Raw genomic sequence first — 144,179 nt, 5'->3', positions numbered from 1 at the left:
AGGGCTGCAGATGCTGGAGATCAGAGCTGAAAATGTGTTGCTGGAAAAGCGCAGCAGGTCAGGCAGCATCCAAGGAACAGGAGAATCGATGTTTCGGGCAGGGCTTATCCCCGAAACGTCGATTCTCCTGTTCCTTGGATGCTGCCTGACCTGCTGCGTTTTTCAAGCAACACATTTTCAGCACTTAAGAATATGGCACAAGAACCTGAAGACATCGTTATGCCGTCACTGAATGGAGATGGCCTTCAGCTCTTGTTTAATTGTGCAACTTGACCAACCAACAGTTTTTCACACTATATTTTCAACAATGTAAAAGAGATTAAAAATAATTGGTGTTTAGTCAAGTGGAAGTGGTGCCCCTCATCCACTTGTCTTCATCCTATTGTGGTAGCCCACTAACAAGTCCTTTCAGAACTGTGTTCAAGGTTCATTATATGTTGTCACTATTATTGTGTCACTATGAAACTTGTGTTCTAAACTGGACGGAACCAGGTATAACTATTTCAATATTGGCTGGGTTAAGGGAGGCACTTCGTTTTTGTGTTCTGAGAGAACACCAGGTTCTTTTAAAATTTGTTTAAAAATAAAATATCCCTTGAGGTGAGTAGTTCAGTGTTTTAGGAAAGCAAGGGCATAAAAGAAAAGAAATTTGCTGCTGGAGTTTAATAAATAAAATGGGGTTTAATAAATATGTAGATGAGCCTCTGAAGTAAGAACACAAGAACTAGGAGCAGGGGTAGAGATTAGGGTGGTGCTGGAAAATGCCATTCCTGATAAAGGGCTTTTGCCCGAAACACGATTTTCCTGCTCCTTGGATGCTGCCTGACCTGCTGTGCTTTTCCAGCACCACTCTAATCTTGACTCTGATCTCCAGCTAATGCAGTCCTCACTTTCGCCTAGGAGTAGGAGTAGTCAATCTAGCTTCACATCTTCATCTGAGGAAGGAGCAGCGCTCTGAAACTTTATGATTTCAAATAATCCTGTTGGACTATAACTTGGTGTTGTGCGACTTCAGACTTTGCCCACCCCAGTTCAACCCCTGCATCTCCATATCATATTCTGATCATGGCTGATCTCATCTCAGTCTCAAATTCCTGCCTGCTTTCCATAACCCTTCAACACAATAGTAGTTTAAAATCTGTCCAATTCTCCTTAAATTTGCTCAATGTCCCAGCATCCATCACAATCTCGGGTCATGAATTCCACAGACTCACGACACTCTGAGTGAAGAAATTCCTCCTCATCTCTGCTTTAATTCTGCCACCCCTTTTTTGAATGCTACAACCTCTTATTCTGAAATACCTCACACGAAGAAACATCCTTTCCACATCTACTTTGTTCATCTCCTTTATCACCTTACTTACCTCAATGAGATCTCCTCTCATTTTTCTAATCTCCAGAGTATTGGTGTAAAGGGCTCAATCTCTCTTCTTAAGACAAACACCTCAGCTGTGATGTAACCGTGACCTCAGTAGTAAAGTACTATTACTCTGCTAGAGGCTGGAACCGATACAGCATGGAATAAACTACTCTGTACTCTTCTCTTTATATATGGAGTGTTAAGAAACACTCTTTAATAGTATGACTTGGAGGTGTCGGTGTTGGACTGGGGTGGACAAAGTTAAAAATTACACAACACCAGGTTATAATCCAACAGGTTTATTTGGAAGCACTAGCTTTTGGACTGCCACTCCTTCATCAGGTGGTTGAAGAGGTTAAGGCCATGCTCACAGAATTTATAGCCAAAGTTCAGTGTCATGGAGATGGGATACAGTAAACAATCTGAGACTAAAACTTTCATCTTTTATAATGGGATATGCCGGTTTCTGTTCTTTGATATGTAAGTCCCAGAACTTCTTTTAAATTACATTCTCAAGATAGCTCAGTTTTTAAACGATAGATGTGAAGCCTCTCTGTGTCCCAATGCTATGTCGGACTGACAAACCCTCTGCATAGTTTTACAGTTTGAAATGGACACTGGACTCCTTTGGCTATAAATTCTGCGAGTATGATCTCAACCTCCACAACCACCTGATGAAGTAACAGCGCTCCAAAAGCTATGCTTCCAAATAAACCTGTTGGACTATAACCTGGTGTTGTGTGATTTTTATCTTTGGAGTCTGGCCTGGCCTTGTATGAAGACACAAAGAACAGTAAATGTTTCAGGCAAAATCTACCGCTCTTCATCAGAACCAGGAATCTGTGTCCAAATGCAATTCTTTTTGAACTTATTTTAGCTGTAGCTTATTTTAAAATTCATAAGAATGTCTTAAAATCTTTCTTGTAATGAGAATGTGCTGGCAACATAACATTATTTACCTGTCCCTAATTACCTTCAGAAGGTGATCCATCTCCTTGAACTGCTGCAGTCCATGGCTATGGAGGTATTAGGTACATTCACACAATACATAGACAGTGCTGTTAATGAGGAGCTTTCAGGATTGATACCACATGCACGTTTTGTGGGTGAAGATAAGTATGGGTAGATTTATATCTGAATCAAAACAGTTTGATGGAATACATTTAGACTTGACGTCAACAAAAGATATATAACATAGAACTTAAAGTTTAATATTGAGAACTAAAAGTAAACAAAAATATAATTATAAATGAGGAAGTAGGAATGTTTAGTAAGGAAAATCCAAGGTTAGTCTGTGACAAATAATTTTCTGACAGCATTGGTATGAGTTATTTTGGTAATTTTATAGATTAATTTCCAGAACTCACAACATAATGGTTACTATTTCATGTCTAAAGACTATTATAGGAGAAAGTGAGGTCTGCAGATGCTGGAGATCAAAGTTGAAACTTTATTGCTGGAACAGCACAGCAGGTCAGGCAGCATCCAGGGAACAGGAGATTCGACGTTTCGGGCACAGGCCCTTCTTCAGGAATTCCTGAAGAAGGGCCTGTGCCCGAAACGTCGAATCTCCTGTTCCCTGGATGCTGCCTGACCTGCTGTGCTGTTCCAGCAATAAAGTTTCAACTAAAGACTATTATATCCAATTATTATATGAAAGGAAATGTGCAGAAACATACATAGAAAATATGAGGAGGAATAAGTCATTGCACCCTTTGAACCTGCTCCACTGTTCAACATGATCATGGCTGATCATCCTATTCAGTCCCCCGTTGCCATATTCTCTCCATACCTTTTGCTCCATTTAGCCCTAATAATTACATCTAACCCCTTCTTGAAAACATTCAATGTTTTGACCTCAACCCCTTTCTGTGGCAAAGAATTCCAGAGGCTCTCTCCTCTCTGGGTGAAGAAACATCTCATTTCAGGCCCAAATGGCTTGCCATGTATCCTTAGAGTGTGACCCCTGGTTCTGGGGATCATTGGGAACATCCTTCCTGTGTTTACCCTGTCTAGTCTTGTGAGAATTCTTATGGGTTTCTGTAAGATTTCCCACATTTTTCTAAACTCCAGTGAATATAGTCCTAACTGATCCAGTCCCTCTTCGTATGTCAGAAAATTTCTGAAACATGTCCAGAAAGGAAACCATCACCTTGCATAATGTAAACTTTTCCTGCTTGATATCTTTCTCTTACACTTCCTTGAAATAATTAATGTGATGTAAATGCACCAAATGAAAAATGGTGTAGCAACATGCTTGATGTAAAACTATTCTAAACAGATGGCCTTCAATTAAGAGGCTAATGGGAAAAAAAGTACTGCAATATTACCTTTTTCTGAAGATCTGACAAAAGCTGCCCTTTGAATTCCATCTTTTATTAGCAACCACCAACATTGTATCTGTGGTGTGAAAGCCCCTTTTGATTTCTGGCATTAATACCAGTAACCTGCGAATGCTCTCATTTACCTCTATTAAATTAGCTATTTGGACACAGACATAGGGCAGTTCATGTCTAAAACAATCACAGCTGCTGAGCACTAACCTCATGATCACAGACTGTTAGGTTTTTGAGTTTCATGTCTGTTCATCACTGACTAGGCATCAGTCAGAGTCAGATAGATTCATTATTTCTTGGTCAGATGGTCAAGAAATTGATTGATGGGAGTGTTAAATCCTATCTCATCTTGCAGTTTGCATCAAAGCCGGATGACTCATTATTGTTAACATCCTGACACTGGCTTATTCACAGATTGCTTAAACAATAAATTCTTTGTCCAATGTAACAAGAGTTTGCATTGATTTCTACTCAGTTGAGGAATGATGGAACACATTTTCCTTTCAGTATTGGTCAAATTGTTTTATTAAACTGACCCTCCCCCATGGGGGGTTTGGCTGCTGCAGTTGTACATATCCCATTAGCTGCAGTACTTCACTGAGATGATTGATATTCATGTGTGAGTGTGGCTGAAAGTAACATATGGCTATTTACAAAAACCGAAAAGATGACAACTCAGTGACAAAGTGTGCCACAAGCCACCATTCTATGGCATTGATCAGCATTAAGTAAGTTCACCCTTCTGAGCTGCGAGCCCTGTGGTGCCATAAGTTACACCTCATTCACTCGCTGATAGTATGAAAACATCAGTACTTCTGTGATCGTAACCATTCAATACCGAAAACTATCACTTCAGACAAATTATGGAATCACTACAGTGCAGAAATAGGCCATTCAGCCCAACAAGTCCGTACCAACATTCCCACCCAGACCGATTCCGCTGCATTTCCCACAGCTAACACACCTTATCTACACTTTCCTAGACACTATTGGATAATTTAGCATGGGAGGAAACTGCAGCACCTGGAAGAAACCCACACAGGGAGAACGTGCAAACTCTATGCAGATAGTTGGCAGAGTCCCTGGTATTGTGAGGTAGCAGTGCTAAACACTGAGCCACCATGCCACCCAAGTGCCAATAGCAACTTGAGGATACAATAAAGTCAATTATTGAAACCCTGAGGAGATACAGAGTCATAGAGTCATAGAGATGTACAGCATGGAAACAGATACTTCGGTCCAACCTGGCCATGCCGACCAGATATCCCAACCCAATCTAGCCCCACCTGCCAGCACCCGGCCCATATCCCTCCAAACCCTTCCTATTCATATACTCATCCAAATGCCTTTTAAATGTTGCAATTGTACCAGCCTCCACCACTTCCTCTGGCAGCTCATTTCATACATGTACCTCCCTCTGCATGAAAACGTTGCCCCTTAGGTCCCTTTTGTATCTTTCCCCTCTCACCCTATAACTGTGCCCTCTAGTCCTGCACTCCCCCACCCCAGGGAAAAGACTTTGTCTAGTTATCCTATCCATGCCCCTCATAATTTTGTAAACCTCTATAAGGTCACCCCTCAGCCTCCGACACTCCAGGGAAAACAGCCCCAGCCTGCTCAGCCTCTCCCCATAGCTCAAATCCTTCAACACTGGCAACATCCTTGCAAATCTTTTCTGAACCCTTTCAAGTTTCACAACATCTTTCCAATAGGAAGGAGACCAGAATTGCACGCAATATTCCAACAGTGGCCTAACCAATGTCCTGTACAGCCGCAACATGACCTCCCAACTCATGTACTCTGACCAATAAAAGAAAGCATACCAAACGCTGCCTTCACTATCCTATCTACCTGCGACTCCACTTTCAAGGAGCTATGAACCTGCACTCCACGGTCTTTTTGTTCAGCAAACTCTCTAGGACCTTACCATTAAGAGTATAAGTCCTGCTAAGATTTGCTTTTCCAAAATGGAGCACCTCACATTTATCTGAATTAAACTCCATCTGCCACTTCTCGGCCCATTGGCCCATCTGATCAAGATCCTGTTGTAATCTGAGGTAACCTTCTTTGCTATCCACTACACCTCCAATTTTGGTGTCATCTGCAAACTTACTAACTGTACCTCTTATGCTCGCATCCAAATCATTTATGTAAATGACAAAAAGTAGAGGACCCAGCACCGATCCTCGTGGCACTCCACTGGTAACAGACCTCCAGTCTGAAAAACAACCCGCCACCACCACCCTCTGTCTTCTACCTTTGAGCAAATTCTGTATCCTAATGGCTAGTTCTCCCTGTATTCCATTAGATCTAACCTTGCTAAACAGTCTCACATGAGGAACCTTGTCGAACATCTTACTGAAGTTCAGAAAGATCACATCTACCGCTCTGCCTTCATCAATCCTCTTTGTTACTTCTTCAAAAAACTGAATCAAGTTTGTGAGACATGATTTCCCATGCACAAAGCCATGATGACTATCCCTAATCAGTCCTTGCCTTTCAAATACATGTACATCCTGTTCCTCAGGATTCCCTCCAACAACCTGCACACCACAGACGCAGGCTCACTGGTCTATAGTTCTCTGGCTTGTCCTTACCACCCTTCTTAAACAGTGGCACCATGTTATCCAACCTCCAGTCTTCCGGCACCTCACCTGTGACTATCGATGACACAAATATCTCAGCAAGAGGCTCAGCAATCACTTCTCTAGCTTCCCACACAGAGTTCTAGGGTACACCTGATCAGGTCCTGGGGATTTATTCACCTTTATGCATTTCAAGACATCCAACACTTTCTCCTCTTTAATATGGACATTTTGCAAGGTGTCACCATCTATTTTGCTACTTTCTATATCTTCCATATCCTTTTCCACAGTAAATACTGATGAAAATACTTGTTTAGTATCTCCCCCATTTTCTGCAGCTCCTTGCTGATCTTTGAGGGGCCCTATTCTCTCCCTAGTTATCCTTTTGTCCTTAATGTATTTGTAAAAACCCTTTGGATTCTCCTTAACTCTTTGCTAAAGCTATTTCATGTCCCCTTTTTGCCCTTCTGATTTCCCTCTTAAGTATACTCCTACTGCCTTTATGCTCTTCTAAGGATTCACTCAATCTATCCTGTCTATACCTTACATATGCTTCCTTCTTTTTCTTAACCAAACCCTCAATTTCTTTAGTCATCCAGCATTCCCTATACCTACCAGCCTTTCTTTTCACCCTGACAGGAATATACTTTCTCTGGATTCTTGTTATCTCATTTCTGAAGGCTTCCCATTTTCCAGCCGTCCCTTTACCTGCGAACATCTGCCCCGAATCAGCTTTCGAAAGTTCTTGCCTAATACCGTCAAAATTGGCCTTTCTCCAATTTAGAGCTTCAACTTTTAGATCACTTCTATCCTTTTCCATCACTATTTTAAATCTAACAGAATTATGGTCGCTGGCCCCAAAGTGCTCCCCCACTGACACCTCAGTCACCTGCCCTGCCTTATTTCCGAAGAGTAGGTCAAGTTTTGCACCTTCTCTACTAGGTACATCCACATACTGAATCAAAAAATTGTCTTGTACACACTTAACAAATTCCTCTCCATCTAAACCCTTAACACTATGGCAGTCCCAGTCTATGTTTGGAAAGTTAAAATCCCCTACCATAACCACCCTATTATTCTTACAGATAGCTGAGATCTCCTTACAAGTTTGTTTCTCAATTTCCCTCTGACTATTGGGGGATAAAACTCTCATGAGTGAATACTGAAGCAAAGTATTCATTAACGATCTCCCCATCTCCTCCGACTCGAGGCACAAGTTCCCTCCACTATCCTTGATTGGCCCAACCTTCACTCTGGCCATCATGTTGTTCCTCACATCAGTGTAAACGCCTTGGAGTTTTTCTTAATCGTACCCACCAGGGCTTTTTCAAGCTCCCTTCTAGCTCTCTTAACTCCATTCTTCAGTATCTTCCTGCCTACCTTGTAACCCTCGAGAGCCCTGTCTGATCCTTGCTTCCTTGACCTTAAGTAAACTTCCTTCTTCCTCTTGACTAGATGTTCTACATCTCTTGTCATTCAAGGTTCCTTCACCCTACCGTGCCTTTTCCTTGCCTCAGTTGGACAAACCTGTCCAGCACTCACAGCAACTGCTTCCATAACAACCTTCACATTACTGTTGTTCATTTCCCTGCGAATATCTGTTCCCAATTTATGCTCCACAGTTCCAGCCTAATAGCATTGTAATTCCCCCTCCTCAATTAAATACTTTCCCATACCATCTGCTCCTATCCCTCTCCATGACTACAGTAAAGGTTATGGAGTTGTGTTCACTGTCACTGAAATGCTCTTCCATCAAGAGATCTGACACCTAATCTGGCTCATTGCCAAGCACCAAACCCAATATGGCCTCCCCTCTCGTCAGCCGATCTACATATTGCGTCAGGAATCCTTCCTGGCCACACCTGACAAAATCTGCTCCATTCAAACTATTTGCTCTAAGGAGGTTCCAATCAACATGAGGAAAGTTGAAGTCACCCATGACAACAACCCTGTTAGTTCTGCACCTTTCCAAAATCTGCCTCCCAACCTGCTCCTCCATCTCCCTGTTGCTATCAGGGGTTCTATAGAAAACTCCCTATAAAGTGACTGCTCCTTCCCTGTTTCTGACTTCCACCCATAATGACTCATTAGTTAAACCCTCCTCGATGACCTCCCTTTCTGCAGCTGTGATACCAGCCCTGATTAGCAATAGCACTCCCCCACCTCTTGTACATCATTCCCTATTCCTTTCAAAACATCTAAACCTGGAACATCCAACAACCATTCCTGCCCCTGTGATATCCAAGTCTCTGTAATGGTCACAACATCACAGTTCCAAGTACTGATCCATGCTCTAAGTTCATCAGCCTTATTCCTGACACTTCTTTTGTTAAAACAAACACACTTCAATCCATCACACTACCTGCAACTTTGCTCTATCAACTGCCTATCCTTCCTCACAGATTCTCTGCACACTGTGTCTGCCTGTTCAGCATCTACCCCATCCTCTGATCTGTAGCTCCGGTTCCCATCCCTCTGCCAAACTAGTTTAAATCCTCCCTAAGAGCTCTAGCAAACCTCCCGGCCTGGACATTGGCGCCCCTCCAGTTCAGGTGCAACCCGTCCTCCTTGTACAGGTCCCACCTTCCCCAGAAGGTATCCCAATGATCCACATATTTAAACCCACCCTCCTACACCAGCTCTGCAGCCACATGTTCAGCTACATTCGCTCTCTGTTCCTAGCCTCGACTTCTGACTGTTCACCCTCCCCCTTAAGAATCCTGTAGTCTCGATCCGAGACATCCTTGACCCTGGCACTGGGAGGCAACATACCACCTGGGAACCTTGTTCATGATCACAGAATCTCCTGTCTGTTCCTCACATGATTGAATCCCATATCACTATCGCTCGTTGATTCTCCCCATTCCCTTCTGAGCCACAGACACAGGCTCAGTGCCAGAGACCTGGCTGCTGAGGCTTTCCCGCGGTAGGTCATCCTCCGCAACAATATGCAAAGCAATATACTTATTATTGAGGGGAACAGTCACAGGGGAACCCTGCACTGACTGCCTGTCCTCTTTCCCTCTCCTGACAATCACCCAGCTACCTTTGTCCTGTAACTTAGGTGTGACTACCTCCCTATAACTCCTCTCTATCACCTCCTCAGCCTCCAGAATGATCCAAAATTCATCCAACACCAGCTCTCTAACGCGGTCTGTGAGGAGTTGGAGTTGGGTGCACTTCTTGCAGGTGAAGTCAGCAGGGACGCGAGTGGTGACCCTTACCTCCCACATCCTGCAAAAGGAGCATCAACTGTCCTTGCTTCCATCCCCTCTGCTTTAAATTGCCAAAAGAGATTTTTTAACACCCTTACCTTACCAACTCTTCACACCGAGTCTTTCTTTTTTGGTTAGAGGAGGAAGGTGGATGAGAGACACTGCACCTATAGTGTTTCGGGTTTAGCCACTGCCTGAAAATATTAGTTCGCTTACCCAGCAGTCCCCGTGTTGGCTTCCGCTCCTGTTCAGCCTTGGCTTCGCTGATTCACGAGGTAAGTATTTAATATTCAAATTTATCTTCCCGGCTCCCCTGGCTCTCATTCTCTTGACTCCCGTTGCTGAAAATTGTTGTATAACATTATGTAATCTTTTAACTATAATATTTGGAATAATTGCTTTGGTAAGATTGCATTGAGCTTCATGCTAATTTTCTTCCGAGGTTGAAAATAATCATAAAAGCTGCATGAATCAGAAACTCAGAACATTGAAGGGAGTAACTCACCTTCTGACTCCCTGGAGCCTGTCCACCATCTACAAGGTACAAGTCAGGAATCTGATGGAATACTCACTGCCTGCCTGGATGGATGCAGCTCCAACTACACTCAAGAAGCTTGACACCATCCAGGACAAAGCAGCCTGCTTAATTGGCACCACAATTACAAACATCCATGCCCTCCACCACTGACAGAGTAGCAGCAGTGTGTGCTATCTACAAGATGCACTTAAGCAAGTTGCCAAGGCTCCTTAGATTGCACCTTCCAAAACCACTACCATCTTGAAGGACACAGGCAGCAGATACGTGAGAACACCACAACTTCCAGGTCCCCCTCCAAGCTACACCTGACCTCACTTTCGCTGTGTCAAAATTTTGGAATTCCCTCCCTGTCAGCATTGTGGGTCTACCGACAACACATGGACTGCAGCAGCTCAGGAACACAAATAAATAGGAAATAGGAACAGGCAATAAATGTTGGTCCCGTCAGTGACCCCAAAGTACCATCAGTGTAAAAAAAGGTAAGTAACATTTGCCTTGTTCTGTTCAAAAAGTTCTAAATTAGAGAGAGAGAGGTGACTGGTATTGGTTTAACCTGGTGGTCACTGTGTCACAGGCAAGGTTGAGAAGGAGAGTCTTTCATGGTAACCTCAGCTGGTGTAGGAATTGAACCCATGTTGTTGGCAACACTCTGTATCACAAACCAGTTGTCCAGCCAGCTGCATTAAACCAACACCAGATTTACTATGGGTTTTGTGTTTCAGCTTTATAAATAGTAGAAAGCATTCCTATGAGCCTGCACTTAGTTTGTCAACTGAAACAATTTACTTGCTTTACAATCTGACTTCCACATCACCGATAGTGACAGATTGACAATGCCACATACACAAAGGCATCTATTCCATGTGAGTTGTTCAACCGAGTGACACAATGTTTTATTTCATCATCCATAAAAGTGCGTCAAAGTTACTGGTCTGAATGACAACTACTCACACTCTGTCACAATCACTAGAACAAAAAATGATTGAGAAATCATTGTTAGTAGGACAGTCCATTCCAAGGGATTAGGTTCCATATAACAACCTTCTTCTCTCTGGTATCTCAATATTGCACATCCCGAAGTCCTTAATTCCATTTCTTTTGTTTTTCCTTTCTTATCATAGAATCTCTACAGTGTAAAAGCAGGCCATTCAGCCCATCTAGTCTGCACAGATTCTCCTACCCGATCCCTATAACCCTGCAAATCCCATGGCTAATCCATCTAGCCTGCACATCCCTGGATACTATGGGCAATGTGGCATGGCCAATCCACCTAACCTACACATCTTTGGACCAAGGGAGGAAACCAGAAATCCTGGAAGAAACCCACACAGAGACAGGGAAAATGTGCAAACACCACACAGACATTCACCCAAGTCTGGAATTGAACCAGGTCCCTAGCATTGTGAGGCAGCAGTGCTAGTCACTGTGCCACCCATGTTATTTTTATCCCTTTTTATGAGTTCATGGAAGGAATATGAAAGCTATGGATTTATGTTAACTCTGTGTATATATAAACTTTGTTCTAATTGTTAAAAATTCTACCTCACATTGATTTTAAAATTACCCTTTCATAATGCTCGACGTAGAAGGATTTCAAAAACTTTTCAATGCAGTGGTAGATAGTGAGCTTCCAGTAAAAGATAAAATACATAATCTAGAGGATAGGGTGTATTGCTCTGCCTTTGTTCCAAGACCTGTTGTTATAAGCCCCTTGCTCAGGAATTACCTCCCTAAACTCTTTGGCTCTGAATAAAACTTTTGTCACATCTTCAAATATTTACTTCGCTGTAGGAAGGATATTATGAAATTGGAAGAGGGTTCAGAAAAAATTTATCAGGATGTTGCTGAGAATGAAAGGTTTCAGTTATTAAAAATAAGCTGGAGAGGCTGAGATTTGTTTCACCAGAGCTTAGGAGGTTGAAGGGTGACCTTATAAAATCATGACGGAAATAGATAAGATGAATAGCAAGGGCCTTTTCCCCACGATGGTGGAGTTCAAAACTAGATGGCATATTTTTAGGGTGAGAGGAGAAAGTTTTAATAAGGACATGAAGGATAACTTTTTACACACAGGGTGGCTTGTATATGCTAGAGGAAGTGGTGGATACAAGTCCAGATACAACATTTAAAAGATATTTGGATAAGTATATGAATAGGAAAGGTTTGGGGGGATATAGACCAAGTGCAGGCAATTGGGACTAGTTTAGTTTGGAAACATGGTCTTGTGTGGACTAGTTGGACTGAAAGGTCTGTTTCCATGTTGTATGACTCTATGATTTTCTGACTTCATACCTGTGTCATTTTGTTTGGTAAATGCAAGCAACATTTATCATTTAGCAACAAAATGTTTGGTGTGAACCAAACTGCTTTATGCACTTGTCCTTAGGTTAATATAAAACTTTCCTATGGACTGGTTCTATATCTCCATCAATGTAATAAAAGAAAAATGCTGGTAATCTGATACAACCACAGAAATGCTGGAGAAACTCGGCAAGTCTGGCAGCATCTGTAGTGAGAGAAGCAGAGTTAATACTTCAAGTTCAGTGTGACTCTTCTTCAAAACTTCTACAACATTAGTACCTAATAACAATTGTATTTCTTACTGTTTCAATGTAATTTTCCATTCATCTCAATCTCTATTTCATTCCTTTCATTGAGGACACATTCTTTTGTTGTCACTTGTATCCAAGTCAGTGCCTTTATGCAAATCCATGCTTCATTCAACCTGCTCTATTCTCTAAAGTCATTCAGATGCATATGAAAACAAAATTATGCAAACACTTTAAATCTCAAATAAAAACAGAAAATCTTGGGAATACTCACCAGATCTAGCAGCATCTATAGGTTAGAAAGCAGGGTTAACCTTTCAGACCTTTGAGCTTTCATTAAAGCTAAATTCAACTGACTGAAATGGAACTGCATATCAAACCGTCTATATAACAGATAGACAATTCAATACCACTCATTTTGCACCACTAAGGTGAATTCTGGGCTTTTTATCTCTGTATCTACTTATGTAAAGATATAAATTTCTTTATCTAAATCTTCTGCTCTGTAAACCTATAATGTACATTCTTTTTTTTTTGTTTTGTGTCTTTATATTTTATCTTTTGAATTTGCATTTTTCATTTTATTTTGTTTCAGAACTTCCTTTGACTTTCACTCTGTTTTCCTATACGTCCACTTCTCATTTGCTTCTTTGTTCTAATTTCCTAACCCCAGCTCAGTTCTTAGGGGGAGGAAATGACAGATGTCACTTTGCAGAAAGCAGATATTATGTGGGCTAGGCAGATTGATATGCAGTGGCATGCAGAGTTGAGCAATAAAAACTTGGATGAAGAAGTTGGAGTGTAACTATGAGACTGGTTCCGAAGAGATGGGGCACTTAGGTCAGCAAAGACAGAGAAGCTGAGTGATTATGATCTGGATATAAAGACCAGGCTGAGAGTAGGGAGACATTCAGGTCTGTAGAGACAGTGAGTCTGAACGAGAGTGAAGAAAAACATTAGTAAAAAAATGGAAGAATGAAAAAATAAAATATGTGTAACAACGAATATAGAAATATGACAAAATATAGGATGCTAAATATTTTAGAAACAATTTATTTTGTGAAATAAGTTGTTGGGATGTGATTGCTCAATTGACGCAACATAGTTACAAAGATTAATTATAAACTTTACAATATGATATTCTTAGTGACCCAAAACTCTGAATATTAATGGACCTGGACAGCTCTACTAAATTAATGGCTTTGATGTTTTGGAGAGTGGAGCAGAAGTAGAGTTGACCTCTTAATAAAAATAACTTTCCTTGGAATTAAATTAGATTTTGATGGTGAATATATTAAACGATTGCACCAGACATAGCCAATTATGAAATGCAATCTTCACTAACATACATGATTTGAATGTTGAGCACTGAGACTATAGCACTGTTCAAACCTCAGAAGGAAATGGTTCTTTCCAATGGAAGGGTAAAATAACATCATTTTCAGAATATCCATCATACAGCTGCATACAGCAGTGATTGCCATTAGTCATATGCTCCCCAAGTTTTGCCAATTTCAATTCTATTTGTAAACTTATTCTTTTCCACTAAGTTCACCCTTATCCAACAAAATACCACCTCTTCCCAGGATGTAATTGACCGACTACCTCATACCTGATAAAGTGTATTTAACTGTCAGGTTAGCTACTCAACTCAGTTAACAAAGTCAGAGATCACAAAACACCAGGTTATAGTCCAACAGTTTTATCTGAAATCACAAGCTGTCAGAGCACTGCTCCTTTATCAGGTGGTGACATAAAACAGTTACACTATAACATGGTGTCATGTGATTTCTGACTTTGTCCACCCCAGTCCAACACTGGCACCTCCAAATCCGTTAACTTAGTTCCAACTTTTCTGTACGGAGCAATTGGTGACTCCTTTCTGCCTGATAACTTCTCAAATGATACTATTTAGATTGGGGTAATATAACTCCCTATGATGTTTTGTGCTTCAATATTTTTGCCTTGCAAAATATTTTGGACATTTTCATGGAATATTCTTCATTCTTAAATTATTGTCATTGCTGGCAAAGACAGAATTTATTGTCCATCCCTAGCTGTCCTGAAAAACATAGAGACGAAGAGCAGGAAGAGGTCACTGGCTTTTTAAGCCTCCCTCACCATTCAGTATGACCTCAATGTCATATTCCTGCTTTCTCTCCATACACCAAAATGCCTTTAAGATCTAAAAATTTGCCAACCTCTTTCTTGACTGTATTCACTGACTCGGCTTGCATAGCCTTCTGTGGTAGCAAATGCCACAGGCTGATCACCCTCTGAGTGAAGAAATGTTTCTTTATCTCAGTTCAAATGGCCCACCCCATATCCTGAGACTGTTAGCCATGGCTCTAGACTCCCCAGCCACGGGAAACATCTTCCAAAACATTACTGTTTAAAGGTATAACGAGTGCAACAAGACAGCAGATTACAATTAATGGATTAAAATTAATGCTGGAGGAACACAGCAGATCAAGCAGCATTTGTAGTGAGAGAAACAATTTTAATCTTTTGTGTTCAAAAACACTTGTGTTTCGAGTTCAGTCCAATATGACTCTGCAGTTTTATCAGACTCGAAATGTTAACTTTGTTTCTCTATCCATAGATGACTCCACACCTGCTGAATTTCTCAGCAACTTTTGCTTTTAATTCAAATCTTCAGCATCTGCATTGCTTTGGTTTAGATCAAAGTTAATAACGGTTGAGAAATTAGAAATTTGGTAGCTGTGAAAGGCATACCAGGATAAACACTAAAAATCTCCCATTCAGTTATAAAGCATTAGCATCTACAAGAAAGCTTTTACAAGGAGAAAACTGAATTTTTATAAATCTAATATGTTAGAATTTTATTCCATTAGAATCTACCCTGTTGGCACCCAGCCAAGATTGCTGAGGCCCGCAAGTCTATGAAAAATCATGGATGTTTGGTTAATGTTAAATTTGGAATGACAAGTCCTGGAGTGTAGCTAGCCTCTAGAATGTGTTGTTTTTTGTGAACATATGTAAACCCTTTGCATGCTTTTGTGGTTCTTGGCTGAGACAGAGATTGCATAGTATAGAAGGTGAAGGGATTACTAGTTCACACACTAATGATCAATATGATCTTTGGCCTGGTTTCGGTTGCCTGAGTGGGATGGAGAGGAATTTTCCAGAGTTCCTTCGATGACTGTACTCTTTATCCTCTCTTGCCTCTCCTAGGAGATTACATGGGTGCAGCTGGCTGGTGGAGGAGTGGGAAGAAATGTTGATTTGTGTAGCTTCAGACATCATGAGTCATAATTAGCGTTGATAAACCAGTTAAACTACTCCTAATCATTAGTTTTTTTACATTGATAGGTGTAAGTCATGATTGACCAGTGAACATCATACGCATGCCCCTTTGTGAAATTGGAAAGGCAAATTTCCTTTGTCCATTGGCTTGCCAACTATCTGGAAGGTGTTGTGGCATAAAAAGTGAATTGCATATTACTCGTGAATGTTCCAGGCGTCGAGTGGGTCTGACTTTTCAAATCTTCCAAAAGGGTAATGTTACATTTGTCTAATAAATCCAGAATATGAAAGTAGCTTCACTTGGACCAAGCATAGTATTGGTGGCCTGTGAAAATCCTGAGAGTCTGACAAAACTCATTTTCTCAGTTCCAGTTCCATTATGGATTCAGCAAACCATTCCAAAATGGCAACGTTTTTACTCTGCAACAATCCTTCTTTTACAAAGTATGCTCAAGCAATGACCCAGAGAAACTGGACAACTTTAAAGCCATTTTTTAATGTATTGTGTAGGAATAGGTGGCCAAATGTTTTTTTTGCATATGCACAAAACTCACAAAAAATTGCTATTGCACATTGAATGCCCCACTTACAATAATGTGTAACAAATTCCAAGTCAACATTTTTCAAGTAACACTAATTATCAATTTGAAAGCATTCTTCCAATTTTTCAGACACAAACAGCTTTCATAGCCTTCGTCAAGGTGGGCAAGAAACATACATTCATTACTAGCCAGAACTGCACTCACTGCCATATTTCAGTAGATAAAAATTGAGACATCCAAGGCCTTTAGGTGGAGTTGGGAGGGCTGGAATGCTCTGTTCAACTATATATTCAAACCAATGCTGAGACTTTCTGCCCTCCTTAATTGCTGCATTCAGCAGTCCACCACTGACTGCAACCTTCATCCTTCTATGGTCTCTGCCACAAAATCCTAAAACCCCACCACCTCCTGATTGTCCCTTACTTCATGTCGCAACATTCCCAAATTGAATATTCACCCTCGGTTTTCTCTACCTGTGATTCTTGGTTTCATATAAGAGAGTGTTCAAAAGATATTGCCAGGTATGGAAGATTTGTGTTGTAAAGAAAGGCCGGTTAGGCTGGAATGTTTGCAGTGCAGGAGGTTGGGAGGTGACCTTATAGAGGTTTATAAAATCATGAGGGATATAAATAGGGTTAATGGTAGATGTCTTTTCCCTAGGATGGGGAATTTCAAGATTAGACGGCATATTTTTAAAGTGAAAGGAGAGAGATTTAACAAAGACATGAGGGGCAATTCTTTTTATGCAGGGGAGTGGTTTGTGTGTGGAATGAACTTCCTGAGGAACTGGTGGATGCAGGCACAGTTACAATATTTAAAGTACACTTAGATAAGTACATGAATAGGAAAGGTTTGGAGGGAGATGGGATGACTTTAGTTTGAGATTATGTTCAGCATGGACTCATTGGACCGAAGGGTCTGCTTCCGTTCTGTATGACTCTGTGGTCAAGGAGTTGTGGGAAGTAGTTGTTATCATACTGGATTAACAGCCATGGTAATTGTCCCACCCTGGTAATTTGTCAGTTTATTTTTTGACTTATTTATTTACTCACAGGATGTGAACGCAGCTGGTAAAGCCTACTTTTATTGCCTGTTGGTCTGATGCAGACCAAGCGATTTTAGTTGATACGCAGATATTAGACAAAAGGCTGGGAAGAACACCCTTTTGGCTCTTTGAATTAATATTAGGGGATCTTTTACACTCACCAGGATTTCTACTTGTCTCTGATTAGTTAGTCATAAACAAAATGGTTTGTAATACATTTAAATTCTCTACTTGGAACAAATACAGTTTGAAACATTGCATTCCTTCACCAGCAGAGGGACACTACCATTATCATTTTGTTTAATGCAAGTTTGAAAGGAAGGTGTCAATGTTGCTTCTGATGTGCTGCAAGATTTTTCATTCACTGTGTTATCATCAATAATCTTTAATTTACAAGGAAGAATTTTCACCAATGTTTTATTATATTCTGCAATTTTTAAATTGTTGGCAGAGTACGGTGCTTACTGTCGCTGAATCAATCCAATACTCTGAAGGACCAGTTCCTAAACGTTTTTGAGAATTGTGCTGTAACTCCAGCTGAAATCTGAAAAAATGTACTCGAGAAAGAAAGTCTCCTCATTTTGCTGAATCCCTGTTGACTCCTGAAGTTCCAGGTTTCGCACCATCTCAGTACAAGAAAAAGGAGATTGCTACTAGAATCCTGGCCAAAATTTAATACTCATTTATCTGGCCAATTATCTTATTGCTATTTTTGGGCAAATTGATATGACAATTTTTTTGCTGCTAATCTTTCTCACACCAATACCAGCAGCTACTATTTAGAAACACTTCATTATGTGGAGTCTCTTGAGATTGTGAAAGGTTCTATAAATACAATTCTTTTTTTTACAGTGCCAATGGGACCTCATGATGAGGGAGATGGGCATTCCTTATGTCAGGACTTCCTGTTTTATTATACTAATATTCATGAACAGAATGCTGAGAGCCAGATGAGGCATTACAAAGTCCAGTGTAAGGAGTAAAACCTGGCTGTGTGATATGCTGATAAGGCACAGTATACATCATAACAATGGTGAGGACAGCCTTATGGTCCCCTGGGATAATGGCAACTACTTTTACCTTTACGTCATAACAAGAAATCATACATAATCATGAAATTTTGTTATTTCTTGCAACCGCGTGTCAAGAGGAAACAACAGTAAGTGTCGTTCTATAACATTAATATTTTTCTCAGCAGACTCTGTGAGTATTCTTTGATATTACAAGGAGATCAAAGAAATAATGGGAAGAGGGGAGGGTAACGGAATGGCACTTCCAAAGAACAGACTAGTCTTTTTAAAAATATGTTTCACGGTTCAATATCGAGTGCTGTAAGGGCAGTCTCAGTGATTTCTTGGAGGGAGAAACTAGGCATGTCTTTCTGGTTACAGGAATATGTCTAGGTTTTTAGTATACAGAGAACAACTAGAAGTGGAACTTGTTGGAGATGGCATTTGACTGACATGGGCATCTGTCAGCCTTGCAAAATAAAATGCCTTTCTGGTGACCTGCAGCCTCCAGGGTTCAGCACTGCAGGATACAATCTGAGCACAATCAGTCTGGCAGAGGCTCGAGAAAGCATGGCCTATGGTTCTTGGCAGATGATTGGCATTATGATTAAACTATTCAAAACTAACACCGATTTAAAATGGTCAGAGTCAGTATTGAAAACACACATTGCAACTCCTTGGTCTAACAACCAACAGTCCAAATGTTCACTTGTCCAGCAGCAAAGATAATGGGCACTATTAAATTGGTTTCACTTCTTGAACTAGGGTTGCCAAGGAATGACATTTCACAAAGTAATTATAGATAAAGTCGGACATAGGGATCATCTAAATTCACAATCCAGAAATGTAATTTGGAGTTATCCAGGGTGATTTTGAATCTGTGCAAGAGCATAGGATCTGAGTAAGTTAAAATCAGGCCAGTCTTCACTAATGAATTCTTACTTGCTCTATTATGCCTGTTTCTTCAGATATTGCAAAAGTGAGCAATGTACCATTATAAAATTTTATATAAACCTTTTTTGTAAATCCTTCACTCTCTAATTCTCACCATTTCTCTCGGTCAGGTTAGCTGTTTCCTGTGATTTAGGTCAACTGTTTTCTGTGCCTGAGGCAAATGCTCATTATTGAGTCTTGGCAGGAAGTAACCACAGGGGATATCATTCCTAAGCCCAGTGCTCTCATCTCCTGCTGCCCATACTTCCAGCTATCATCACTTAAATTTAGGAGGCATCCTAAACAATTTCTCTCCTCCTCCCCCCAGCATGGATAATTGTACTTTTCCAATCCCCACTCACAAATAAACTCCTTGAGTGAGGAGAAGAGTAATATGTAACATTTTGACAAAATCTTGGAAAATGTTCAAAAGTTATTTCAATAGCTATTCAGAATAAATTCCAGTTTCTTTTCACATTAGATAATCAGGTCATTTCCCATGTCTTGAACATATTGCATGCTATTTCATCATACTCCAACCCTTTGATACAATTTTTGTGCATTCAACAAAGAGAAATAATTAAATATTCACTTTCTGTCATCAGATTCAAAAAAATTGAGAAAGTGCAAAGTAAGTGGATTGTAATTTTCAAAACGTCAAAGGATGGGTTTTGCCACTGGCCCACACCATTAAAATGAAACTGAACAGATGAACATTTTTGAGCACCAAATGTCTTTTGAAACTTGTACTTTTATTAAGTACTAAAACATGATTTTTCCCCAGTGTGTATCTCCCTAATTCAGCTTTCTGTTCCCTTTATATTTTTTCTCCCATTCTATTTCTTTCTTACGTATCCCACAAAGGTGTTACAGCTGATCATTAAAAAGGTGATAACTGGCATTTGGAAAGATATATCAAGGTAATTAGGATGAATCAACATTGTTTTGTGAAAGGGAAATCGTCTTTCATCAATTTCTTGGAATTCTTTGAGGAGTGATGCATTGTGGATCTTACATCATTATGGCTGTCAGTTTTGTTGAGTTTCAAAGGGTTTCTATCCATGAGGCATAATGAGATGTCTCACTGCATCTGACCAAATTCACTCCATTAACTACCTACCCTACCTTATGATGCTATGTTCATGTGATTCTGGTCCCATTCTACCAACGCCATTCCCAGAAAAACTCAACACTCACTGGATATCCACTGAAAGACTGAAATCCCTGACGCCAGCACCACCTTCAAAAGGCCATGATCCACCCAGACATTGGCAATCCAGTGTTAACCTTCATTGACAGTGTAATGGCACAGCACCACAAAGCTACATTGCTCAGGGCACAGTCCCTCACATATAGAGCCTCATTCTCTCCCACTAATCACTGTTCAACCACCAGGCCCCACAGTTTATAAGCCCTTAGCTATATTCCATCGCACTACCTTTACTATGTCTCCAATATCCAATGGAATCTGGTCATTGTCCAGTCAGGGAAACAGCATGCATAGGCAAGCAACTGGACAATTCCAAAGGTGAGTTTCTTTGATGGTCAACAAAAGAGAACACAAACAAAATGAATAGAGGCTGCAGTTCACAATGCAAACTAAATGCTGGCTTCATGACCAACAACTGTTTTGCTGATGGTCTGCTGCACCCAGATCTGATCTATTGGAACTGGGTATCAATCAGATCCTGCCTGGCTTGTCTTATCTGACTCAGCTGAGTTCTGTCATAGACAAAGAGAGCTCCCTCTCCCCCTTTGTCCTTGTTCTCCTCCTTGGAAGGCTACTTCCCTTCCTGCAGTTCCTCAGCACTCAGCACATTACCTCACTTCCTGCTCCACTTGTGCAGAGCACAGCAGACACCTGGATGATGCAGCACATTCTGTCAGGAGTACCAGAGGGTTCCAAGCAGTGGAATCACACCCTCAGCAGCTTTATACTCAGCTCCACTGCAGTCCTGGTTGAGGCATGAGCAGCACTGTGTCTGCACTCCTCATAAGTTGGGGGTTCTGTTCTGGTATCATCACCATGGATACAGTGGGTAGCCCTTGTCCCCAAGAACCAGCCTTGTAAAGCACCTGGACCCTCAAACACACCAGGTACATGACAGTGTTCCAGGATGTAGGAATCAGAACAGTTGCCAGAGAATTTAGGAGATATTGTTAGTAAGTGTGCAGATGACGCCAGGATTGGTGGTATAGACTATTCTGACATAACGCTATAGTTCTGTTCCAGTGCAACCCCACGTTATAAGGAAATAACATAATAGCAGCACCATTTAAACCAATTGGACCAGAATCACATTTTTGCCAATAGAAGTAAGGAAAGTTTGTGTCTTACAAATAATGGCCTAAATGCTTCAATTGTGTAATAGCCAATTTGTATTGAAGAAACCGACTGTATAGTGGACAGTGAAAAAGGTTATGGATTAGTGGTGCTGGAAGAGCACAGCAGTTCAGGCAGCATCCTAGGAGCTTCGAAATCGACGTTTCGGGCAAAAGCCGATCAAAAAGGTTATCTAGGAATACAGTGAGATCTTGACCAACTGAATTACCCTGTCAATGGTAGGGTCATGAGAGTGTTATAGAACAAAGAGACCTTGGGGTTCAGGTTCATAGATGCTTGAAAGTGAAGTCACAGTTGGCAGGGTGGTAAAGAAGCCTTTCGGCATGCTTGCTTTCATTCGTTAGAGTATTGAGTATAGGTCAGGCAGCATCCAAGGAGCAGGAGAATTGACGATTCGGGCAAAAGCCTTTCATCAGGAGTCTGATGACTTTTATTCATGAAGTGTAGGAGACTGATGGATGACCTTATAGACATCTATAAAATCATGAGGGGCAGAGATATGGTAGGTAGCCAATAGCTTTTCCCCATGGTAGGTGAGTCTGAAACTAGACAGCATAGGTTTAAAGTGAGAGGGGAGAGGTACAAAAGGGTCCAGAGGGACAATTTTTTCACATAGGAGGTAGTGAGCATCTGGAATTGGCTGCCAGCAGTAATGGTAGAGGTGAGTACAATTTTATCATTTAAGAAACATTTGTACAGGTACATGGATTGGTTAAGTATGGAGGGATATGGACCAAGCACAGGCAAATAGGACTAGATTAATTGTGAAAACTGGGTGGCATGGACAAATTGGGCTGAAGGGCCTGTTTCCATCCTGTAAATCTCCATGACTCTACAACTCTAGCTGAAATACCTTCATGCTAACAGGCTTGCCATCACTTGGGAGAGCAAGTGAACAGCCCTGAGATGCAACCACCGATCCAAACCATGGGGTTAGTGCCTGTCCATGTTGGCAAAATATCCTCACAGCTGCCTTTCAATGCCAGTTACTGGTGTGGCCTGCAACGCAGGTCAGTATTACCCAGGTTTCCTGCAGGTGAATCAGATATGAGCCATGAGGAACATGAGGGGGTCACAAATATCAGATGCCAAAGTCCATGGGTGAGGAGTGTTGCCCCTGGATCACACCGTGAGATGCAGTTGCATGATAGTCGTGAAGGTGGTTCACTGCCAGTGGTGACCTGAAGTTCAGAATTACCCACTCCGATTTCCATGCTGAGAATGTTGGTGTCTAGTTTGCACACGGCAAGAGTAGAATGAGCAGCTACATATTAATGAGGCAAGAACCCTGTTAGTAAGGCCATCAACAAGTAATAATTCTGCTGATTAGGCCACTTACCTCCGCCTCACAGGAATCAGTGAGTTCATCCCAGCATTGAGATAGGTATTGCTGGATTTCTTGTGTGATTCTGCCATATTTCTTATCATAACCCATGTTGTCCAAGCCTCAACAAGATTCTGCTGTTGGTTTTGCAGATGATATTTAACAAGGTTCCACATAGAAGGTTTTTGGCAAAATAGAAGCTCATAGTGCATGAGGTAACATACTAGCATAGATAGAAGAATGCCTGGCTGAAAAATTAATCTTTTTCAGATTGACAGGATGTAGCAGCAGTGTGGACTTGGCTCTCAACATTTTACAATTTATATCAATGATTTATATGTGGGAATCAAAGGCATGGTGGCTAACTGTTGATGACATGAAGATAGGTAAAAACATATTTTGCGAAGATGCACAACAAGGATGCAGATCAATATAGATAGATTAAGTGAGTGGGCAAAAAGCTGGCAGATGATGTATAATGTAGGAAAATGTGCATTGTTCACTTTGGCAGGAAGAATTTTTAAAAACTTATTTAAACAGTGAATGATTGCAGAATTGAAGTGCAGAGGAACCCAGGTGGTCTAGTGCATAGTTAACAAAACATTGGTATGCAGGTACAGCAAGTCATTGAGGAGGCTAATGGAGTCCAATCCTTTATCACAAGAGGAATTCAACATAAAATTAAAGACGTTAAGCTTCTATTATACTAGGTACTGGTGAGACTACGTCTCAAATACTATATGTAGTTTGGTCTCCTTAATTAAGAAATAATGTAAATGTATCAGTGGTTCAGAAGAGATTTCCTAGATTTCAACCTGGAATGAGTAGGTTATCTTGCAAAGATGGGTTAGAGAGGCTAGGCTTGTTTCCACTGGCACTTAGAAGAGTGAGGGATGACTTGAATGAAATTTATAAGATACTGAATAGTTTTGACAAAGTGCAAAGAATGATTCTTGTTGTGAGAAATTTCAGAACTAGGAGACACTGTTTAAAAGATAGGGCTCACCCTTTAGAAAAAAATGAGGAGAACATTTATTCTCTTAGAGAGTTGTGCAACTTTGGAACTCTCTGCCTTAAAAGATGGTGAAGAGGGGGTCATTAAATATTTTTAAGGCAGAGGTAGAGATCCCTTATGAGACAAGGAAATCAAATAATATTGGCAATAGATAGGAATGTGGAATTTGGAACACAAATAGACCAGCCATGATCTTATGGAATTACACAGGAGGTTAGAAGGGCTGAAGAGCTCTTTTGATCATATGTTCTCTCTCTTCCATTCTTGCTGTTTTTCCTTCCTGTTTGTTTGATCCCTCTTCCTATCATTTTGCTTTCTCTCTTTCATAATTTTAAATTAATCTCTTAACACAGATGCCTAACCAAGAATAATAAGTAAAAGAAATCTGATATAGTCTTTACACAGAATTTGAACATGATTATTATTGATGATTACTTTTTAAAAAATCAACCATTTTTATGAATGAAACCATTCCTTCTGCACTCTCTTCCCCCAGGAGATAATAGTTACTTTTTTTGTATGTTCCTGCTGCCAACATAATTTAATTGAATTCATCCTAGTAACAAAAAATAGATGCATTTTGACATGGGTCCTCAAGTTCTCAAAACAACTTGATAAATGTAATTGGACATTCTTGATTTTTAATCTGATTTGCAGAGCTTCTGCAGATCTGTGTACTCAAATAATATATCCTTAGGTTATTAGCACATGTACTCAAGTCACAAAGGCAAGGCAGTGTTGGAAATCTAAAAGAAACACAGGAAATACAGGAAATAATCAACAAGTGTCTGTTTCTCTCTGTGTATATACTCAATAACCTGTTGAGTATTTCCAATAATTTCTGTTTGTACATTCAACTCACATAATCTTCATTTCACTCACATAAACAATTGTTAAAACATTCTGGCAACTCAACAGCTTCCATAAACAGTCTTCTAAACAATACCTTTATGTTGATTTGTGGAGGTAGGTATGATCTTTCAATATTATAGTAAATCTGTAATTTACAAATCCCAGATCCTCTGAGATATTTGTATCATTGATAGTCACAGGTGAGATGCCGGACGACTGGAGGTTGGCTAATGTGGTGTCATTATTTAAGAAAGGTGGTAAGGACAAGCCAGAGAACTATAGACCAGTGAGCCTGACATCGGTGGTGGGCAAGTTGTTGGAGGGAATCCTGAGGGACAGGATGTACATGTATTTGGAAAGGCAAGGACTGATTAGAGATAGTCAGCAGGGCTTTGTGCATGGGAAATCATGTCTCACAAACTTGATTGAGTTTTTTGAAGAAGTAACAAAGAGGAGTGATGAGGGCAGAGCCATAGATGTGATCGATATGGACTTCAGTTAGGCATTCAACAAGGTTCCTCATGGGAGACTGGTTAGCAAGGTTAGATCTCATGGAATACAGGGAGAACTAGCCATTCGGATACAGAATTGGTTCAAAAGGTAGAAGACAGGGTGGTGGTGGAGGGTTGTTTTTCAGACTGGAGGCCTGTGACCACTGGAGTGCCACAAGGATCGGTGCTGGGTCTACTACTTTTCATCATTTATATAAATTATTTGGATGCGAGCATCAGAGGTATAGTTAGTAAGTTTGCAGATGCCACCAAAATTGAAGGTGCAGTGGACAGCAAAGAAGATTAATTCAGATTACAACGAGATCTTAATCAGATGGGCCAATGGGCTGAGAAGTGGCAGATAGAGTTTAATTCAGATAAATGCGAGGTGCTGAATTTTGGGAAAGCAAATCTTAGCAGGACTTACACACATAATGGTAAGGTCCTAGGGAGTGTTGCTGAACAAAGAGACTTTGGAGTGCAGGTTCATAGCTCCTTGACAGTTGGGTCACAGGTAGATATTTCCTTTATTGGTCAGAGTATTGAGTACAGGAGTTGGGGAGGTCATGTTGAGGCTGTACAGGACATTGGTTAGGCCACTGTGGGAATATTGTGTGAAATTCTGGTCTCCTTCCTATCGGAAAGATGTTGTGAAACTTGAAAAGGTTCAGAAAAGATTTACAAGGATGTTGCCAGGGTTGGAGGATTTAAGCTATAGGGAGAGGTTGAACAGGCTGGGACTGTTTTCTCTGGAGCATCGGAGGCTGAGGGATGACCTCATAGAGGTTTATAAAATTATGAGGGGCTTGGACAGGATACATAGACTAAGTCTTTTCCCTGGGGTGCGGGAGTCCAGAGCTAGAGGGCATAGTTTTAGGGTGAGAGGGGAAAGATATAAAAGACGCCTAAGGGGCAACGTTTTCACACAGAGTGGTACATGTATGGAATGAGCTATCAGAGGAAGTGGTGGAGGCAACATTTAAAAGGCATCTGGATGGGTATATGAATAGGAAGGGTTTGGACGGATATGGGCCGGGTGCTGGCAGGTGGGACTAAATTTGATTGGGCTATCTGGTCGGCATGGACGAGTTGAACTGAAGGATCCGTTTCCATGCTACACATCTCTATGACTCTCTGACTCTGCTTGTCTGTGTAGTCTAATACAGTGAGAAAAATCTACATTTTTTAAGAACAAAAATTAAGTAACTCTACATACGGAGATGCAGAATAAAATATTTAATACTACAACCACTTCTTTTTGCATGGACCAAAATTCTCTCAGTACACTTAACTTCTGTATTCCATTCATAACAATGCTTTGTTTGATAAATAATAAAATCGCAGAAAAAAACTCAGAAAAAGAATTCAGTAACAGACAACAATGTGAGCTTGGATTTATATAAATCTCCGTTTCAGGAGTGGGTTGTATAAGACTCAGATGCCAACAATAATATGGAACAAAGATCATAAGGACTGCAGATACATGGGGAACAGTTCAGTCAACAGATTCCGCCCACCCATTAGTTGAAGTTTAATATATAGTGTTGCAGGAATATAAGGTGTTATATTTTGCTACCAATGTGCTTTGATCAGTTCAATGTCACTCAGTATCTTCATTGCAAAAATTAACCCAAGTAGCTGAATAACCATGAGAATTACACCAATTGCACCAATTGAATCTATGTTGCTATTAAACCAACTAGTGAGCTGTGACATGCACCCACGTAGGTAAATATAATTCTGGGCTGTCACTTCTTCCATATGTAGAGTGCCGAAGCCACACTGAGAGTTTATAACTGTGCCATTTTCTTGAGGATTGATGCAACATGAAGCAGGGGCTCCACACGCATGGACACCTGGAGAGCTGCAGTTAAAATACCTGCAAAAGGAGAATGTAAATCAAGCAATTTAAAAACATGTCATTTGTTCTGTTTTTATCAGAGAAAACATGTGTGATCTGAATTTGTTTCCAGTTTCTAAACGTTTGCGCTGGCTGCCTCTCTTTGCTCAATTGGTAATTATATAATGACTCTTGACTGTTTCATAATGACCAACAAAACTGCTATGCTACAGTCCACCAGAAAGAAACCTTGCTATGATATCAGACAGGCGGTGTCAATGGAATTATCTATGCTTACGAAGACTTCCGCTGACTTAATTGACAATATATCTTCACTAAATCTGTGGATATGAGTCAGTCTGTCTATTAACCCACGCTCATTTTCTGATTCACTTATCAGACATATTGAAGGATTGAAAGGTGATAAATGTTACCAAGGCATTGTCCACACGCAACAAGTCCTGGCTCAGGCCTCAAACTCAGAAAACAATGCTCCCACTTTACCATAAGATTTGCTGTGTGCATAAACAGTACCAACCAAAGTGAACCAAACATATAGCCATCAGGAAGGTGGTCAGAATGGTCCCAATGTGACAATAAGTTGCAACTTTATGGAAAGAATGCTTTTGAACTTTTGACATTTTAAAACCACCTTTGACATTGTGTTACACAGCCAGTTTGAAATCATCCTCTTCATTTTCTAGGCTACATAAATATGTGCATCATACATATTTATATCACAAGCCTTCAATTCTTTCATGGAATTTTGATATGCCAACAAAAAATAACTGGCAAGTGAATATTTTAAATATGGAAAAGTAAATATGATTTTTATTTTAAGGCTGCAGCATGTATCAAATACAAAATCAAAGGCACATCTATTTTATGGCACCAACTTTTTCATTATGGAACCATATAAACAGAAAATTGTCCTATAAATGTTTAATGTAAGAGCCACTAGTTTAGTCAAGAAGGCAAGTTTACTTTTTAATTTCATGAACTATTTTAAACAGCTTTCCTCCTTTATTAAGGTACAAATTGAAAGAATAGAACAAATTAAATGAAAATGATTTTAATAAACTTTGAAAAATTAGCAAAATATTATGGATGCTGGAAAGAAAATACAGAGAATACAGTGTGTGTGAACTCAGTTCTGAAGAACAGTCAATTCAGACTCAAAACGTTTCCCTTTCCACAGATGCTACCAGACCTGCTGAGTTTATCCAGCATTCTCTGTTTGAGAAACACGACATTATATTCAGGACTGAGGAACACTTTTTTTAACTGCTGCTTTTTTTTCTTGTTGAAATAGCACTAAGGTAGACATTTGGACTTTTAATTGACCATTATATGGCAGATATGCCATTATATGACAGGCATGTATCACATGATGCATTACATGTGACTGACACATGAGTCATATTTCATAGAGATGTACAGCACAGAAACAGACAACTCATCCATGCCGACCAGATATCCTAAATTAATCTAGTCACATTTGCCAACACTTGGCCCATATCACTTTAAACCCTTCCTATTCATATACCCATCCAGATGACTTTTAAATGTTTTAATTGTACCAGCCTGCACCACTTCCTCTGGCATCTCATTCTATACACGCACGACCCTCTGCGTGTAAAAGTTACCCCTTAGGTCCCTTTTATATCTTTCCCCTCTCACGTTAAACCTATGCCCTCTAGTCCTGGTCTCCCCCACCCCAGGGAAAAGACCTTGTCTATTTACCCTATCCATGCCCCTCATGATTTTATAAACCTCTATAAGGTCACCCTTCAACCTCCAACACTTTCTGAACGTACCTTTTGGCTAAAATATTTTCCATTCTATAACTGCTCTGCACATCCTTGGCTCATTTTCTGCTGATACTTCATCTTGAGCCATTTTCTTTGGCTGTTTGTGCCAGTGGGGGTTTGCAGTTGCTTTGCACTCTCAGGAGCAGTACAAGAGACAGGTGCAGATCTCTGACTCAGGCTGCTAAAAAACAAATTTGTGCAAGGATACATGCAGATATCTTATAGTAAGTGCCGTGGAAACATTTAAAAAAGTAGTGGGAGTTGTCGATTCAGCCTTATATATTTCCAACGATTTATCAATTTTTCTAACATCTCGTGAATTTTATATAAGATCACGTAGATCAGGAACAGAGGTTGAGAAATAAGGACAAAACCCTGCAGATGCTGGAAATCTGGAACAAACGCAGAGGACGCTGGAGAGACTCAGCCGATCTGGCAGTATCTGTGGACAGAGGAACACAATTAACATTTCGAGTCTGATATGTCTATTCTGTAGAGCTGAGTTCACACCTGTTGAGTTTCTCCATCATTCTCTGCTTCTGGCGTGAAGAAGGTCTTTTATTTTATTTAATAAATCCCCCTGCTGAAAGTGAGCATGACGACAATTTTCACTAGGAATGAAACTCTGCACAGAACTCTTTTGGCACAATGGATCTTCCATTATCTCGAAATCCGTACTAAACACAGGTTAGAACATTGGTCAGAATGTGTTGTAAATCTGGCTGTTAACCTACTCACATGTTTAATTGCCAATCGTGATAGGACTCGACCCCGCAGCACATTAACCCTTGTTGGATCTCGTTGATAATGAACCGAACATCGGGATCGTCCTGATACCTCTTGACGCCCAGGGTCATGCCGTTCTTCAGAAAGTGTTCGATTCTATCCCTCTGGGCGTAGACCACGATCCCGCCTATGATCTCCGCCGTCACGAACATGATGATGCCAGCCACGAAGAATTTCAGCAGACACTGGTTCTCCCTCAGGGCCCCCACGCAACCAGAGCAAGGAAAAACACCAACAATCAGTCCCACAACAACGAACGCCAGCATTGGGTCTGTGCTCAGAGAGCTGATGTTGGCCAGCTCCAGAGATTCTTTGTCTATGAGTCCCCAGACCCCGATCCCAAGAATCAGGTAGCCCAGCAATGTAAACATGAAGTTGGACAGGAACATCAGGTACTTGACACAGCCGTTGACTTTGTTGTTTCGGCAGTGCTGCTTATACTGCTGGCAGAGCCACTGGGGGCCGAGCTCAGACTGCAGATCGCTCTGCGTTTCAGCACCATCCGCTTGTGGACAGCGACTGCTCCCTGCCTGTCCCATCTCATCATCTTGGAGCCTGCCTTCCTGTTGAATTGGGGTGTAATGGGGAATAAAGAGATAAGAAAGGGATGGTCACTGCGACACTGGACTCACTAGTGGTCAGATATTTAGATAGGTTTCTACACTAGGAGCATATCAAAAAGCTGTGACTACAGGCAGCCCATTCAGTTTACGTGATCCTGCCAAAACCTGACCATTTCTAATTAACGACATGAGCAAAAACCGACATAACACGTGTCACCTTGTTTCTAGCAGTACACCTTTAGAAACACATTAAATAACATTGAATACCTTATTTTGTTTTGTTCATTGAATTTAGGAAAAGAGCACGTCATTACCCTACTATTTCCTTTTTGCACATTCATGAATATAATTTACTCATGCATTGTCTCCACACAGTCTGCCAGACAACATTACTCCATTCCAACTGTACACACACCTACACAACTGCTCATCCATTCATTCTAGTTACTCAATCATGCACACTGTCACTTACCTAGACATGACAGTGCAATACAATACAATTGTAAAAACTGAAAGAACTGCGGATGCTGTAAATCAGAAACAAAAATTGGAAAAGCTCAACAGGTCTGTCAGCATCTGAGGAGAGAATCAGATGCGTTTCGGGTCGAAGCACTAACTCTGATTGTGTCCACACAATAGAATTGTATATTTGCTATAATTTTAAAACTTCCTTTCACGTATACTATCCAAACTGCTGCCAGACCAGTTGTGTTTCTCCAGCACTTGGACTCCCTTAGCATGCTTGCATGTAATGGAGGGAATTTTGTTAGATTGCCACTTCTTCACGCAGTGCTGTGGAGCACTATGTTGTACTTTGTACTTCTTTTGGTAATTATACTTTCTGCACATTTTAGCCCAACACCTTCTTGTAAAACATACCTTGCATGTGTCACAAAACAAATGGCACTGCTTTATAGAGTGAGACAAGCCATGCTTTGTACAAGGTTTGCATGTTCCACTGAACCTGTTCACAGCTGCAATAGTTATTCCAGAATCAAGTACTTCTGCTGGCCTGGTTTGTCCAGAAGTGCCTTTCAGGTGGATTTTAAGGGTGTAGAGGCAATGGCCAGTTCCATAAGCCTTTCAGCTAAGTTGGCATATTGAAATCACATTCTGTACTTTGACTATGAATTGGTCAATCACTTCACCTAGCTATTGATGGTATGACATGAATGCAAGTGTGTGTATCTTGGCATTCAATGCAGTATAATGTTGATCATTTAAAATCTGAAAATCCTTTTATCAGGATCATTGCATCATTGTCAGAAACAAAGGAGAATTCTATTCTTAAGTCTTCAGTGCCCAAAATGGGAAGACATTTATCTGCCTATCATTCTTTTTCAGTTATATGATGATCCATAAAGTTTCTTTAACCAGTTGAAGCTCTTAGAGAATGTCAGTACATGATCAGACTATAGTGGGATGCTTCCCATCTTCCTTGTGCAACTTTTGTGCTTTCTAAAATTCCAGTGTAAAAATCTGTAATACAGTGTGATCCTTTTCTATTTTTTATATATTGATCTGTTAATTTTTGTTCATGTTGCTTTAAGGTTGCTGTTCCTTTAAAATTTGCAGATTTATGCCTGTAGATGGCATTGTCAGCAATTCCACTTCTGACATCACTGTGCAGTTTGTGGTATTCTATGCTATATACCACATGGACTCATTCTTGTTGAGACAAATGTCTTGAGGTTTATAAATAGCACCAGATATTTACATAGACCCACATTATCACAGTCTGGATCAAAAATAAAAATTGTTAGAAAAACACAGCAGGTTTGGCAGCGTCTGCGGAGAGAAATCTGAGTTAATCTTTAGGGTCCAGTGACCCTTCCTCAGAGCAGTCTGGATTCTGTGTTTACTGAAGTACTGTGTATTACATACACACAGCTAATTGAGTGAAGATACCACACTGAGTCCCTGAAATAGACAGAATGATTAAAGGCAAGAAGTGTCTTGTCTTTATGAAATCCTGCAGATTTATAGGAGTAGGATTATTCTCCTCATTTTTGTTAATTTATCTTTCAAAATATTTTGGTAAATTTCAAGTAAAGAGCATTCATAGATGGAATACTGTTACATTATCATTCATCAAAAATGCCTTAACTGTTCAAAGTTTAAAATCAACAAAGATTTCTCTGTTTCAGTCACTAGTGTATTTCTAAACGATGCCGAATAGGAAGATCATGGGATCATGTCCCAGAAGCTCTCTATTATAAAGGTCATTTGCAGAACCCTAAACTGAAAGATTTTTGTAGTTAGACACATTCAAAATTATGACAAAGTGAGGACTGCAGATGCTGGAGATCAGAGTCAAAAAGTGTGGTGCTGGAAAAGCACAGCCGGTCAGGCAGCATCCGAGGAGCAGGAGAGTCAATGTTTTCAGCATTAGCTATTTATCATTCCTGCTGTTCGAACGCTGCCTGACCGGTTGTACTTTTCCAGCATTGCATTCAAAATTATGCCATTTTACTTTAAAAAGCACATTGTCACTAATAAAAATGTTTTACTTTTTTTAAAACTTTTGAGGCTCTGCACCTTCATCTCTCTCAGGTTTTCTTCATTCACCCTCAAGTCCTCTCTCAGCAGTTTTTATCCATAAGGCCTATCTCCTGTGCTTTGAACCCACTTCAACTAAACTCATGACCATCAAACTGCCTTTCCTGATTGTCTTGTTATAAATGGTCTCGTTTTATCAGGCTTTCTCCTGTTTTATTTTCCAGATGATGCCATTGTGGCCTACTCAAATGTCAACCCTTGAAGGACCCTTTGTCCTAATTAATTAACGTTCAATGTCAAATGCTGCTTTCCTCTCCAAGAGCAGAGAACTTGCTTTCATCTCTCAGGTACACATTTATTTGTCCTGCAACTCTTTTCAATCTTTCTCATCTGGTTCTTGTCCCTTCCACAGCAGCAAATCAATTACCACAGTTATAAATGGTGATCCCTGTCACTGTGATGGATTATTCTTCCTTACTGCTCTGCAGTCTTCTACAATCAGTCATGCCATTCTCTGTCAGCCCATCACTCCTCTGTTGTCTAAGTCAGTGGAACAGCCATCTTGTGAGTTCCAATGCAACAATGGAAACAAACATAGCCAGAGCATCAGTTCCTCTGTGGTTCCAACACCTCAGGAGGTTTACCAAGGATCTATCCCCTTCATGCAAGTATTGTCCATCCTTGTGTCCCTAAGTATCTCTGTAATCTCCTTTGGCCCTTCAAAACCCCACACCTCATTACCATCTTTGCTGTTGTTTTTCTGACCCCCCGACCCCCCAAATGTTGTGACTCTCCTTTTGCCTCATTAATGGTGAGCTACTGAAGGGAGTTGCTCTGGAAATACTCATTTGCAAATTTCCACTTGGCCTCTTTTAAGAGTCTTCTTTGAAAAAATCTCTTTGACCAAATCTCTTTTTTGACACATTTTCTGAACTCTGCATTTTACAAGTATTTTCTACATATAAAGCATAATATAAAAGAATTATTATAACTATGTTTTCTTTCAGAAGTCTGGTCAGGATTATGCCTTGTTGAAAAAGTTAAAATCTTTTCCAAATCAATATCCTATACTTTATTACATTGAAAGAAAGGGAAAGGCTGGTAAAGAATTAAAGAAGTAAATGTGGAGATTGTTTCACAATTTATTGCCAAATGGTCATAGGAATTTTTGTTTATTAGTATGTACATTGATTGGAACAAACTTTTCAGCCTGTATTAATGTTGCATAAAAAATTCAGTAAACCAAAAACATTGCACAACCTAATGCTTCTCTAGTGGCAATTTGACAACTCACTCAAACAAAATCCAATTAGCAAAGACAAGCAGGGAATTTCTGATAGTTCCTTAATTGCCTTTATGTGGAATTTGTTTTGTTTCATTTTATTTGATTGGCCAAAACATTTGCTAACATATTTTTTTCATGTTATTACGTGTTTTACATTATTTATGCTACAGAATGTAATGAGCAAGGATCATAACCCCAGATCATCTCCGGACATATTGAACATTCAATTGTATTTGCATCTTTTACAAAGAGGAGATACAACCAAAAGGTTATTGTGGATGCAAATTCAGTGGTGGTCTGGAGAGGAATCCTAGAATTTCATACCTGAAGCTATCAAGAAAGCTTCAAAGGGACAAGTGAACTAAAAGATTAGATTAGATTACTTACAGTGTGGAAACAGGCCCTTCGGCCCAAAAAGTCCACACCGACCCGCCGAAGCGTAACCCACCCATACCCCTACATTTACCCCTTTACCTAACACTACGGGCAATTTAGCATGGCCAATTCACCTGACTTGCACATCTTTGGACTGTGGGAGGAAACCGGAGCCCCCGGAGGGGGCCCACGCAGACACGGGGAGAACGTGCAAACTCCACACAGTCAGTCGCCTGAGTCGGGAATTGAACCCGGGTCTCTGGCGCTGCGAGGCAGCAGTGCTAACCACTGTGCCACCGTGCCGCCCACGAACTGAACTGTAATCTGAACTGTAATCTCTTGTGAGTATCCCACAGGAAAAGTCTGGACAGGAGAAATATTTTGTATTTTCCCCTTTCAAGAATAAACAAGGACAATAGTTAAAAGGCCAGATACAACATTGGTCTGTGTGTGCTAGTGGGTATACAGTGCTTGTGTGTGCTAATGGGCTAAGGTACTCATGTAAACTAGTGTGGGCTAAAGTGCTTGTGAGCTGTAAAAATCTTAGTCAAAGAACCATCTGCTTAACACCATTCATTGCTAGTAAAGAATTCATTTGCTTTGAGTGCTGGAAGTCACTTTGTCAGCCAATTCAAAACGAAACGGGAAAATCTTGAAATTAGTCACTCAACTATAAACATTCTACAATCAAATTCCACAAATGACTCAGAGATTAATCAAAATATCTTTTAAATTTGCTTTTTTTGGACTCACCTCATTTCCAATCTGTGTGTTGTCTGCTACGTAATTATTTCTTCTCACATTTAGTAACTTATTAACTCACTCATTCATGAACTCAAGAAAGCCTGGTTAAATTGTTTCCATTTAAAACAAATTTATTTGGTCTGGGTGAAACATACACACGAGGAAAGAGATTTTTTTTTAATGAACCTTGTTGCATCAAATCCAGGAAGGTGAATGAACAAAGAAAGGGAGCTAGTTCATCCCTTCTTACCCAAGAGTTTGGCAGCTTGTTCTGTTTGGAACAGTAATAAGTTGGGGAATCTCACCCAGGGACTGGTCATATCAAGAAATAATGTACAACATGCAATAGATTAAAGAGAAGGGTCAGGCAGCTTCCCTGGAGGGAAAGCAAGCTGACATTTTGAGCCTAGATGACTCTTCATCAGAGCTGAAGTGAAGTGTGAAGTTCTGACAAAGAGTCATCTGGACTCACAATGTTAGCCTGTTTTCTTTCAATGGATGTTGCCTGACCTGCTGTGATCTGCAGCATTTTTTGTTTTCAGTTCAGAATCAAGCATCTGCAGTAATTTGCTCCTAGATTAAACAGAAAGTGATTTATAAGCAAAGCTAATGATAAACCATGGATTATTGAAAGAAAAAAGGGACATTTATATAATACTTTATCACAACTCACAGGCAGTTCCAAAATTACTTCATGCACAATTAATTACTGTGAATGATAGTAACTGTTGACATACTGTGTACTTTGCAATTCACTGCCACAGCATTTGAGGTACACAGCACTCTCTCCTTATTTTATTTGATTGTGGGATGTTGTCACTGGTTAGACCAGCATTTATTATTTAAACCTAATTGCCTGGAAGATATTTAAGAATCAACCACAGAGTCACATTTGATTCAGATTTTATTTCCTAAAGGACAGTAGTGAAATCTTCGCACAAACTTTGAAGTAGTGAACCAAGTGGGATTTTATGACAATCGACAATGGTTATATGATTGCCATTAGATTAGCGTTTTAGTCCAGACTTTGACTAAACTGAAATTTCACCATTTTCCATAATGGGCTTCAGGCCCATGTCCACAGAACATTAGTTTGGGGTTCTATGTTACTAATCCAGTGACATTACCAACACACTGCAATTTCATACTCATGTAATGACTGTCACACTGGCCAAGGTCTTCGTGTCCTCGAGTGGAGTTTGATTTCATAATCTTCTAAATCATTCTGATGAACAGCTGATGACCGAAAGATTCACTATGATGTTTTCAATTAATTGCAATATATCCACTTTTCAGATCCTCATTTCAACATGACTGACCATATAACTAATGTACTGACCCATACCTTACCCATTCTTCAGAAAATTACACTAAGAAAAATGGGCTTTCAGTCTTTGGAAACATTCTTTCACAGCTGTTTTTTAAATGTGGAAATTTCTGTGCATTGAGATTACTTCCACATTCATAACAAACTATAACTTGAAATTGTGAGGCACAGATATTAACAGTAGATATAATTTTATTGAGACCCAATATTTGAGTGAACTCACAATGCCATCATACATTGCAATTGTCTAAGCAAAGATAATCAAACATGACTTCTCAAGGAGATAATGTACATATTAAACAAAGGAGACCGTACTTCTATGTCTGTTGTCAATGTCTTTTATTTGGCTGATTAATAAATGGCATTTTTTTCAAACTTTGTAAACTGTATTTTCTTTCTTTCATAGCTTTTTTCAATGACTCCTTGAAAAATCCAGAAAGTTGTTATGATGAGAGGTTATTTTGCTGAAAAGTTAACTTCACTTTCTCTCCAAAGATGCTGCTCTTGTCGAGTATTCCCACCATTTTCTAATTTCATTCCATAAGGAATAGTGTAATTCTATGAAAATTAAGATGCTTCCATGGAAATGATACTAAGCATTCACGCATCAAGATGGCATATCATTATCAAATAATCACTTATTAAAGTTATCAAAGTTATCATTATGATCTTTTACCTTGAAAATCAAAGGACTGAGTTCACCCACATCTCCCTTCTTGATAAAAGGTAAACACTGGATCATTTTCATCATGAACTGCACAATGGATCTATTCAATTTCTGGTCAACGTTAATGGAAAGTTTTCACAAAAAGTCAAAACTGTTGTTTCACCAGCAATCAAGTGAATCAACGAGAAGTAACGAACCCAAAAAAAAAGTTCCTGAATCATGTGAGAGTCACAGCCAAGCGATTAGAGGGGAAGATCTAAATCTCTTTTACTGAAAGCCAGTCTTGCTTTTCCACAGTGTCCATTGTGTTAGAGGGGAGGATCTAAATCTCTTTGCAAAAACAAGACTGGCTTTCAGTAACAGTGTCCATTGCGATTAGAGGGGAGGATTAAACCTCTTTTACTGAAAGCCAGGCTTGCTTTTCCACAGTGTCCATTTTGTAGAGACTGCTGATGATTGGTCCGCAATGCTCTGACATAAGTTCACACAGGTCAAAGCAAGTTACTGAAGTATAGTTTGCTGGAATAGTCCAAGTTTAATTCCCTGTATTTTTCAAACTAAACATTCAGCACGTAATCATTCATCTCCAATATCATGCATAGTTACTATCATAATATTATCCAAATTATCATGCATAAAAAAATGTGAATTTCTTGATACCTCACTGAGGTAAAGTGCCTCTTGATTGATAATTCCAATGCAGCCAGTTTTGTATATTCCATATGGGTTGCCCAAGCTCGTCAAGTGATCATAACCACTATCTTAGGTCAGTTGTGTACTTTTTACATCCCTTGTTCAACTATCAACATTTCCCACAGAAGTTTTGATCACATAAATAATCAGCTACCTTTGTGGGATGGTCACATAAATAGCCAGCTATGTAAAGTCACAGACCAGATTTACCATCATTTCAATGCTCACCTCCAAGGCATCTAATATTATTCAGGATCTTCAGATGCATTTAAAATTTTAAATGCCAGTTTGATTATGCAGTTTTTGATACTGAGATGTAACAGAAAATTGGCCATAATTTTGCATTTAAAAAAAAATTTGCTCAGACTGTCAGGATACATTTGTATTACAACAAGAAATTTCCCTCACCTCGTTCAGTGTCCTAACTGAGGACAGGCACATCTGATTTTTCTTCCCCAGCCTACTCGCACGGCGCTATTGCAATCTTGGCACAAGCTTTGCACCTGCAAATTGAGGAGGAAACATGCTTATGCTCAGTGATATAGCATGAACTTTGAGAAAGAAGCAAAGATGGTGAATGTCTGATGTAACAAGCTTTCACCCCTTTTCTGCTTTGCTTTATTTGGTGAGTGCCAATTCTCCAGAGAAAGTAAACAGATAAATCCCCCAAAATCTGAATATCGCTCACAGGGCTCACGTTTAGTCAGCCCTGCACCATTCTGTTTACCCTCACTATCCCTCTGAGTTATTTTAAAATTTGAGTCGAGACAATAGAGGAGCATGTTCCATAGATTGTTGACTGATTGCTATTCTCATCTGAATTTAACATAGGAAATGAAAGCTCAGGTTCAGCAAAGTCTGCAGACTCAGCTCATGGACTAACATAGAGAGGTTCTTTGCTGATGATTGCACAATATTCAGCACCATTCACAACACTTTAGACACTGAAGCAGATGGTGTCAAAATACAGCAAGATCTAAATAATATCCATCCCACAAATGAATAACAAAACGTTCTGGACAAAATAATTTGTAATAAGAGTCAAATGTGACATTTGTAATCTTACTCCTTAGCAAGGGTTACAGGTAGTAGGTGTTGAATTTTCTCTTGCTTGAAATATCTATCCTTTTTTGTATTCTTTGGTTAGTCCTGACTCTCTATTTTTTTGTTCATACAACTCTTAGGGGTAAGACAAATTGTGTATGACCGATGTTTCTCTTCTGCTAAGTTGAACTAATAATCCACTGCCTTCTCAAACCTACAGACAAGACATACAACATCCACAGGTATTCCTGGGAGCTCTTACCATACAAACTACAGAAGACTAAAAATTCCCATTCTGGTTTCCTGACATATGTGGATCCCATGGGTCCATCCTTGATCCATCCCAAATCTTGAAGTTAAGATAATTTGCATATGGTGACTACTATCTACTTGGGATTTGGTGGATTAGGAATGCTTGTATACTACATTGCCTCAACATAAATTGACTAACGACTCAAGCTGGAGATCTTTGAAAAAGTCATTGCAAGACAACATTTCATAATTTCTACTTTCACGATTTCAAATGGTCACTCCAATGTCAAATACTATAGGAGAGAAAGCTAGATGACCAATTCAATCCAGAATTGGCCCACTCCCACCTGAATCCAGCTCTGCATGCATGTAAACCTGGCCATTGTTGAAAATCAATGGTCACTCATTTAAAACAAAAATTAGGCCTTTCTTTTCACTAGGAGGATTGTGAGTCTTTGGAGCTCTCTTCCTCAAAAGGTGGTGGAAGCAGTCCTTGAATATTTTAAAGGCAGAGGTAGATAGGTTCTTGTCAAGCAAGGGAGTGAAAGGTGATCAGGGCTAGGTGGCTATGTTAATTTGAGCCGGCAATGGTCTTATTTTGCCTTATTATACAGCAGAGCAGGCTCAAGGGGCTGAATAGCCTTCTTCTGTTCCAATTTATATGTTTGTTATGTTCTATATACCTAATTTAAGGGCACATCAAAAAGGAATAATAGAATGGGATTGGTGGTATTCTAATAGGGTGATATATTTCTCAGAGCCCTAGCTGTTGATGTCTTCCAGAGCCAATTGGGGTTTGGGAAAGGTCCCAAATAAAAGCTGCACATCCCGAGACATGACAGAATTATCAGATGCTGAAAGAAAAATAAGAGTAGAATCCCGTTACAACAAGGTTCTGATTTCAGCCCATCCAAGCAATGTTGAAGATAATGATGAGATTAGACACTGCATGCAATATTAGTATAATAAAGCCAGATTTGGATATTAAAAGTGCCCAAGGTGTTCCTCAGACTTCCTAATAATGCTGAGACTCAGTTGGAATTGATAGTTGTGCTCAGACAGAGCAGACTGGGAGAATAAATTCACTAAACATTTACATTTCCACTTTTGCGAGATCTTTATGTGTGTTTATATACATGTGTGTAAAACTCAGTATGTAGAGAGCCCTATTTTTATACAAGTATTAGAAATCCAGTTGGCGAATTTGTATGGTGCTGCGTGGATGGAGGCAAGTGGTATGTGGAGCACAGAAACTAAACTTTAAATGAAGCATGATGGTCTTCAAACCACATGAGAAATCTTTATCAATAGCTTCTGTTCGGCTGTAACCTAGTATGGAAATATAGAAAAATAAACTATTTCATTTAAACCCCTTGTGGTTCCTCACTTAATAAAAATGAGTAATGAATATCTAATCCACGTTTTCCCTTCCCTAGTTACTGTAGTTACTGCATAATCTATCCTGAACAAATAGGAATATCCACATTACCTCCATCAATTTTTCACTACAGTAGTCAATTACTAATTCACTTTCAGTAGAGCAGATTATAAATTGCAATTTTATTATATTAGCTATTGTGTTCAGGTGATAAACTGTAAAATGAGACATGTACAAGGTAAAATAATATCCATGGTATTCACATAAGGAATGTCTTGAAAATTAAATTGAACTGAGAACATAGGACAAACAAACTGATTCTTGGATCTTCTGCTTTGCATAAAGTTTAATCAACAAATGAAGTTAACTATCAGCTGCAGTTGATGCAAAATTTGTTGAATATTTAAAAAATAAATATACCTTAATGGAAGCATTCCTAGACAGATGGATGGATGGTGAATATTGGTTAAGTGAGCTTCTTTACCTATATGTATCTTGTGATCGAAAAGCTTCAAGCATTTTGCTATTAACAATTAACCTCTAACTAACTTCAGGATCACAGTAATGTAACTTTATGACTGGAAACGGACCATTTTAAATACAGTTACATACTATCAGTGGATTAATACATTTTGCATAGCTATAGCACTTGTCTCTTTGTGGCACATTGAATTCCAGATTAGCTGCATTCTTGCCAACGCATTTGGGGAAAATTTATAATAGAAATGAAGGTGCAAATTTATGACACTTGTGGGAACTTGCACTCAGTTTTGTGTGGCGATGCGTTGTTGTCACAACTGCTTCTTTCCAGCTTCAAGTACGAAAGTCACCATAGTCCCGTGCTCTCAAGAAAGAGGGAAGACTGGTGGTGAGTTTTACTGAAGGGTCAACATGTCTCAGGCAAAGGGTGATATTGAGGAGACAGGTCCTTCATGGTACCTCAGCCAGACTGGGAATCGAATGCATTTGCACCACTCTGCATCACAAACCAACTGTCCAGCCATCAGGGCTCTAGGGTTTTGCTACCACCTCCAGCTGCATGGTCTGGCTCTTTCAATCAAACTCACACCCCACTACACCAACCCCTATCCCAATTCATGTTCATATTGACTGTAGAATTACCCCAGTCCTTGCCATTCTAACATACTGCCATACCTTCCGTGCTGATACCTGAGTGAAGGCCTATGAAAAATTGTCAAATTCCCCAACCCTGTGATATAAGAAAGGGTAAGGTACTTCTTTGTAAATTAGAGATTCTCTTTCTCTTAGCAGTTACAAAGACAAAGCAAGCTTGTGGCATCTTGGGCTCGATATCATTGATTTCTTTGTGAGCAATGCCCAGGTAATTCACTACTTAAGTATGAAGGTTTTGAGCCTGTTACAGTCCAGGCATAACACCTACACTCTTCAAATTGTCAAAAACAGAAGGCAGTCATTTCATAGAGATGTACAGCATGGAACCAGACCCCTCAGTCCAACCTCTCCATGTCGACCAGATATCCCAACCCAATCTAGTCCCACTTGCCAGCACCCGGCCCATATCCATCCAAACCCTTCCTATTCATATCCCCATCGAAATGCCTCTTAAATGTTGCAATTGTACCAGCCTCCACCACATCCTCTGGCAGCTTATTCCATACACGTACCACCCTCTGCATGAAAAAGTTGCCTCTTAGGTCTCTTTTATATCTTTCCCCTCTCACCCTAAACCTATGCCCTCTAGTTCTGGACTCCCCCACCCCAGGGAATAGACTTATTTGAGGAAGACTTTTTCTGAGCTGGTGTTGGGAATTTACAGACAAACAGTAGACTGCGAACTTTTATATTCTCTCAAAAGACAATTAATCTCCCATATATGCCTTGACACTATTGATCTTTGAGACTTCAAAGGCTAAGGTCAAGTTAATACAGCTCTACTTTACAATAAGTTATTGGTTACACAGTATAAAGCTAGTGTTATTATAAAGCAGCATATCTTGTGTAGTGCCATGGGAAATCGATTGGCATTTATTTATATATGTATTAGTTATTGTATTGATGGTAGAACTTTGGGAAAATGTACTAAATCCTCAGTTAACAAATCATTTTCTGTAATACATTGTTGCCAAGCAGGAAAATATTGTTTGCTATACACACAGCAGTTAATGCACAAATGAATTTGCATTTGTAGAACATTTTTCAGAATGACCAGTTTTCTGAAAGTGCTTTAAAGCCAATGAAACGCCTTTTTTTTCTATGTAGTCACTATTGGAATATAGGAAACACAGCAGCAAATTTGAACACAGCAACCTCCCATGAACAACAATGGTGAAATGATCAATACCATGTTTTGTGTGATCTTGGTTGATGGTCAGGTATTGGCCAGGACACTGTGGGTAAGTCCCCTGATTTTCTGAGTAGTAATGCCATTGTAATTGTTTACATTCACTTGAAAAACTAGACAGAGATTCAGGAAACATCTTGTCCAAAGGACAAGTACAGCTCTCCCACAGTGCTGCACTGGGATGTCAACTTTGATTTTACGTGTTAAAGTCCTGGAGTAGGAAGTGAACCTCAAGAGATGGGTATGTGACCAAACTTAGTCATAGGTATAAACATGATGAAACAAATTTGAATTGTTGATCTTTGAATTTCATTTGCCAATTTAATATCTGGGAATTTCAGAACCAAGACCCTACCCAAGTTGGCCAAGATTCATAAAAAGTATTTGGATTTGATTAAACACAATCTGAGTCAAAATTAACATTTCATTCAAGTTCAATGAAAGTAGTCAGTTGACATCCTCCTCATCATAGTGAACTCACCACCATCACTCCCGATAGGAACCGTGGAAAAAGTCCTCATCTCCTGTTTGGTTTGCAATATTCTAGGAATATTCACATGCTAAAGATGAGGCACTGCCTGCATTTTTTAAGTTCAGCAGACACAGAAAACCCAATCCAGCTGTTTTTCAAAGGGTTTGTTTCTGGCAGGCAGGAGGAGATACAATCAAGGTTGCATGACTGAACACAGGCTGAGAAGAATTTCTCTCCTTCAGGAAGAAGCAAAGTGTCAAATTTGACATCATTTATTGGAAGTAGACATCAGACTACCAAGAATTTAAAAGATAACTGCAAGATTCGCTATTAATATGATCCAAGAATGTAACTTAGCAACTGTAATCTCAGATTAAAATCTAATACCCCAAAGGACACTAAGCTGTATATTCTTTTATCTTCTTTTGTACTGTACACTATCCTTTTTTAATTTTGTCCCTCTGTATGTATGAAGACCTAAGTGACTGCATAAAGGCCACAGACTTAATGTCACAATTTGATGATGCTTCCAGAGATAATGTGCTTATTCTTTCTTCAAAGTAATAAAATTGTGTGATTGGCTCATTATTGCATACAACAAAAAAGTTAACTTTATTTTTAATTGGAGAAAGCTACGGCCTCATACCTAAGGAGATTGAAAAGATGGGACCAGTTCATCATGCCCAACTTGGTTATGGCAGCTGCAAAAGTATACCATTCGAGTATAGAAAACAGGGAGTGTGTATCAACTTGTATCCACTTTTAGCTACTTGTATACAAGTAGCTAAAACAATGAAAAGCACCTAAAACTCAAACTGGAACAATCATTGAATCTCATTGAATTTGAAACTCACTTTCTAGTCTTACAGAAATGATAAAGCATCGTACTGACCCTGAGTGGTCATACAAGGGAATAACATGCATTTTTTTTCAGTAAATTGAGACTTGAATGTCTAATATTAAGCTCTCAAATTTTCTGTCCTGTACACAATGACAGAGCAGTTTTGAAAGTCATTTCCTCTGGTTGTAAAAATGCAGGCAAAGGTAATATTTCTTTCCATAAACCTGTAAAATGTGAATATTCACAGTGTAAATCAAGACGCTTAGTAAATCACAACATTAGTAACGACAACAAAATTGAAAGTGTAGTGCACATTTATGTCTGTTGCTGTTTGGCACACAAAAAATACTTATTTTTAGATATGCCTGATGCTGCTCTTGGCTTTTCCTCCTGCAATCTTCATTGTACCAAGTGTAGATTTCTCTGCTTGATGGCGATGGTAAAGTGGGGTGATTGTTACAACTGAGGTTGGAGGACTGAATTGTCACCCTCTAGTTCCACTACTGTAAGCTACAACATAAATATAAATGCCTAATCTTCTACATTGATGTGTTGGGTTCTTTTATCATTAAGGATGGGGATATTTGTGAAGCCTTGTCTCCAATGAATGTGTCATGTATGTGGCTGGAACATGGTGCAAGCATTGCCACACCGCAGTACATCCACCCCGTTAACTTATAAATGCTGGCAACCGTGGCATGCGACCTGATCTGCACTAAATATCAAAGCAAGACGTAAGTACTGTGAACCTTTAGGCTCTGGCTGAGGAGGAAAAGCACAAAACGGCAAATCAAAGCAAAGAAAGACAGAGATGATATGGGGATTGAAGCAGTCACAAAGAGAGTGAGTGCTAAGAGAGTCAACAAGAATCCTAAGTTTGAATCCATGTAATGGGTGTCTGCCCCTGTGCATGAAGTGTCTTTGCTGCAGCATTGCAATGAGAGGTGCTTGTGTGCTCTAAAATTCAGCATTGAAGTGCAGAACTGTATGAAAATGTTATTAATACAACAAACGGTATATGTATTGGCAGATGGGGGAAAGTGGTATTCCATAAGAGTCAGTGCATAAATTACAAATTTGCATTGAACTCAGAAATTAGAAGTAACAATATAAGCAGCTGGCATCCAAATTGCAGGGTATTTTCATATTGTGGAAGACAGCAACAGCCTACAAGAATATATTGACAAACATACAAGTAAGGGGCAAGCTAATGTTCAGTACAGAATAATTGGAAGGGTGTACATTTTAGGAAGAGAAAGAAGGAGACCATGTACTTCTTGTAAAATAAGAGTCAATAGCGTAGTGGTGCTCTAGCAATACAAAGACAAACAAAATACTTTAGTTTGTTGTCAAGAAGTACAGAAGTCAAAAGCAGACATCTTTAAATTTTGAAGGGATCAGATGGCAGCCACGAAGATGTTGTGAGTGAAGAGCTATGACTATAATAAAGCTAGCCAATTAATCCATTGAAAAATTCAGGAGAACCCTCTTTATTCAAAGTGATGGAGAATGTGAAACTCCCTGCCACATGAACTCAGTGAATAGCATAGACTTATTGAGGACAAGGTAGAGAAGTCCATATGATGTAGTAACATTAGGTCTGGGTTGTTAATAGAAGGTAATCTATATCCATATCAACAAACTATATTAATTATTAACCATTTGCAAGAAATAGTAAGGCATGACTCCTATGGTAAACTGCACAACTGGTCACTGTTCCAGTGGATCTGACATCATCATAACATAGCTACTTACGGATATGTTCAGGAGCATTAACTGGATTAATGATATAGTTAGAGCTGAAAATGTGTTGCTGGAAAAGCGCAGCAGGTCAGGCAGTAGGTTAAGTACTGAAAACGCAGTAGGTTAAGAATCCTCTAACAAGGATGCCTTCCTTGAAGAATCCTCTTACAAGGATGCCTTCCTTGAAGAAGCTCTCTTCCTCCCTCTACAAAGATTTCAGTGAGTCCCTCTCTCACTGCACCCCCCAGGTCATCTCCTCTGCACAGAAGCTACGCCCCTCCCCCAAGTTCCTCGTCCCTACCTTTTATCTTAGCCTGCTGGACAAACTTTCCTCATTCCTGAAGAAGGGCTTATGCCCGAAACGTCGATTCTCCTGTTCCCTGGATGCTGCCTGACCTGCTGCGCTTTTCCAGCAACACATTTTCAGATCTGATCTCCAGCATCTGCAGACTTCACTTTCTCCTCAAAGATTTCAACCTACTGCGAATCCTCTTACAAGGATGCCTTCCTTGAAGAAGCTCTCTTCCTCCCTCTACAAAGATTTCAGTGAGTCCCTCTCTCACTGCACCCCCCAGGTCATCTCCTCTGCACAGAAGCTACGCCCCTCCCCCAAGTCCCTCCTCCCTACCTTTTATCTTAGCCTGCTGGACAGACTTTCCTCATTCCTGAAGAAGGGCTTATGCCCGAAACGTCGATTCTCCTGTTCCCTGGATGCTGCCTGACCTGCTGCGCTTTTCCAGCAACACATTTTCAGCTCTGATCTCCAGCATCTGCAGACCTCACTTTCTCCTCAAAGATTTAAACCTACTGCGAATCCTCTTACAAGGATGCCTTCCTTGAAGAAGCTCTCTTCCTCCCTCTACAAAGATTTCAGTGAGTCCCTCTCTCACTACACCCCCCAGGTCATCTCCTCTACACAGAAACTACGCCCCTCCCCCAAGTCCCTCCTCCCTACCTTTTATCTTAGCCTGCTGGACAAACTTTCCTCATTCCTGAAGAAGGGCTTATGCCCTAAACGTCGATTCTCCTGTTCCCTGGATGCTGCCTGACCTGCTGCGCTTTTCCAGCAACACATTTTCAGCTCTGATCTCCAGCATCTGCAGACCTCACTTTCTCCTAATGATATAGTTAACCCTACATCTCCTCCAGAACACTCTTCTCACAAACTGTTAAACTCATGAATTATTCAGAAATTCTGTCCAATTGCTACATCCTACCCACTGCCAACTCCAGTCTCTTGGTCTCAAGGTATCAATCTCTGACAGGACTCTCAGATCTTTTGGAGGACTTGTGGGAATTAGGTGCTCCTTTATCATTTTCTTGGAAGGTAAAAGCATTGGTGTAGCAGAATTGGCTATTCTCATGACTACTGGCTCCTAAGCTGTGACATTTTTAATGACCTGAACGTAACAGCAATAATACTGATGAAGGAACTGACTGAATCTTATAACTGATTCAAGAGAAAAAAAATTATCCGATTTGACTGATTATAATTTCTTATAAAGGAAGACAATGAACTGAAATTCTTACTCTCATTTCCTCAGCATGACATTATGATTGAGGGATGAATATGATGGATGGAAAGAAGAACAAAGAGAATTCTGAAGAAAATTCTGGAGACCAGATATTAAGGGCTTCCTTGCCACATCTGAGGTAGGAATTTCACTTTCTGTGTCATTTCCAAACTTGCTTCAGTGTGAAGCTGCTGTGCTGCAGAAAGTAACATCACAGGAACTAAGAGAACTACATCATCAACTGCAGAATAAACTTCTGGATCAGGATTGTTAGGAAGTTCCAAGCAGTACTTCGATCCTCAGACTTACCATAGAACCCCTACAGTGCAGAAGGTAGCCATTTGGTCCATCAAGTCCACACTAACTCTCTGGACAGCATCTCACCCAAAACCAGCCCCCAACCGTATCCCGTAACCCCACATTTACCATGGCTATCCACCTAGTCAACATATCCCTAAACACTATGGACAATTTCAGTCTGGCCAATTTACCTAACTTGCACATCTTTAGACTGTGGGAGGAAACGGAGCACCAGAAGGAAACCCACGCAGAAACCAGGCAAACTCCACACATACATTTGACTGAGGCTGGAATTGAACTCAGGCCGGTGGTGCTGTGAGGCAGCAGTGTTAACCACCGAGCAGCATGTTCAACCTTAGGAACAGGCACGTTCCCAATAAGAATTTAACAGGCGATAGGAGTAACAGCTAGTATGGTACTTCTTCAGATAATTGCTCCGTTACTTGATTACTCTGTGGCACTGCTAATATTTGGGTTTTTAGTTTGGTAGTCATTTTTAGGTGATTGGACTTCACCAATCTCATTTAGATTTAAATTAAAACAGAAAATATCTGTCAGTTTCTGTGGAGGGTGAAACAGAGTTAATGCTTCACATTCACTCTGGCTCTTCTTCAGAATTGTTTGATTTATTTTAATACATTCATCTTAATTTGATGCCCAGATTTAAGCTTTTATAAGATATTTCTCAAATTCTCCATGACTTGCTGGCGAGTCTCAATTTTACGCTTCAACTGACTTTTTTGTCAATTAGGTAATCACTGAATATTCAATAATGGTTTGATCCAAGTTAGTGTTAAATATATAATTGTCCTTGGATAACGTTTTTGCTGGCTGCTGGCAATTGTTGTTGCACATCACCAGCAAGGTCATTAGAAAAGCAGATAAATTCAATTCTTCCTCAGATCATTCAACAAAAACATGCGGTAGCTCAAAACAGACTGCAGAGGCTTAATCATCATCAATACTATGGTCAAACAGTGTAGCAAGTTCCCAAATCTTTTTATCTATTGTATTGTCTGCCTTTGTGTCAATATTATTCACTTCCATTCATTTCTGTAAGAGCGAATGGAGGTAAATTTGCTGCAGGTCACTGTTACTTTTGGTGAATCCTACTCTAGGATTCTTTTATCTTTCCTCAATTGAATTGAATTGCATTTATTGTCACGTGTACCCAAGACACAGTGAAAAGCTTTGTCTTGCGAGCAATACAGATCATATAGTTAAGTAGCATAGATAGTAAATAATTGATAAACAGTGGCAAAAACAAAAACACAGGTACAGGCTAATGCTAAGAGTTTGTGAGTCCATTCAGTATTCTAACAACAGTAGGATAGAAACTGTTGTGAAACAGACTGGTGCATGTGTTCAAAATTTTGTACCTTCTCCCCGATGGTTAAGGTTGTAGAAAAACATTGTCAGGGTGGGATGGATCTTTAAGAATCTTGGCGGCCTTTCCTTGACAGTGATCCTGGTAGATGGATTCTATAGATGGGAGATTGGCCTTTGCGATTGTCCAGGCTGAGTTCACCACTCTCTGAAACCGTTTCAGATCTTGAATGGTACAGATGCCATACAGCTAGCGATACATCCAGACAGAATGCTCTCGATGGCACACCTATAAAAGTTGGCAAGGGTATTCGCCATCATGCCAAATTTCCTCAGCTGTCTGAGGAACAAGAGACGTTGTTGGGCCTTTGTAAGCAGTACGTCCACATGAAGAGTCCAAAAAAGCTTGTTGTAAATGAACACTCCCAGGAGCTTGACACTCTCCACTCATTCCTCCTCTGTGCTGTTAATGTGTGTGTGGGTGGGGGGGGGGGCATGAGTAACATCCTGCCAGAAGTCAATAATGAGTTCATTGGTTTTGCTGCCATTGAGAGCTAGGTCATTCTCATTGCACCATCTTTCCAGGTCTTCCACCTCCCGTCTGTAAACTGTTTTGTTGCCATCTGAGATTAAACCGACTATGGTGGTGTCATCATCGAACTTGTAAATGGCATTAGTTTGGTATTTGGCGATGCAGTCATGGGTATACAGTGAATACAGTAGCTGGCTGAGTATGCACCACTGGGGGGCTCCAGTGATGAGTATTAGTGACGATGAAATATTGTCCCCAGTCTTCATTGATTGTGGCCTGTGGGTCAGGAAACTGAGAATCCAGTTGCAGAGAGTGGGAGTGAAAGGAAGTGAAAGATCTTCCACATCCTCCTGTGGTCCTGTGGATGGAGGTTCTTCAATGAAAAATGGTTTGTGGAGTAATGAATCAATTTCTTATCAAGAAATAAAGTTATTTAATTTCTGCTGCAGCTAGTTAATAAGAAGGTTTCCATTCTATCCGCACATCCCTGTTTAATAAAGAACAATTTTGTTTGGAAACAATATACACAATATCAATGATCTCCATCCCATCCTCAAAAAGGATAGCCTGTATCTGCTCTCATACTTTTATTGTAATGCCTCCCACACCTTGAGGTGGAAGACGGTTTGAGAAATTGAGGCTTCAATCATGGTAGTGAATCTGAAAGAATGGCTACACTTTCCCCTGTAGCCAATTTATTGTCAGTGTATTTTCTATTAAACATGAAACATGCATGCCAGAAATGGTCTTTTGCAACCACCACGCTCCCCTCCCCCACCCAGGAAAATGGATCTTGTGCCTTGGCAGCATTTACTTCTTGCATAGTTGTCGATGCAGGTGGTTTGTTTTTCCACTTTTGTCCAGCAGATAGAAAACCCTTACTGCTACTTTATCAAACCACCCTAAAATCGTAACAAAAACAGAAATTGCTGGAAAATCTCAGCAAATCTGGCAGCATCTGTGGAGAGAAAGCAGAGTAAACGTTCCAGGTCCAGTGATTCTTCTTCACAACTCACCCTAAAATGGTGCTCAATATTCCTGGTTGGGCAAGGTTGACGACAATGTGAAGCTACCCTGACAATACAGACAAGAAAAAATGGCAGGAAATGGTATCCTTTTCTATTTGTGTCATTCATCTTACCGGCCACATTGATAGCCCCTAATTAATGAATTCAACTGAGTCAAATTCAAGTAGTGCAGCACCAGGATGGTTCTCTGTTCTCAAAGATAAAAAGCCAGTTGTATTTGATAAGTGCAATCTGGTGAACTGCACAGCCTTTGCTCATATAAAGCTGAAATTTAATGGGTGGCATGGTGGTTCAGTGGTTAGCACTGCTGCCTCACAGCACTAGGGGCCTGGGTTCAATTCTACCCTCAGATGACTGTCTCTGTGGAATTTGCACATTCTCCCTGTGTTTGTATGAACTTCCTCCCACAGTCCAAAGATGTGCAGGTTAGGTGGATCGGCTGTGCTAAATTGCCCATAGAATCCAGGAATGTGTAGGCTAGGTGGCTTAGTCATGGGAAATACAGGATGCCAGGGATGAGATGGGTCTGGGTGGGATGTTCTTTGAAGGTTGGTACGGGCTGAATGGCCTACTTCCTCATTGTAAGGATTTTATGATTAAACTTAAACTGAAATTTTCCAAAAGAGCTGCATCAAACATTCACACAGTAATACAGTCCCTTATGAGCTAATCTCTCAATCTTCTATATTGGCAATTAGCAGCGAGGGCAGTACAAGTTATTTACAGAAGAATCAATAGACTTCCCTAGCTCATTATTCCACTAGTTAAATTTTACCCTTTGATGTGGTAATGTATTAAACTAAGAGTCGAAGGACTGAATCAAATCATCATACTTAGCAGTGTCTTTTGTGCCCTACCTGATAAGAATTACATCAGCACTGCTATCGATCACTTAGACAATACACTGACTTGGTCTTTATCTGATTTTTTTTGAGGCCAATGGCAATCTGGTATCAACTAAACCAATGACACTGGTTGATCCAATATGGGATCTGGTCACAGGCACTATGTGTGTGGTCCAGTGGCTCTGGAAAAGGCCATTTTCCATTACTAAGTATTTTTCATCTTGGTGAGCTATGGTAACTCTTGATGCTTGCCATGAGTTCTGTGGATCTGGTCACCACTTACCAACATATTCTAAGATTAAGTCTGGGTTGTTAATAGAAAATAGTCTACATCAACAACTTTAAAAAAATATACTAACTATGTTAAGAGATGGTAAAAAAGAAATCTCTGGGAACCCAATGCATTTAGGGCTCACTTCCATATCATCTGATATTGAGATGGGTATTACTCCTTATACACATGCTCATTGGAGTAAAGATATAGTTACATATTTCACAGGAGTAAATAGATGATATGCTGGTAAGGTGAGAGATGGCTTATGCAGAGCATAAACGACAGAATATATCTGTTGGGCTGAATGGCCTATTTTGATTCTGTAAATTTACACACAATTCTAGGAATGATACAATAATGATTTTTTTTTAAATTCCCTATTAAAATCTTGCAATAACGTTGAGTATTTGTAACTTGGTTTTCAGCTTCAGTCCACATTGACACAATATTGCACCTATTTGATAAAAACCAAACTTATTAACTACAATGCACTTCTACTACATCATACACAGGAAGTTATCCAGTTGACGAAATGTCCCAACACACCAGTTTTTTTTAACTTCAGTGTGCAAAGACAGTTTAAGAAAAATAATGTCAACATTGTCCACATTGGAACCAAAGACATTGGAAGGGAAAAGGTTGAGACTCTGAAGAGAGATTACAGAGAGTTAGGTAGAATTTTAAAAAGGAGGTCCTCAAGAGTAGTAATATCTGGATTACTCCCAGTGCTACGAGCTAGTGAGGGCAGGAATTGGAGGATAGAGCAGATGAATGCATGGCTGAGGAGCTGGTGTATGGGAGAAGGATTCACATTTTTGGATCATTGGAATCTCTTCTGGGGTAGAAGTGACCTGTACAAGAAGGACGGATTGCACCTAAATTGGAAGGGGACTAATATACTTGCAGGGAAATTTGCTAGAACTGCTTGGGAGGATTTAAACTAGTAAGGTGGGGGGGTGGGACCCAGGGAGATAGTGAGGAAAGAGACGGGTACAGCTGAGACGGGTACAGCTGAGAACAGAAATGAGTCAAACAGTCAGTGCAGGCAGGGACAAGGTAGGACTAATAAGTTAAACTGTATTTATTTCAATGCAAGGGGCCTAACAGGGAAGGCAGATGAACTCAGGGCATGGTTAGGAACATGGAACTGGGATATCATAGCAATTACGGAAACATGGCTCAGGGGTGGGCAGGACTGGCAGCTGAATGTTCCAGGATACAAATGCTACAGGAAGGACAGAAAGGGAGGAAAAAGAGGAGGGGGAGTGGCATTTTTGATAAGGGATAGCATTACAGCTGTGCTGAGGGAGGATATTCCCGAAAATATATCCAGGGAAGTTATTTGGGTGGAACTGAGAAATAAGAAAGGGGTGATCACCTTATTGGGATTGTATTATAGACCCCCCCAATAGTCAGAGGGAAATTGAGAAACAAACTTATAAGGAGATCTCAGCTATCTGTAAGAATAATAGGGTGGTTATGGTAGGGAATTTTAACTTTCCAAACATCGACTGGGACTGCTATAGTGTTAAAGGTTTAGATGGAGAGGAATTTGTTAAGTGTGTACAAGACAATTTTCTGATTCAGTCTGTGGGTGTACCTACTAGAGAATGTGCAAAACTTGACATACTCTTGGGAAATAAGGCTGGGCAGGTGACTGAGGTGTCAGTGGGGGAGCACTTTGGGGCCAGTGACCATAATTCTATTCGTTTTAAAATAGTGATGGAAAAGGATAGGCCAGATCTAAAAGTTGAAGTTCTAAATTGGAGAAAGGCTAATTTTGACAGTAGTAGGAAAAAACTTTCAAAAGCTGATTGGAGGCAGATGTTTGCAGGTAAAGGGATGGCTGGAAAATGGGAAGCCTTCAGAAATGAGATAACAAGAATCCAGAGAAAGTATATTCCTGTCAGGGTGAAAGGGAAGGCTGGTAACTATAGGGAATGCTGGATGACTAAAGAAATTGAGGGTTTGGTGAAGAAAAAGAAGGAAGCATATGTCAGGTACAGACAGGATAGATTGAGTGAATCCTTAGAAGAGTATAAAGAAAGTAGGAGTATACTTAGGGAAATCAGGAGGGCAAAACGGGGACATGAGATAGCTTTGGAAAATAGAATTAAGGAGAATCCAAAGGGGTTTTACAAATATATTAAGAACAAAAGGGTAACTAGGGAGAGAAAAGAGACCATCAAAGATCAGCAAGGCGGCCTTTGTGTGGAGCCACAGAAAATGGGGGAGATACTAAATGAATAATTTGCATCAGTATTTACTGTGGAAAAGGATATGGAAGATATAGACTGTAGGGAAATAGATGGTGACATCTTGCAAAATGTCCAGATTACAGAGGAGGAAGTGCTGGATGTCTTGAAATGGTTAAAGGTGGATAAATCCCCAGGACCTGATCAGGTGTACCCTAGAACTCTGTGGGAAGCTAGAGAAGTGATTGCTGGGCCTCTTGCTGAGATATTTGTATCATCGATAGTCACAGGTGAGGTGCTGGAAGACTGGAGGTTGGCAAAGGTGGTGCCACTGTTCAAGAAGTGTGATAAGGACAAGCCAGGGAACTATAGACCAGTGAGCCTGACCTCGGTGGTGGGCAAGTTGTTAGAGGGAATCCTGAGGGACAGGATGTACATGTATTTGGAAAGGCAAGGACTGATTCGGGATAGTCAACATGGCTTTGTGTGTGGGAAATCATGTCTCACAAACTTGATTTAGTTTTTTGATGAAGTAACAGAGAAGATTGATGAGGGCAGAGCAGTAGGTGTGATCTATATGGACTTCAGTAAGGCGTTTGACAAGGTTCCCCATGGGAGACTGATTAGCAAGGTTAGATCTCATGGAATACAGGGAGAACTAGCCATTTGGATACAGAACTTGTTCAAAGGTAGAAGACAGAGGGTAGTGGTGGAGGGTTGTTTTTCAGACTGGAGGTCTGTGACCAGTGGAGTGCCACAAGGATCGGTGCTGGTTCCTCTACTTTTTGTCATTTACATAGATTATTTGGATGCGAGCATAGGAGGTACAGTTAGTAAGTTTGCAGATGACCAAGATTGGAGGTGTAGTGGACAGCGAAGAGGGTTACCTCAGATTACAACAGGATCTTGACCAGATAGGCCAATGGGCTGAGAAGTGGCAGATGGAGTTTAATTCAGATAAATGCGAGGTGCTGCATTTTGGGAAAGCAAATCTTAGCAGGACTTATACACTTAATGGTAAGGTCCTAGGGAGTGTTGCTGAACAAAGAGACCTTGGAGTGCAGGTTCAGAGCTCCTTGAAAGTGGAGTCGCAGATAGATAGGATAGTGAAGAAGGCATTTGGTATGCTTTCCTTTATTGGTCAGAGTATTGAGTACAGGAGTTGGGAGGTCATGTTGCGGCTGTACAGGACATTGATTAGGCCACTGTTGGAATATTGCGTGCAATTCTGGTTTCCTTCCTATCGGAAACATGTTGTGAAACTTGAAAAGGTTCTGAAAAGATTTACAAGGATGTTGCCAGGGTTGGAGGATCTGAGCTTCAGGGAGAGGCTGATAAGGCTTGGGCTGTTTTCCCTGGAGCGTTGGAGGCTGAGGGGTGACTGAATAGACGTTTACAAAATTATGAGGGGCATGGATAGGATAAATAGGCAAAGTCTTTTCCCTGGGGTCGAGAGTCCAGAACTAGAGGGCTTAGGTTTAGGTTGAGAGGGGAAAGATATAAAAGAGGCCTAAGGGGCAACCTTTTCACACAGAGGGTGGTATGTGTACAGAATGAGCTGCCAGAGGAAGTGGTGAAGGCTGGTACAATTGCAACATTTAAGAGGCATTTGGATGGGTATATGAATAGGAAGTGTTTGGAGGGATATGGGCCAAGTGCTGGCAGGTGGGACTAGATTGGGTTGGGATATCTGGTCGGCATGGACGGTTTGGACCAAAGAGTCTGTTTCCATGCTGTACATGTATATGACTCTAACTCCACCTCATTAGTGTCAAAGTTAAAAACTGTTCTGTATTTGTAAGGGGAAACGAAATAGAAGTGGGGGACATGCTAGAAAATTTATGGTCAGATTGTGCAAATGTGCAATTAATTATTGTGCACATTCAGCGTGTGACAGTTTGTACATAAAATTGCAGGTTTTTATTTGCATTTCCACTGTGTTATACAGATGGGGGAACGTTTGTACAGCGGAACTGATTGTTCGTTTGTGCTGTGCGGCATCGGACGGGTTCCGCGGTGACACGCGTTGGAATTGGAAGGCAGATTTCGGTAAAAGGCCGAGGAGCGGCTGCACGGGCGTCATGGCGGAAAATATCGTGAGTAACGGCTTCACCGTCGGCGCGAGTCTTGTAGCCTGCTCGGGCCTGGGGCCTCAAACTTTCCTGTCCAACCCCTGGCGGGCCCCTCTTTCTCCCTACCCCGGGAGACGGGCCGAGTCCCGGAGTCTCCCGCTGAACTCCCAGGCCCGGTCGGCCTGGTCCGAGGTTGGGGGTTTGACAGCGTCAGCGTTAGCCTCAGGCCCGGGAGTCCGGTAGGCACCCACCGGGTTCGGAGCAATGAGGCAGCGATCTGTCCGCTCTCCCTCCCTGCCTCAGCAGCTGGAGGCCGAGGGAAGGATGTGGGGTTCTCTCGGCCACTCACACAATCACACGACATAACCTCCAACATGACTTGCAGCAACGTTGGATTATTTAATCAATGTGTGGACTGTCGGTTTGCCTTGCTGCCCAGTTTGAAGTGATCATTCCGTTAAACTCAGTCCCTGCTTGATGCGACATATCGAATTGTGATTGTTACTAGTCCATTATGTTTGCTCCCACTGAACTTTCTGGAGAATGCAGTCACAGCAATTATACTGGTATTGCCTAATTCTTTTGTGTGTCCTGTCAGCATTGTTTGTATGAATGGGACACTCGTTCACGGCAAAGCTGCATTTTTGGCCTCTGAAAATTGAACAAACAGCAGTTAAACACTGCTGCATAGTCAAATGTTGAGCAACAGATTTCACTACCATTATAGGTTTTGTGCTTTTAAATATCAGTATTCAGAATTATTTTTCTAGCTTGTTCAATTTGTCTTACCGAACGATTGAATTTATAAGCACACCTAGTTGCTCAGTCACTAAAGAAGGACATAGTTTGGACTGAGTCATGTTGGCCAGGACCCCTAGTCTGAAAACTAGCTTGTCCCATCCTCAATTGAACATGAAGATTGGCTTGAGCCAAGTGCTGGAGTGCTGCTGCCCTCTGTGGATTCATACCCCTGAATGAGTTGGCAATTTTGCATGGGGAGGGAATTTAATATGTCTGCATAGTTTGAGGAAGTAAGCTAGAGAAACACTGTTTGAACAACCTGATTTTGTTTTTTTAAAAACAAAGAAGTCTTGCAACTCTTTGTGTACTTGAAAGATTGCAAATTGAAGGCAGTCTAAAAGATTCCAGATGAATTGCTTTCAATCTGGAGTATTATGTGCATGTAAATAGTTAAGGTGTTAACAGTTCAGTAAATGCTTTACTATATCTTTTAGATTACTTAGTGTGGAAACAGGCCCTTCGGCCCAACAAGTCCACACCGACCCGCTGAAACGCAACCCACCCATACCCCTACATTTACCCCTTTTTACCTAACACTATGGGCAATTTAGCATGGCCAATTCACCTAACCTGCACCTCTTTGGACTATGGGAGGAAACCGGAGCACCTGGAAGAAACCCATGCAGACATGGGGAGAATGTGCAAACTCCACACAGTCAGTCGCCTGAGTCGGGAATTGAACCCGGGTCTCTGGCGCTGTGAGGCAGCATCTTGTAACCATGATATGAAAGTTTAAAGATAATTACCTGGATCTAAGTATATAATTATCTATAGTACTTTAGACATTTAATTTAAAGGGACTAGATTAATGCAAATTAATGCAAATTTTTTAAAAATTTAATTGCTACTTCATTGCACTTTGAAGGTTGTGAATGGTAATGGCAAATGAATTAGTTGGTAGATTGGAAAATGGACACTTTATTTAATGATCAACTGTTGTATGTTGTCATTTTGGATTAGAAAGTTAAGGCAAGCTATTTACTTAAATGTTTTAAAATTAAAAATAAAACTAGCCAGTCTGCTGTAGCTTTGTCAAAAGCAAGGATAGTTGTCAGTGGGAGTTTGGATATAGATGCAGTAATTGCAGCATGTGTGAAATCCAGTAACAAAAGATGAACTACTGGAAACAGACAGTAGGTCAGATTGCGTTCATGGAGAGAACACTCATGTTAGAGTTTTAGCTGTGGAATCTTGAATGGTATGTAAAGCAGACAGTGGATTGGGAGTTGTTGTGTCTGTATAACACCTTTTTGATTTTATATTTATAATTTGTAAAAGATGAAAACATTGCCAATCAGAAAATAGGACAAGAAGCCCTTTGGAACATAGTGTGTCTGCACTAAAGGTTGAGAAACTAGCAAGATATGGAACTGAGTCACTCCAACACTACCACTGGTGTAACAGTGTAAATGTGTGGGCAGTTTTAATTATGAAAAACGGCGTAAGAATTTACAATGGATTAGTAATGGAAAATGTGACAAAAGTGACAGTGTGAAGTAAAATCTTGTAACCAAGAAATGCATATAGGAATTCAGTTTTTGAATGCTGGCTTTGGTTCAGTTAGCAACACTCACGCCTCAAATATTTGTGTTCAACTCTAATTCCAAGACTTGAGCATAGAATAACTGTGCTGATACTCCAATGCAGTCCTTGGGGTGTGTGACATTGATAGAGGTGCCATCTTTCAGATGAGGTGTTAATCTGAAACTCTATATGCCTATTCAGATGTATGTAAATGATCCTATTGCACATTCAAAAATGAACAAGCATGTTAACCCCAGTGTTCAGTCAAAATCACAAAAAAAATCTGGACATCATGTCATGGCTATTTTATGGAGGTTTGTGACATGCATATTGACTGCACGCCCTCCATTACAATATCCTTTATTCAAAAAGTACTTCAAATGCCATAAAGTGGTTTGAGCTGTCTGTCAGTTGTGAAACGTGCAGTATAAATGAGCATCTTTCTTTAAAATATATGGTGATGTGGCACGTTATGATGAAGCCTTGTTTACAAGAGGTTGGCCAATCTGCATTTTTCTAAAAAATCAAATGTAATGTTGATCAGAATTGGAAATAAGCCATACAATCCAAGTCTACTTCACCCTTCAATACGATTATGGCTGATCTTCTGTATCAATTTGAGTCTCCTGTCCTGTTCTCCACCTCCCTTGATTTTCTTAGTGCGTAAGAAATCTGTTTGTTTCAGTACTGAACGTGCTCAATAACTGAGTATCCATGGCTCTTGAAGATACTTAATTCCAAAGATTCATAAGCCTCTGGGTGAAGAAATTTGTCCTCTTCTCTAACCTGACCGGCTGACCCCCTGTTGAGACTGAGATAATGTTCTCTGCTTATCAGCCAGGGAAAAAGCCACATCGTATCAACTGTGGCAGGCTCTTTTGAGAATTTTCTACCTTTTCAATGAGATCATCTCTTATTCTTCTGAAGGTATAGATATTTTTAATCATCCTGTTTTGAAATTTAATTACCTAACTCTACACTTGAATCCATGTCTTCTAACTTAGCAGTAGGAACACTACTGCTGCACCATAAGAGTGGAAAGTGTCAGCTGATTATGCTTCAGTTGTACCCATAGGATGACCTTCTCAACCTAAGAGTCAGCCGTGTTAACCCTTTCTGAGTTAAGTATATCCTTTCTTAAGGAGAACGTTTTTAAAGAATGTTAAACAGTGATTGTTGCCACAATATGTTACTGGCTGGAGTTATTATTGAACATAACTGACAGCAGAGATGAATTGACGCAGATGTAGTTTCAGTTGTGATTGTTAACGCAGTGTGATCATGTTCAGTCTTGACTCCTAACCTAAGATGTTGACATACTCCCTTTCTGAAAGGCCATAGGAAATAAATCAATAACAAAGATTACATAATTAGTACATAAATTAATTTAAAGAGCCACTGGTTAAGGCCATTCTCCTTGTTCTTAACATAATCCAATCCAGTCTATTATACTGTTATTGCATTTTATTAAATTAAAATAATAATGTAAACTCTGTCTCTGGGTTGAGCAGTGTTTTACAGAAAATATGTAAGAATTGTTAAAACTAATTGCTTTTGAATAAAATTGGATATATTTCTGATAGTCAAGTAAATAATTTGTCATACAAATCAAGAGACATGGCACTAGATTTTCATGAACATGTAGAATAATTAATTTACACAAACTATTTTTGTGTAAGTATAATTGATCACTGTACTATTATTTTTATATTTTGCTTCGTTTATTTGGACTTCTCTGTTCATATGCTGACACATTTTGTACTTGGTCAATAACCTGCTTGAATATTTCATTATCAATCAAAGTTAAAAATCAAACAACACCAGGTTATAGTCCAACAGGTTTAATTGGAAGCACACTAGCTTTCGGAGGACTGCTCCTTCATCAGGTGGTTGTAAGCTAGTGCTTCTAATTAAACCTGTTGGACTATAACCTGATGTTGTGTGATTTTTAACTTTGTACACCCCAGTCCAACACCGGCATCTCCAAATCATTGTCGGTCAAGAGATTATTACTCCTGAATGGAGCATGTAGGGCAATGATAGCATACAGAATTTGAGTTGCCAGAATTTTTTTGAAATTTTGAAATTCTTGCCAATCCAGGGATTGGTTCTTACCAGCTACTGTTGAGAGAAGACTCGTAAAATGCTTTTTTTTCTTTTAGTATTTTAGTTCTGACACTTTTATGGGTTTCAGTGTCTTAGACCACTTCCACAGATTTGTTCTCCATGTACCACCTCTAATGCCCAGGTAGAAAAATACTAAATTGGTAGCATTCCAGAAATTGAATATGATATTGTCCATTCTAGTTTAATTAATTGATTTTATTTGGGCCCTTGTGTTCTTCCTCCAGTTTGGAAGACAATAACATTGCATTAGACTATGATTTACTTAAGCTTATTAAACAGTTGGAAATGTGGTAACTAGTCCTTTGTTGAAGGTGAAATTACAAACAATTGTGAAGACTGTACTGAATAATAATTTGGTTCTTCTGCACTGGTGGATTTTTATTTTTCCTTATCCGTGGAGCAATCTGTTTTAGCCGTTTCATTGCACAATTCTTTTAAAATCTTTGAAATGTAAAATAGCTAAAAGGTAATTTCAGGGTAGACAAACAAGAGGCTGGAAGTACACAGCAAGTCAGGCAGCATCAAGAGGTGGAGAAGTCAATGTTTCGGGCGTAACCTTTCTTCAATAACCTGCTTGAATATTTCATTATCAATCAAAGTTAAAAATCAAACAACGGCAGTTATAGTCCAACAGGTTTAATTGGAAGCACACTAGCTTTCGGAGGACTGCTCCTTCATCAGGTGGATTTAAGAGGAGCTGCAAATAAAGGGGTGAGGGGTGTTGGGGTATTGGGGAGGAGGGTGGAGGGTTGGTGAGGTTATTTTTAAAAAAAGTAATTTCATCCAAAGGAATGTAAGTAGCTATCTGATGAATTCAAAGGAAAGCTGCCAATTAAGCATTGAACAAATCTCAGAGATGTTTATATTTGGATTTAATTGGTTTGCTTACTCCCTTAGATGTCAACAAAAAAAGTCAACTTGTGTGTAAAATCGTTTGTATCAAATTAAATTTGGATGGTATCATGTGAGTGACATTTTTTCCATGATGTATGTGAAGAGGGCAGTACTATGTTAAATTTTGGGCTGCTTTTTTTTCCCTAGTGTAGTTACATATAAACTGTTGACTGGCAAGATGTTGACAGATTGAATTATAATGAAATAAAAGAAGAATTATGTGCAAGCTTTGTTTTGGAAAGAGAACTTAATATTCAAGCCCGATAGTACAAAGAGTGATCTAATTACAGGAGTATCGATTTGAATATTTGCAAAAGGTTGCAAGAGAAATAGCATTTTGGAACAATACATTTAACACACTTCTTAGAACCATTTTAGAGTTAATCCATAGCAGCAGCAGCAGCAAGTTGGTAGCTCTCTTTCTCTACTTTTATTCAGGCAGTGTGAGATTCAATGCATTATTAAACACTTGCACAGAATCTGCTCACCAGGTACCATCTGTCTAAGATCTTTCAGCTGTTGGGTATTGGTTAACTAATTAAATTTGACTGCAGTTTTATTGTTTATCTTGAGACAATGCTATTTATGCTATAGCCTGACAAAATTAAGATATAGTGTGTATGCACTTTTAAAATATTTCTGCAAAATATATTTTATTTCGTAATATTATCTCTTAGTAATATCTCAAAATTTGACACATTTTATAGTCAGCTGTGAAAGTAAGATGATTATTTTTCTTCATGGTTTAATTGCCCATGCCTTTCCATGAGCTTTAAGTGGAAGCCTCCTGCTAATTATAACTCTTATAAGCGGGTTACTGCTATAGGGGATCTAGGTCGTGTATATATGAGGCAAATAACAGCAGCCCCCTCAATCTATGAAGTTAAGGAAAACGTGGAGGTGTGAATTAGAATATTTAACTCTTATGTCAAATCATATACTGTACAAAGTGTGAAATAGGAAGAGAAAGAAGGCTTGAGAAAGAGGAATAAAAGAGTGTGGAAAAATAGAGTTTTAAGAATAGAGTTCTTTTTAAAGCTTGCCAAGAATAAGTGCAATCTAAATGCTTGAGTTTCCAAGGCCATAGAGCTTGTTTGGCAGTAATTGTCTTTTTTTAAACGCCATTTAAAAAACCAAATTCTAAACTTACTAGTCCTAACCTTTTTGTTATCATTATTGGATAACTATGTGGTGAGTACAGCAATTTCCCAACTTTCTCTGGATTGCAATGGTGAGTCTATTGGTGAAATATCATTGGTGTGCAGTTTTTGGGTGAATGGGGCAAATCAGAAATCAAATCCCGGATTTTGACATTTAACTTTTTGTGTCAAAGCTGTACATTATTCAGTTGCTCCAGAAAAGCTATGGATACTTAATCTCATCCTTAATGCAAAAGTCAGGCTGATAGACTGTATTTGCTCATGGCAAAGAGGAATCATTTGACATTTCTGGACACTTCATGAAATTGGCAATGGTATTGCAACATTTACTTCAGATTTGTGGCCTTACCCTCTGAAGTCAGATTCATGCTTTCCTCATCAGTTACAGGTTATAATGGCTTAGTCAATGCACATTCTTATAGATCTTGTTATTATCCATTGATCTTATGAATATTGTGGCTTAGGAAGAAATCCCTTTCTTATGATCCATTGTGGACTGACAGACTCGATGGATCGATGGGAAACACAATGGTCAAACATTGCAGCTGCAGCATTACGATGCACTTTTGTTCTTGAAGCTTTCACTGCAAACAACAGTTGATTATTTAAAATGAACTGCGCGGACTTGCATTGTTATAGAATTAGGCTGGCTAATATCAGGATCAGACTAAACACTTCATACGTTGAAATTCACTGCTCGGATCATAGAGTTCATTAAGACTTTTATAAAAGCTCAACTTATTTGTACCATAGGAATTTGATAATTAAGGATGATGAATCTGTGGAACCCTGTGCCGCAAAGGGCTGTGGAAACCAAGATATGGCGATGCTGGTGTTGAACTGGGATGGACAAAGTTTTAAAAATCGCACAACACCAGGTTATAGTCCAACAGGTTTATTTGGAAGTATAAGCTTTTGGAGCTGGTCCTTCATCAGGTAGTTAGTGGGGCAGGATCATAAGACACAGAATTTATAGATCCTGCCCCACTGGCTACCTGATGAAGGAGCAGTGCTCTGAAAGCTTGTATTTCCAAATAAGCCTGTTGGACTATAACATGGTGTTGTGTGATTTTTTTTTAAACTGTGGAAATCAGGCCATTGAGTGTATTTAATACTGATAGGTCCATAATTGGTAAGGGGATCACGTGTATTGGGCAGAAGGGAGGTGAATGGGCTTGAGAAACATATCAGTTATGAGTGGTTCATGGAGTAGACTCTGGGTGAATGGTCTAATTCTGCTCCCATTTCGTATGGTCCTACAATTTGTAGGAAGACAGCAAATCCTGTGTAGTGCCCCTGTTTTGATGATTGATCTTTAATATGATAGAATGCCATGTGCCTTGGTTTTACTTTGAGGATTGTTAGGATAAATGTTTGTCCTTGCAAGCATGGTCGAAATGTATATTAAAGTAGGATTGGGAGGTCCAAAAGAATTACTGCCAATGGCAAAATGATAACCCAAAGTAGCTGACATCGGTTGGATCAAAATTGATTTGAAATAATTGAGGTACTACAAACATATAGTATTTAATAACTCAGTACTTTTATTAGCTTTTTGTTTGGGTTCACTGAAGTCCCACTGAAAATATTAATACGAATTAGCAGGCCATTTGACATCTTGAGTGCTCAAAAATGTTCCCAGATCTCCAATTTTGAAGGGCTTTAATTGAAGTTTAACCAAGAGCGTTGCGTAATATTGCTACTGTTATTGTCAGTGCTTACATAAAATTTTATCATGTTTGTGTACACTTAAATATTTATTTAATCTTTTAGATTGTCCGCATTCAGTCCCCACATGGTATGAAAAGGATTAATGTGGGCAAAAGAGAAACAGGAGCCCAATTTTTGAAAAAGGTAATGAACTATTTTCTTCAGGGGGGATTTGCTTCTGAGAACTCTGTTAAACCTATTGTATACTTCCTTTATATCTCTCTTCTACTTGAGTACTTTTGGTAAACATGTTGAAAAAAAATAACAAATTTTCACATTTATGTAGCTATTTTAACTAAGTATTATTTGTAAATTTCTGTTCCTTTTTTGATATTTAAATGATTGGACTCCAATTCCATTAAATATAAAATTACTTGTTACACTGGCTCCTGTTAATTTTACATATCTCATGCTTTGCATCTAGCACGCCCCTCATATTTGAAGCACCTAGCGTCGTACAGCATGCAAGCAGATTCTTCGGTCCAACTGATCTAAGCTAACCAGGTTTCCCAAACTAAACTAGTCTAACTTACCTACATCTGACCCATATCTCTCTAAACCTTTCCTATTCATGTACTTGTCCAAATGTCTTTTAAATGTTCTAACTGTATCTGCATCTACCACTTCCTTTGGTAGTTTATTCCACATACCCCCCACACAGAGGGTGGTTTGTAAAATTGCCACGCAGGTCCCTGTTAAATCTTTCTCCTCTTAACTTAAAAATATCGCTCTAGTTTTGAACTCCCTGTTTGAAGAGACCTTTGCTATTCACTTCATCTATGCCTCTCATGATTTTATGAACCTCCATAAGTCACCCCTCAGCCTCCAATGCTCCAGTGAAAATGGTTCTAGCCTATCTAGCCTCGCCTTATAACTCAAACTCTCTAATCGTAGCAACACCCTGAACCTCTCCAATTTAATAATTTTTCTATAGCAGGGCAGCCAGAACTGTACACAGTACTCCAAAAGTGACTTCACCAATGTTGTGTACAACCTCAACATGATATCCTAACTACTATACTCAATGGTGTGAGCAATGAAGGCAAGTGTTCTAAATGCCTTCTTCACCACCCTGTCTACCTGTAACATAGCTTTCAAAGAACTATCTACCTGTACCTAAACCTTAGGTCTCTAGGCTTAACAACACCACCCAGGGCTCTAACATTAACACTTTACTAAAATGCAGCACCTCGCATTTATCCAAAAGAAACGGTATCTGCTGCTACTTAACCCAATGGCCCAAAGAATCAAAATCCCTTTGTGCACATGGATGCCTTCTTCACTATTCACTATACCACCAATTCCAGTGTTATCAGCAAACTTACTAACCATTCTTCCTTATCCAAATCATTTACATAAATTGTTTATATAAATGACAAATAACAGTGGACCTAGCACTGATCCTTGCGGAATAGGCCTCCAGTCTGAAAAACAACCCTCCACTACCACCTTCTGCTCCCTACCATCAAGCCAATTTTGTATCCAATTTGACAAGCTGTCCCTGAATCTCATTGGTCTGACTTTATTAATCAGTCTACCATGTTGTAAAAGCTGGAAATGTGTTGCTGGAAAAGCGCAGCAGGTCAGGCAGCATCCAGGGAACAGGAGAATCGACGTTTCGGGCATAAGCCCTTCTTCAGGAATGAGGAAAGCCCTTCCTCATTCCTGAAGAAGGGCTTATGCCCGAAACGTCGATTCTCCTGTTCCCTGGATGCTGCCTGACCTGCTGCGCTTTTCCAGCAACACATTTCCAGCTCTGATCTCCAGCATCTGCAGACCTCACTTTCTCCATGTTGTAAAAGGCCTTGCTGAAGTCCACGTAAACAACATCTACTGCTCTGTCTTCATCAACCTTTTTGGTTATGTCCTCAAAAAAATTTCAAATCAAGTTTGTGAGACACGATTTCCCATACACAAAGCCGTACTAATTATCCCTAATCAGTCCTTGCCTTTCCAAATGCATGTAAATCCTATTCCTCAGAATCACTTCCAACAACTTACTACTCACTGATGTCAGACTCACCAGTCTGTAGTTCCCAGGCTGCTTCTTAGAGCCTTTCTTATTCAGTCCAATGCATTCATAACAGTTTATATGCTCCACAAAACTCTCCTTACAACTTTCTTTTGTTAACTCCTCAACATAGCCTTCTGTTCCTTTCTCCTTTTATATCACATTCTCTAAACTGCATCTGGGCAATTGCCTTGACTCTAGCTAAAGTAATTTTTTTCTAACTATCTTATATTTGTGGTCTCTCTTTCCAGTCTCACGTGCAAGTGATAACACTCTCAATTTCTAATTTATTAGGCCCATTTATAATCTGATAGATCTCCACTAGTTCAGTTTGTTTTCTCTCTTCCAGAGAGAAGAGCCTTGATCTTTCAATCTTTCCTAATAGGTATAACCTCTCAGTTCTGGTATCATTCTTGTAAAACACTTTTGAATATTTTTCAGTGCTTCTATCCTTTCTTTTAACATAGAGACCAGAACCTTGCAGAATATGTCAAGTATAGTGTAACCAAGATTCTATACAAATTTTGAATTACCTCCCCTGGAAATGAACACCAATGCTTTTTGTTTTTGTTTAAGCTTTTTCATTGTCTTGCTGCTTGTCATGGTTTGTAAATTTTCACCTCCAAATCCCTTAGTTCCATTGTCCCATGTAGGTAATTATTTTCAAAGGAGTACATGGTCTCTTTATTCTTCCTACCAAAGTGCATTGCCACTTTCTTAATGTATTTCAATGTTTGTTTGTTGATTACATGTCTATTCTCTAAGCTTATTCATTTCTACTTGAATCTTGCTATAGTCCATGTCTATATTAACTATGTGCTACATTTTAGCCACTTGCATGCATTTGAAATTGTACTTCCAACATGCAAGCAAATTGCTGTTTTATTGATGAGATTTCAGCCACAACACTCAACTGAGCAGACGGGAATCCAAATGAAGAACAGGTAGCCAGTCAAAAGGGAGGATTAACTTGTTTACAAGTAGTTGCAAACATACAAAAGTTTGTTGAAGTCAGCAGTCATCTTTCAGTTCTTCAGATTGTCTATTTGCTCCAATTTGTATTTGTGGCTTTAAAAAGTCAATGATGTAAAACACCAACTCGCCTTATCAGCAAACAGCTTTTCTCAAGGCTACCTTATTCGACTTTCTTCACATTGTATAATATTTACACTATATCCCATTCAGTCAATATAAAGCTGCAAAATAAAAAGGAAAACATGCAAATGTTGATATAAGAAATGAAATATAAGCAGCTGGAAATGCATGGCTGGTCAATACTGATAAAAGGACAGGCAATTTTGAAAATGTGTTGACTTTGTAACCTTAAGCCTTACCTGTTTTTACAATTTTAGTGATATCAGAACATGAATTAAGTATTATAATGAATACTACTGACATTTAAGAAGATTGGGTAAATGCAACAAGACAGTAAACATCTTCTTTGAAGTAACTGAGGAGTATTAGAAAAATATTTCCAAGTTTTGATTATTTTGACATTCCAGGTTACAATTTGTACCAGTTCCATTACATAAATTGTGCTCTGAGTATATTATACAGATGAATTCAGCTATGTTTACATGTTAAGATAAATATTCTGTTCACCATTGGAAAATAATATGTGATCACTTAGTGCATGTTGCAGTAACTGCACGTTCCCTTGATATTCATTACATTATCATTGCTGAATTCCCCCACTATTCCCACCCTGGTGGTTACCATTGACCAGGAACTAAACAGGACCAGAGATAATAGCAGGTCAGAGGTTGGGAATTTTGTGAAAAATTTTCCTCCTGTCTTCCCAAAGTTTGTCTACAATCCATTTTCCTCATTGAGTGCAGCTCCAACAACACAAGAAGCATGTTACTATTGACAAAGCAGCTTACTTGATTGGCATCCCCATCTAGAACCTTAAGCATTCATTTCCTCCACCACTGGCATGTGATGGCAGCATTGTAACCATATGTAATGTGCACTTCAGTTCATAATTCTCTTTCAACGGCATCTTTCAAACCCATGACACCTACTATCTCAAAGGGCAAGGACAGCAGATGCATGAAAAAGCACCTCCTGCAAGCCAGCTATTAATCTGTTTAATACCACAGTGTGTTCCCATTCTAAAGATGTTACTCCACTGTTTGAAACAAAAAATGTTTAAATCAAGATTAGTAAAAGAATTGATTTCGTGAATAAGATGTCTTTTGGATTCAATCATCTCTCTCATATGAAGGGCAGCACGGTGGCTCAATGATTAGCACTGCTGCTCATAGCGCCAGGGACCCAGCTTTGATATCAACCTTGGGCAACTGTCTGTGTGGAGTTTGCATGTTCTCCCTGTGTCTCTGTGAGTTTTCTTCAGGTGCTCTGGTTTCCTCCCATAGTCCAAAGATGTGCAGGTTAGGTGGATTAGCCATGCTAAGTTGTCCCGTAGTGTCTAGCGTTGCTAGCTATGGTAAATGTGGGGTGCCAGCAATAGTGTAGGGATTTGAGTGGGATGTTCTTGGAGGATTAGTGAGGACTCAGTGGGCTGAAAGGTCTCTTTCAGTGCGATAGGGATTCTATGTCTCTGCAGCCAGCCTCTACAAAATCCTATTCTCTGGAGTTCAAGTTACTTATCATGTCAAACTTGGATGCGTTTGGATCAGTGTGGCTGAAAAAGTCAAAAAACAATGCAAAATAAGACCATGTTTAATTTGCTTTAAAATGTAGGAACTTCTGTTAGAATTCAGAAGTGCAGATGATGTGTGTATTGCTAAAGGTGGAATTTGTCAGCTGAGTTGTAGTAACTTTTATAAGATGTGCGTTTACTGGATATACAAGTAAAGTGTTATACTTAAGGAAGTTGGGAAAGCAAGGAATTTTTAAAAATTCATTTGAGAGGATGTGGGCAGCACTAGTAAGGCAAATATTTATTTCGCACCCAAAACTGTCTTGAGAAAGTGATGTTGAGCTGCTGCCTTGAACTGCTGCAGTTTGAGTGATGAGAATGTTCACACAGTTCTGTAGTCATTTTGAAATTAATTCCCAAATTCTGACCTGTAAGCCAAGGAATTTGTGTAGCTAGTCCAGTTAAGGGAATGATGACTGTCACACTGCCCCAGGATGTTGATGGTGGGGAATTCAACAATGGTAATACCCATTGTATCTCAAGGCAGAATTGGTTTTTTTTTTGGAGCTGGTCATTGCATTGTGTTGGTTGTGACACAGATGTTCCTTAACCACTTATCGGCTGAAGCTTGAATGTTGTCTAAATCTTGCTCCTTGAAGACATCGATTGCGCACCGTTATTTGAGAAGTGTAAAATGGAAATGTGCAATCATTGGTAAACATTCTTTTTGGGATCAGTGAATGTTTATAGCACAGAGGGAGATGGTTTGGCCATCCAGTCCCAGCTGGATCTCTGCAAGAGTAATTTGACTAATACCTTTTCCAATAGCCTCCTATTCCTCCAAGTACTTATCTAATTGCTTTTTTAAGAGCCATGGCTAAATGTGTTTCTACTAGACTTTCAGGAAGTGCATTGCAGATCATAACCACTCGCCACACAAAGCAACTTTTCCTCATATCGCCTTCAGCTATTTTGCCAATTGTTTTAAATCTGTAGCTTCTGGATGTGAATCCTTCTGTCAATGGAAGTAATCTCTTTCTGTGTACTATGTTCAAATGTCTCATGATACAAACATCTTTATCAAATCTCTTCCAAATAGTTGAAGGTCCCTGTCCCCAGAACCATTCTCAAACTTTTCCTGCATATTCTGTAAATCCTTCACATCTTTATGAAAGTACATTGCCCAGAATTGGATGCAGTCTTCCAATTGAAGCTGAACCAGTTCTGACCTTGTTGTGAAGGTTGGATTCTTGATGAAGCAGTTGAAGATGTTTGGACATAGGATACTACCTCCTTGAACTCCTATTGTGATATCCTGGATTGAAGTGACCAAGTTGATTGATGAAGGAAGGGCTGTAGATGTCATACACATGGACTTTAGAAAGGCGTTTGATAAGGTTCCCCATGGTAAACTAATGGAGAAAGTGAAGTCACATGGTGTGCAGAGTGTTCTAGCTAGGTGTTGAAAGAACTGGTTGAGCAACAAGAGACAGAGAGTAGTAGTTGAAGGGAGTTTCTCAAAATGGAGAAAGGTAACCAGTGGTGTTCCACAGGGGTCAGTGTTGGGGCCACTGTTGTTTGTAATATACATAAATGATCTGGAAGAGGGCACTGTTGGTCTGATCAGTAAGTTTGCAGACAACACAAATATTAGTGGAGTAGAAGAAAGCATAGGGGACTGTCAAAGAATACAGGAGGATATAGATAGACTGGAGAGTTGGGCAGAGAAGTGGCAGATGGAGTTCAGTCCAGGCAAATGTGAGGTGATGCATTTTGGAAAGTCTAATTCTAGAGTCAACTATATTGTAAACAGAAGAGCCTTGGGAAAAGTTGATGAGCAGAGAGATCTGGGAGTTCACGACCATTGTACCCTGAAGGTTGCTGCACAGGTGGGTAGAGTGGTCAAGAAGGCCACTTGGTATGCTTGCCTTCATCGGACGGGGTGTTGAGTATAAGCAGCATGATGGCTCAGTGGTTAGCACTGCAGCCTCACAGCACCAGGGACCTGGGTTCGATTCCCACCCCGGGTGACCGTCTTTGTGGAATTTGCACATTCTCTCCATGTCTGTGTGGGTTTCCTCCAGGTGCTCCGGTATCCTCACACAATCCAAAGATGTGCAGGTCATGGGAATTGGTCATGCTAAATTGTCCATAGTGTTCAGGATAAATATAGGGGAATGGGTCTGGGTGGGTTACTGTTTGGAGGGTCATTGTGGGCTTGTTGGGCTGAAGAGCCTGTTTCCATGCTGTAGGTAATCCAATCTAATAAGTGCTGGCAGGTCATGTTAAAATTGTACAAGACATTGTTTCAGCCGCATTTAGAATACTGTGTACAGTTATGATCACCACATTACCAAAAGGATGTGGACGCTTTGGAGAAGGTGCAGAGAAGGTTTACGAGGATGTTGCCTGGTATGCAAGGTGCTAACTATGAAGGGAGGTTGAATAGGTTAGGATTGTTTTCATTAGAAAAATGGAGATTGAGGGGGGATCTGATTGAGGTCTACAAAATCCTGAAGGATATAGACAAGGTAGATAGAGATAAGCTTTTTCCCATGGTGAAGGATTCAATAATGAGAGGTCACGCGTTCAAGGTGAGAGGTGAAAAGTTTAAGGGGGATATACACAGCAAGTACTTCACACAGGGTGGTAGGTACCTGGAACATGTTGCCAGCAGAGGTGGTAGAGGCAGGCACGGTAGATTCATTTAAGGTGTGTCTGGACAGATGCATGAGTAGGTTGGGGAGCAGAGAGATACAGATGTTTAGGAATTGGGCGATAGGCTTAGACAGTGGATTTGGATTGGCTCAGGCTTGGAGGGCCAAAGGGCCTGTTCCTGGGCTGTAAATTTTCTTTTTTGTTCTTGGGTTGGTCTCCAACAATCACAACATTAGGTATGCCTCCAACTCCTGAAAACCTCTGGATTCAATGTTACAGGGACCTCTTGATGAGACACCCTGTCAAATACTGCCTTGATGCCAAGTCGAGTTACTCATTCCACCTCTGGCTTTTGCTCTCTGCTTCAAATTTCAGAGCAAAGCTGGCATAAAGTCCAAGTGGTCCTATTCAGCCCAAATTAAATATCAGTCAACAGACTATTGGTGAGTAGATGCCAGGTGATAGCATTGTCATTGACATCTTCCATCTCTTTGGTTGGGACAGTGATGGGTTGATTTGAATTTGTCTTGTTTTTGTGACCAGGACACTTTGCATATACGCTAGTGTTGCAACCCTGTAGACTTAGTAGGAGATGCAGCTAGTTCTGCAAAGCAAGTCTTCAGCACTACAGTCAGCATGTTGTTAGGCATTGTAGCCTTTGCTGCATCTCTTGCATTCGCAATTTTTTGATGCCATATTTAGTGAAACAAATTGACTGAAAATTGGCACTTGTGAAGGCAGGGACCTCTGTTTGTGGCTGAAATGAATTATCTATTCTCGTTTCTTGTTGAAGGTGTTTGTGAATATTCAGCCTTTTTGTGTCTTGCTGGGCTAGACATCCTGGGCCAGGCTGTTATTGTCGATGTTTATGGACCTTTCATTTCCCAATAGTTGTTTAATTATTCAACATCATTCACAACTGGATGTTGGAGAACTGCAGAGCCATGATCAGATTTGTTTGTTTAAGATCACTTGATTTTGCCTATAGATTGCTCCTTCTGCCATTTAGCCTGCATGTAGTGCTGTGCTGTAGCTTCACTGTATTGGCACCTTGTACTGAAGGACCTTACGTGATGCTCCTGGCTTGTTCTTTGACATTCCTCATTGCTATTATTGTAATATGTCAGGTTCAGTGCCTGGATTATTTGCTGGTACTTTAGGATTGTGGTGGGGCATAAATTCGCTACTGATGGCTTCTAGTGCTTCCTGCATACCATGATTGTGAAATCTGTCCCGTTTACTTCTTTGGTATATACATGACTCATGGTGAAGACTGACTTTGGTTTCCATATTGGCTGTGCGATGGATTTTCCTGCCAGTACTTTACTGGAAGATCTATCTGCAATAGATTAGTGAGGACCAACTCAAGTAGGTTTTTCTGTAATGTTGGTGTTCTCACAATCTACTGCAGGCCTACTCTGGGTAGTTATGCCCTTCAGGACTTGCCAACTTTGTGGTGTGCTGCCATCTGCTCTTTGTGAGGGACATTGAAATTCCCCACTCTTGAGTATATTCTGTGCCCTGCTACCAACTGGGGTCCAGCACACAGGTGGACTGATCTGTCTGTTGAGAGATGTAGATCGGCAAGAAAATTTCTTGCCAATGTTTGATTAGATAAATGACTCTTTGCGATTTATCCTCATTGTTGAGGATTCCTACAGCCACATGCCTCCCATCAAAGTACTACTGTGATGCTACTTCTGAGTCTGTCCCAATTGACAGGAAGAATCGAAGGATGTTGATGGAATATGGGACATTGTTTGACAATTATGATTGTATCAGGTTGCTTGCTTTTATTCTGTCTGAGGAAAAAGCTTTTTCTTGTTATCAGAAATTGAGAGCTGCACATTTAGATCAAAGCATGCATAAAATCTTAACTTTTTAACTTTTGCACTCTAATTGTAATTTAATGTGTTTTTCTTTTTAGGTTGCAAAGGAATTTGGCTGTTCTAACAATGGCTTTTCTGTATACCTTAACAGAAATAAAACTGGAGAGATCTCCCCAACGAATAAATCACTCTCTTTGCTTAAAATTAAGTACGTACAGGTATTAATCATTTTTAATAGTAATGAACACTTTTCAGCACGTTAAGATTTTTTAAAAAATGAATGGACAAGAAACATTTTGAGGTGGCGTGGGGGGAGTGTTGTTGTTGCTGAATGTGTTAAAATGGACATAGAAGTAACTCCTCTCTGATTACCTCGATCATTTGATGCTTTGGATTTATTGAAGCCTGGAAAATGATGTTGAAGGAATGACTTTATTCAATAACAAGATTTTTTAAGCAAGCTTTATACCTAAAGTTGTGAGTAAATTTAATCATATGTAATTTGGTAGAAAATTTGCAAGACAATCGAATACAGTCTCCAAAACACATGTAAAAATCTTTCACAACAAACATGGGTTTTTACTTAAATATCATAAACCAATGGCTCTACCAAGAAAATTAATTTCTATTCAATTTACTTTGTAACTGGGGGAAAGACTAAAAGGCGTACGCAATTTGCCTGACTGTGAAGTTGCCTAAAGGATGAGAAAGTATATGGGGTGAAGATGTTTGTTTTGTTTTCTAGTCCCATTCTATCCTAATAGCAAAACCCTTAGTCATTAGAGTGATCAAGAAATAGATCAGTGTAGATTGTGTTACTTGTTCACTCCAATCTTCACCTGTTCTGTCCTTTGTTTGCTAATGTTAAGCTACAATTTTGTGTTCTGCAAGCAGAAACCATAATAAAAAGTTGGCTTAGAAAGAAAAGCTGTTCCTCCTCATTGCTTACAAGTATTCTGAAATTTTGGAAATGTTTATGATGGTTGTATTTGTGATAAGCCGTTTCAGTTATTTGTAGATTGCATAAAACACCCCCTTCTTGCAATAGATTGGGCCACGAATAATTAGAGTATCACATTTATATGACACCAGGTTATAGTCCAACAGGTTTATTTGGAAGCACTAGCTTTCAGAGCGCTGCTCCTTCATCAGGTGGTTGTGAGATGAAGGAGCAGGCTCCGAAAACTAGTGCTTCCAAATTAACCCGGTGTTGTGAGATTTTTAACTTTGTACACCCCAGTCCAACACTGGCACCTCCAAAACATGACATTTATATGATGCCTTTAACATAATGAAATGATCCAAAGCATTACATGGAGTTGTTATAAAACAAAATAACACCAAGATAAGGAGACATTAGGACAGATGACAAAAATCTTTGTCCACAGAAAGATGGCACACGTGTGCAGCAGGTGATCAGGAAGGATAATGGAATGTTGGTCTTTATTTTAAGGAGGTTGGAATGTGAGTAAGGAAATATTATTGCAACAGTACAAGGTGCTGGTGATACCACATCAGGAGTACTGAGAGCAGTTTTAGACTGTTTATTTAAGGAAACGTTACTTCATTGGAGGCAGTTCAGAGAAGGTTCCCTAGGATGATTCTCAGTATGGAGGGATTGTCTTATGAACAAGTGTTACACTGGTTGGGACTCTGCTCATTGGAATTTAGAAGAATGAGAGGTTACTTCATTGAAAAGTATAGGATTCTTAAGGTAGGGTAAACACAGAAATGATGTTTCTCCTCACTGGAGAGTCGAGCACCAAAGTACACAGTCTCAGAATAAAGGGTGCCAATTTAAGACTGAGTTGAGTTCCCTCTGAGGGTTGAGAACATTTGGAACCCCTTGCCATGGAGCTGTGGGTGCAGAGTTCTCGTATATATTTAAGACCGAGATAGATTCTTGATAGTCAGGGAATATGGATAAAGGGCAGGAAAGTGGATGTGAGAATCAGCCATGATCCTATTAAATGACAGAGCAAGGCCATGCGGCCTACTCCTGTTCTATTTCTTATGGTCTTAACAGTCTTTAGCTCATTCTTCAATGACCTTCTTTTCATCATAAGATCAGGATTGGTATGTTCGCTAATGATTGGTGCTGAGCACTACACGTTTGCAGCACCCCCAATGCTGAACAATCCAAGTCCAAATGCAGCAAGGCCTGAACAGTTTTGAGCTGACAACTGTCAATTAACATTACCTCACACTTGTATGCTGCAAATGTCTATCTCCAGCAAGAGATAATCCAACCCTTGACATTCAATATCACATTACCATCACTGAGTCCCCCACAATCTATATTCTGGGGGTTGCCATTGACCAGAAACTGAAGTGCACCAATTAATTAATCTCATTAGTTTGGCTACAAAGCAGGCCTGGGACTAGGAATTCTGTAGCAAGTAACTCGCCACCTGACCGACCAAAACCTATCCTCCATCTAAGGGGAACAATGTGCTGTAATGTAACCCACTTGCCTGGATGCAGCTCCAACAACGTTGAGGAAGCTTAACATTATCCAGGACAAAGCAGCTTGCTTGGTTGACACTACATCTACAACATTCGCTTCCTCAACCACCAACCCAATAGCAGCAGTGTGAGGCATTTACAAAGTGCATTCCAGAAATTTCCCAGGCTACATCGACAGCAACTTCCAAACACATGAGCATGCAAGGACAAGGACAACAGGTACATGGGGACATCACCACCACAATCACTTGCATGTTCCCCTCCAAGCCACTTACTATCCTGACTTGAAAATATATCCGTATCCTTTAGCCCTGCTGGATCAGAATTCTGGAACTCCCTGTCTAATGACCTTCAGTCTACCAACATGAAGTTGACTGCAGTGGTTCAAGAAGGCATCACTTTTTTAAAGGCATTTCATGAATGAATAAGAAGTGCATTAATTGCTGCTGTCAAGAGCTAATATAGACCTAATGGACTGAATGGCCTCCTCTGATGCTATAACCCTCCAGTGATTCTAATCATATCCTGTGGTAAATGTTTGAACCATTCATCTGCTATATTTATTCAAGCCTGAGTCCCATGGACTTGGTGAGTTGAGGTGAGACCCAGTGAAGCTGGGAGGGCAGCAATTGAGAAAAGAAAACCTTTATAATTTGCAGATAATTCCACCAAGCTGTATTTTTTCTGCTCTGTCTTATTTTGATATGTGAATGTTAAAAGTTAATTTATGACTCAGAAATATTGAGAGGACATGAATATCTTATTTCCCCTTCAAGTTAAAAATCACAATACCAGGTTATAGTCCAACAGGTGTGTTTGAATGAACTAGCTTTTGGAGCGCTGCTCCTTTATCAGATAGCTGTGGATGAAGTCTGATGATGGAGCAGTACTCTGAAAGCTAGTGCTTCCAAATAAACCTGTTGGACTAAAACCTGGTGTTGGGTGATTTTTAACTTTGTCCACCCCAGTCCAACACCGGAACCTCCACATCATGTTTCCCATTAAACTGAGAGCCTTGGATTAATGTGTTTGAAAACTTGACATTTAGGTAGTTAAGGAAAAACAACCCAGAAAGAACTCAACACAATAACTTTGAATAAATTGCAACATTTTAAGCAGCATTTGGATGGGTATATGAATAGGAGTGGTTTGGAGGGATATGGGCTGGGTGCTGGCAGGTGGGACTAAGATTGGGTTGGAATATCTGGTCGGCATGGATGGGTTGGACCGAAAGGTCTGTTTCCATGCTGTACATCTCTATGACAACCAAATTGTACTTATCTAATTGAAGTTATTGCTGGATGTTGTACATACAGAAAATGCAGCTGTTTGAAGGAATGCTCAGATTCCCAAGTTTGAGAGGCTGCTTTGGCTGCAGAAGTGCTTTAATTCATACTATTTTGACTGTGATATGCTCTAGGTTTGAATGTTTAATTGCTCTTCAATATTTCGATAGGTGTAAGCTTGGTAATTTATCTTTAATATTTTCTACCTTAGACATGGAGACATGCTGTTCCTCTTTCCATCAAGTGATGCTGGAACTTCCACTCAAGTTATGGAGACTTCAGCTCAAGCTCCTGGAGGGTCTCGTGTTTCAACCATGTCTGCAGTGCCTGTTGTGGAGGATGAGATTGACCAGTACCTAATGAAACAGGATGGAAAGATATACAGAAACCGGGACCAGCAACAGTAAGACTTTGTGAACAGTAACATTTACTAATGTTAATTATGTATGTTTTATAAGTGTTGAATGATACATTGGCTTTATTCAAAACACTAAATCAAGATGAAAGGTGACCCCTTAAAGCACAAGAAAATATCTGTTAATTTCTGTACTCAAAGTTTATTACCTTTGTTAAGAGGTAATGCTCCCTATTATAAGTTATTCTCTGCTTTCACTGACCATCTATATTCAGAAAGATTGACAGCCAGTTCTGAGACCATTCCCATGCTGCTTAAACTATTTCTTGGAGGATTTTTGGTGTATGGTCTCTGTTCCCATTCACTTCTTTTGGTTTTTGTCTTTGTTTTATTGGCTCAATGTTTCATTACAGAACTCTAAGATTACAAGCCTAGTTGCATTGTGTTACTGGCATGAACTTGTACTGGCATGCTCATGTACCCATGAATCCTAATATAGCCATGAGAATTTGATTTGAATTGCAATCTTGAAGCAAGGTGGACATATAACAAAGTGTTGTGTCTAAACCAGGTTTGACACCTGTTTTGTGCCAAACAGACCAGGTGCCTGTCTGTACACATTTAGGTAGGAATTATCATCAGATTGCAAGGTTTAGATTGTGGAAAGAAAATGAATAATTAAAAGTAAACTTCTAATTTGAGAGAACTAATTTCCATGCGATGAAAGGGAAATTAGTTCAAAGGCTGACAGGCAAAAAACTGTAGTTCAACAATAGATGATCTTGAAGGAAAAAAACTCTTTAAGCTATGGGTTAGATACATTCCAAGAAAAACAAAACATAGGGGGAATCAGAGCCTTGGATGATAAGGTAAATAGACAATAGGACACAATAAAATGGGATATGTGTCAGTTGAATTTTTCAATTGTGATCCTGGTCAAAAACGAGACAAAATAAAGAGGAAAACAAGTCTGGCAAAGAGAATGAGAGTAGAATGGCAAGGAATATAAAAGGGCACCCACAAATCTTCTACCAACACTTTTATAATAAGTGGATAGTAAGAATTGGGGTGAGCCCTATTAGAGAGAAAATGGGTAATTATTGAGCCGTAGAGATGTACAGCAAGGAAACAGACCCTTCCATCCAACTCATCCATGCCAACCAAATATCCTAAATTAATCTTGTCTCGCTTACCAACATTTGGCACATATCCCTCTAAACCCTTCCTATTCATATACCCGTCCAGATGCTTTTTAAATGTGATTGTACCAGCCTCCTCCACTTCCTCTGGGAGTTTTTTTCCATAAAGTAGAGGCTTGAAAACTGAATGAGTACTTTATGTCAATCCTTACTAAGGAAGAGGATGCTTAAAAAAAAGTAATGATTGAAGTTGAGGTAATGGATTAGGTGAAACTTGATAGAATGTACAGGAAAAGCTTAGACAGAATAGGTTGGCTGGTCCAAATACCTTGCATTACCAAGGGGGTTGCTAAGGGATATGGTCATGGAAATCTTCACAAGATGCGGAAGAGGTGACAGTGGATTGGAAAGTGGCAGATGTGACACAATTGTGTAACTGCAAGCTAATCACTTTAACATCAATGGTAGGAAAGATTTAAGAACAATAACTAAAGGGGGAAATAGGCTTTTGACGTTTGAGTTCAGTTAGGAGAGCCAGTGCAGATTTGTAAAAGGCAATTCTAATTGATTTTCTGATGGAACAGCAGAAGGTTGAGGGAAATGCAATATCTATTTTCTAAATTGATTTTAGGAAAGTGTTTATTATGTTGGTTTATAGCGTAATCTAAATAATTCTCTCAATTGATGTGAAGTATTACCCAACTTAATTGATCTGTGGTAATGATAAATGTGGCTGAGTATTATGTCCTCACAGATGAGATATAAATGAGTACTTGTAGTTATAATGCCCACAAATTGATAAAGATGTTTGTAGTAATAACTATATTTTTTTCATCCTGTTCTGGAAAACTTTGATGTAGAGGGTTGGACTGTCACTGCGACAGTGTATAACAGAAGATAATGAATTGACAGCCCATCTTTTGTCTCCATGATTTCAATAGAAATAAGATGAAGATGCAAAACAGGCTGTTAATTTCCATTGCTCATTTATACACCACCACATAGTAAATACATCAGCTAAGAACTCTTTTGTTTTTAGAATTGTATCCTTATTGACCTACTTTTGGGTTTGTGTTTTAACCAGGTGTCGGCATGGTGCACTGGGTAAATGCGTTCATTGTGTACCACTGGAGGTAAGTAGGAAGTCACAGTAGTATCATCTGTTTGGCAATTAGGGCACATTATTTTTTCTAGAATTTAAATTATTGTCCAAGAATTATTGTTGAAGACAATTTGTAAGGCTTCTGGCATTTCCATAGTGGTTAGATGTAAGGACATTTTGACTGTGTATAGTGCTCTAATTTATTACCTTGCAATGTTAATAATGGGCATGAAATCAACTTTCTGACCAGAACATACACCAGCTGAGAGGTATGCACGATGATAATAATTGAGGCAACTATGATATTCATTTTTTTACAACAATGAGGAATATTCAGTCAATCAAATTTGTTAGACATCATTTTTAATTAAGTGAAACAATTGAAAAATTTCAAAATCAGCTATTACCTCATGTAGTTCAACACACTATAGTAATTATTAAAATCAGTGATATAGGTTTGTGTATTTTGATAATATCATGGACCAGAATGCTTTTAAAAAAATTTTTTTCTGACTAATTCTTGAGTATTTGATTTGCATTTTGGTTCTCAAACGGCAGTTAAAACAATATACGTATTTAATACATTTTATTAAAGTACAGAGCAATGTTGAGTACTTGGAAAAAGACAAATCTGTAGTACAGCACATTAATCAACCTGAAGTGTTGTAGTTGTATTATGGCACAGAACTTGAGTTTAATTGAAAAAAGGCAATTTTGTTAAAGTTTTTCATCTTGCACTCATTGAGACAGTTTGTAAGAATTATCAATGTAAAGGGAGAACAACGCTTTACACTGAGAAGAGAGTGCTTATTGGTTTGCGTGGACTCTGATTGATAGAGGCATTTCCATTTGGTATGCTTTAATTGAATGATAGTCTTGCAGCACAGAAACAGACCCTCCAGTCCAACTCGTCCATGCCAACCAGGGTTCCCAAACTAAATTAATCCCATTTGCCTGTGTTTGGTCCATATGTCTCTAAACCTTTCCTATTCATGTACCTGTCCAAATGTCTTTTAAATGTCTAACTGTACCTTCCTCTACCACTTCCTCTGGCAGTTCATTCCATATATGAACCACCCTCTGTGTGAAAACGTTGCATCTCAAGGTCCCTTATAAATTTTTCCCCACTGATCTTCAACCTATTCTCTCTTGTTTTGAACTCCCCTTCCAGAGGGAAAACACCGTTGCTATTCACCTTTTCTATGCCTCTCATGATTTTATAAACCTCTATAATGTCACTTCTCAACCTCCTATACTCCAGGGGAAAAAAGTCCCAGCCCCTCCATGTAACTCAAACCCTCCAGTCCTGGTGATGTCCTTGTTAATCTTTTCTGCACCCTTTCCAATTTAATAATATCCTTCCTACAGCAGGGCAACCAGAACTGCACACAATACTCCAAAAGTGTGTTGTGTGACTAATGAAAGCAAGAGTGCCAAACGCTGCCTTCACTACCCTGTCTTCCTGTGATGTCCCTTTCAAGGAACTATGTACCTGAACCCCTATGACTGTTTGACAACACTCTCTCGGGTCCTACCAAACTATCAACTGCATTCTCCGCGGCAGTGCCACAACCAATCAGCTTTCCTTGCTCATACAGAATAAAATGTTGTTTTCCCTTTACATTGATGGTTCATGCAGATTGTCCGAATCAGTATAAGATAAAAAGCTTTTTCAGCAATACTAAGTATGATATTTCAGATCCTGTTTTTTATCAATTCATCAAAATCAAATCGTAAACTTATGCATCATTCTTTTGTCATTTACAATAAAATGTTCAGTATTTCCTGTTTGTTTTCGTGGGAAAGACAATTACTTTGTAACTATTTATCCTGTCCACGTTGCAAATCACTTAGATTGATTTGTATTGAAACAAATGAGGACAATATAATAAAGAAAATAAAAACAATCTGGGAGGTTTTTAATACATTTATTGTGTGAACTAAAGAGATAATTGAGTCGTTTTGTGGGGTAGAAGGGAAGAATAAAAGGAAAAATGAACTTGTTTAAGGGGGGGGGGAAATAAAAAAATTGGTACATATAAACAATTTCTGTGTTTGTGTTTCAGGTTTCCAGCATCTTCAGTTCTTTATTTTACTTATTCCAATATTAATTTGTTCATTTGAGACTTTTAACTGATAAGGCAACAGGAGACAGTTTGGTGTAGTATTTCAGGAATTTTTACTTGAATTCTACATAATACTTATGAAAATAGGCCAGCAATATTACAGGCATACTATGACTCTTGTATTCTGGTTCAGCTTAGGGTGTTGTGTTTACACTGTCTCTGGTCTCTTTCCACAACCTTGAGGATCTTGTGCTTTCATTTGGATAGTGGGATAATTTCACTTTCAAACTTGTCACTGTTTTGAAGCCACAACTCTCAGCATGATCAATTATATCATTGCATTCTAATTTGCTTAGGTGCAGCAAGATTTATTGATAATTGGTTTAAGGGACACATGATCAGTTTCCAATTGGCTGTTCAGAGTGATAGATGTTGATTGACTGGTACCTTAAGTTGTCATTATCTGTGAGCCTACCTTCGATATTAGCTTTGCTGTTATCGCTTTATATGGCTTTTCATTAAGATAAAAGGATAGTTTAATATTCTCCTTACCTATTTGTTTTAGAAACGGGAGAGGTATACTGTCAGGACCCTGTGGCTGATATTTTTGAGCTCATTGTCTCAATTTTTATTTAATTAGTGAAATTTCCATTAAGTCCGGCTCTTATCCTTGACTATTTGTTTTTCTTAGAAGGCATTTTATGCTTTTGCTTTTCTTTTTGAGATTTGAATGCCTGAAAAGAGTTTTTATTTCCTTTTTCGAGGTAAAGATATATTGTAAAAAGTTGCTTATAATGGCAACTATATAAAATAATACAGAAGATCGCAAGTACTAATTTAAACAAGATTTGGAGGGGTCGGTGTTGGACTGGGGTGTACAGAGTTAAAAAGCACACAACATCAGATTATAGTCCAACAGGTTTATTTGGAAACAGGAGCTTTTGGAGCGCTGCTCCTTCATCAGGTGGTTGTGGAGTATAAGATCGTAAGACACAGAATTTATAGGAAAAAGTTTACAGTGTGATGTAACTGAAATTATATATTGAAAAATATCTGGATTGTTTAAGTCTCTCATCTTTTAGAATGACCATGTTGATTTCAGTTCTTTCATACGTAAATCGCAAAACTTCTTTAAAAAGTTACATTCTGAAGTGAACTTTAACAATTGGTGTCATGTCGGCCCAGATAATGCATTTAAGGTGAGAGCTGTTCTGTGTGAGACTATCTGTGCCACAATGGTCAGACTGATTCTAATCTAAAAAACGGATTTACGGAATCTTAAGTGGATTCATGCAGTTTTTGAGCAAAGTAAAATGTAATTCTGCAAGTACAAATTCACCCCACGAACCAGTATGTATAGGTGTGCATGTCGGAGGTGGGGGAGGGGTGCTGGTGGTGGTGGTGGTGGTGTTGGGGGAGTTATGAGTGTCTGTGAGAGTGTGAAGGGGTATAAATCTGTGAGAGGGTGCGTGTCTATGGTGTGAGCATGAGAGAGCGTCTGCATGAGTGTATGGGTCTGTAGGAGTTTGTGTGTGCGTGCGTGTCTGTCTATGTGTGTGTACAATGCAGTGAGGTCACCTGTAGTGTGACATGAACCCAAGGTCCCAATTGAGGCCATCTCCACGGGTGTCGAACTTGGCTATCAGCCTCTGCTCGGCCACGTTTCGTTGTTGCCTGTCCTGAAGTCCACCTTGGCGGGCAAGGATGCCCTGAGACATGATACACTGGCGAGACCAAGCAGAGGCTATGACAATGGATGAATGGACACCACACAACAGTCAACAGACAGGAGTGTTCCCTCCCAGTCCGAGAACACTTCAGCGGTCTGGGACATTCAGCCTCGGACCTTTGGGTGACCATCCTCCAAGGTGGACTTCGGGACTGGCAACAACGAAAATTGGCCGAGCAGAGGCTGATAGCTAAATTCGGTAGCCATGGGGATGGCCTCAACCGGGACCTTTGGTTCATGTCACACTACAGGTGACCTCATTGCACTATACACGCACAGACAGATGTGCGCACACACAGACGCATAAGTTGTGGGGTGAATCTATACTTGCAGAATTACATTTTACTTTGCTCAAAAACTGCATGAATCCATGTAAGATTCTGTAAATCCGTCTTTTAGATTAGAATCAGTTTGACCATTGTGGCACAGGCAGTCTCGCACAGAACAGCTCTCACCTTAAATGCATTATCTGGGCCGACATGACACCAATTGTTAAAGTTCACTTGAGAATGTAACTTTTAAAAAAGGTTTGCACTTTACATATGAAAAAACTGAAACCAACATGGTCATTCTAAAAGATGAGAGACTTAACAAACAATCCAGATATTTTTCAATATATAATTTCAGTTATATCACATTGTAAACTTTTGCTATAAATTCTGTCTTACAATCTTATACTCCACAACCACCTGATGCTCTGAAAGCTAGTGTTTCCAAAAAAAAACCAGGACTATAACCTGGTGTTGTTTTAATTTAAACAAATTATTGTGCAGAGTATGTAAAGAGTGAAATATTGAATTGTTCTTTATTCAGTCAATACATAGTCTTAAGTGTTGAAAATCTAAAGCTTTTTGCAATTACAAACTTAAGCATACATTGCTCCAAAGTTAAATGTAAGGCAAAGGTTACCTTTCGTAAAAGGATTTATCATGTATTATTTCTTCGCTTCTAAAACAATTTAAAATAAACTCAGTATGGTGCTGTGACAATGTTTTTTATGTCAGGAACTCCCTTCTGCCATTTTAATTGCTGATAAAGGGCTGATGAGCTGAGAGGATGTGTTCTTTTTCAGCTTTGAAGTTTGCATAATTCACCATCATAAAATAGGAATGAACTAAATAAAGGCACTTTGACCTTGTTCTTTGCCCCCAAAACATTCATGTATCGTCGTCCATCTGTTCACAGTTCTTTGGTGCATTTTTTGTCAAGCGAGGCTGAGCAGAGTCACATGATGTTAAATTGCTTAAAATCTACGTCATTGTTATTCTGTTCAACTGTAATTGTAATATTCAAATAACCAATGAATCTATTTTGCCAATATGACTAAACTACATTAAATTAATAAAGAAATGTTAATTTTCCTACTACTCCTACAGTTTTCAGTTCAGATTTTCAGCATCCGTGAAATTTTGCTTTTAATTGTACATCTCTCACACTTTCCCATAAATAACAAAGGCAGTAGTTAAAGTACTCTGTCTCACTGCATGTGGTCCTATTTGCATTAAGCACATTTCAGTAGATGTTTAATGGTATTTGTGAATAATCTGCTGACTTGTTCTGCACGCAAATAATAGTTCTCGTTTTGGTATAAACTACTTTATAGTCATTGGTTTTTATGACCTGTGTTTTCTATTATTTAGCCTTTTGATGAGGATTATCTTAATCATTTGGACCCACCTGTTAAACACATGTCATTCCATGCATACATCCGAAAACTGACTGGTGGTGCTGATAAGTAAGTATTTTCTGGGACAAAAAAAAGAGTTCCTTGGGTTCCCTGTTACAATTATTTTGTAAACACGGTTCTATTCTAGTCTCATTCATTTTTTATTTCCAGGTGTGTTGGTTCAAGCTGCCTTAGAATCATGAAATAATGGCATAAACAAGATGAAGTTCTCTAATAGATTATGAAAACTGAAAAAAAGAAACCCTTCTCCAGAATATCATGTTGTGGAATACGTCCATTTAACATGTTCCAGTCCTGATTATTGGCATAGTTTGGAATTTTCTTGCTAACCTGATGATTTCTGTTCATTAGATGCAATCAATAACCCATGTAAACTAATGCTAGACATTTCCAACCATACCTTAAAAAGTATATTCAGGTCCTTTATAATCCCATCTTGCCTTGTTTGCTCTCTGTTCTGCTCTAAAGACAGCTAGTCACGGCATTTGTGTATGAAAGTCTAATTGCTGAAATTTGACTCCAAAACCAATTCCTCTTGGAAATAGCATAGTTTTTCTGCCAATAGATTGAAGATGACTATTTGGTAACTGCTTTAAATACCAGCACTCTGATAGCTTGATCATTACTGTTTGACTTAGAGTTGAAACCATTTAGTCCAACTTACTATATTTTTGAAGTATTGCTGAAGTGAGCACATTCATATGTTGGGTTTTCATGCCATTAGTCAATTTATCACAATTACATTTCTACTGATCAGTGACTGAAAGATGACTCTCACTGAAATAGTGAACATTTAAGTTGCATTCAAAGGTTAACATTAGGCAAAAATGCATGTTTAGGTGTTTAGAGAGTTGTTGAGCGGTCGAGAGATTGTAAGTCATCATTCATTCTCTTTGGCAATGTCTCTGGTTGCCGTGGACTCTGATAATCAATCAGCGCACACTTCTCATATGATGTAAAATGCTGTTTTCACAAAACATACAATAAAGGGCATTGTCCTGATGAGTCAAGAGCACAGAACTTTCATTGGATTTGCCCAATCTTGTTGGAACGTTGGAAGTTTCAAATGTGATTGCATTTCTGCTCACAGGGGCAAGTTTGTTGCTTTGGAGAATATTAGTTGCAAAATCAAATCTGGGTGTGAAGGGCATCCTCCATGGCCCGATGGAATTTGTACAAAGTGCCAACCGAGTGCTATAACCCTTAACAGACAGGTGAGTATGAATAAATTGTCACTGCATGAATTCACAAACCTAATTCTGTAGAGTATTGGCTATTACAGAGAAGGATGTAAAGTACATTTAAAGGCAATTTTAATCCATTGTTAAATAATTTAAGCATAGAATCGATGATCTGTTAAAAGTTGATATAAAATGACACCCAAAAAGATTGGAACAATTCTGTCTGATTTGAAGCAGAGACCAATTTATTATATTGTCCTATCACTATGGCCTTGACCCATTCTGTTTTTGTAATCTCCTTTGCCAACTCTTCAAAATCTGTGTTCCTCTGACACTAGCCTCTTGTCCGTTAATGGCTGTGCCTTCAGTTGCCTTGACCCCAAGTTCTGGAATTCCCTCCCGCACCTCTCTCCATTTCACATTTTCTTTAAGATTGCTGAGTAGCATCTACCTACATCGAATCTTCAGTGTTTTAGATAAAATACAGGCAAGTTTTCTCAATTTTTTTTCATAAAACAATCCCTCCTTCCCAGGGACTGGTCTGGTGAATTTTCATAGCATTCCCTTTGTGGCAAGTATATCTTTCCTTTGTAAGGAGACATAAATTATACACATACTCTGGATGCAATCTCATCAAGGTTGTTGACAGTTGCTGCAAGATTTCCATACTGTAGTCCCCTTGTGTTGAAGGCCAACATCTCACTGGTGCTTTTTTCCTTCTTTACCTAATATCTCATTACGTGACTCTGTTGGATGTTTATGAATACTACTGTGAAGCTCTATGGAACGTTGTATAATTACAACTACTTTTATACACTATAGGTGCTATATGAATACAAGTGTCAAGGTGCTTAATAGGAGTGTTATTGAACAAAGTTTAAAATTGAGGTGGATGTTAGGACAACAGTCTGAAAGATTGTTTTAACAGTATCTTAACACAGCTGCCCATCTTTCTTCCTTTTAAGGGAAGAAATTGTAGAGATTAGTGTCCAAAACTAAAAGCAGAGTTACCAATGATCGAGTAATTAAATTGAAATTCACAAGCAGCCTAAACTGGAGACATGTCAGGGTGAGGCCTTTTTTTTTAAACACTCAGTGATGAGCATTCTAAAATTTTAAGTATTGTCAGACCAGGAGCTAGGATTGCTAGTGAATGGGGTTAAGTGAGAGTCAAGGTACAAGTCACATGTCTGGAGAAGCTCAGGTGTATGGAGGATACAAGCTGGGAAATGTGCCAGGAGAACATTGAAATTGTTAAGTGTGAAGGTAACAAAGGCATGGATGCGATTTTCAACAATACATGAGCTGAATTGATGCATTCAGGTGATGTTACTATGTTAGAGTCATATGTTTTTGAAAAGATGTTTTTCAGCCCCAGATAAATGAGTTATAATAGGTCCATGGTTTGTTGTTTTATTGTTTTATGGAAGTACAGAGACCGGTTATATAGTGCTAACCGGTGAGCACTGGTTATCATGGACCAATAATTGACTACTGTGTTCAGAAAGATTTTTTCCTTAGATAAATCACAATGAAACAATAAGTCATTCGAAAGCTAATGAAATCTCGCTTGCATCTGGCCTGCCCTCACCTGCAATTGACCAATTTCTGTAGTCGAACTTCCACTGAGATTGCTGGACAATAACAGAACAGCCATTCTTCACATATGGTTGTTATTCCAGTGCTGTCAAACTGTTTACGGGGTGAGGATGTGCACTTTGTATTAAAATCAATCTGTTTAAAGATACTGCATATTTAAACCTGGGTGTCCTGGTTCAGAGGTGGGTCACTACCACTGTACACAGGAACTTTCAGGGTGGGGAAGTGGGCATGTGGTGCAGATGCATCCCAGATGAGTACAATTGTGTCCTTAGCTCCATCCAATTACACTCAGTTTCTCTTCACTACCTTATAGCCCAGTGTTGCTTTATGCACTGCTGCCCTGATGAAGATGAGCTGGTAAAACCTGTTAAAGCAGTGTGAAGTCATACAGGTGTAGGTTATTCAGCTTCTGAAATCTGTTATTGTTCATTCAGATCTGGGCCAGCTTTACGACGTCTCCTTTGTTCCATATTCTGTGATATTCACATCCCACTTTCTTTTTGTGGGAGTGAGTTCCAAGTTTTCATTATCCCTTACATGAAAGTATTCCAGTCACAGAATAGCAGAAATGTTACTGCACAGAAGATGACCATTTGGCCCATTATGCTTACACAGGCTTTTCAAACAAGCATAGATAGCTAGTGCCAATCTCGTCCTCCCCGTCCTCTTCCGTCCTCCTCATTTGCACCTGCACCCGTTACACTTCCAGGCAGTATATCCCATGTCCTAATTCCATTGCAGTGTGTGCAAATGTTGTTTCTCACATCACCCTAGCTTCTTTTGCACATCATTTGAAATCTACGTTCATCTCTTTCTTTTTCCCTTTACGAGAGGGAGCAACTTCCACCTATCTACTCTATCCAGCCTGCTCATGATTTTGAAAACCTGTATGAAATTTCCTTTTAACCTTCTCTCAAGGAGAACAGTCCCAACTTCTCCAATCTATCCTCATAGCCAAAGTTTCTCATTCCTGACGAGTTCTTGTAAGTCGCTTCTGTGCACTCCAAAGTGTTTACATCCTTTTTATCATCTAGCATCCACAGCTGGACACCAGTATGCCAGCTGAAGTCTAAAAAAGTGCCGACTACAAACTCAACATCACCTCCTCTCTTTTGTATTCCATGCTCCTGTTAATATAGCTGTGAGGACACTGTATGCTTTAACTACTTTGTCTACTTGTCCGGCCACTTTCAATGATCTGTGCACATATATACTCAAGTTTCTGTGCTCCTTCATTCCCTTTTTAGAATCTCCTTATCTTTCAATTTTCTTCCAACCAAAGTACACCACCTCCGATCTCTCTGCCACCTATCCAGCCAGTCCACCAAATTGTCAGTGCACTTTAGGAGTTCCAGTTTGTCCTCATAGTTTACAATTTTTCCAAGTTTCATGTCATCTGCAAACTTTGAAATTTTCCCCTACACGCAAAGATCCAGATCATTAATGTATAATCACAAAAAGCAAGGGTCCCAAAACTGTCCCTGGGGAACTCCAGTATAAATATCCATTGACCATTACTTTCTATTATCATTTAAGCCAGTTTTCTATCCACATTGCTATTGTCCATTTTTATACCTTGACCTATAACTTTCCTTTCAGGTTTGTTGTGTGGACCTGTATCAGACACCTTCTGGAAATCCACATATACCACAACAACTCTGTTATCTTATTCAGTCTTTTCTGTTACCTGTTCAAAACAGCTCCAGCAACAGTGCAATGCAATCCAGACCAGCAACACATTATTCCATTCCTTCACAATACTGGATCAAAAATATCGAGCTCCTTTCCTAACAGCACTATGATGACCCTCACAATATGCACTCCAGTGGTCCAGGAAAGTGGCTCAGCATCACTTTCGAAAGACTAGTTAAGGATGGACAACCGGTACTGGAATTGCTAGTGATGCTAACATCCCATGAATGAATATGGAAAATAAAAACTCAGTCTGATGCTAATCTTAAACTTGTACCTCCCTGTTGTAGGTCCTCTAACCAGTGAGAATAGTTTCTGCAGCCACCCTTTTGAATCTTTTGTTCGTTTTAAATATTTCCCTTGGAACACTTCTCGTTCTTTAATGCTTGGACATTGATTCCAATTTTATGCTGTTCATTTGTATTGATAACTCAAAACCTAAAGCATTATTCTCAAAACAATTAGGATTATCAGCAGGAGTTTTATATTTCTTTCTTCAGGGGTGTGGTAATTAAAAGAACTTGGAGATTATAAATAACAAATTATGGCTATATTTTGTGGAGCATTTTTGTGCTGTTTAAATATTTATCAAATTCTGTGTGTTGACAGTCTCATTTATATTTAGAAAATTGTTTCCAAGATCTCTTCCATAGTTATTATCTTTTGAACAGAAATATAGGCATGTGGACAACATAATGTTCGAGAACCACACAATAGCAGATCGTTTCCTCAACTTTTGGCGTCAAACAGGAAACCAGCGTCTTGGATTCCTTTATGGTCGCTACACCGAGCACACGGACATTCCTTTAGGTATTCGAGCAGAGGTTGCTGCCATCTACGAACCTCCACAGGTCAGATTTCCTTTTCCAGTTTATTCATGGATGTGACATAGTAAATTACGAGAACTCTTTCTATTCTTTATTTATTTATATATTTCAACAAAGTTTTGCATTTTCACAGTATTTATAGAATGAGTTAAGTGATGTTTACAGAAGCAAGAGAAGAAATGTTAGTACTGCTACCTAAAAATGAAAAGATCTGAGAGGCTACAGGAGAAATGTCTTGTGTTGCTTGGGAAGTTCAGCAGCCATGAGAATAAATCTGCTTTGTCAGGCTGAATATAACACAGATTATGGCAGACGTTTTACAGATTAAATTTATGCTACCTGCTTCCTATTTAACACAAAAGAGACTTAACATAAGGTCCTGGGACCCTTAAAGGAAGAGAGTGGAACAAATGTGGAAAAAGAAATATTTTCTAATCCAAATAAGTATTAAACTCAAATGTACGACATATATATTAAATGCCAAAAACAACCACTTCATGCAAAGGGTAAATATACCTGGATTTTTGTGATGAAGTTAAAATCAAATTACTTAATTTTTGTCCTCTGTATATCAACCTGCCAAAGGAGGGTAGTTGGTATTGAATACACTTCTTTCCAGTTGCACAATAAGAGCAGTTTGGATCCACCAGATGGCCCCATATTGTCTCTTCTCTAAAGAGAATAATACCAGTTTTTGTGAGTTGACTTGATTACTCGAGCAATAAATATACTGCTTATTTATGATACAATATTAATAAATATTATATTCGTTGCCATACTAGTTTGAATGTTCAGAATTCATTGATCGGAATGCACATCTTTTTAGAAATGCTGTAGCGTTGCTGCATTTTGTATTGAATTTCTTCAATATGTTATTAATTTTTCAATGCACACACATCATGCTACTTCTAACTAGATATTGTGGAAAGAGTTTTTATTTTATAATTCATTAATGATATGTGGACACTGCAAGCTGGCCAGAATTTATTGCACTTGAAACAACTGAGTGACTGGATAGGCCAATTCAATGGCAGTAAAACGTTAATCACAGTGTTGTGGTTTGCAGGAGTGCAGAGACCAGAGAATAAGGCAATAGATTTGTCCCCAGAGGACGTTGCTGAAACAGATGAATTTTTTAGTGACGGTATGGTAGTTTCATGGCCACCGTTACTTAAACCAGCTTTTTATTGCAAATGTATTTAAATACATAAATTAAAATTCTCTCTGAATCATTAACAAGTGTCTGAGTGATTAGTCCAGTCATGTAAGCACTTTGCTATCAAACCATGATTATTATTTTCCCATTCCGATCTAAGCGATGCATCATAAGTGAACACTTCTCCATCTGCTGACCATGGATTCTATCCTTAAAGATAGAGCAAAGACCCACATTTCTTGTTACATATGCATTCAGAAGGTGCTCACTAGTCAAAAGATTGTGATGGCAACATCAACACTGCATTTGGCAACCTAACTGGAACCCTACAGCAGCCTAATGCGGCAGGAGTAAATCGTATATCTTTGAACAGTTACACTGTCAACTGCCAAAAAGCAAGATGGGATCCATTTAGCATTCATTAATTTAAGAGATGAATAACACTTGATTCAGAAAGGCAATTCAGTTGGTAGTAACCAATCCACCTCTTTGAATGAATAATCTGTTTCAAGGTAAACTTAGATATTTCTTTGCATTAACGAACATGGAAATAGTTACTTATGTCAATAGGCAATTTGCCCTCTCCTTCTCCCAGAACAGAGATTAGTAAGCTTTGGTAATGTCATGTCATGTATTGGAAGTAGGTTTCCCTATTTGTTTTCTCTCATCTTCACGATCCTTCAGTGGTCTGAACAGAAAGGATGAAATTAATTCTGTGACCAGCTTTGAGCTGTTGAATTGTCCTTGCTACTACTCACTTCCTCAATTTCCACCTTGCTGTTTGGTTGGGGGGGGAAGCTGTGGTGGGGAGTTAGCTCAAGTTGACTGGATGGCTGGTTTGTGATGCGAAGTGTTGCCAATCTATTAGTTCAGTTTCTGCACTAACTAAAGTTACCAAGATGGTCTGTCCTTTTTCTCCCTCTAGCCACAACCCCCCCACCCCCGGCCTGGCTACCCACCCACCGGCCAAAAACAAAACTTGTCTGAGGCACAGTGAGCCTCATATTAAACTACCTGCAGTCACCTCTCTCTAATATGAGTGGCTGCATGGTCTACTAAGACTTTGGAGACTACCTTTTACCTTAGATTTAATTGAATTCTGATCAGAATAGGTTATTTCTAACTGACAGTTGTCATTCTTTGTATGAAGCTCATATCTTCTCAAAAATATTGACATTGAGAGCTCGCAACATTAAGTTTTAGTTAATCCAGCAGTGTATCTCGAGAAATAGGTGATTTGTCACCCTTAATACATCACTGTGTAAGAACGCATAGTTGCTTATCTTTGAGTGTGGCTTGCTTTTTTGATTGACTGCTCTTTGTCTAGGTTGGTACAGCAAACAGCTTAGAATTCTTGGAAGATCCAAAAGCTGAAGTTGTAGATGAAATTGCTGCTAAACTTGGATTAAGAAAGGTGAGTGAAGGAGCACTGGTAAGACTTAGTACTACTGGATGGCGACTTTGGCGTCTGCATTTTAATTTGCATCGTTACATTCAGAAATTGGAATGTTGCCTTCCAAATTACAACAAAACTTTTGGAGGGCAGTGGCATCAATTCTTTCTTGAGGTTCAGCATTCAAACACTTGAAAGTGTGAAATTGTGTATTGACCCACGAGATACCTTGTATATTTGCCAAAAGAGATTAGGTTTGTCCATTCAAAAATAAGTGAACTTTTAATGTCATACCAAGTTTTTAATTATTACAAAATAATCTGTCATTCTTTGGTTGTCTTTTTTATAAAAAAAGTACTGATTTCTTTTTAAGATCATACACATTTTGAAGTTTATGCCCGGCATTAAAAAGATCCCTCTTCCATCAGTTGGAGCTTGCATTGTTTTTCTGTTATAGTAATAATAAGCAGATGTGGAAAGTTGCTTTACAGTAAATGGAGTAATTGTTTCCATCTGCTATGGCAGGACAACGTAAGATCTCAGTGCATGAAAAATTTATTTAACTTGCAGCCCTGATAAGTAGAAAAAGGAAGATCTTAAATTCAGTGGCAACTGAATTCTTGACTTGTTAAATAGAAGCCACTTCTAGATAATAACCATCCTAAGTTAAAAATCACACAACACCAGGTTTAATTGGAAACACACTAGCTTTCGGAGCGACGCTCCTTCATCAGGTGATTGTGGAGGGCTCGATCATAACACAGAATTTATAGCAAAACTTTGCAGTGTGATGTAACTGAAATTATACATTGAAAAATTGATTGTCTGTTAAGCCTTTCATCTGTTAGAATACAGTGATAGTTTCACTTCTTTCATGTGTAGACAGTTTAGAAGAGTGGTCCAGAAAATGGCTGATGGAATTCAATGTGAGCAAATGCGAGGTCTTGCACTTTGGAAAAAAGAATACAAGCATGGACTAATTTCTAAACGGTGAGAAAATTCGTAAAGCCAAAGAACAAAGGGATCTGGGAGTGCTAGTTGAGGATTCTCTAAAGGTAAACATGCAGGTTGAGTCCGTGATTAAGAAAGCGAATGCAGTGTTGTCATTTATCTCAAGAGGGTTGGAATATAAAAGCACCATTGTGCTACTGGAGTACTGTGTCCAAATGTACTCCAAATGGGGCCTAACCAGAGCTTTATAAAGTCTCAGTAGCACAATGGTGCTTTTATATTCCAACCCTCTTGAGATAAATGACAACACTGCATTCGCTTTCTTAATCACGGACTCAACCTGCATGTTTACCTTTAGAGAATCCTCAACTAGCACTCCCAGATCCCTTTGTTCTTTGGCTTTACGAATTTTCTCACCGTTTAGAAAGTAGTCCATGCTTGTATTCTTTTTTCCAAAGTGCAAGACCTCGCATTTGCTCACATTGAATTCCATCAGCCATTTTCTGGACCACTCTTCTAAACTGTCTACACATGAAAGAAGTGAAACTATCACTGTATTCTAACAGATGAAAGGCTTAACAGACAATCAATTTTTCAATGTATAATTTCAGTTACATCACACTGCAAAGTTTTGCTATAAATTCTGTGTTATGATCGAGCCCTCCACAATCACCTGATGAAGGAGCGTCGCTCCGAAAGCTAGTGTGTTTCCAATTAAACCTGTTGGACTATAACCTGGTGTTGTGTGATTTTTAACTTTTGTACACTCCAGTCCAACACCGGCATCTCCAAATCATCCAAAGTAAATTTGGGTCTTTACGTGAAATTATACAAGAAACTTTTCCAAACTCTTTATGGAAAAATAGCAATCATTTTCCAGATTGCACTGCTTTGAAGTATTAAAATGGAAAATTCAATCGGTTTTTTTAATGACAAAATCTTAATATGGCAAAACCGAGCTTGTGCAAGCAAAGCCAAGTAGTAAATAAGCAAATAAAAATTCAGCACAAACAATGCTTTCTTGACTAGGAGTTGAACTTCCTTTGAATTTGTCGCTACAAAATTCTACAACTCTCTTTTGGCTTTTTTGGTAGCAGAATGTACATTTCTCCAAAACTATTCCATGTTTCAGCAGAAGGTGCAGCTGCAACTCGAATATATTTCATTATTGAATACTTTACCAAGTGTTACTTTACTTTAACTTTAACAACAGTTATCAAAAATGTTCAAACTTTGGTACTTCAATAAAAAAACTATTTCGGTCAGATCGGAAATTATAAGTAAAAGATCAGATTTAGATGTGCTAACTCAGTTAAATATTGGTGCTGTAACTCTACTGTCAGGGTGAGTGCAAATGGGTAAGGAAAATCTGGCCCTATCAGTTTTGCAATGTTTTTAAATATATTTGTTGGCCACACACACAATAGCATTGGGAGGAAGTATGTAAGTCAAGTTAATATGCCCTCTGCTTCTGACTGAAAGTTAAATGGAAATTCACTGACATGTGATGGAAAGGTTAAAACACACATCCCTAATAATTTAGGCTGTTTGACTTGTTACATTATCGTTTTCAGGTTGGTTGGATATTTACAGATCTATTATCAGAGGACACAAGAAAAGGCACTGTCAAATTTATCAGGAATAAGGTAAGAATTTTTTCATTGAAAATTGATCACTCCAATGCATACTGTATTTTTACGTTTTTTAAAAACTAAGCTACATTTCAAGTGTGTTTGTTGATCTGACAGAGAACAGGGCTGTCCATTTATTCAATTTTCACACCTTTCAATTTTAACATTAACTTTAGCAGTTATGCTTTTCTCCATAACATGTATTTAATTTAAAATTTCTTAAAACCTGATTTGTTTTTTTATTGTTCCTGCTAATTTAAAGAAATCTATCATTCAAGAAAACTGAAAGAATCATGCAATTCAAATTCAGTATGCAGTTTTTCTGTTTAATACATTCACCTTTTTAAATATACCCCATATTATTACTTTGTTTTTGTGCTTGTTTTCTTCTTATCAACTTTGTTTTCTCCTTCCACCTTCTTTATCTATCCCCACTGAGCTATGGAGCTTTCACACATCATGATTCATAGTGTGAAGCTAAAACATACTGGATTTAAATTTGGAAGGTAAAAGAAAATTTCTTTTCACTCTGACGTGAAATGGGAAGTATAACTTCTTGCTGTACTTGTGCCAGTATGATGTTGGTCCTGAATTTCTATCCAGACTGCATTTATATGATGGCTGCAGCTCTGGTATAAAATGAAACTGCTTCTTAATGGTGCTACAACAATTGAATAAACAAATGTTTACGGCAGAAGAATCTATTTTGACTTCTCTGGTCCATTCAGGATCCATTGTTGATGAGGTTTAATGTTATAAGGCCATACAAAGTTATGGTTTTTAGTTTTCAGGTAATTATCTGGTATGCAGCTTCATTGACTGATTAGTAAAGGGAGGTAGTAGGAATGGGTACTGGATTTGCTATTTTATTGTTGCGCAATAAACCTGCCTGGTGTTGTGATTTTTAACTTCCCAAATTGAGAATGTTTTCCTTCAGGATTATTCAAAATAAGCTCTTCAGACAAATGAGTTGTGTTTGTCGCAGATTGAACTGGTAACAGAACAGAAAGATGTTTTTAAAACTATGCCTTTTGATACTTATAATTTTAAGTTAGTGCTAGGAAAAAAAATAAGGCAAAAAAGCTTGAGTTCTGAAAATGTTTGGAGCTATGTTTACTCTGAAGACATTTGCTGCATTCCAGAAAACTCTCTCAGACAAGAATGGCATCACTACAGACGCATGCAGATGTGCCTGTTATTCTGAGTTGAGAAGGATCAACTCATAATTCCATTAAATTTTAGAGTGTCAGTCATGTACAGAATTATTTGTCTTCTGCAAAGCTTATTTCTAGGATTCTGTTATGTGAATAAATTTCAAATTAGAAAAGGACACTCTTGTTAGGTTGGGCCTTAATTTGATAAAACAGTACCTGAACATAACAGAAGTGTATTATTAGATACATCTAACTAATAAAAATGCATTGCAAAACTAAATCATATACATTGTTAAAAGTCTCTTCAATATGCTTAACCGTAGAAGATAAGTCAAATTTTAATGAGTTAAATGAATTCAGTTTGCAACTTACATTCAGTACCATCCACACTGATATCAGGAGAAATAGTCCAGATCTTGTGCCGCCTTGTGGAGAGAAAGCTAATAGAGAGACATTGAATTGAAGAGAAAACAAATTCATGATAAAGTCCAGCCTATTGCCCTGACAAATTTAAGAGCCACATAGGGTGTCTTTTTCGTGGGGGCTGAGTAAAATGGGGCAGGAATAAAGCAGACAGGAATGATCAGCCCATTTTTTGTAAAAAATGTTTTAAGAATGGGAAGAGGGATTGACTCTTTTCCGTCTCCTCACCTGGACTTCAAGCTCACTGTCTGCTCTGTCTCCCTCTGCTGCTCACGCACCACCCCCACCCAAAAGGTTCTTGAACCCACCCTATCCAATGCCCTTGCTTACCTTATTCTGGGGGTCCATTGGCACCTTCATCCTGGCACAGCTTGCAGTCCAGACAGCATTCTCTCCTGATCTCTGGCATGTCAGGACCGTTGGAGCTGCTGGCCAGTCAGATTGACCAACAACTCCAGAAGGTAGAAGTCCCTCTGACATGAAGGGTGGAAGTTCCACTCAACGTACTGGGAGCAGCTGAAACTGGTGTAGTGCCAACAGGGCACACTACTTATTTATCTGGTCACTGACTTTCCTTTGGAAGGTGGATAGCAGACCACAGTTAAAAGATCAGTATGTACTGTTTAGAACAACTAGTGGGCGGCATGGTGGCACAGTGGTTAGCACTGTTGCCTCACAGCGCCAGAGACCCGGGTTCAATTCCCGCCTCAGGCGACTGTGTGGAGTTTGCACATTCTCCCCGTGTCTGCGTGGGTTTCCTCTCGGTGCTCCGGTTTCCTCCCACAGTCCAAAGATGTGCAGGTCAGGTGAATTGGCCATGCCAAATTGCCTGTAGTGTTAGGTATAGGGGTAAATGTAGGGGTATGGGTGGGTTGCCCTTCGGCGGGTCGGTGTGGACTTGTTGGGCCGAAGGGCCTGTTTCCACACTGTAATGTAATCTAATCTAAAAAAAACAACCCATAGTGAAAACAAAATTAATAGGCTGGGAATGGTATATTTATCGATATGGTACCAAGGATAAGTAATTTGAGTTAGGATAAAGGTATAACACTTCTGAAACTGTTTCCTTGGAAAAGAAAGGATTGAGGTTTCTAAAGGATGAATACTGGAAGACACTGTCTGTAATCAATGCTGAGAAGTTATTGATTCTAAAATCTGGCATTGAGAGGAAAAAATAGGTCGGAAAAACCAATTTTTTTCAGATTGCTGTAAAGCCTGAATGCTTTTCCAGTCTGAGTCATCAAAACAGAAAGCATTGCATTGTCAAGAGAAATGTTTGAAATAAACGAAGAAAATAGTTAGGAGAATCGAGGAATTATTTTTAAATTTTTTTAACAAGGAGCTGGCATTGATGCACAAGCCTTACAAATCATGTGGAAACATGGCCAGGTCACCAGCATACTGCTTGGTAGCTGAGTAAAGAGTTACTTAGGGAGGTATGGAGAGAAGAGCAATCTTCCCAAGACCCAACCAATTGCTGGTCCTAAACTCATTTAGTTAAGTGGTAATAATTCTAGTCATTCAAGCTACAGCCTAAAGCTGTTTTGACATTGGCAATCAAAAATACAATTAAACAGCTGTATTTATGTTACTGATAACCTGAGCTTAGAAATTTGAAGCATTGCTGGTTTTATTTTTCTTTGTCAGGATGCACATTTTCTAAGCGCAGAAGAATGCATCACAGCAGGAGATTTCCAAAATAAGCATCCAAATGTTTGCCGCCTATCTCCTGTCAATCATTTTGGATCCAAGTTTGTTACCGTCTTAGCAACAGGTATGAGTTAATTGTGATAAAATCTCAGCTTATGAAAAATAATGTAATATAGGGACTAACCTCTGCACCACTTACAGCAGCTGCGAAGACTGATCTGAATGAAATTTCTCTGCCAACCATGATTCCTGGTATAACACCTGGAGAAAATCTGTTGTGTTTCTCCCTATCAGGAATCTGAAGCTCCCTAAATTTTTGGCTGCAGCACTTGGAGCAGAGCAAGGTTTGGAAGAACTGTGTTTGCAATGGTGACTAGTTGGGCGGTACGGTGGCACAGTGGCTAGCACAGCTGCCTCACAGCGCCAGAGACCCGGGTTCAATTCCGCCTCCGGCGACTGACTGTGTGGAGTTTGCACATTCTCCCCGTGTCTGCATGGGTTTCCTCCGGGTGCTCCGGTTTCCTCCCACAGTCCAAAGATGTGCAGGTCAGGTGAATTGGCCATGCTAAATTGCCCGTAGTGTTAGGTAAGGGGTAGATGTAGGAGTATGGGTGGGTTGCACTTCGGCGGGTCGGTGTGGATTTGTTGGGCCGAAGGGCCTGTTTCCACACTAAGTAATCTAATCTAATAAGTCAAATTTTTAAATGTAAAAATGTCAACTTTGCACTTTGAACAAAACCTACATTTTTGCAACTTTTTTTGCTCTGACTTTGAATTTGGATCAGAAATGTGTTGCAAATGCACTGATTTAAGCTAGAGAGTAGGATTGGAAATCTTGAAATAGTGCAGTCTCCCATCACATCTATGCATCACGCATGCAGTAAGTTCTCACTTAAAATTCATAGTTGTATTCCTGAAAGTTGCAAATTGAAGTGAATCATATTTTGCCTTTAAAATCAACGTAAAAGCTACAATCAAGTGCTATAGAGCCTTTCTGTTCAGAAATAAAAACATTAAAGTATATACCTTTTTAAGATTCTTTACAGTGATAAATTTCTATATTGATAAACAAAATATTTTAAAATAAAGTGAACTAAGCAATATAAAATGAAAATGGTAACTTGCCACTTGTGGTACCTGCTTGTCATAATCTCTCACCTTTTGTAAACCTTTCTTGTTGCCAACCCCCTGACTGGCCTCAACTGCTCCCTAATCTATCATCTCATTGAACATGCTTTCCAATTCTCCTACTGATTGTTGTGCTCCTGAACATTCACTGCAGATGACCAGTAAGAAGCAGGAAGAGCAGCTTCAACTTGCAGTTAGTAAGTTCTCCTCACGTGGAGTTTTATCAGATACCTCCCTTTCCACCCTGGCTTGAGTTTCAGAATTACGGGGAGCTGTGCCCATGATTAAGTGTAAGTAGTGATAGTGTAAGCAAGCACTGTAAGCTTTGCTGGTTTTACACCAGCAGAGAGGAGTTATATCCCAGTATGATGTCTTGCATTGTCAGCTTCAGGGATTTGCTACCAGGAGATTTCTGACCAAAACGGGGTGAAGTTAACCAGCAATTCATTTGAAGAAAGTCATCTGCAGCTACTTCTATCTCTCTCTGCTTATGTCTCAAGCCCTTATTCCCAGTGAGGGTTCAGGAGATTTGATAAAAGGGTGAGTCAGGGTAGCAAGAGACACTGCAAGTCTGAGGATTGCCACCTAGAAGGTGAGTTAGGAATTGAGACAGCTACCATCAGGGAATCAGAGAGCAAAAGTAAGGAGAAGAGTGTGGAAGAGGCCAATCCAATTGGTGCCGATTAGTTCATGTGTCTGTGGTAAACTGTATTAAAACAAATCTTGCACACTAAATGAGAACACAGACCACGTAAGATTGCTGTTAAAGCTAAATAGTTTTAAACAAGGACTTGGTATGTTTCCTACTGCAAATCTGTGTTTTCACTTTTTCCTTAGGTGGCCCAGATAATCAAGTTCATTTTGAAGGTTACCAAGTTTCCAATCAGTGTATGGCTCTCGTAGGCGATGACTGTTTTCTGCCATGCAGAGATGCACCAGAGCTGGGATATGTTAAGGAGTCTTCTAGTGAGCAGTATGTTCCTGATGTTTTCTATAAGGTAATTGATTAGCTGACTGTGTTACACAGTATATACTATGTGCAACATGAGTCCAAACAATTGCAATAAATAGTCCAATCTATTGAATCTGTTTGCACTTCTCTGTCAGGCAATGCAATCAACTTATAATTTGCTACCTTTTAATCTTTTTGTTTTATTCCCAGTTATCTTAAATGTGTGTCCTCAAGTTACCGATTCAGTTAATAGAAACATTTCTCCCTGATTATCATATCAAAATGCATCGTATCTTTAAACACCTTTGTCAAATTCCCTATTGATATTCTCTCCTTGTTTGCTATTAAGGTCAGCCTTATAATCTTGCAGGGAGAAAGGAAAGAAAATGCAAAGTGGGTGCTGTGGGCCATTGAGGTTCGAAGCAAAGTGGACTCCAGACCCACAGCAATCTGGTTGACTCTTAACTGCCATCTGGGCAATTAGGGATAGCAATAAATGCTCGTCACCCAGAGATACCCACACCCCGTGAGTGATTTTTAAAAAAAGATGAAATCAGTGACCGTACGATATACTGTTTAACGTTGTACTTATACTTGAGGAAAATTGTTCACCCAAGTGAAGAGCCTTTTCCTTTCGCAACATCTTGAGTATTCATTTCAATGAAAGGCTGAACCAAATTGTCTGCAGCCTTGATGTCCCATGAGACGCTGAATTGAGCAACCAACGCCATGTCCTTTCTATCACTGAGGTTACTCACGTCCATCGCCATTACGGGCATCTTCATTCCTGACTGTTCATCTCCTGCAGCTCTACCAGATCTCTGCGCTCCTCCAGTTCTGACATCTCTGCAGCCATGAGTTTCTTTACTGCACCATGGTGATTGTGCTTTCAGTTGCCCATATCTTCAGCTCTGGAATCCCCTTCCTAAACTTCCCTACTTTTTTTTTAAACCTGTCTCTGTTAAGAAATTCCTAAAACTTACCTGTTTATCTAAGTTTGTCATCATCTATTGTGGCTTTGTGTCTATGCATCGAGTCATCACTCCTATGCAATGACAGCATTTTTCTATCATAAAAGTGATACATAAATTATTTTATGGAATCTTACAGCACAAAAAAAGGTATTTTAAGAACATCTTGTCCACATATGTACCCAGCAGCCTGTTGAAAGCTACTGCAGAATCCGTTTCCACCTCTCTGTCAGGCCGTGCAATCAGTTTATAATTTGCTACCTTTTAATCTTTTTGTTTTATTCCCAGTTATCTTAAATGTGTGTCCTCAAGTTACCGATTCAGTTAATAGAAACACTCCTCCGTGATTATCATATCAAAATGCATCATACCTTTGAACACCTCTGTCAAATTCCACATTGACATTCTCTACTTCAAGTCCACCTTATGTTTTTGAATAACCACTTGACTTTCCAACGTAACAAGTTCCTCAATCTTTTGAAATTCTCAGATTTTCTCTGGGGATGATTTTTAAAAATCCAGCATGTTCCAAACAAAATAAGGGGAATGTTGTCCTGAAAGCTGTAGCATTGGGCTGCCTTCTATTTCTCATTGTGTGCTGCTCCTTGGTGACATCATCTCCAAACACCTCATCCACATGAAAGCTGAAGCAAGCCAGTTATACCTCACTCATGCCCTTGTCGACCACTCCACTGTCTCTAAATTGTCAGACTGCTTGCTTGTCATTCAGCATTGGCTGAACAGAAATTGACTAAAACAAGGTATTGCGAAAACCAATCCGTTGTCGTCAAACTCTTTCTTTGTCACTGACTCCACCCTTCCTTATTGGCAGCTGAGGCTGAAACGCATCCTTGGTGTCAGATTTGATTTTCAGATAAGCTTCTGAGCACATGTCTGCATTATCACTAAGACTGGCTGCTTCCATCTGTTTGTGTGACTTCAACACTTCCTCAGCTCAGTTGCTGAAGTTCTTGTCTGTGTCATTGCCTTATGACTGTTAACATGCTTTTGACTAGCCTCTTGCTTTCTAAACTCTATAAAATTCTACTCCTCTAAAAGGCTGTTCATGCATCACTCCTGTGATCACTGACCTTCTGTAAGCAATGCCTCATTTTTAAAATACAAATTGTTTTTAAATAACCTGACCTATCTCTGTAATCTCCTCCAGTTCTCAGACTTCAGCACTCATTCAATTATGACCTGTGTATCCCAGATTTTAATCATTCCATGATTGATGATGGTGCTTTTAACTGCCCTGGCCCTACATTCTGGAATTCACACACTTAATCTCTTAATTAGTTTTTCATCCTTTAAGGTGTTCTTGGAGACCTGAACTGATGCTACTTTCTGGACTTGGTGTCAAGTTTTGTATGATAAACCCCTGTCAAGAACATCAGGTTGCTTAACTATGTTAAGGATCCAATGTAAATGCGATTTGTTTTCTTCAAAATTGGATCTGATTCTTCAACTGCGGCCTAATCCATCACTTATCAATGTTTGGCAAAACACTGTTGCTCCTATGCTCTGTACCACCATTTATAAAAGTGATAGCTTTTATCAACTTGTTTTACTATCTTCAAAGAATCCCCAGTCCTTCATGTTCCTGCATTCCCTATAAAAATGATACCATTTACTTCATATTGCCTGTCCAAATGCTTCATTGGGAATCCATCGCTCTGTGATTCTGTGCATTAACTTTCATCTATCTGCCCATTTTACGAGACTGACTAAGTTCTTTTGAAGGCTGTTTTATTCTTTTATTCGAATGCTAGATTACTATTGCTAACAGAAGCTTAATTTTGAGTAGAAATTTTGCAAAACATTTTTCATAATGATAATAGTGTTAACCCAATGCATGTAAACTGTTCGTGTGGTTTCTCTCTCATAGGACATAGACAAATTTGGTAACGAAATCACACAATTAGCAAGGCCTTTGCCAGTTGAGTATCTGATCATAGATGTAAGTATGAGCTAAGGTAAATCTTTAATCCTGAATTTGATCAGGACTGTATTTCATTTTTCCTTGGATAAAGCGAGAGAACATTTAAATTGTGGCTGCATAATATGGAGCTTGAATCTATTAATGGTTGTTTTGTCTTTGCCAGTACTGCAGTACAGAAATAATTCTGTTGCAGAATTAAAAGGCATAAACATGATGTGCCTAAACACGGGCATCATGTTTTGAATGGGTAGTTTGGTGGCATTAATGTGGGTTAAGTTTGAGGCTGATGAGAAGTACACAGAGTTTGTGTGTCATCTCACTCACTGCTAAGTCATTTCAATTGCTGAAGTACAAATTACATAGGCAACATCTATCTACTATATCTCCTATTTCTTGAGAAAACTAGTTTCCTTAATACATACAATGTTCAAATTGCATAGTAAATTTATTTTGCTCTTGTCAGTTTTTTTTAACCAAACATTTATGTATATGTTTGTTTCTTAAAAGAACAGAAATCTGTTAAGTAGAGCTTCTGGTTGAAGATGAATTGTAGCTATACAAAAACAAGACTGGTTAAAATTGTGAATAACTCAGTCACACTGAATGGAAAGTTGCCAGCCAAATGGTATTTGAAGAACTACATTTAGTTTCAGCATTCCTGGGCTAAGGAAGGAGAAGCTTGATCAAATTACCATCTTGGCAATGATGTACTCTTAACAGGAACATCTTGATGTTACTCCCTGTTGGGGTTCACAGACATATGGCTTTTGACAACCTGACACCTAATTCAACAATAAGTGAGTGCTTATAGGAAAGAACAAATGGGAGAAAATTGGCATGTTTAGTTGAGTTTCTAGTCAGTGGTGAAATACTTCCCTGTAATGTTGATCACATGCAGCTTGGTAGTAGAAATAGTGAAATTTGTTATTTTTAGAACTAATATTATACTCTATTAATCCTAAATGTTTTTCACTTGGTAACCAACCCTACAAGTTCAAATATCTGACAAGCAAAATTAGTATCATAGCAGACAAACTCAAAACGTAGTTTGGGCATTGCTGTGCCATCTACTACAAGTTATTAGGTTCAGTTAATTATTTTAACTTGATGAATTGGTTACTGATTTGCAAAACTTTTTTTTTCAGTTTCATTCATTATTAAGACAGGTTTATTTGTCATGCAGTGCTGATTGATTTTGGTCAATGATTATTCTCTTGAGAAATGACAGACAGATGTGGAGGACTATAGTTTGTCGGCACTGTTCTTAAAACAGTAGCCAAAGTAAGGCACTGTACAGAAATCTAAGTGAAACCAGATCGGCAGACAGCCCAACAGCTGCCAGTACATGGAAATATTTAGAATCTGAAGCTACTTCCTGTGCAGGTGTTCCAGGCACTGATTTCTATTAGCAATAACATGCATGTATAGATCCCAGCTACTGTTCCGAAAGCCTTCCTTCTCCACAAGCAATAGTTTTAAATTATTACGGTCAATATCCCTTCTAAACTGTTTTGCGTAGCCTGTTCTGTTTAATGCTATGCACCATTTAAATATATTTTGTTGGGCTGTGCATGAGCAGTATCTTAAAATGTATAATTTGTAAATATCCTGTGCAAAACTTTCTAGGTTCCTACTTCATTGGTTTTAAAGTGTGTTGGGACGTCATGATGTGGAGTTGTTGGTGTTGGACAGGGGTGGACAAAGTTTAAAAAGTCTCACAACCTGATCACAGCTACCTGATGAAGGAGCAGTGCTCCGAAAGCTAGTACTTCCAAATAAACCTGTTGGACTCTTAACCTGGTGTTGTGTGATTTTTAACTTTGTGACATCATAACCACAAAATCCACCTTATTCCCTGTTTTTGAATATTGTCTGCCCTCCCACTCTGTTGAAGCCTTTCTGGCAGAACAAGCTGAAATCATTGCAAAGACTACACCTGTCCTTATAAAAACTTCAGCCATATCTTTGTTTCATCCAAGCTGAAATGTTTTAATACTCACCTGTCTGATTTCAGCAACCTCTCTATAGAAACTTAAGGCAATTTAACCTTCTCCTGTCTTTTTGTTACAGCACAAAATCCCACTTGCTCACTGCCTTTGCTCAACTCATTGTCAGTTACTGTCTCCAATGAAAAATTTTCACCATTGTGCTAAATACCACACACTCCTTAGCTTATAACCTTGCCCAGCCATAAAGCCCTCACCCCTGGCTAAAACTCCATTGTTCTGTCTCTAGCTTTTTTTATATATCCCACTTATATTTAACACACTGTTGACAGCTGTGCTTTCAGCTATCAAAGCTTCAAATTCTAAGATTTTCTTCTTAAATTCATCCATCCTTCTCCCCGCTTTACATGCTTATCCCATCTCATATTTACATTGTCTTGGCATTTATTTTTGTGCATATTCCTGAGAAGCACAGGACACCTTTTCTCTGTTTAAAGGTAGTCATTTCATGCAAGTTGTTACTGTCTTGTAGAAAATCTGGCTATCTCATTCCTAAAGATAATTTTATCCAAAGTCGTTTCAAATATGGAAACATTTTATCTATTTTTAAAGAAGTGCAAATGTTGAATTCTAGAATTAAAAATAGAAAATAAGGCAAATTCCAAGCAATTGTGCATCTTCTGCAATATGACAGGACTGGGTGATGTTTTTGTGTGTAGACTCCTATTCAGAAGTGTCCTAACAATTGGTCTATTTCTGAAATACTAGTCTGCCTTTTCTCTAACAGTACTATTGTGGGACTTGATTGAAGTATACAAAATGCTGAACAATCTTATCAAGGTCGATCTGGAAATGTTTCCTCATGTAGGTGAGTCCGAAACTAAGAGACACTTTTTTAAAGTTAGTGATCACACTTTTTAGGGCAGACGAGAATGTATTTTCTCTCTGATCAGAAGGCTGCTGAGGATTTTAAGGAGATGGATTTTTGTTCAGTTGAATCAAAGGTTAATGGGAATAAGTATTTCAAACAAATAGATCAGCTACGATCTTGTAAAGTGGCAAGACAGGCTTGTGGAGCGAAATGGCCGATATCTGCTCCAAATATGTTTATATGCTGCCTGTTTTCATGATTTTCTCTTTTGTATCTATAAACTTGATTTTTTTATTCTGATTGATTGATTGTACATCCAATATAGATTCCTACAACTTTTCCAAAGGATCCTGTTTACACTTTTGCTGCATCCCCACACCCCTTCCCTGTTGTGAACAGGGATGTCGTCGGAGAGACACAGGTAAACATTTCACTGCTGTATTGAACAAGTTAGCATTCTGTTAAACTTTGAATGGGTGCATAAAATGAAGCAGGCACAAAACAGAATACCAACAGTTGGGTTGAAATTTTTACTGAGCTTGGAATTCTCTTTGGCCTACATTTGAATTTTCTTACGGGATTGTTTTGCCTTCTGTTATTGCAGAGAAACTGGCTGACATAGTTTTAAGCAGTAACTAGCAGCACTTGTTCAACAACTCACGTGTGTGGCATAATAATCCACTTCATAAATTCACAGCTGTTGTAAAATGATTTCATTTTTGCATTTCACTAAACCTATTGGCATGGATGTCGGTTTGTTTGACTCTACAACACAAATACCTCCACTAGACTACAGTGTAACATATCCAGAGGCATATGGATGCATCCAATAAATGGTCTCCTAAGTAAGGGTGGCCAATAATTGTAGGATAACAAAAGCTAATGAAAACCCCCAGTAATAGATTGTGTTTATTAATGACCCAGATTGTGGCTAACAATTACATTTCAATAATATCACTCCAATGAGAGTACCTGAGTTTAATGCTTTAAGCTCTATCATTTCCAAATTTACAACTATATGAACATCTAATGTTCGAATTTTCTTCACACGTTATCTTCACTTCTTCACTTCCATAGCTGCCCCCTCCACCAAAACACATACGCACACCCACAAACAGACGCGCACGATGGGATTTTTAGGTTTTGCTTCGTAATCTTTTGAACTCCCTCAAGTTATTTTAGCGTGGCTCAGTGAGTATTAACTTGCCTTTGGGTTTAACCCCAAAACCAGAAATTTATACAAAGCTTTATTTCTCTAAAATTCTACTGTAGATTGTGGTGATATTTGATTATGGTTCGCCCAAATAAATCACACTGAAAACTACTCTTATAGCTATATCCTGCAAGATTTTTTTTAATAACGCATATGACCATGAATTCTTCTGAAGGCAGCTCATTAGGATCAAGTTTAACTGTTTAGAGTTCGGTTTTAATATCTCACTTAAAACTATAATTTGAACAGCTGGTTCAATTTAAATTGACTTCAGATAAATGCATAATAACTTGATCCAAATTTATGTTGAAGTAATGTATTGCATAGATTTCCAGTAGAAGTTGTCTTTTTTTTATATATTGATTCTTCACAATGAGCTAGGAAGTCAATATCTGATCTGCATAATCTGAATTGACATTAACAATATTAACTGGAACTTTTGAGGAATGTTGGGTCATCCAAATAGAACCTTCTACTTGTATCACAAGTTAGAATTTCTACCTTGATAAGTTACTTGACTGAAACAGTCATATAACTTCTGTTCCCTTCTTGAAGGTATTGATTCTTGCTGAGGGATGGTTTCAAGCACCCAAGTCAACATTTGTTATTTGTTTAGATTGACAGTGAGTGTTGTATTGTTTAACTGTGGTGAGCATCAGAGCAGAGCCCATTCAGTCTTTACGTGTCAACATGCATTTTCCAGGACCAGCCATTCGAAAGCAATAGGAAGTAGAATCACAAAAATGTTACAGCGTAAAAGAAGGCCATTTAACGTAACATATCTGCACTGGTACTCTGGAAACTTTGGCTTGGTTCCAAACCATTTTTCCCCTCGTAATTCTTGTATTTTTTCACCCATTATCATCATCCAATGCTCTCGTGAATGCCACATTTGAACCTGCGTCCAGCTTGTTGGCTTTTTTTTCTCCTCTGCCAATCAGCGTAGCAATTATTTAAATTGTGGCATTCTTATTGTTCCTTGAATTAAAACAGTTAACTCATTGAAACAAGAATATGAAGCTCCAATGTGCCTAGTCTGTATTATATTAGTTATAGTATTAGTGCCCTCAGATAATACTCACAGTATCAAAAAATAAATATTCTGGATGTAGGTTTGCTTGCTGAGCTGCAAGCTTCAGTTTCAGACATTTCATCACCATGCTAGGTAACATCAGTAAGTCTCTGGATGAAACACTAGTGGTATGGCCTGCTTTTTATTTGTGTTTAGGTTTCCTTGGGTTGGTGATGTCATTTCCTGTTCTTTTTCTCAGGGGGTGGTAAATGTTTTATATTGATTCTTCACAATGAGCTAGGAAGTCAATGTCTGATCTGCATAATCTGAATTGACATTAACAATATTAACTGGAACTTTTGAGGAAAGTTGGGTCATCCAAATAGAACCTTCTACTTGTATCACATAAGTTAGAATGTGTCTGTTGATGGAGTTCCAGTTGGAATGCCATGCTACTAGGAATTCTCGTTCATATCTCTGTTTGGCTTGTCCTAGGTTGGATGTGTTGTCCCAGTCGAAGTGATGTCCTTTCTCATCTGTATGTAAAGACAGTAGTGAGAGAGGGTCCTGTCTTTTTGTGGCTAGTTGATGTTCATGTATCCTGGTGGCTAGTTTTTTTTTCTAGAAGCATGGCATTCCAATCCAGAACTCCATCAACAAACGTGTTGACTTGGATTCCATTTACCACCCCCAAGAAAAATAACAGGAAATGGAATCACCACAGGAAATGACATCACCAACCCAAGGAAACCTAAATGCAAATACAAGGCAAGCCATAACACTAGTGCTTCATCCGGAGCTCACTGATGTTACCTAGTAGGGTGACGAAATGTCTGAAAATGAACCTTCCAGCTCAGCAAGCAGTCAACCTCAACCTGAGCTACAAACCTTCTCAAAACTAGCTAAACTAAGTATTGTTTAATACAAGCTTTATTTTTGTGTTTTAAAAACTAAAGAACTACGAATGCTGGCAATCGGAAGCAAAAAGTGAAACTGCTGGAAAAACTCAACAGGTCTGGCATCATCTGTGGAGACAAAGCATTTTGGGTCCAGTGACCAGTGGGTCGATGCAGACTCAATAGGCCGAATGACTTCTTCCCACACTATGGGAATTCCATGACCCTTCAAAATATGACCCTTCAGAGTTCTGCCTTTCACAGTACAGATGCTGCCAGACTTGCTGAATCTTTTTCAGCAATTTCTGTTTTTGTCTTTATTCTTGTGTTCCTTATAGCAGCAAAAAGTAACTTCCTTTGTTTACTGCAGGATTTCCATACCCTTGCCTCCTACCTATCACAGAATCAATCTGCTGTCTTTCTTGATGTCATCTCAGATTTCCACCTACTTCTGTTTCTGGTAACCAATGATGTTATGCCACTCAGGGTGAGTATCATTCAATAGCCCTGAACATACAATGTAACATATCTGATTTTTGTTTAAAATCCCTAAGTTGTCCAGTTGTGACCACACCCGAAAGGAGTTTTGTTTTATTCCTTTAAAAGATGTTTGGTTGCAATGAATAAGTGGGGAAAAAAATCCAAAACATTAATGCTGTTTGGAATTGGAAAACGATAGGGCAAATTTATCTGTGGTTATTTGGACAATTTTAGTCTGATTGAAAGTAATAGTCATAGAGTCATACAGTACAAAAACAGTCCCCTTGGTCAACTCATCCATACCAACCAAGTTTCCCAAACTAAACTAGCCCCACTTGCCTGCATTTTGCCCATACCCCTTCAAACCTTTCACTTTTTATGTCTCTGTCCAAACGTCTTTTAAGTGTTGTAAATGTATCTACCTCCTCTGGCAGTTTGTTCCACACACAAACACCCTCTGTGAAAAGGTTGCCCCTCAGTTCCCTTTTAAATCTTTCCCCTCTCACCTTCAAAATATGCCCCCTAGCTTTGAACTACCCCATCCTAGGGAAAAGACCTTTGCTATTCACCTTACCTATGCCTCTCATAATTTTATAAATCTCTATAAGGTCACTCCTCAGCCTCCTATGCTCCAGGGAAGAAACTCCCATACTACCCAGCCTCTCCTTATAAATCATACCTTCCAGTCTTCGTAACATCCTTGTAAATATTTTTTTCACCATCTCCAATTTAATAGCATCCTTCCCATAGCAGGGTGACCAGAAATGTACACAGTAGTCCAAAAGTGACCTCACCAATGTAGGTTGACCTCAAAATGACATACCAACTACTATACTCAGTGGTCCGAGCAATGAACGCAAGTATACTAAAAGCCTTCTTAAACACCCTGACTATCTGTGATGCAATTTTCAAAGAACAATGTTCCTGAACACCAAGGTCTGTCTACCCAGGGGCCTACCATTAACCGTATAAGTTCTGCTCTTGTTTGTTTGACCAATATGGAACGCCTCGCATTTATCCGAATTAAACTCTTCATCTGTCACTCCTCAGCCCATTGGCCCAATTGATCAAGATCCCTTTGTAATCTTGGATAACCTCCTTCATTGTCCACTATACCACCATTTATGGTGTTATCTGCAAACTCACTAACCATGCCTTCTAAATTCTCATCCAGCTTTGTACCCCTTCACCACCTGGTGGAAAATGGTGAGAATGCTATCATTAAAAAGGGCCTCCTCCTCAGTGGTGAAAAGCAACTTCCTTGTGGTCAGGCAGGTGTCAGACACATGTAACTTTGTGTGTAGAGTTTGTGAGGCAACACTGGGTTGGGGGGAGGGCAGTTTCCACTTGAAGGAGTGATCACATGGCTACATAATTTTGCAAAATCACCCACTAAGAACAAATTTATTACATTGAAGTATTTTTGTGCAAATTAATAGTGAAAAAGAATAAGTTAAGCGTGCATTAATATTGTTAGCCATATATATAATCTGAATAGCTATCCTGTTCTGATCTTGCAGTCCAGCGTTGTACGTGCTGTTAGGAAGTTTTACTCTGCTCTGCTCATGTTTGTGTATTCTGCAGGAGGAAAGTATTCCGGAACTATTTTTTAAACTTTACAGATTATTTGCTTTTGCAGTTACATAACTTCTGTTTTGGTGGATGCTCATTGGAATCGTAAAATATTTACTGTAATGAGTTGCTTTTCAATATGGATATAAATCTGTTTAATAAAAATTTGTGTGTGCATATTTTTGGCAGGCCACCCCCAGACCCAGGGTTGATTTTGAGTCAGAAGTAGCTTGCTGTTTTGGCATATTACCAATGAATGTCTGTAAAGATCATTTCTAGAATTTACTTTTTAGCTCAACAGGAAGCACAATATGTGCATGTGAGAGAAGTGGTTTGGTTGGTAGTAATCAACTGGAGATCAGAATCAATCAAAATATTGAACTGCTTGGGACTCTGTCTATGATGCATTTGATTTTGAGTTCAGTGTATTTTAATTTCAAATAATTCATCGTCATTATGTTTATTTTATGAATTTTAGTGTGAATTTTAACTTTGAGCAATAAAGGTATGTCATATTTTACAATATTCATTTTGGGCATTCTGAGGGGTTGTGACATCTGAGGTGTGACAGATCTTGTGACAGTCTTTGAAGTTGAATTAACCTTTCCAATTTGGATTGTAAATTTTGTCTTATTAGGATTTCACTCAACCTAGTGCTTTGGAAAAATGCCAATAGTTTGGAGTATTGCTAACAGCTTTATTTCATCATTCAGTATATTCTTGCAATCTAGTAAAATAATGTAAGCAGTATTCTAAATTACCAAGATAAAGGGAAAGCCATGTTCAGTAATTATTATAAAATTGAACTTTAAATCTTGTGGCCCAGTATAATCTACTTTCCTGTTTTTTTTTAACCATACAAACTGTTCATAGAATCTTACAGCATTGAAACAGGCCCAACCTGTCCATGCCAACCATGTTCCTAAACTAAACTAGTCCCACCTGCCTGTACTTGGCCCAGATCCATCTGAACGTTTCCTATTCATGAACTTATCCAAATATCTTTTTAAATGTTGTAACTGCATCCACCACTTTCTCTGACAGTTTATTCCACACACGAGCCACACTGTTTCAAAACAAATGTTGCCCCTTATGTCCTTTTTAAATCATTCTTCTCCCACTGTAAAAATATGCCCCCTAATTTTGAACTTCCCCACTATAAAGAAAAGAGTCTCGTCATTTATCTTATGATTTTATAAACATCAATAAGGTCACCCCTCAACCTCCCACACTCTGGTAGAAAAAAATCCCAGTCTGTTTTTATATCTCAAACCCTCCATTTATGACAACAGCATGTTAATTCATGGGCAACCAGACCTGCACAAACTACTCCAGAAGAGGCCTCACCAATGTCCTGTCTGACCACCTCATATATTCTCATCCAAATTATTTAGATAAATGACAACCAAAAGTGAACTCAATACTGATACCTGTGAAATACAGCAGTCACAGGTCTCCAGTCTGAAAAACACCTACCCACCACCACTCCCTCTGCTCTGCCATCAAGCCAATTTCGTGTCCAAATGGCATCCCACGTGATCTAACTATACTAATTAGTCTACCATGTGGAACCTTGTTAAATGTTTTACTGAAGTCCAAGTAAACAATGGAAGTTCAGTTCTACAGTTCAGCTGTAGAATACCTCCTTTGAAGAACTCTTTAAAAATAAGTCTTGTTTTGCATACTAAAATTTAGTTATGTTATTGAAGTTAAGATATTTTAATTGCAAGACAATGATGAATGAAGGAAAACATCACAGCTAAGTTCATTTTGTATCAGTAGTAAACACTCTATATATGACTTCCAGATACTGTATAACTGAATGCAGATGTGTTTTAAAATAAAAACACATTCTCATTGCAGAAAGACTTCAGTTGTGTGTTGATGTAAATCAAGGGTTTCAGTGAAAATCTACTATCACCTTATACTCTACCAGACACAAGTGAAAGTTCCCTAAGGAAGTAGGATTCCTTAAAAAACTATAATCATCAGAAGGCGATAAATCATGCCTGAGGCAGGAATTTCCCTTAATGGGCATCTGGTAGGGCCAGATAAGGCTACTTTAGGACCAGTGGGAGTGGGATAACATACTTTTATAAACAACTGATGCTTAATTTCACAGCATTTCAACCAAAGCCTTTGCCAAAATCAGTGGTTGGATTAGTACATGGGTTAGTCACAGATTAGGAATTCTTCACACTATTAGTTTTAAAATAGTGATGGAAAAGGATAGACAGGATCTAAAAGTTAAGATTCTAAATTGGAGGATGGCCAATTTTGACAGTATTAGGTGAGAATTTTCAAAAGTTGATGGGGTGCGGATGTTCGCAGGTAAAGAGGTGGCTGGAAAATCTTCAAAAATGAGATAACCAGAGTCCAGAGACAGTGTTAGGGTGAAAGGCAAGGCTGGTAGATGTAGGGGGACGCTGCATGACTAGAGAAATTGAGGTTTTGGTCAAGAAAAAGAAGGAAGCATGTATCAGGTACAGACAGCAAAGATGAGTGAATCCTCAGGCAGTAGAGGTATACCTTAAGAGAGAAATCGGGGAGAAAAAAGGGGACATGAGATTGATTTTGCAAATAGGGTTAAGGAGAGTCCAAAGGGTTTTTACAAATACATTAATAACAAACGCTTAACTAGGGAGAGAGTAGGACGACTCAAAGATCAGCAAGGCAGCCTATTTGTGGAACCACAGGAAATTGGGGAGATACTAAACGAATATTTTGCATCAGTGTTTACTGTGGAGAAGGACATGGAAGGTACAGAATGTGGGGAAATAGATGATGACATCTTGAAATAAGTCCCTATTACAGAGGAGGATGTGCTGGATGTCTTAAAAGCCACAAAGGTGGAATAAATCCCCAGGACCTGATCGGGTGTAACCTAGAACTCTGTGGGAAGCTAGGAAAGTGATTGCTGGGCCCCTTGCTGAGATATTTGTATCATTGATAGTCACAGGTGAGGTGCTGGAAGACTGGAGGTTGGCTAATGTGGTGTCACTATTTCAGGAAGGTGACAAGCCTGACATCGGTGGTGAGCAAGTTGTTGGAGGGAATCCTGAAGGGCAGGGTTTACATGTATTTGGATAGGCAAGGACTGAATAGGGATAGTCAACATGGCTTTGTGCGTGGGAAATAACTTGACTGAGGTTTTTGAAGAAGTAACAAAGAGGATTGGTGAGGGCAGAGCAGTGGACGTGAACTATATGGACTTCAGTAAGGTGTTCAACAAGGTTTGTCATGGTAGACTGGTTAGCAAGGTTAGATTTCATGGAATACAGGGAGAAATAGCCATTTGGATACAGAACTGGCTTGAAGGTATAAGATGGAGGGAGTTGGTGGCGTTGGTTTGTTTTTCAGACTGGAGGCCTGTGACCAGTGGTGCATCACAGTGCTGGGTCCACTGCTTTTTGTCATTTTGTATAAATGATTTGGATGTAAAGATAGGAGGCATAGTTAGTAAGTTTGCAGATGACACCAAAATTAGAGGTGTAGTGGACAGCGAAGAACATTACCTCCGAGTACAACAGGATCTTGATCAGATGGGCCAATGTGCTGAAGAGTGGTGGATGGAATTTACATTAGATAAAGTGAGGCACTGCATTTTGGAAAGGCAATTCAGGGCAGGACGTATACACTTAATGGTAAGGTCCTAGAGAATGTTGCTGAACAAAGAGACCTTGGAGTGCAGGTTCATAGTTCCTTGAAAGTGGAGTCGCAGGTAGGTAGGATAGTGGAGAATGCATTTAGTATGCTTTCCTTATTTGGTCAGAGTATTGAATGTAGGAGTTGGAAAGTCATGTTGTGGCTGTACAGAACGTTGGTTAGGCCATTTTTGTAATATTGTGAGAGATTCTTGTCTCCCTCTTAATGGAAGGGTGTTGTGAAACTTGGCAGGGTTCAGAAAAGATTTACAAGGATGTTACCAGGGTTGGAGGATTTGAGCTATAGGGACAGGCTGAATAGCCAGGGGCTGGTTTCCCTGGAGCGCGGAGGCTGAGGGATGACCTTGTAGAGGTTCATAAAATCATGAAGAGCACGGATAGGATAAATAGACAAGGTTTTTTCTTGGGTTGGGGGAGTACAGAATTCGAGGGCATAGGTTTAGGGTGAGAGGGGAAAGATTTAAAAGAGACCCAAGGGCAACATTTTCATGCAAAGGATGGTGTGTGTATGACATGAGCTGCCAGATGAAGTGATGGAGACTGGTAAAATTACAACATTTAAGACGCATCTGGGTGGGTATATGAATAGGAATGATTTAGAGGGATATGGGCTAAGCGCTGACAAATGGAAATAGATTAACAGGTCAGCATGGATGAGTTGGACCGAAGGGTCTGTTTCTGTGCTTTGCATCTGACCCTGTGGCTCGGTATCATAGATAATCAAAATTAGAAAGCCAGGTCCTAAGACCAGTGGATCTTATTGGCAAAAGGCAGCTATGAATTTGCAAATAAATTTTACTGAAAATACTTGCAAGTGATGTCAGTAAATTTTCAGTGGCGATGTCATGGCTTAGTATTTCTATAGTCTGCATATTTATATCTGCTATTCAGTTACTTTGAAAAACCTGTTTTTAAAAAAATCTCTAACTTTTTATTCCTGAGAATGAGAACGTTAATCCTTTGATTTTCCTTGTTTGGTTTAATGTGTTGGGAGATGATGGTGCATTGCTAATACCACTGGACCAGCAATCCTGTGCCTAACGCTCTAGTGATGTAGGTTCAGATTCCACCATGATAGCTAATGGAATGTTGCTAAATTCAGTTGCTAAATCTGTAATAGTGATCACCATAACTAACATAAATTGCTGTTAAAAAAAACTACCCAATTCAATAATGTCCCAAAGTGAAGGAAATTCTCCAACTTTGACTGACACTGTCTACATGTGACTCGAGACCAACAGAAATACAGTTGACTCTTAACTACCATCTCTAATAACCTAGCATGCCGCTAAATTCAAGGATTGTTAGGATGAGCAGCAAATGCTGACTATGCTAGCAACACCCACATCCTGTGAAAGAATAAAGTAATGCTTTATTTATCTTGGTGAATTTCAAGTTTTAGCTTTCTAAAATCAATATTGTTTTCCATAATCATTCACTCCATGTGATGCAACATCCAAACTTTAATATTTTGGCACATCTAGATCCACCTGTGGTGTGAAATATGAAAAGGCTTCAGAAAATAAACTTGTTCAAAAACCTCAATTTCATATAGGACAGTTATGTATTTTATTAAATGCAAACTACTTTTCACAAATGGCAATCATTTTATCAGAATGTCCAGTTATTGTATTTTCTTCAAACACTTCCCTTTATACTGATATAGGTAATGTTTGTCTAATTTAAAATATTGATTATTCTAACTGGTTACATTGAGTTTAGCTCCATACAGTTTTTATTATATTACAAAGTTTTTAAGGTTACAAATATGTTTTTTTTCAAGAAGTGATTTATTTATATGTATTAATTTGTGTATTAGTAGAGGTCTGAACTGCGTTTATGTAAGAATTTTAGCAGCATTTGTCCCTTCATTGCTGAAGTGTACTTGTGTAAACTCGAGTTTCTGACGTGTCAGTGGCCAAATGGTGACTCCATGTTATTATTTATATACTCTGTCTTAGTCCTACATCATTATGCTGATTACTTATATCCAGCCACTAACACAATTATAATTTGAGTTTGCACTCAATTTATCACCTGTTTCTATTTTTAAAAAATCCAAATGACTCTTATTTTGGAATTTGGAAACTGGTTTCCACTCTTGTGAACGTTGGCTTTGAAATAAATTGTTTCAATGCAAGTTATTACAACCAAACTATTTATTTAAAGTCTTCATTCATCTCCAACAGTGCTCGTTCTCAATAGTGACATAGATCTGACCTTATTTCTGGGTGTTTAACTTTCACTCTTTCATATCTTTAACAGGATAGTATCAACTTGTTGTTGGAAGCAGTGAAAACACGGAATGAGGAACTTGCCCAGACCTGGAAGAGATCAGAACAATGGGCTACCATTGAACAGCTCTGCAGTAAGGAGATAAAGGGGATGGGTAGTGCAGTCAGTCTAAACAGTAATAGTAGAATACATGAATTTCTAACTTATTTATGTATCTGTTTCACATACCAGTCAGTCTTAGATCAGAAGCTGACACTCAAATCACAATTTGACATCTACTATTGCATACACAGCTGTGATAAGAATACTGATTTCTTGAATGGTTTCTCAGTTGCCCTGGAACTTTACTGGTATTCTTTCCTAGTTTTCTCATAAGATTACATGTGAATTTTAGAAATTGCTGTTATTAGGTTGTGAATGTAATGTCTGTCTGTTTACAAAGTACATTTTTGATGTCTGTAGGGAGTTGGGCATTGGGTACATTGCAGTAGGCAAGTTCCAGGTCTGATTCATAACTTCTCTGTTTAGAAGCCAAATCTAACTTGACACATCTTGGGATAGAAAGAAAAATTAGTGGAACACTTCTGTTTCGCCTGACCCATCCACTTTGATCCACAGTGTTAAGACTTAAACTTTAAACCATTGCTGCTGGAGACAGATCTCAGAAGGTTTCTGATGTGTGAAATTGAATGAAAAGAATGAATGCCTTTAGAACAAGACAATTTGTGAGTAAAGGAGTTACAACAGTATTGTGATTGTGGTACCTGATTCATAATCCAAATGTTAGTTATTCAAATTCCACAAATGCAAATTGTAAAATTGATTTTGTCAAATCTGTTTGTTGTGGCCTATTGGAAAATATATACAGGAAAGGCTGGTTGTGTTGGTGGGCAAAGTGAATCTGTCACTGCTACCCAGTCTGTCTGTATCTTGCACCTAGTTCCAAGCCCACATTACATAGGTGATGTTGAATGCCCTCTTGGATGTAAGAGTATTTGTTTCCAATTGTCATGACTAACAGGGGTGAGCAAAAGACAGAGAAGGAATTTGTATAACAATTTTCACAACCTCAGTGTCCAAAATCTGATTGCAGTAACTAAATATTTTTAAGCTGCACATTATTCTCATTTAGAACTGTAAAGCTGTTTGTTCATTTATGATGGGGTCAAAATCCTGCACATCCTTTTCTAACTTAATTGTGGATGACTCTACATATGGATTGCAGCAATTTAAGAAGGCGGGTCACCAACGCTTTCTCGAAGGCAGTTGGGGATGGGCCACAGACGCTGTCCTTGCTAGAGACACTCAGCCCTGGAAGAAATAAAAGAAGGCCACATTTATAAAAAATCTTTGCTTTGTTATTCGAGCATAATTGTATAGGAATGTTAGGGTTTTGCTAAGGAGAAAATTGCTAGTAAAAGAATGTGAACCAGTGGTCAGGAATATTTATAATTGACTTTGTATTCTTCAAAATGTTCTCCCTATCGTGCAAACCTTCTGATCACCCAAGAGTCAGAGTCATACAGCTGGGAAGCAGCCAGTCCATGCTGAACATAATCCCAAATTAAACTAGTTCCACCTGCCTGCTTTTGGCCTATATCCCTCCAAACCTTTCCTGTTCATGTACTTCTCTACATGTCTTTTAAGCATTGTAACTATGCCCACATCCACCACTTCCTCAAGAAGTTCATTCCACATGCGAACCACCCACTGTGTTTTAACAAAAACATTTGCCCCTCATGTCGTCTTTAAATCTCTCCCCTTTTAAAAATATGTCCCCTTGTCTTGAAATTTCCCATCCTAGGGAAAGACATTTACCATTAACCTTTTTTTAGAACAAACTTCATCTCACTTTCTTGTCTTCTAAATTGATGACAGTAGGTAGCAGATATTTACAATACGATTAATATACATAACGTCAAAATATTGATTTCCCTATTTGAACTTTTAAATATGCATTTCCCTTTTACATAAAATCTAGCATTCCATTCAAACTACACAAACCTGAGTATTGCTGAAATGTAAGCATTTTGTCCTTCACCCATCAGGACAATTCGCAAGAATACTAATAAAGGGAAAAACCAACATTTATTATGTGTAAAAGGAGAGTGCTGATTTATGGAGGTGTGCCATGGGGAATAAAGCTGTTAAGGATCGACAATAAATGGCCTGACATTTCCTGGTTTTAAACCAGGCAGGTTGACTGTTATTGTTCGGGACTTTACCTTGAGTAATGAACTAGCAGATCTTTCTTACCTGTTGTATTGAAAATCTCACATTGTGTGCACATGTTCTTTCAGTCTACAAAGAACAGGACCCTATGCATCATGCTGCAAGTTTCACTGTGTAACTACCACTACTCAAAGCTGTAATATTTTAAAAAGGGTGCCATTTGATTTAAACAATACAAAATTCCAATTTTCACCTTTTTACCAAATTTGGAATCCTAAGTCTGCTGCTAGATGCTGTGATGCTGCTTGGCAACAGAAACCTGACAGGAGAGAAGAATCTGAATTGCTTTTATAATGTTAACAAAAGAGTTGGTCCTGGTAGTGATCAACTCTAAAGTTTGGCATACGTCTGTATCACAGTTTCTCTTCATAAAATGCTCAACTTTACCTGAATGAATTTGAATGTTTAGTCTTATACAGCATACTTGCATGTGCACTGTAGGTTTTAAACCTTTTCAGCCCTGATACTAATCATTTGCTGTCCACTTACAGGTACAGTGGGAGTTCAGCCACACAGTGCTTCTGATTATGGTGCACTGGGAGGGTCTCCACAGTCTGCTCCCACTGCGATGTGGTCCTGTAGACATTGCACATTCATGAACCACCCAGGCACTGACCAATGTGAAATGTGCAATCTTCCTCGAACCTAGCCAGCAGCAAAGGCAAGCCGGATTTGGACATACCCTTTGATCCTTTCTCCATTGGGAAGGCAAGGTGGCTGCCAGGGCACTCTGGATCCAGCAAGCAAATTCTACAAGTGAACTTGTACTCTTGAGGTCTGCCTGGACTTATTAATTGAGATTAAAAACAATTACTAAATACAAATTTTACTTTCAAGGACTTTTACTTTCTTCCACGTTTCAGTTGAATGTTTCTTGAGAAGGTGTCATTATTTGTGCAAAACAAATTCTATGGGGGTTAAAATGACACACTTGTTCATTAGTTATAAAATCTGGAGAGCAAAATGTAGCACCCAGCTCAGGAACAGCTATTGAAGGTTAGCTTTTATCTAAAGGCTATGGAAGGGTTTCAAATTTAAGTGAATTTAGCAAGTTACCTAAACTGCTCAAATATGTGGTGCCCCCTCAAAACAAAAGTACCAAAAACGTGATGATGCTTAGTTTGGCAAGTTTTGCTTTGTGCTGTCAGATGTTATCAATGTGGATGAGTCATAGAGGACTGAAGAATTAGAGCTGAGACTATATGTTACAGCAATTCTTAATTTGAACAGGCAAGATAAGGTTAAACACTTGAAGATATTTACTTGATAGGTGTTATTTGGTTAATCTGTGGCAGTTTCCCCTGCCTTGACAGTTAACACCTCTTGGTGGTGGTCTTAAAACTGCCTAACAATTGAATGTTAGCCTTGGCGACATCGAGGTAACCATAATATTCGAAGCATACAGTTAAATTTACAGCAACTTGAAAAACCAATAATAATTAGTACTGCGACAAAGCCTATTCCATACTTTCCCATCAAAAATATCAAGAGTTACCAGTGTTTTCAGACAATTGCAAGTATGTGCAGTTAAATATATTTCAATGGAGTAGAGCATGTAAGGATGAGTCATTTAAGTATGACCAATATTTAGTTGTACAGTGCTCTCCAAAGCTTAGCTGCATTGCTTAAAGTAATCTGTCCAGTTGTCTGCAGATGCACATTTATTTTTATCATGTGCTGGTGAACTGGACTAAGAGCTTGTTGGGATACAATTTCAAATATAAGAGAAACTTAAATATTGTTATAACTAGAATGCACATCAGCAAATAATGGTACAAATGTACCATTGCACACTTCAATTCAGTCATGAGACATGTATTTACATACACTTCACTTGCCAAGGACTGCTATTTGAATAAAGGTCAGTTTGTAGTAAGGGGTTTGTAACAAATCATTTGTTTCATGGAGACTACAGCTTTGTAAAACTAGTATGACCCTGTACTTCCTTTTATTTATTTTTTAAGTCCTGTATTCTTAGCATGACGACAAAAAAGTTGAATGCTGATTTAACAAATGATCTCCCAGGAAGATTAAGATTATTTTTAATAAGCAGGCCTAGTAATGTGGTAGTTAAGATGTTTTCTACGCAGGCCTGATGTTATAGGTTCCTGTCTATAACTGCATGATCAATGAGTTGTGAGAGGTTTCACAACTTCTGGCAGGATGGCAAGTATATAACAAATATCTGTAGAGAGGTAAACTTTGAGGCCCTGCACTGTGTATTTCCCACTAAGTGTCTAGAATGGGTTGACTGGCCACATAAGAGTTTAGGACCACCTTATGTTTGGTTAAATTTTTGTGCTTTTTAAATCGCAGATTATTTTGCCTTACAGTTCTATCATTTGGCCACTTGGTTGACCAAACCTATCAGTTGAGCATATTGTGACATTAACATTGAAACCTCTCTCAACTGCACTTTGTTGCCTGCTGAAACAGGCTATGTAGAAGCCAAATACTTAAATCATTTTGGGGACAGAATAATATGGATTGAGTCTCGTGATCGTTTGCTGTACTTTGTGCATGGGTGACCTGACTGTTTCAGCATTTTAGGCAGAAGACTCTCTTGCCCCAAAGGTAGTCATTTAATTCTAAAGTCAATGCTGAACCAAGTTAAGACATGTTGGGGTAGAAGATCACGGCGAGGGTTACATATCACTTTTTTTCCAGCATGGCCAAGTCTGATGCGGAGGTGAATCATGGAAATGTTTTCATTCTGATTGCTATCAAATCTGTTGTTCACTTGCAAATTGGCACAGCCTCCAGTAGACTAGATAAACACAAACATCATTTGAAATGCACTAATGTTATATTTTAAATACACTGGCCACCTCCATGTTCCATTTTTACCACTGCCTTACCTGCAAAATTAGTTTAGACCAGTAAGGAGCAGTGATGCAGTATTTGGTGTTTGTTTTAAAATGACTTGATGCTGCAAAAAGGGTATGGAAAAGTTTTTCGTGGGAAAATGTATAAGAAATTAATGCATTTACTTGCCTTTAGTGAGAGTTTTGTTGTTTATGAGCAAAAATGGAACAATGGTTGGAGTGATATTTGACAAGTAGTTTGCATATTCTGAAAGTCAGTAGCATCTTCAAACTAGATAATTGAACTTGCTAGCTTAAAACACGGAATGGAACAACACATGGAAATTTAAGCAAGCAATTTGAGGATAGATAGTTGATAGCAAGTGTTTTTGTTACTCACCTGTTTTTATAAGCCTTAATTATCCTTTTAAAGCCTTCATACACAGGCTTTTAGGAGATATTCAGTCTGTTAGAGCTTCCAGGTAATGAGAAGGTAGTGTCCATCATTTGCAAGTGTAATAAATGAGGTTACATTTCATTATCAGTATGTAGAGCAAAACCTTCTTAATCCCTTTTCTTCATCAGCAAAACAATAGGACTTTAACAATCAAGAGGTTAGCACTTGATTGAACTGGTATCCATAAAATACAGTATTATTATTATGGTTGAGGATTCTAATCTTAGAATCTCCAGGAAGTAGCTGTTCATTTGAATCATAAAAAAAGCCATTCATCAGTTCAAGCTCATCTTCATATCAACATCTTCCCTTTAAAATTGTTTGACTTCAGTTTCATACATGTCACTCTGCTGTCGTCTTTGTGGCACAATTTAAGGGATCTAATAATATGTACAATTAGAAAATTAAATATAAATTACATGTCGATCTATGTAATTACAAGCTTTGTGCATCACAATTCAAATGCATCTGCAGCCTAAAAATAAGGTGCATTTTTCTGTGGTTTAAATAACTGTCTTCTTTGAACATGTAGGAGACATTACACAGAGCTATGGAACATATCCATCTTTTGTGCAATCTATTCCTGTTCAAATTTACCCTTGTCTTGAAAATTTAATTTTAACCAGTTGTATAATTTAAGCACTTTTGAATTAAACAGCACAGTGGACATCTTTGTGCAGTTTCAATCTGAGTTAAACTCATTTCAGTTTAGTAATTTTGACTAAAGAATAGACTATCCCTGTAAATATAATAAATACTTAGTTTCCAGAGTTAAAATATTCTAACCATTATAGTTATGTTACAACTTGCAGCACTAATTAATTTCCATTCCTTTTCTCAGAAGACCTATCTTTGGATTTTGTTCCATTCATAGTTATTTATCCTCATATGGAATCTTCTGCCTTCCATCGCTGCCTGTGGATTCCCTGCTCAGATTTTTTAACCCCTCTTCAGTTATAGGCCCTTGCTGTCCGAGACAGGACCATTATGTTGGTCTCACTGTCACTAGTCCCTGTGAATGATAGTGGAGATTAGCTCATTCTCTGAAATTAACTTGACTAAATTGTTTAGTTGCTTGCACAAGCACTGCTAAGAATGCACGTTTTTTTCGTCATGTGTATGATGTACTTGACCCAGTTTTTTTCCCTGCAATAATTTCTATCTGAATATGGATCTCAAAAGTGTACTTGTGAATGAATACTTTACATTTGAATGTCCGGTTAACTATTTTATGATTTGTCCATCTGAGCATTGAATGAAGAAGTTATTTATGGGAGATTGTCAAGGACCCAAAATGGATTTCTGCCATTAACCATCTGAGCATGTTTAGGAGTGCATCAAATGTGATTGCTTCAGAGTAACAGCTGTTGGGTTCAAGTGAAGATTTATATTATGCAGTTAAAACATTGGATATGCGCAATAAAAATTAAAGATCTTTCTTAACTAGCAACAGTGTTAAACAACTAGATCTGAAACAACGTTCTGTATAGTTGATCACTGCTGTTCTCTAATTAAAAATTGGGATATTCTCACTTTGCACCCAGGTGTATTTAACATTGCCACATGAAGTTGTGGCTTCTGCAGTGGCTGAGCATAAAATAAAATTCTAGAAAATGAAATTAAATTGCTGTTGGTTTTTGTATTTATTGCACTTTAGAAAAAGAAAGGCCTGCATTTACTTAAAACATTTCCCAACCTCCAGACGCGATTTATAGGTAAGTTTGTGGTGTGACCTGTGTAATGTTGGAAAAGCCGTTCATATTTGTCAACATACAAAAATGCAAGGTCTCACAAACCACAGTGGGCTGATGGGCAGTAATCTGTGATGCTAATTGAGAGGGAGCAGCTAGAGAGAATGCCTCTGGTCTGAAATTTTGTTCACTTGATTAGGCAGAAGTTTTGTCAGAACCAAACCTTTGCTTTGTGATGTTAATTAATATAGTTATATGTATATAAAATGGTTGTTCTGATAAGTTGAAATGTAATCTTGTAATGCACAATTTAAATTTAATACTTTGCCAGTTATCTTCCATGCTCCATATTTGCTTAACTTTTCCAATTTGTCTCCTAATTTCTAACTCTTAGTAAAAATTACAGATTGAACAGTTAAATTATAACTTTTATATTGAAACAGAACGTTTATAACTAGTCAATTCAGCCCATGGTTCTGCCAGCTGAGAAAGGTATCCAATCTAATACCACTTTCTAACTCTTGATCTCTTTCTTGCTTGCATTTTTCTGCTCTTATTTGATTGAGCTACCTAATTTTAAGTGTGGGAGTCATCGTTGGAAACAATGGTCCCTAACTAGCAAGACAATAGCCCCAAGATCCAGCTTTTCATTGTGAAATTGACAGGATATAAACATTAGGAGAAAGTGAGGATTGGAGATCGGAGTCAAAAAGTGTGGCGCTGGAAAAGCACAGCAGGTCAGGCAGCATCCGAGCAGCAGAGGAGTCGATGTTTCGGGGCATAAGCCCTTTGTCAGGAATTCTTGATGAAGGGCTTGTGCCCGTAACATTGACTCTTGTGTTCCTCCGATATAAACTTTGTGTTTTTCAGTATTATGACCAGGTTTGTTACAGTCAGGTAGGCTGTCCTTTGCAGCAGTGTTCAATTACACTGGGATAAGGCCATTTACTTGTGTTGTAATAATGAGTGAGGAAGAAGATCTCAAAATTGTTCAAGTTCTGAATCCCAGATTGTGTCTATATCTGACAGCTTCGTGAATGTGGACAGTTTTGGTCATTTTTAAATGCACTGCCACAATAGATTGGTCTTCCTGTGGATATGATTAAGAAGCTCCTTGATGTTCAACATATCTTATTTTTTGTGATGATCTTATATTGTATCAAACTTCAGTCTTCTCTCTTGTCAAGATCGGAGGTGAAAAGATATTGCTGATGGTCTGTAGTGGGTGCCTTAGGCCACCACAGGACTTGATAGAACGTGGAAAAATGGACAGTTTTGGTGACAGGAATTTGATGTTTTGGGACACCATTAATATGCAGAATTTGATTCAGCCAAAGTGTGAACCTCAGTATTCCACTATAAAGATTGTTCCATTACGGGGTAAATCCTCCTGCTTAATTTAAACCAGCCACAGAAAAGATTTATCCAGTGCAATAATCTGTGAATATTTTAGAGTCCAAGAACTATTTAAAGTAAAAGTTTAACAACTTTATTTAAGGTATAACAGAATAATTAAGTAACAACTATTTACAACTCCTTCCTCTAACCTATCTTTTACCTTCCCCTTCTGCAATACAACTCCGATTTAAACCCCCCCCCCCATTAAGATTTACCAAAATGTCCAGTTTTCAAAACCAGCCAGATGTTGAATATTCTGTTCCTCTGTCATCTTTTCTTCTTCTTAGGGATTTCTGTTTCACAGGTCACTGATCGATAAAGGTACCTTTGAGAGAGCTATTCTCCAGGTGGTATGCAGATGCTGGTGACTTGGCAGTTCTCTCAACTGTTCAATTTCCCCCCATCTTATACCCCCAAAGCATCTGATTGTGTCATTGGCATTTAAGATTGTCAATATACTTAATTCAAACTTGATTGGAGTTTGTATTTTTCGGGGTATAACTTAAATTGATTGGCCTAATTCGAATCTGTTGTGTCGATTCCAGAAAACCAGCTACTGGACAAAAAGATACATTATATCTTGTTCAGAACACTTGGCGACGTGTCGGGTAGTTCTGCTAACATTTAACTCCAAAAGGCACAATACACCCACATCTTCATAACACTTCCCCATTAGGAAAAAATTAACCATCATAATGAAAAGATGGCTTCATTGTTTTTTCCTGTTCTTTAAATACATTACTCTAACATACCTATAACTAAGTTCACCTTAACTTCTTCCCAGATAACTATATATATAAAAACATTAAATAAATACAAACTTTAAATCCGGGATAATGCATCTGTGATTATATTCTTATGACCCGCAACATGTACACTTTTTAAATTAAAAGTCTATAACATAAGACTCCAATGATATAGTGTCATATTCTTGTCCTTAAGGTGTTCTAAGAATGTAAGCGGATTGTGATCAGCGTACACCACCATCTCTGACACATTGTTTGTGACTCACACAGTAAAATGTTGTACAGCCAGTACCAAACTCAATAGTTCTTTCTCAGTCATGAAGTATTTCCACTGGTGGATGTAGATCTTCTTTGAAAAGTAACCAACTGGCAGTTCAATCCCATCCTCATCTTTCTATTGGAGTACAGCTCCAACTCCTACGTCACTAGTGTCGATGGTGACTTTAAAAGGTTTTGAAAGGTTTGTAGCTAAAACTGGTTTGATGGTTAATATAGATTTCAAATGGTCAGGTGCCTCCTGGCAATGTTCTATCCACCAAAACTTTGTGTTGTTCTTCTTCAATCAATTGGTTAATGGTGTCACTACACTGCTGAAGTTTGTGATGAAGGGCTTATGCCCGAAACATCAATTATCCTGCTCCTCGGATACTGCCTGACCTGTGCTTTTCCGCACCATACTTTTGACTCTGAAGTTTAGAACAAACCTCTGACAGAATCCATTGAGTCTGAAGAGAGAGGTGCTTCAATTCTTCGAGGTTGATCGTGGGCATTCCTCGATGGTCTTTGCCTTTGTGTTCCGTGGAGGTCAACCTTCTATGACTGATTTTATATCCCAAGAATGTCACCTCTGCTTTCACGAATTCAGGTTTGTTTAAGTTTGTAACTAGTTTTGCATCTCGTCATTCAAAGAGCTGTGCTAACTGTACCATGTGATCTTTCCAGGACTTGCTCAAGATCCCTACATCGTCCAAATAGACTACACAGTTTGTTAACCCAGCCACAACTCTATTCATGAGTCTTTGGAATGTGGTGGGTGCATTCATCATTCCAAAGGGCATCACTTTGAACTGAAACAGCCTATTTGGGGTTGTGGAGTCACAGGTAGGATAGTGAAGAAGGCTTTTGGTATGCTTTCCTTTATTGGCCAGAGTATTGAGTACAGGAGTTGGGTGATCATGTTGCGGCTGTACAGGACATTGGTTAGGCCACAGTTGGAATATTGCATGCAATTCTTGTCTCCTTCCTATCAGAAGGATGTTGCGAAACTTGAAAGGGGTCAGAAAAGATTTACAAGGATGTTGCCAGGGTTGGAGGATTTGATAAGGAGAGGCTGAACAGGCTGGGGCTGTTTTCCCCGGAGCGTCGGAGGTTGATGGGTAGCCTTATAGAGGTTTACAAAATCATGAGGGGCATGGATAGGATAAATAAACAGTCTTTTCCCTGGGGTGGGGGAGTCCAGAATTAGAGGGCATAGGTTTAGGGAGAGAGGGGCAAGATATAAAAGAGAACTAAGGGGCAACGTTTTCACACAGAGAGTGGTACGTGTTTGGAACGAGCTGCCAGAGGAAGTGGTGGAAGCTGGTACAATTGCAACATTTAAAACTGAATAGGAAGGGTTTGGAGGGGTACGGGCCAGGTGCTAGCAGGTGGGACTACATTGGGTTGGGATATCTGGTCGGCATGGACGGGTTGGACCGAAGGGTTTGTTTTCATGCTGTACATCTCTATGGCTCTATAAATGTCTTTCACCATCTCTGATAAAGGTACCTGCCAGTAATCATGCATTAAGTACAACTTGGTGATGTAACTGGCGTATTCAACTTTCTTCATACAGTCCTTCAATCTCGGAATTGGATATGAGTCCAATTTTGTAACTGCATTGACCTGATAATCCACGCAGAATCGTTGAGTCCCGTCCAGTTTGGGAACTAAGACGAGTGCCGAACTCCACTCACTCTGGCTTGGTTCCTGATGTCCTCGTCGAGCATGGCCTCCACCTCCATCTGGACCTGTCTGGCTTTGAAAGAACTAAACCGATAGGGGTGTTGTTTTGTTGGAGCAGTATTCCCTATATCTATTTCATGTACAATACCATTAGTCCTCCCCATCTGATTCTTACATATGTCCTCATACTGCAGTAACAAATCTTTTAACTGTGTTCTAAGTTCCTGAGCCAGATAGCTCATAATCTATCCCACTCCTCAAGACTTCATTTTTTAATCTATATTGAGGCACCTCAAAATCCACATGTGGATTTGATTCCTCACTCGGCAGTAACTAAAACTAACTAACTAAGTAAATCATTGGATTAACCTGTTGCAAATCATGTCACCTTATTACATTTGATTGGTCTTTTCTTGTAAGTAAGGCTGTACTGTCTCGTAAAACATATAAATAATGTATAATTTTTTAATGTAATTGCACAATTTTGACACGGAGCACAGAAGCTTTAACCTCTGTGTTGCTGGACAGAATTGCGTCAAGGTGCCTTACTTTAATAAACTGATAACCTTGTTTTATACAGCCCGCATTCTGTTGATTCTTTTGACTGATCTCGAACCAAAAGGCCCCTTAAGAGGGGTCTAGATCTTCATTAACTTCATGACCAATACCATTAGTCATTAGACAGTAACTAACACCTGTTTCTCCAATTCTTTCTCTCTAGTATAATACGGTTTCAACACGTTCACATGACATACTTTTTTTTTCCCCATCTGGAATTTTCACTAGATAGTTCACCTGACTCAACTTTTTCTCAATTTGATAGGGACCACTAAACCTGGCTTTGAAGGGATCTCCTATCACTGCTAACAGTAATAACACATCAGCCCCTCAGGAAAACATCAGAGTCTCAAACCTTTTATCTGCCATGTGCTTGATTCTACTCTGTGCCTTCCTTAGCTGCTGTTTAGCTAACTTACCTACTTGATTTAGTCTCTCCCTCATCTCCGATACATAATCTAGTTGTGAGATCTCCCACTTTGGTCCTGTCAATTTTTCTTTAATTAATTTCAATGAACCTCTCACTTCACGACCGAATATTAACTCAAAGGGAGTGAACTGAGTAGATTCATTTGAGCATCTCCCATGGCAAACAATATGAATAGGATACCTTTATCCAATCATTCAAGTAATCCTGACAGTATACTCTAAACATGGTCTTCAAGGTCTGATGCCACATTTCTACATTTCCCTGGGATTCAGGATGGTACGCACTGAAGTTTAAGCGCTGTATACCTAAGCTATCCATAACCTCCTTAAACAGCCTAGCAGTAAACTTTGACCCTTGGTCAGACTGAATCTCTCTGGGTAGTCCATATCATGTGAAGAAATCTACTAACTCCTCTACCACCCGTTTTGCCTTGATACGCTGTAATGTAATTGCCTTCAGAAATCTGTAGACACATCCATTATGGTTAACAAGTACTGGTTCCCAGTTTTAGGTCTTGGGAGGGGACCTACACAATCAATTATAACCTGTGTGAAAGATTCTTCAATTGTTGGAATTGGCAACAAAGATGCTGATTTTATTACTGCCTGTGGCTTCCCTACCATTTGGCACGTATGACATGTACGGCACAAATTAACCACAACCTTTTGCATTCCAGGCCAATAAGAATATTTTTGTATCTTAGCCTGAATCTTTCGTACCCCTAGGTGACCTCCTACAGGTAGTTCGTGTGCTACCCGTAACACCTCCTGTCTGCATCCTACCTGCAACACAATCTGGTGCTCTTTGGCCCATTTCTCCTCTGCACTAACCTGCCTTAGGATATTATCTTTTAGGTAATAACCCTCCAGAATATTCTCTGCCTCCTTTACAAAGGATACACACACATATATATTTTTTATCACCTTGTCTTGCTGTTGCAAGTATTCTAGTCATTCAGGACTAAACACCTCTGTCTGACCCTCTGCCTGTTCAGGTGTTTCCTGCGCCATTATATCAAAGATATCTGCTAATTGAACCTCACCTCCTTCATCTTTCTCTTTAATTTTAGCTTGGTGTTATGACTTATAATAGTGGGATCTGGTTACCACGCAGTCAGGGAAAATACCAGGATATTTCTGTTTTAATTCCTCCATTTCTTGGTCTTCCTTGGGCTTCTCCACAAGGGGAGTCATTCCCACCTTGGATCCTGTCAAATCTTTCTCAAGAACAAACTGAATTCCTGGAACTGACACTGTGAATCACTCCCACTATAACTTCCCCAGTCTTGAGTTGGCACTCCAACCTGATCTTACATAGATGAGCGCTAAATTTATGTCCATCTCTCCCACAAATTACCACACTCTCGAATAACAGATTAGAAAAAGTGCATATTCGCTCATCCCTTAATATCAGCAACTGGTTAGATCCTGTATCTCTCAAAATTATAACTTCTTGTCTTTCTCCCCTGTTCTTTCTGAGTACACTTTACCCACAGAGGCAAATTCTTTGTAGAGATCAGGTACTAACTCCATGCCCAGCTCCTGTCTAGGCTGTGCACTCTCATGCAGCTCCTCAGCTCTTCTTGGGGTCTCCTTTACTATTTTCACTAATGCCACTGGCTTAGCTTCTTTTACCACATCTTTTCCCACAGTGCCTTTCTTTAACGACCAGCACTGTGACTTTACATGTCCCATGTTACCACAGTTGAAACACCTGAGGCCTTTCACCTTCTTTCCACCCTCTTGGGTTTTTTTTTATCCTGTGGTAAATTCTTACCCATGCTCTCTACTCTTGATTTCATAGTGTAAGATCTCCCCTTCTCCCAACTTCTATCCATTACAGGACAAAATTCTGGCTGCATGTCTTATGCACCAACGTATATTCATCTGCTAATTCTGCTGCCCTTTGCACATTCCTGAACTTCCTGTTCCTCCAGGTGAATTCTTACCATCTCTGGAAGTGAGTTTTTGTACTCCTCCAGCACATTAATCTCTCTTTGAGCCTGAAAGGTCCTATCTATTTTCAATGCATGCACCCATCAATCAAAATGACTGTTGAGTTCAAAAGAATTAAACATAAGTCTGACCTGGTTCCCTCTTGTGTTTCTGAACCGCTGTCTATATGCTCCTGGTACCAATTCATAAGCACTTAAAATAGCCTATTTAACCACTTCATAATCTCTTGACCTTTCATCTGACAGTGTAGCAAATACCTCACTAGCTCTGCCTACCAGTTTAGTCTGAACTAGCATTACCCATAAATCCTCAGACCACTCCATCTGCCTAGCCAGTTTTTCAAAGGTAATAAAGAAAGCTTCAACATCTTTCTCATCAAAATGTGGCAGAGTTTTGACATTTATATCTATCACTATCTTCTCTTTTAATCTCCATTCTGTTAACTTGACTTTGCTGACTAAGTCTCAACTTCTCAAGTGCAAATTCTCTCTTTCCCTCACCCTTTCTTCTCTCTCTTTGCTCAGCCAAGAACCTTCTCTCTCTCTCTTTTTCCTCTCCTCTCTTTTTTCTTTCTTTCCCTTTCTCTCTCCCTTTGTTTATCTTCTAACTCCATTTTCCTCAATTGTAATTTAAGTTTTTCTACCTCAACTGCAATTGTCTGTCTGATCCACTTAGGTGTTTGAGTAATTCCCTTACAATTTCAGTTTTACTTCTGTCCTTGGTTGAACCCAAATCTAACTTATTTACTAATTCTAAAAGTATAGCCTTTTTCTTTTCTTCTAAACTTTCTTGGCAAATTTGCAAATCATCTTCAAATCCCAGAACCTCTTTAGCAATTTTAAGAGTCATTTCTCTCACGTTTAATTTAATCAACTAGTAGTCACTGAAATTAAACAAATTGTCTCACTTACATTTTATTCAAAGGTCTAGGATGCTAACCTGCAAGTGTTTAAATCTGCTGAGATTTTCTTATACCCCCAAATCTATTCAAATCTGTCTAAACCAGTTCAATTCACAAATCTAAGACCTAAACTGTTCAAATCATTGACAAAAACTCCCTAACCATTCAAATCCCAGGACTAGCCCCCAAACTGTTATGTCATGGGGTAAACTCTCCTGCTTAATTTAAACCAGCCACAGAAAAGATTTATCCCATGCAGTAATCTGTGAAAATTCATGCGGACAAGGACTATTTAAAGTAATAATAACTTTATTTCTTAAGGTATAACAGAGAACAATTAACTAACAACTATTTACAACTCCTTCCTCTAACCTATCTTTTACCTTCCTCTTCTACAATACTAGTTCGATAAAACCCCCCGATTAAGATTTGCCAAAAAGTCAAGTTTTCAAAACAAGCCAGATATCGAATATTCTCTTCCTCGGTTATCTTTTCTTCTTCTTATGGATTTCTGTTTCACAGGTCACTGATCGATAAAGGTACCTTTGAGAGAGCTATTCTCCAGGCAGTCTGCAGATGCTAGTGGCTTGGCAGTTCTCCTCTCAACTGTTTGATTTTCCCCAGTCTTATACCCCTAAATCATTGGATTGTGTCATTAGTTTTTAAGATTGTCAATGTATTAAATTCAAACTTGATTGGAGTTTGGCATTTTCCGGCATATAATTCAAACTGATTGACATAATTTTAATCTGTTTTGTCATTTCCAGGCAACCAGCTACCCTAGCTATTGGATGAAAAGGTTACATTATATCTTGTTCAGAACATTTTGTGTTGTGTTAGATAGTTCTGCTAGCTTTTAACTATCTTAAAGGTGGAGTACACCCACATCTTCATAACAAGATGATAATATGGGGTGAACTGTAGACTTGCCAATGCTTAGTCAAAGCAGGTTCTAGCTTATCCACAACAATCAGAATGGAGCATGTCGGAGAAGAGCTAATATTGAAAGCCATCAGCACATTTAGTAATAACACTTGCTTCTTGGCAACGTTGTCATTAAGCTCCGTGCAGATGAGCAGCAATAAGGGACCAAGGATAGTACCTCAGAACACAGCAAAGCAAGGAGAAACTATTGTTTTTTTAAATAGAAAATCAAAAGTAAATGAAACTAAAAATTAATGTGATCATTGAGCTACTAATGCACTGATATCTTTGATGTCACCTCTTTTGGCAAAATGAACATTTAGCTGTTACGTCCTGGGTTGAAAACTTGATCAGTTCTTCATTTCTTTGTAATCCAGCTGAATTGGTATTTGCTTAAGGTGGCCATTAAACTGTAGTGTTCAAAGGAACTTTGCTCAGTATAGCATTTAAGTGTCAGTGTTAGATTATTTTCCCAAATCCTGGGATGGGTTGCAAAATGCAAAACCTCTGATTCAGGGAATAAATACTACCAACTTAGCTAAATAGAGTATATAACTGACCAAACTCCAGAGGTATGGAGATCATGCAACCACCATATGGGTGACGATTGAGTTCAGGAATGTGTTATTCATCACAGGAAACAGATGCATTACATTACAATAACATGTGCAACTATTATTCATTTATTTTTAACTTCAGTGCATTTTGCAAAATTTTCTTCAATGATCAACATCTTATTTTAATTTTGGAGTTACTGGAGCACTTCAGCTTTATTAACCTTTGTAGCCAAGGGTCAAAAACAATATAAGATTCTAACCCTTTAGCAGATCAACTATTTTATGAAGTTTGGACCTTTAGTTCATAGTGTACACAGCACAGCAACAGCATTTGCCCAAACTGCATGGCTGGTCAGGGAATTGGTAATAATTGCACTGTACCAATAAACCATGTTCAGGAAATGTACCTCCCACTGTCAGGAACGTGAACGCGGAGTTACTTATTTCTAGCAGCTGCAATCTGGCCACAATTTTAGGTCAGCAGACAGCAACAAGTTAGGTCTAGGAATATAGGAACTGGAATAGGCCATTCAGCCCTTTGAGACTGTTCCACTGAGCCTGATGAATATCACATTCCTGAACTCAGTCGTCACCTATATGGTTGTTGCCTGATCTCCATACCTCTGGAGTTTGGTCAGTTATATACTCTATTTAGCTAAGTCGGTAGTATTTATTCCCAGAATCAGAGGTTTTGCATTTTGCAACCCATCCCACAATTTGGAAAATAATCTGATACTGACACTTCAGTACTATACTGAGTAAAGTTCCTTTGAATATTACAGTTTAATGGCCACCTTAAGCAAGTACCAATTCAGCTGGATTGCAAAGAAATAAAGAACTGATCAAGTTTTCAACCCAGGACATACAGTTAAATGTTCATTTTGCCAAAAGAGATGACACCAAATGACATTCAATGAGCTCATGGCTGATCTGTGGCCCATATTTCTTAATACCTTTGCTTAAAAAAGTTATCTACTTCAGATTTAAAACTGTCAACTGGCACTTGTGGAAGAGAGTTCCAAACTTCTAGCCCCTTTATGTGTAGAAGTGCTTCCTAACATCTTTTCTCAATAGTTGTTTTTAAGAAAAAAACCCCAAGGCCTCTCAAGCTATTTACTTTATTGGTTTGGAGCTGACCAAATCAACACCTCTGTTTCAACCTCTCTTTATAAAAGAAAGGACAAAATACACCACTTAAAGCTGTAGTATACAAACACAAAAGTCACAAGTACAAAAGCTACAAAACATCCTATGTTCCTGTGCGCAACTGAGTTGTCATGTTATGACTCACATTTGCACCTCCTGGTAAAAGAATGGCGAAAATCATCCTGAATTATGGTCCCAGTTTCAATTTAGTGGTATTCTGCTAAAACGTAATTTGTGGGTACACTTAGTGAAAACAGGATTGGGTTGAAATACTTTGCCTGCATGAAAAGCATCTTGCATATTGTAAAGTGTCACTTGGGGAAAAGCACTTGAGAGCAAAATGGTGCCTATGGAGCCATAACAGCAAGAGATCAGGCTTTCCAGTAGAAGAATGGAAAAAAAAATTGGAATCAGTCTTTCTGCTCAGGTCAGGGTGCCAAACACTTTTCAAGTTTTACCTCAACATCAAACATGCTTTGGTTCTATACTCATACCCAAACCCTAAGGAACATAATGCCACAGAAGTTAAATCAGTCTTGTGTTTCCACTAAATCATGTACATCGTGAATCATGTAGAATGCTTAACAATTTCCCATTTTGCATGTTTTTAAAAGTGTTTTAATTGCATAAGTCCAGTCTGGCTTTCTGCATTCTGCTACTATGTTTCTGAGCAGTGTGAATTGACCTGACATCTTTTAAACACATTTCCACAAAGTACAATATTATTGTGTGTTCTCAGAAAGGACATAACATTAATATTTTACTGGATTCAGAAAAGCCCCTTGTCCATTTTGTGGGTGAGAGAAAACTGTCAGCAAAATTTGTGCAATAATAAAATAGTTTAAAAATAGCAGCATGCCAGCTCAATAATGTAGTGCACAAAAGTAGATGCAATGAGTCACATAGATCAGAATGTCCCAGATTCAATCCCTAGTCTGTGCTAATTCAGTTAATCCTAACTAAAGTAATAGTTGGGAACTGCAATTAACATCGAAACATCCTTGGGTACGTTCAGTTTTTTATTCATTCATGTGAGATAGATTTTGTTGTGAAGGTGAGGTATTTATGTTCATGTCAATTGAATTTATGAAATCTCACTCACTGGCAACTGAGTTAACAAAAAAAAGAGATGTTTTTCACTCTGTCACTTGATCATCTGCCTTTGCTTTCTAGGTTTGTCATTTCCTGCAATTATATACATTGTGTAAAGACGGAGGTGTTTTTGATAAATTCAGTATTCCAAAGCAACAGCCGATCAAATTACCAATGCATGATTCCATTCTCCTGAAATATTGAATAACTAGTCAGGTCTGTGTGTTGGCAGAGATTCTCACTGGTTGGACTGACTTCAGAAATAAATTAAAATTTTGGACTTGACCTGCCTGATAATGAGATTTAAATGGTGCCTAAAATTTAGCTTGTTGCAACTCACTCTCCTGCAGTCATCTCAGGTCTACAGATTGGTTTTACCTCACTGTTACTAACTAGCTAACTTACTAACTAAAGATTTCAAAAATAGATATTTGAGCATCACTCTCAAGTACACTTTAAAGGCAACAATGCAAACATCCCAATTAGAATTTGAAGAGGACACTCAGCCCCACAAGCCAGTTCTGCTATTCAATGAGATCATGGTTGATCTGATTACTCCTCATTGCCATCTGCCCCCATTAATCTTTCATCCTTTCTTTAACAAATAACTTAAAATATTTAAAGACAGCTGTGTTTTCATAGTTTTTGAGGAAGAAAATTACAACACTCACCACCTTCAGTGAGAATTTGTTTCCTCCTCATCTCTGCATTAAATGGGCAGTCCCTCATTTTTAAATAGTGGGCCTCCTGGTTCTAGGTTGACCCACAAGAGAAAGCATCCTTTCCTCATCCACCCTCTCAAGACCCCTTAGGATACTATATATTTCAGTCAGATCACCTCTTATTCCTATGAATACCTGCGGATTCAAGTCTAACCTGTCCAACATTTCCTCATTAGACAAACTGCCCATTCCAGGCAGAATTCCTCTCACTTTCTTTCTGGCTGTGTAGGCCTCCACTGTACATGAGATGAAGACTTTCAGAACAGGAAGTCAATGCTGCAGGTGGCATGCCAACACCAATCATTGTGCACAGAACCTTGAAGTGGCTGTACACATGTATAGCTGCACAACTTAAAGGGAATGTTGATTCCAGATATTGTCTTATAAAAAACCTTCTCTGAACTACTTCCAATGCATCTGCATCCTTTCTTAAGTAAGAAGACCAACACAGTACTCCAGCTGTGATCTCCCTAATGCTTCATCCAAAGGAAGGATAGCCTCTATACTTTTGTACTCAATTCCCCTTGCAGCAAGTCTTAATATTATAGAGTCAGAGAGTCACAGAGTCATAGAGATGTACAGCACAGAAACAGACCCTTTGGTCCAACTCATCCATGTTGACCAGATATGGGTGGCATGGTGGCACAGCGGTTAGCACTGCTGCCTCACATCGCCAGAGACCCGGGTTCAATTCCCGCCTCAGGCAACTGACTGTGTGGAGTTTGCACGTTCTCCCTGTGTCTACGTGGGTGTGCTCCGGTTTCCTCCCACAGTCCAAAGATGTGCAGGTCAGGTGAATTGGCCATGCTAAAATGCCTGTAGTGTTAGGTAAGGGGTAAATGTAGGGGTATGGGTGGGTTATGCTTCGGCGGGTATGTGTGGACTTGTTGGGCCGAAGGGCCTGTTTCCACACTGTAATGTAATCTAATCTAATCTAATATCCCAACCTAATCTAGTCCCATTTGCCAGCACTTAGCCCATATCCCTCTAAACCCTATTCATATACCCATCCAGGCGCCTTTTAAATGTTGCAATTGTACCAGCCTCCACCACTTCCTCTGGTAACTCATTCCATACGTGCATCACCCTATGTGTAAAAAATTGCCCCTTAGGTCCCTTTTATATCTTTCCCCTTTCACCATAAACCTATGCCCTCTAGTTTTGGACTCCCCCACCACAGGGAAAAGACTTTCTCTATTTATCCTATCCATGCCCCTCATAATTTTATAAAGGTTACCCCTCAGCGTTCGACGTTTCAAGGAAAATAGCCCCAGCCTATTCAGCATCTCCCTATAGGTCAAACCCTCCACCCCTGGCAACATCCTTGTAAATCTTTTCTGAACCGTTTCAAGTTTCATAACATCCTTCTGATAGGACGCAATATTCCACAAGTGGCCTAACCAATGTCCTATACAGCCACAATGTGACCTCCCAATTCCTATACTCAATGCTCTGACCAATAAAGGAAAGCATACCAAACACCTTCTTCACTACCAAAAGAGAAAATGCTGGAAAATCTCAGCAGGTCTGGCAGCATCTGTAAGGAGAGAAAAGAGCTGACGTTTCGAGTCTAACTGACCCTTTGTCAAAGCTAAAAATAAGGGAGAAATAGGGAGGTATTTATACTAGGCTGAGAGGTGAGTCATGGCTCCAGAAGCAAAGGTAGCAAAAAAGAGGTGATAATGACAGTGCGTAGATAGATTATAGGGAGATTAGGAGCTGGGAATGACCAAGGCTGAAGCCAGTGCTATGTGACAAAATATGTGGGGGATGGGGGGAGGGGTGAAGCAGAGGCAAAATTGAAAACAGGGGAGAAGGGTAGCAAAGGGGGAAGAGGAGAGGAAAAAGGTGATGAAAGTGGGGAGCGAGAGAAAGAGAGACAATCAAGAAATAAGAGGTACAGAACAGAGAAACAAAAATATTTAAAAAAATAAAATAAATGAAATAAAATTATCTGAAGTTGTTGAATTCAATGTTGAGACCGGCAGGCTGTAACGTGCCTGGTCGCAAGAGGAGATGCTGTTCCTCCAGTTTGCGCTGAGCTTCACTGGAACATTGCAGCAGGCCAAGGACAGACATGTGGGCATGGGAGCAGGATTGGGTGTTGAAGTGGCAAGCCATGGGAAGGTCCGGGACCTGATTGCGTACAGACCGAAGGCGCTCAGCAAAGCGATCACCCAGTCGGCATTTTGTCTCTCCGATATAGAGGAGACTACATTGGGAGCAACGAATGCAATAGACCAAATTGAAAGAGGTACAAGTGAAATGTTGCTTAATCCGAAATGAGTGTCTGGGGCCTTGGATGGTGAGCATGGAAGAGGTAAAGGGGCAGGTGTTGCACATTCTGCGATTGCATGGGAAGGTGCCGTGTGTGATGGGAGAGGTGTTAGGTGTGATGGGAAATGCTGGGTGTGATGGGAGAGGTGTTAGGTGTGATGGAGGAGTGGACTAGGTTGTCCCGGAGGAAACAATCTCTGCGGAATGCAGACAGGGGAGGGAAGGGAAGATGTGTTTAGTGGTGGCATTGTGTTGGAGTTCGTGAAAATGGCGGAGGATTATTCTTTGCGTGTGAAGGCTGGTGGGGGGAAAGGTGAGAACAAGAGGGACCCTATCCTTGTTCTGGGAGGGGAGGGAGGGGGTGAGGGTCGTGGCGCAGGAGATGGACCGCATGTTGTCGAGAGCCCTGTCAACAACTGTAGGTGGGAAGCCATGGTTGGAGAAGAAGGAGCACATATTAAGAGCACCACTTTGGAAAGTGGCCTCATCAGAATAAATGCAGCGGAGGCAAAGGAGCTGAGAGAAAGGGATAGAGTCCTTACAGGACGTAGGGTGATAGCCCAGATAGCTGTGGGAGTCAGTGGGCTTGTAATGGATATTAGTGGATAGACTATTGCCAGAAATGGAGACAGAAAGGTAAAAGAAAGGAAGGCAAGTGTTGGAGATGGACCAGGTGAAGGTGATGGAGGGATGGAAACTGGAAGCGAAGTTTATGAATTTTTCCAGGTCAGGATGAGAGCATCAAGCCACACCGAACTAGTCATCGATGTACCAATAAAGCAGTTGTGGGAGGGGACCCGGGTAGGCCTGGACCAAGAAATGTTCCACATACCCCATGAAAAGGCAGGCATAGCTAGGACCCATGCGGGTACCCATTGCTACACCTTTTATTTGGAGAAAATGGGATGAGTTGAAGGAGAAGTTGTTGAGAGAGAGAAAACTATCCTATCTATCTGCGATTCTACTTTCAAGGAGCTATGAACCTGCACTCCAAGGTCTCTTTGTTCAGCAATACTCCCCAGGATCTTACCATTAAGTGTATAAGTCCTGCTAAGATTTGCTTTCCCAAAATGCAGCACCTCACATTTATCTTAATTAAACGCCATCTACCACTCCTCAGCCCATTGGCCCATCTGATCAAGTTCCCATTGTAATCTGAGGTAACCTTCTTCACTGTCCGCTACATGTCCAATTTTGGTGTTATCTGTAAACTTACTAAATATACCTCCTGTGTTCACATCCAAATCATTTATATAAATGATGAAAAGTAGTGGACCCAGCACCGATCTTTGTGCACGCCACTGGTCACAGGCCTCCAGTCTGAAAAAACAAACCCCCACCACCACCTTCTGTCTTCTACCTTCAAGCCGCTTCTGTATCCAAATGGCTAGTTCTCCCTGTATTCCATGAGATCTAACCTTGCTTACCAGTCTCCCATGGAGAACCTTGTTGAATGCCTTACTGATATAGATCACATCCACTGTTCTGTCCTCATCAATCCACTTTGTTACTTTTTCAAAAAACTCAATCAAGTTCATGAGACATGATTTCCCACGCACAAAGCCATGTTGACTATCCCTAATCAGTCCTTGCCTTTCCAAATACATGTAAATCCTGTGCCTCAGGATTCTCTCCAACAAATTGCCCACCACCAATGTCAGGCTCACTGATCTATAGTTCCCTGGCTTGTCCTTACCACCATTCTTAAAAAATAGTGCCATGTTAGCCAACCTCCAGTCTTCTGCCACCTCACCTGTGACTATCAATGATACAAATATCTTAGCAAGGGGCCAAACAATAACTTCCCTAGCTTCCCACAGAGTTCTAGGGTATACCCGATCAGGTCACTGGGGATTTATCCACCTTTATGCGTTTCAAGACATCCAGCACTTCCTCCTCTTTAATATGGACATTTTTTAAGATGTCACCATCTATTTCCCCACTTAGCTTTCCTAATTACTTGCTGTAACTGCAGAATAACGTTTAATGCTTCATGCATTCAAACATCTAATCCCTCTGTATCTCTAAAATATCTCACCCTTCAGATAACATGCTTTTCCTTTATTCTTCCTGCCAGAATGGACAATTTAACATTTTTCCTCAATGAATTCCATTTCCCAAATCTTTGTCGACTCACTTAACTTATCTCTGTCCCTTTGTAACAACCTTACTCTCTTACCTATCTTTGTGTTGTCAGCAAATTTAGCAACAATCCCTTTGGTCCCTTCAGTCTAGTGATGTATGTAACTGATGGGGACCCCAGCACTAATCCCTGTTGTACACCACTTGTTACATCTTGCCAATAAGAAAATGTCTGATTTCTGCATACTCAAGTTTCTTGTTAGCTATCTGGAAGGCAAGAAGACCAAATCTAGGGTACCACAATATTCACACACCATAGTAAATGAAGCATCGATGGTGTGATTTATTAAATGTATTTAGGATTATGAAAATACTTGACAGAATCAATACTTAAACACTTGTGGGAAAACTAGAACTAGAGGCCATAAACATAAGTCTAAACTTGTCTTCTATTTGTTGCATTTTGTGTTTCTTTCCATAATGAATGTAAATCATCACACAAACTCGATAACAGAATATTATCTTTTGAAGGAAGTGATCAGGCAGTTTCCTTTAGGGAAATCATTCCATATGCTCACACATTAATTACTTCACAAAACATGCTCTACATTTTGAAATCATAGAAGAATGAAAACTCTCAGGTGTCTAGGTTCAAGCATTCAAGATTCATTATTAGATCAAATTATTGGGCATTCAAAGTACATGGAAACCAGGTGAACTTCCACAGCTCAGCACTAGAGGACAAGGCATAGTAGCTTGCTGCACATGGCAAAGGTGAGGACTGCAGATGCTGGAAATCAGAGTCAAGATTAGAGTGGTGCTGAAAAAGCACAGCAGATCAGGCAGCATCTGAGGAGCAGGAAAATTGACGTTTCAGGCAAAAGCCCTTCATCAGAATCAGTGTTGATTCTGTCAAGTATTTTCATAATCCTAAATACATTTAGTAAATCACACCTTCTTATTTCTGATGAAGGGCTTTTGCCCGGAAAGTCAATCTTCCTGGAGGGGGGGGGGGGGGGAACCTGCAAAGTGCACAGACACAGTTGCCTGAGGGTGGGACCGAACCTCAATCCCAACAGCGGCTGAGGTAACGTTGAAGAATTCCCCTTCTCAGTTTCCTAACATGCCCCCACCCCGCCCCAACCTGAGGTATAGGTGACCCTCAGGATAAACCATCCCGAGTTGTTTCTATGTGAGGAGAAGGTCGCGAAGGACTATGGGGACTTTATGTTAAAATGGTTAAGTCTGGAACAACGGCATGTGAATGAGTTGTTCTTGTGTCTCCATGATCTTGAGTCACTCTGAATTATGAGGGATTTTATGAATAACAACTCGACCACGCAACATTGGATCAATTGGAAGGCAAAGGTTCCTTTTATTCTGCGTGGTCAGAATAATGTGTTCACGTTGGAACTAATTTCCAAAGAACTGCAAGAAACATTGCCTGGGTCTTTACACCGAAGTTCCCTAGAGACACGTGTTTCATCTGAAGAGAGTTGTGCACATTTTCCACGGGTATATTTACATTGGCGGCTCTCCACCTGAATAAATGAAGCGGAACGGGGAACTCGAGCTGAGAGAAGCCGGGACTTGTACAGCTCACAGAAACCTCAGGGTAGAAGGTCAGCAATTCCCTCCTCAACAATGACCTTTCACTCAGCGCAAACCGGGGCTTTATTTGTACTTCAGCCGAAGGAGGGGGAGGGTGTCATAACTGGGCTAACATTTCTTTTGAAAAAGGCTTTGAAGTAGTGAAACAGCAATTACAGACGAGCGAGAATTGTTCAAACGACCTCTTTTTTAAAAAAAAAATCAAAGCTGATATAATTAGAGAGCAGACTTTGGGGTAGGTGAGTGTAGTGTGAATGAAAGGTAAATGTTTCATTTTAGACCGGTTGTGTCTGGGAGGGATGTTAGTGGGCTCTGTCTGCAGCTCTGAACTCGAGGTCAGCTCACTAGCGACTCCGTGTCAGTGGGTGAAGCGCTTCGGAAAGATTGGGTACAAAATCCGCTTGAACCGGACTGTTCCTCTTGCAGGGACAGATGGAAAAATTGGTGTTGGTGGTGGTGCTGCTGCTGCTGGCTATGGCCAGCTCGGCGCGGAGGAGCCGAGAGTGGGATTACAGATCGGAAGGTAAGGGGAGATCGGAATTCTCCGAGCGGCGGCTTCTTTCACTGCAAGGTATCCTTTTGAAATGTCATTCCCAGAACAAACCAAACCTACCCAACTGATTAGGTTTGCGGTCACGCCACTGAAATGGGCTGTTTCACTGCAGGGAACTTGAATCTGAAAACTGGAATCGCCAATTGTTAATGTAAGAATTCTGCATTAAGGGTTAATGAAAGTGGTGAAAAGAGGGTCGTCGGAATTGTATTAACCACATCTCTCTTGGACCACAGATATGTTAATTTAAAATGTAATTTATTTTGTTGCAG

At 39.3% G+C, this 144,179-nt stretch overlaps 3 protein-coding genes across 6 annotated transcripts in view; 2 read left to right on the top strand and 1 right to left on the bottom strand.

The window, feature by feature from the left end:
• Positions 1-26,634: 26,634 nt before the first annotated feature.
• Positions 26,635-37,411, bottom strand: tspan10 (tetraspanin 10). The gene is made up of 3 exons (XM_043714790.2): positions 37,313-37,411; positions 29,796-30,406; positions 26,635-27,285 (listed from the first exon to the last, which is right to left on the bottom strand). Exons 1-3 carry the CDS (start codon positions 37,385-37,387, stop codon positions 26,979-26,981), a joined length of 993 nt encoding a protein of 330 aa, XP_043570725.1. The 5' UTR covers positions 37,388-37,411; the 3' UTR covers positions 26,635-26,978.
• An 18,667-nt stretch (positions 37,412-56,078) lies between these two features.
• On the top strand, positions 56,079-120,883 carry nploc4 (NPL4 homolog, ubiquitin recognition factor). 2 transcript variants are annotated; one of them, XM_043714785.2, is made up of 17 exons: positions 56,079-56,159; positions 64,415-64,495; positions 73,553-73,662; positions 77,418-77,609; positions 79,785-79,833; positions 85,238-85,332; positions 86,375-86,498; positions 90,431-90,610; positions 93,070-93,156; positions 95,661-95,732; positions 98,942-99,068; positions 100,910-101,070; positions 103,884-103,955; positions 107,080-107,175; positions 110,246-110,362; positions 117,858-117,960; positions 120,551-120,883. In XM_043714785.2, exons 1-17 carry the CDS (start codon positions 56,145-56,147, stop codon positions 120,706-120,708), a joined length of 1,839 nt encoding a protein of 612 aa, XP_043570720.1. In that variant the 5' UTR covers positions 56,079-56,144; the 3' UTR covers positions 120,709-120,883. The 2 variants fall into 2 exon arrangements, with proteins under 2 accessions (XP_043570720.1, XP_043570721.1); XM_043714786.2 differs by lacking the exon at positions 56,079-56,159 and having other exon boundaries at positions 73,606-73,662.
• Positions 120,884-143,219: 22,336 nt separating this feature from the next.
• The window catches only part of LOC148145320 (uncharacterized), a 16,612-nt gene continuing 15,652 nt past the window's right edge, over positions 143,220-144,179 (top strand). Inside the window, exons 1-2 of one of the 3 annotated variants that reach the window (XM_088000618.1) lie at positions 143,220-143,365; positions 143,781-143,877. In XM_088000618.1, coding sequence (XP_087856744.1) covers positions 143,787-143,877 — 91 coding nt within the window. In that variant the 5' untranslated portion in view covers positions 143,220-143,365; positions 143,781-143,786. Of the gene's footprint in view, positions 143,366-143,475; positions 143,594-143,780; positions 143,878-144,179 lie in introns of those variants that run through there. The other 2 variants (XM_088000620.1, XM_088000619.1) reach the window with 2 other exon arrangements.

This window comes from Chiloscyllium plagiosum, unplaced genomic scaffold (assembly GCF_037043375.1).
Source record: "Chiloscyllium plagiosum isolate Xiang-an unplaced genomic scaffold, Cpla_swu_hap1 HiC_scaffold_25, whole genome shotgun sequence".
Lineage (NCBI taxonomy): Eukaryota > Metazoa > Chordata > Chondrichthyes > Orectolobiformes > Hemiscylliidae > Chiloscyllium > Chiloscyllium plagiosum.
The sequence above is the reverse complement of the archived record's forward strand: the minus strand, read 5'-3'. Positions and strand labels throughout refer to the sequence as shown.

What these genes read in the sequence shown, in the direction of transcription:
- tspan10 (XM_043714790.2), bottom strand. Translation starts at nt 37,387, where the DNA reads ATGATGAAAATGATCCAGTGTTTACCTTTTATCAAGAAGGGAGATGTG. An exon ending in TCAGTCCTTTGATTTTCAAG is followed by an intron (nt 30,407 to 37,312) that starts GTAAAAGATCAT and finishes CCAATTCAACAG; the next exon opens with GAAGGCAGGCTCCAAGATGA. An exon ending in CACGATTGGCAATTAAACAT is followed by an intron (nt 27,286 to 29,795) that starts GTGAGTAGGTTA and finishes CTCCTTTTGCAG; the next exon opens with GTATTTTAACTGCAGCTCTC.
- nploc4 (XM_043714785.2), top strand. An exon ending in CTAAACTTGGATTAAGAAAG is followed by an intron (nt 93,157 to 95,660) that starts GTGAGTGAAGGA and finishes TATCGTTTTCAG; the next exon opens with GTTGGTTGGATATTTACAGA. An exon ending in TCAAATTTATCAGGAATAAG is followed by an intron (nt 95,733 to 98,941) that starts GTAAGAATTTTT and finishes TTTCTTTGTCAG; the next exon opens with GATGCACATTTTCTAAGCGC.